This window comes from Cyprinus carpio, chromosome A20 (genome assembly GCF_018340385.1).
Source record: "Cyprinus carpio isolate SPL01 chromosome A20, ASM1834038v1, whole genome shotgun sequence".
Classification (NCBI taxonomy): domain Eukaryota; kingdom Metazoa; phylum Chordata; class Actinopteri; order Cypriniformes; family Cyprinidae; genus Cyprinus; species Cyprinus carpio.
In genome coordinates, this window is record NC_056591.1 from 9326906 (window position 1) to 9471084 (window position 144179).

A 144179-nucleotide genomic window follows, 5' to 3' on the forward strand; every position below is an offset into this window, starting at 1 on the left:
GTTTAGTTAGACAGCTGACCGGGTTTTTAAACCTATCACTAGTACTTGTTTGAGAGGTGATGGTCGGTATCTGGAGTCAGTGATGAATGAAACACGATTAACGCGCGTTTAATCGCATCACTCCCACGCGCGACACACGCGTTATCAGAGGCGCTTAACGTTACCTATTCCGGGAGCCACATAGATGAAGTAGAGGCAGGTCGTGGACATGGAGAAGAAGAAGATGAAGGCCATTAAGGAGCGGTTGGACAACCGCATCAGCCGCCTCCACTTCCACATTTTATCTCGGGTACTAGCTATCCGTCACTCCCATAAAAACACGCAGATCGGAGAAAAGAGAAGCTGTGTGGCTCGGTGAAACGGACATCCGTGGGAACTGCGGCGCTAAATCAGGGTGCTGGTAAAGTCCGCATCGTTCATTCAGCTGGATGCAAGGCCGCAGTGCTCGCTCTCGCTCTCAACAAAGTCAAGAAATTTCCAGATCAAAAAAATAAATAAATAATACACCGTGCTACATCAAACGGCGTCCGGGCTCGGGTTGCGGTCTACGCGATGCATTTTGTTCGGTGCTGCTGCTGGTTTAGTGTTCCGGTATGTTTCTAGGGAGCGCAGACACGCCTGATGATGTTGATGTTTGGAAATGATGAAGGGAGTGAAAGTGGTGGTGGTGCGGGACCTGCCCTTCCTCCCTCTTCCCCCTCTCTGTGGAAAATCCCCCCGCGCTCCAGCGATCGGTCCTCCGACACGGCTGCGTGAAAAGGCGCACGACCCGCAGAGGAAGCCGTTGTGTCCGGGATCGGGGTAGGAGAGACGAGCGAAACGTGACGGGACTCGACCGGGACTCCTTCGATTTCGGTTCTGCTGTCGGTGCAGGTGCAGACACCGTTTCCGGTAGGCGTAACCTACAAAATGGCTTCCGGTGAGCGGCGTCGTCATGGTGCACGCTTGAGGGGTGTTTTCAAAATACAAGTCTCGACGACTGAGCGAAGTTGTGCTGTAAGTAGCCAACATTAGATAAAAAGTCTAAAACTAATTTACAGCATAAGCAAGACACCTAAGTATTTTCGTACCACTGACAGATGTGCTTAAATATTTAACGTTTTTAACATGAATTCTTGGCTCGTTCAACGCTACATCTATTAATAATGTGCAACAAATGCAAGGATATACAGAGAACCGGACAAATTCTGTGCATGTGAATCAAAAATGCAAGTTGTTGTTGTTTTTCAGTTTGTGAGCATTTATATATACAATATACAGTGGCGTACCAAATGGAGGAAAAGGGTCAGATCACATAGCACACAGACCAGAGGCTTAGAGAGGGCCGACTGTACTGTATATGCAAAGACTTAGTAGGGGCTGTCAGTGGCATAATATATTTGTCTTCAGCTGTCCCTAACAATACTTAAAACTACCTGCCCATACACAATTCCATGAAGAATAGTATTCATTTTAATCCGCCTTATTTTGCAGTGTGGAAGTAGGTTCTTTGAATGTGCATGACTTCTGATTCATTAGCCACAATATGGGAAATAACTACAAAAATAAGTGAAGTAAACAGCACAACTGTGAGTGTTTTCTTTTCAGCTTCTTGCGTGACTGCAGACGCATTGGTAGAAATTTTCATTGGACCAGCAAATTCGGTCAGACACAGAATGGGTTACGCTGGACACTGAGTATTCATTAACACACCCTTGTTAAGAGCGTTACTGTTTTCTGTCACAGAACTGACTGTATGCAATGTATATTGTTGCATTATTAAAGCAGTATTAATTTTCTGCGTGGTATCTTAAATGAAAAATAATCTATAATCTATTGTATGATATTTGTGATGTAATATGATACTAAATTTGTATTAATTAAATACCCCACCACCACCACCAAAAAAAAAAAAAAAAAAAGTTTTGTCTCATAAGAGTCTTGTATGAAGTGGTAACCTCATGATTTGTTTTTTTCGATGTTACCTATTCTTCCTGGTTTAGCATATGTTCCTGGTTGTGCTTCCTCAACATGGCGTTCAAACTTACAGAGACATCCTACAACTCACTATATACTGTCTGTACATACCAGCATCTCTGTCATTTGAATATAAACCAGGACTTTAATGCCTTAAATTAAGATCAGATAAAATTAGCAAGAAATTCTGACTTTCTTACTATCAGTAGCACAGAAAATAACAGGTTGGCTAATCATTCGACGCAAGACCCCTGCTCAAGGAAGGAAAATGTCATCCCATTTTCATCCAAGGTCCTACAAACAAAATGCTCTAGATTTCATATTTTCAGAGTTGAGGTTTTTTAGGGCTGCTGGAAGAATGCCAGCTGGCAAAGTGCCTTTAACAGCTGATACACCACTTGAGATCAAGGTGAAAATGGAAACCAAAGGACATGGGAAATGCCATGAGCTTTTTTTTTACTTTTCTTTTGGGATATGACTTTTAATGTATGCATTGCAAAGGATAGATAGGAATGGAAACATCTAAACTGTGGTTATAACTTACTATGTGGTGGAAGTTTTTTATCTAAAGAAATTTGCAGACCAGCTAAACCGTCCCCCCAGAATAAATTGAGAACTGGGGAGGACATGATAAGACAGGACTGCTATCAGCCTTTGAAATTGTGCAATAGCTAGTTCACTACAGCATTTGTCAGGTCACAACACAGTCATGATATCACTAGTGATTTACTATTCTCTGCAGTCTCAGAAAAGATTGTTTCTCAAATGCACAGAACTGGACTGCATATTAATTTCATATTGGTCTGTATGTTGTCAACAGTAACCAAAAGTGATAATACAATACAGTCTGCAAACTAGCTTCATAACTTACTAATTAATAATTAAAGTGTCAGAGTTAGGTCTTTTTAGAAATTACTTAAGCTCTCACTGATTTATAAATGTTGTAAGTTTATCTCAACCATTAAACATAGGTTTGCTTTAAAAAAGAAAAAAAAAAGAAAGATTATCCAGGCTTTTTTTCCCCTTAATTATAAATTTAGACTATTTTTGTATATAATTTGGTCTATGCAATTTTAGTCTATGCAGTTTTCTTTTTTGAAAACAAAGTTTAATTAGTCCTTGGTCTCTAAAAACACAGTAAACAAAAAAGTTTTTTTTTTTTTTTTTTAATGAAAAGTCTTAGTTTTCAAACTTTACACATAGTGATAAGCTTAAAGGGTTACTCCATGGCAAAATGAAAATTTTGTCATTAATCACTTACCCCCATGTTGTTCCAAACCCGTAAAAGCTTTGTTCGCCTTCGGAACACAATTTAAGATATTTTGGATGAAAACCAGGAGGCTTGTGATTGTCCCATAGACTGCCAAATAAATAACAGTGTCAAGGTCCAGAAAAGTATGAAAAGCTTCGTCAGAATACTTCATCTGCCATTAGTGATTCAACCGTAACGTTATGAAGCAACGACAATACTTTTTGTTTTCTTCGTGTACAAAAAGTATTGTCGTCACTTCATAACGTTACGGTTGAATCACTGATGGCAGATGGAGTATTCTGATGATGCTTTTCATACTTTCCTGGACCTTGACACTGTTATTTATTTGGCAGTCTATGGAAAAAGTCTCATGCCTCCCAGTTTAGATCCAAAATATCTCTAATTATGTTCCGAAGACGAACAAAGCTTTTATGGGGTTGGAACAACATGGGGGTAACTGATTAATGACAAAATTTTCATTTTGCGGTGGAGTATCCCTAAAAAAAAAAACAGTCTGCAAAAAAAAAAAACAAAAAAAAAAAACAGTGTAATGCCCATTTCTTTCCTTTAGATGGAGACACTGCACACTAATGCTGTAAAACCTTCATGACGTCCTCCATACATTTTGATGTGCATTCACAACTTTAATCAAATAATCCATGGCTTCATTTCCTTTATAATTCTCACAGGAATAAAGTAAGTAAACATATATAAATTTAACTTGCTAATCTTCAAAGGATAATTCAATATTGATACATATGCAATAAACAATAATGATTGTCTCTATTAATAATAATAATAATAATTCCTTACATTTATATAGCGCTTTTCTGGGCACTCAAAGCACTTTACATAGAAGGGGGTAATCTCTTCAACCACCACCAGTGTGCAGCATCCACCTAAATGATGTGACGGCAGCCATATTGCGCCAGAACGCCCACCGCACACCAGCTTACTGGTAGAGAGGAGAAAGAGTGATGAAGCCAATCAGTAGATAAGGTGATGGTTAGGAGGCCATGATGGTCAGAGGGCAATGGGCGAATTTTGGCCACATTTTTAATGGCCACAGAGAGTCAGGACCTCGTTTTAACTGCTCATCCGAAAGACGGTGCTTTTTGTCAGTATAATGTCCCCATCACTACACTGGGGCACTAGGACCCACGCAGACCACCCCCTGCTGGCCTCACTAACACCTCTTCCAGCAGCAACCTAGTTTTCCCAGGAGGTCTCCCATCCAGGTACTGACCAGTCAGCCCTGCTTAGCTTCAGTGGGCAACCAGTCTTGGGCTGCAGGGTGATATGACTGCTGTCTTTTGATATGGTTCCTGAAGCTTTTTGCAAGGCTCTTGAAAGTGAAAAGATAAAATAAATAAAATTAAAATGAGGCGGTTTGTCCACAGCTTTATTTGAATTTTACATGACATAACTTCATATAATAGGCTACAGCACACAATGAAGTTCATAGTCTGATAGCTCCTCAATAACTGTGATTCCACAGGTGAATAATTAAATTCACACTCTGAAAGATGAGCTCTGAAAAGACGCAGCATCAAGATGATTTATAATAATAATAATACATATTTAAGTGTCATGTCACAGGTTTGCCAGCAGATATCACTCATTTTTGCTAGTATGATCTCTAAATTAGCCTAATCATTCTGACTTTTTGCCTTTTCTTTCTTTCTTTCTTTCTTTCTTTCTTTCTTTCTTTCTTTCTTTCTTTCATTTTTTTTTGTTTTTTGTTTTTGTTAATAAATCACAGCATGCATAGGAATGATGCTCCTTCAGAGAATTTTGCAGTCTGACCTGTTTTCACCACACACACACACACACACACACACACACACACACACACACACACAAACAAACAAACAAACAAACAAACATATCCACATTAAACAGAAGTATGGTACTTTGTTCTTTATTACTGAATTCACTCAAAATTGAAGACTCTGGATCATCCAAGAAGTATTTGTTAATTTAAAAAGAATGAAAAAAAGTGATACATTTGAATCAGTCATCATAGTTCTGAACTCTTTGTCATTGTCAGGCAAGGATTTCTCTGTAAAATCAGTAGGTCTACATAACTGGGGCTCTGGTTAAAGCATCTACCAGCATGATAACTTTCTGAAATTAACCAGCCAAACCATGACCTTGAAAGTCTGTAGTGAAATAACCAGCCTAGATAAATGTATTAATGGGCTACTGGCTATAAAATTGCATCTACAAAATGTCTTGTAAATATTTTTCACAAGGACATGTTAAATAATTATAATAAAGGGTCATTATGATTTGAAAACAGTGTTTTGGAGTGATTGCCTCTAACTCTGCAGTTTCACAGTTTCACTTGTGATACAAAAAACTCTTCAATTCCCTAAAACCAGTTCCCTTCAAACCAGTTTTTTTTCTTCCTGAACATTTTACAGTAAACAGAACACGGAAACAATTTATACTATTTAGCACAAAGAAGCTGAAGTGTTAGTTATTGTTGAGCTGTTGTTTGAGTTGTTTGGTCAGTGTTCATACGCAGTGAAATGGGCCAGTGTTTCAGTGGGACAGGACCAGTTCACCTGTCCAGTGTGTCTGGATCTACTGAAGAATCCAGTGACCATTCCCTGTGGACACAGTTACTGTATGAACTGTATTACAAGCTGCTGGAATCAGGAGAATCAGAATGGACTTTACAGATGTCCTCAGTGCAGAAAGATCTTCAGTCCAAGACCTGCCTTATGTAAGAATGTGTTGTTTGATCAAATGGTGGAGGACCTGAAGAAGACTAAACTACAAACTGCTGTTCCTGCTGGTGCCTCCTGTCAGACTCATTTTGACCGTCATGAAGAATCTCGCCCAAGTAAACCACACAAAGTGATCGATGTCGCTGGGCGAAGGCAGAAGATGATCTGTCCTCAACATCATAAACAACTGGAAATCTACTGCCGGACTGACCAGCTCTATATTTGTTATTTGTGTGCAGTAAATACACACAAAAACCACAACACCGTAACAGCTATAGATGAGAGGACAGAGAAACAGGTAATACAAAAATTCATACTAACTTGTTGTTATTTTAAGATTTTATATATTTTTCATTATAAATGTTATATGTAATAACTGCTTCACACACTTTTTTCTAGTTTGAGAATAGTTAATATTTGGACACCAATAAGAGACACTTTTTAGCTAGCAATAATGAAATATAGGAGGAGGGTGCACTAGAGCTATGGGGCAGGGTGCTAGTGATGACATCACAAAACGGCCAAATCTTGGTTCATGAATACTAATAAAGTTATGCACAACAAACATGGTATTTTAATATTTTGAAAATTAAATCTTGCATTGGGTGGATTAAAGAAAGAACTCCTCTTTTTATTATTATTATTATTATTAATAAAAAAATTACTGATTTCATTCAGAAAACAACACTATTTAGCTTAAAGGTGCTGTATGTAAGATGTTGACTCTACTAAAGCATAAAAATACCATAATATGTTTGCAGATATTTAAGAAACATACTAAGTTTCATACTTGTTTATCTGAAAAACAATGCTACAGTCAGTTATTCTCCTTTGAAAATGTGTATTCTGGGCCAGAATGTGGGTCTTTGTTTTGGTTTGTGAAACCCGCCCACTGCCAGTTTACCCAATTGTATTTCGGCACTCCGGGTTGCCAGCTGGCGAGATACACAGCGTATTTCATTTCATTCGTCTTCAAGTGCGCTCGTTCCTGTTTGTCTCGTCAATCTGGCAACCTGCCTGTGCATCAACTCTGAGGAGGAGGGGCCGGGTGAAAGAAACCCTCTCCAATATTTTGAACTTGGACTGCAATACCTAGTTCAACCACTCAGTGTCAATCCTACATACAGCACCTTTAACGTTATTTCTTTGTGCAACAGAAACATCTGGAACAAACTCAAAGGGACTTCCAGGAGAGGATCCAGCAGAGAGAGAAAGATCTTCAGGAGCTGAGAGAGGTTGTGAAGACTCATAAGGTGAGTTGCCAACTGGTAGAAAAGTTTCATGGTCATTTAATACTCTCTTCCAATCAGTGATAATCCCAGTGCACTTCCAGTCCCACCGAAGATCACTTTGAATGTGTCCTTACAGCACTCTGCAGAGAAAGCAGTGCAAGACACTGAGAGGAACTTTACTGAACTGATCCGCTCCATTGAGAAAAGCCACTCGGAGATCACACAGCTGATCAGAGATCAGGAAAAAGCTGCAGTGAGTCAAACCGAAATACTCATGAAGCAACTGGAGCAGGAGATTGATGACCTGAGGAAGAGAGACACTGAACTGGAGCAGCTTCTACAAACAGATGATCACATCAATTTTCTTCTGGTAAGAGAGCTTGAGAAAAACAGGACAGTGATGTAGAGGTGTCTTTATTTTAATGTTTGTTTGGTTTTTTATTTTTGTCTTTGTCTGCATTTCTGTAGAGCATTGAGTCTTGCTCTGTTCCTCCACAAACTACTGAAGTGCCCAGAATCACAGCCAATTCTCACCTCTTATATGATGATGTGGGAAAATCTGTCCTTCTGCTAAAAAATAAACTTGAGGAAGTCTGCAAAGAATTGACAGAAATGATATCTAAAAGAGGTAAATTTCTGGAGATGTTCAAAATTTGAAGTGAATCATGTAATTTTTGCAAAAGGAATGTTTGGAAATCTAAAACTGATGTTTCCAACTGATACTAAAAAAAGACAACCATCTTCAAACAAATCTGAAGCATCTAATAAGGCTTTTAAACATTACTTTATATGTGAGTTTTCTCTTTAATTAAAAATAATACTTTAAATCTCTGTTGGTTTCCATAGTGCAAAACATTAAGATCATTTCCACTTCTGAGGAGAGCATAAAACGTAAGTATCATCTAATAAAATGCACACACAGTGATGTTTGATTCCTCCATTATATTCAGGTAGCTCATGCAACATTTCTTTCATAATGTGATTAATCAAATACTTCACATGCATTAAGCTGTACACTATTCTAAATCAGCTGGTACACGCTTGCTGGCCCAGTTGGGAGTAAATCTAAAACTTTGATTTCTTCCGTGTCACAATTTAACTGAAGAACTATCAGGAGTCTGTTTTAAAAGCTTTTATTATTTCTTGACTGTTTGACAGTGTGACATTAATATCTTTGCTTTCCTCTACAGCACCACAGCCACGGTCCAGGGCCACAACAATGCCAGGACCACCATCCAGTTTCCACCCAATGCCATTACCAACTAGACCTCCCCCAAATGAATGGTCACGATACAGATCCTTGTCGGATTCAAAATACTGGCATTCCATAGAATAAGAGTCACAGCCCAGACCCTCCGCATTGCCAGGATCATGTGTCAGACCCTCCACAACACCACTTTGTGTTTGAATCAACACAAAGTAGAAAAAATAAATAAAATTATATTCCTATTTTTCTTTGTAAATCTGCAGTCTCTACAATAGACAGATTTTGATTTAAATTTAGCCTATCTTATGGTGTTTATATATCTAAGTATCCAATTATGTATCTACAGACTTGATATAGTATTGGTATACATTTTTAAAACATTATTTTATGTATATATTTATATATTCCTTCTGTTTAACCTCTATCCCTGATCAAACACAAGTAAACCCACTAATTAAGATCTTCAGGAGCACTTATAGTTACAGACAGGTGTGCTGCATGGTGCAGGGTTAGAACTGAACTCTTCAGGTGTAGATCTCCAGGAACAGGATTGGCATGCCTGATTTAGATAAATGTTTTGTCCGCTTATTAATGTATCTAAAGTGCATATTGCCTGCTTGCTTGGTATGTGGTTAATAAAGACTTATTTCACTTTTTCCAGTTCTTTGTGTTATAAAAATATCCAGTCATGAAGTATCTCGCCTGAGACTATGCAGTTTTACTAATGATGAGAAACCAGTGCAAACAATTGAGCCCGTGAGTGAACTGTCCGAATGAATCCCGTTGTATCGTAAATCGATTCACAACTTTTGCTAAGCAATCATACCTATTTATTAAAAAAGAACTGACTCAAAAGTGTGCTTCTTTGGTGAATCAGTGTTCTTAATCAGAAAATGCAGGTGCTGAAATTGTTGGGCATGTTTCAGTAAGGCTGCGTTTACACTTGGCATTAACATGCGACTCCGATCCCGATGTTGTCCACATATACATTGAAACAACAAGTGTAAACATACTTCTGATCGGAATGTTATCCGATCAGCGGGTCCTGGTCCAGAGGTAGTCAAGGACACATTGTGATCGGATCTCAGTGTAATGTAAACAAAATCCAGCTATCGTGTCTGCATTCGCAGGTCGACATCACGCAAAAACTGTCAGAAAAAAGACTGAGAACACCCGTGTGGAGCGCTAATGAGACTCCTACACTTTTCTTTTATTTCTTTTCAAAAGAAACCCACCACTTCAGGTTGACTTTGCACCGGGCCGTTCTCTGCAGACTTATTTAAATATTACGCGGGAAAGACAGATCCGATCGCTTATCCGGATAGAAAAGTCAGTTGATGTTGCCAAGTGTAGCAGCTTAAAAAAGCTCTTTCACATACCATCCAATCAACTAGATCGGATCATTTTAATCCTCGTTATTATGACGTTATTACGACATTACAACCATTGACTTTACTTTACTGGAACACCTATTTTAAGGGAACTTTTTTGAAGGGGTCGTTTTTCCATTACCCTGTGCTATTTTTCCATTGTTTCACACATTATACAGCATCTAGTGCGCCACTGTTGTGTCATTCAGTCATCATCATGGATCACAATTATTCATTGGCGATTACAGAAGATCCAAAAAAAAAAACTTAAACGTAGATCAGCTGAGGCAAGCAGGCTTTGGGACAAACAGAGATATAAAACAAGGATCAACACTGAGAATGTACAAGTAATCATCATGTGGGCTACAGATGATTTGAACAGAATTACAGCATAATGTGTTTTAATAGACAGGTAAGCAAATATATATTATTTATTGTACAAGTAATAATCATGTAGGCTACAGATGATTTAAACAGAATTACAGCATATTTTTGTATTATAATTATCACTATTGTTATAGATGTTGTTAGATGACGCAGTCATGCAATGGTGTAAAGTTAAGCAGTTCTTTGTCACCTACTGTAGTTAGTAAATCTGTATTGGGATTGACTGCATTAAGCCTCTGTTATACTTTCCGCATGTGCGAGTGCGCAAGAGTCCGCTAGGGTCCACGTGTAAATCTATATCGGAGGGTGTACGCAGAGGCTCAGAGCAAACATCCGCATGGCTCCCATTTTTTGACCGCACAAACAATTATGTGCTGACAGTAAGCCAGTGTTGCCAACTAAGGCTGCATCCAAAAACACTAAAATGCTGCCTTCGGAGGCAGCATTCCAAGGCAGGAAGTTATCAAGGCCTCTTGCCTTGCCTTGCCTTGTAAATGTATATTTCTGACTAACGCCTTCTTCTTCTGATAGAATTTTGAAGGCAGCATAGATGTATCCTTCGCCTTTGATATCCCACAATCCTGTGCATTCCTTTCCGTGATGGTTGAGCAAAAAAAAAGATGGCGTCTAAAAGTTGTGTAATATTTTTTTAGTTAGTAAATGTATATTTCTGACTAACGTTTTGCCTTTTTGATGTTAGTTCTAGCGAAAAATCAGTATTTTAGTAATTAAATATTTTTTTAGTTATCACAAAAACTCGTTCTATTTTGTTGTAGTTCATTAAACCATTACGCTGCCTCAGGTCTGTCCGAAATCAATTTCATGAGGTGCCTTAAATAAAATTAAAATGAGGCGGTTTGTCCACAGCTTGATTTGAATTTTAAATGACATAACTTCATATGATAGGCTACAGCACACAATGAAGTTCATAGTCTGATAGCTCCTCAATAACTGTGATTCCACAGGTGAATAATTAAAATCACACTCTGAAAGATGAGCTCTGAAAAGATGCAGCATCAAGATCATTTATAATAATAATACATATTTAAGTGTCATGTCACAGGTTTGCCAGCAGATATCACTCATTAGACTCTTTGCTAGTATGATCTCTAATTAGCCTAATCATTCTGACTTTTTGCCTTTTCTTTCTTTCTTTCTTTCTTTCTTTCTTTCTTTCTTTCATTTTTTTTTGTTTTTTGTTTTTGTTAATAAATCACAGCATGCAGTCTGACCTGTTTTCACCACACACACACACACACACACACACACACACACACACACACACACACACACACACACACACACACACACACACACACACAAACAAACATATCCACATGAAACAGAAGTATGGTACTTTGTTCTTTATTACTGAATTCACTCAAAATTGAAGACTTGTTCTCTGGATCATCCAGGAAGTATTTGCTCATTAAAAAGAACCGACTTAAAAAAAAAAGTGATAAATTTGAATCAGTCATCATAGTTCTGAAATCTTTGTCATTGTCAGGCAAGGATTTCTCTGTAAAATCAGTAGGTCTGCATAACTGGGGCTCTGGTTAAAGCATCTACCAGCGTGAAAACTTTCTGAAATTAACCAGCCAAACCATGACCTTGAAAGTCTGTAGTGAAATAACCAGCCTAGATAAATGTATTAATGGGCTACTGGCTATAAAATTGCATCTACAAAATGTCTTGTAAATATTTTTCACAAGAACATGTTAAATAATAATAAAAAAAGGTTCATTATGATTTGAAAACAGTGTTTTGGAGTGATTGCCTCTAATTCTGCAGTTTCACAGTTTCACTTGTGATACAAAAAAACTCTTCAATTCCCTAAAACCAGTTCCCTTCAAACCAGTTTTTTTTCTTCCTGAACATTTTACAGTAAACAGAACACGGAAACAATTTCTACTATTTAACACAAAGAAGCTGCAGCATTAGTTATTGTCGAGCTGTTGTTTGAGTTGTTTGGTCAGTGTTCATACGCAGTGAAATGGCCAGTGTTTCAGTGGGACAGGACCAGTTCACCTGTCCAGTGTGTCTGGATCTACTGAAGAATCCAGTGACCATTCCCTGTGGACACAGTTACTGTATGAACTGTATTACAGGCTGCTGGAATCAGGAGAATCAGAATGGACTTTACAGATGTCCTCAGTGCAGAAAGATCTTCAGTCCAAGACCTGCCTTATGTAAGAATGTGTTGTTTGATCAAATGGTGGAGGACCTGAAGAAGACTAAACTACAAACTGCTGTTCCTGCTGGTGCCTCCTGTCAGACTTATTTTGACCGTCATGAAGAATTTCGCCCAAGTAAACCACACAAAGTGATCGATGTCGCTGGGCGAAGGCAGAAGATGATCTGTCCTCAACATCATAAACAACTGGAAATCTACTGCCGGACTGACCAGCTCTATATTTGTTATTTGTGTGCAGTAAATACACACAAAAACCACAACACCGTAACAGCTATAGATGAGAGGACAGAGAAACAGGTAAATACAAAAATTACTACTGGTTATTGTTGTTGATATTTTAAGATTTTATATATTTTTCATTATAAATGTTATATGTAATAACTGCTTTATATGTAATAAGCCACTTTTTAGCTAGCAATAATGAAATATAGGAGGAGGGTGCACTAAAGCTATGGGGCAGGGTGCTGGTGACGACATCACAAAACTGTCAAATCTTGGTGCATGAATACTAATAAAGTTATGCACAACAAACATGGTCTTTTAATATTTTGATCATTAAATCATACATTGCAACTCCTCTTTATTTTTTTATTATTAAAAAAAAATGACTGATTTCATTCAGAAAACAAAACTTTTTAGCTTAAAGGTGCTCTGTGTAAGATTTTGACTCTACTAAAGCATAAAAATACCATAATATGTTTGCAGATATTTAAGAAACATGCTAAGTTAACATACTCGTTAATCTGAAAAACAATGCTACAGTCTGTTATTGTCCTTTGAAAATGTGTGTTCTGGGCCAGAATGTCGGTGTTTGCTTTGGTTTGTGAAACCCGCCCACTGCCAGTTTACCTAATTGTATTTTGGCACTCCGGGTTGCCAGTTGGTGAAAAACAAAGCGTATTTCATTTAATTCATCTTCAAGTGCGCTCGTTCCTGTTTGTCTCGTCAATCTGGCAACCTGCGTGTGTGAGAAGGAGGGGCCGGGTGTAAAAAAAACCCCTCTCCAATATTTTGAACTTGGACTGCAATACCTAGTTCAACCACTCAGTGTCAATCCTACATACAGCACCTTTAACGTTATTTCTTTGTGCAACAGAAACATCTGGAACAAACTCAAAGGGACTTCCAGGAGAGGATCCAGCAGAGAGAGAAAGATCTTCAGGAGCTGAGAGACGTTGTGAAGACTCATAAGGTGAGTTGCCAACTGGTAGAAAAGTTGCATGGTCATTTAATACTCTCTTCCAATCAGTGATGATTCCAGTGCACTTCCAGTCCCACCGAAGATCACTTTGAATGTGTCCTTACAGCACTCTGCAGAGAAAGCAGTGCAAGACACTGAGAGGAACTTTACTGAACTGATCCGCTCCATTGAGAGAAGCCACTCGGAGATCACACAGCTGATCAGAGATCAGGAAAAAGCTGCAGTGAGTCAAACTGAAATACTCATGAAGCAACTGGAGCAGGAGATTGATGACCTGAGGAAGAGAGACACTGAACTGGAGCAGCTTCTACAAACAGATGATCACATCCATTTCCTTCTGGTAAGAGAGCTTAGAAAAACAGGACAGTGATGTAGAGGTGTCTTTATTTTAATGTTTGTTTTGTTTTTTTATTTTTGTCTTTGTGTGCGTTTCTGTAGAGCATTGAGTCTTGCTCTGTTCCTCCACAAACTACTGAAGTGCCCAGAATCACAGCCAATTCTCACCTCTTATATGATGATGTGGGAAAATCTGTCCTTCTGCTAAAAAATAATCTTGAGGAAATCTGCAAAGAATTTACAGAAATGATATCTAAAACAGGTAAATTTCTGGAGATGTTCAAAATTTGAAGTGAATCATGTAATGTTTGCAAAAGGAATGTTTGGAAATCTAAAACTGATGTTTCCAACTGATACTAAAAAAAGACAACCATCTTCAAACAAATCTGAAGCATCTAATAAGGGTTTTACACATTGCTTTATATGTGAGTTTTTTCTTTATGTAAAAATAATACTTTAAATGTCTGTTGGTTTCCATAGTGCAAAAAATTAATATCATTTCCACTTCTGAGGAGAGCATAAAACGTAAGTATCATCTAATAAAATGCACACACAGTGATGTTTGATTCCTCCATTATATTCAGGTTGCTCGTGCAACATTTCTTTCATCATGTGATTAATTATTTATACTTCACATGCATTAAGCTGTACACTATTCTAAATCAGCTGGTACACGCTTGCTGGCCCAGTTGGGAGTAAATCTAAAACTTTGATTTCTTCCGTGTCACAATTTAACTGAAGAACTATCAGGGGTCTGTTTTAAAAGCTTTTATTATTTCTTGATTGTTTGACAGTGTGACATTAATATCTTTGCTTTCCTCTACAGCACCACGGCCATGGTCCAGGGCCACAACAGGGCCACCACCCAGTTTCCACCCAATGCCATTACCAACTAGACCTCCCCCAAATGAATGGTCACGATACAGATCCTTGTCGAATTCAAAATACTGGTAGTTCATAAAATAAGGGTCACAGCCCAGACCCTCTGCATTGCCAGGATCATGTGTCAGACCCTCCACAACACCACTTTGTGTTTGAATCAACACAAAGTAAAAATATATATATATATTATATTCCTATTTTTCTTTGTAAATCTGCAATCTCTACAATAGACAGATTTTGAATTAAATTTAGCCTATCTTATGGTGTTAATATATCTAAGTATCCAATTATGTATCTACAGACTTGATATAGTATTGGTATAAGTTTTTAAAACATTATTTTACGTATATATTTATATATATTCCTTCTGTTCAACCTCTATCCCTGATCAAACACAAGTAAACCAGCTAATTAAGATCTTCAGGAGCACTTATAGTTACAGACACGTGTGCTGCATGGACCAGGGTTAGAATTGAACTCTTCAGGTGTAGATCTCCAGGAACAGGATTGGCATGCCTGATTTAGATAAATGTTTTGTCCACTTATTAATGTATCTAAAGTGCATATTGCCTGCTTGCTTGCTATGTGGTTAATAAATACTTATTTCACTTTCTCCAGTTCTTTGTGTTATAAAATATCCAGTCATGAAGTATCTCGCCTGAGACTATGCAGTTTTACTAATGATGAGAAACCAGTGCAAACAATTGAGCCCGTGAGTGAACTGTCTGAAGGAATCCGGTTGTATCATAAATCGATTCACACCTTTTGCTAAGCAATCGGACCTATTTATTAAAAAAGAACTGACTCAAAATTGTGCTTCTTTGGTGAATCAGTGTTCTTAATCAGAAAATGCAGGTGCTGAAATTACTGGGCATGTTTTAGTAAGGCTGCGTTTACACTTGGCATTAACATGCGACCTGTGTCCGGATGTTGTCCACATCTAAACATTATCCGATCAGCGGGTCCTGGTCCAGAGGTGTAATGTAAACACAATCCAGCCATCGTGTCTGCACTAGAAGTAGTCGAGGATGCATTGTCCCCGCGAACTGTCAGAAAAAAAGACTGAGAACACCCGCGTGGAACGCTAAAGAGACTCCTACAAACTGTCAGAAAAAAAGACTGAGAACACCCGCGTGGAACGCTAAAGAGACTCCTACACTTTTCTTTTATTTCTTTAAAAAAAAAAAACCCACCACTTCAGGTTGACTTTGCACTGGGCCATTCTCTGCAGACTTATTTAAATATTGCGCGGGAAAGACAGATCCGATCGGTTATCCAGATAGAAAAGTCAGCTGATGTTGCCAAGTGTAAACGCAGCGTGTTCTGATTGACTGACGATCCGATCTGCTTGATCGGATCATGGTGATCGCATGTTAATCCCAAGTGTAAACGCACCCATTGACTTTACTTTACTGGCTGCCTATTTTAAGGGAACTTTTTTGAAGGGGTCATTTTTCCATTACCCTGTGCTACTTTTCCATTGTTTCACACATTATACAGCATCTAGTGTGCCACTGTTGTGTCATTCAGTCATCATAATGGATCACAATTATTCATTGGCGAGTACAGAAGATCCAAAAAAAAAACCTTAAACGTAAATCAGCTGAGGCAAGCAGGCTTTGGGACACTGAGAAATAAAACAAGGACACTGAGAAATAAAACAAGGATCAATATCGGTGTGGCGTTTTCGAGAACTTTTGTGTTTTAATATGTGTTTTAATAGACAGGTAAGCAAATATATATTATTTATTGTACAAGTAATCATCATGTGGGCTACAGATGATTTGAACAGAATTACAGCATATTTTTGTATTATAATTATCACTATTGTTATAGATGTTGTTAGATGACGCAGTATGTAATGGTGTAAAAAGTTAAGCAGTTCTTTGTCACCTACTGTAGTTAGTAAATCTGTATTGGGATTGACTGCATTAAGCCTCTGTTATACTTTGTGCATGTGCGAGTGCGCAAGAGTCCGCTAGGGTCCACGTGTAAATCTATATCGGAGGGTGTACGCAGAGGCTCAGAGCAAACATCCGCATGGCTCCCATTTTTTGACCGCACAAACAATTATGTGCTGACAGTAGGCCAGTGTTGCCAACTAAGGCTGCATCCAAAAACACTAAAATGCTGCCGGTAGCCTCATCACTCCAATTCACTAATAAATCAATACATCTGACTAACGTTTATCCTCTTTAATTCCAGTCCCATCACGTACTGTACCTTCTTCTTCTGATAGAATTTTGAAGGCAGCATAGATGTATCCTTCGCTGCCTTTGATATCCCACAATCCTGTGCATTCCTTTCCGTGATGGTTGAACTAAAAAAAAAAAGATGGCGTCTAAAAGTTGTGTTTGGTGGTCAGTTTGTGTGTAAATGTATATTTCATACTAACTTATTTACCACAAAATGTTAGTTCTAGCGAGAAATCTGTATTATAGCAATTCAATATTTGTTTAGTTATCACAAAAACTCGTTCTATTTTTGTTGTAGATCATTAAACCGTTACGCTGCCTCAGGTCTGTCCGAAATCAATTTCATGAGGTCCCTTCGTGCAAAAACGCTGCCTGCAAAGTCATTGCCTCATACAGCAGTGAGGCAGCAAGTCAGCTGCCTAAGTTTTCAGATGCCTAATTCTCATGGAAAGTTGCTAAAGGAAGGTCGACTTGTTTTGCTAAATGACGTTGTGATATCATTGCGCGATGAAGTCATCACGTAATCACGATGCAAAATTGTCACTGCATCAAATCTCACTAAAAATATATATTTTATATATGTAAATTTTAATTTGTTAAAAAATTGTAAAATAATATAAATGCATTATATAATAATATTAAAATCTAAATAACTGTATTTTTAAATTCAAGATTTAATTATTGACATAGTAGAACTACACATTCTGAACAATTATAGTTTTAAAGCAGTGTATTAGTAGTTGTTTTAGTATGCTACATTCTACTATGAAGGAATTTTTTCGTATTGATTTTTCACATGTTTTTGCATTTTAAATTACGCAATGTATTTTGTGTTTTCGGGGTTACAGAGGTACAAAGTTACAATGGATAATGGCTTGGAAAATTACCACGTTTTCAATTTTTCTAGATATTTTTCTTATAGTGTACTAACTGATCACCAATCACAGGTACAGCTACAGTGTTCATATTGAAGCAGCGTTGTGCAGATCGATCGGTATTTGACATCAAAGCACCGCTGTCATGTCCCTGGACTGTGTGTGTGTATGTTTTGCTCCCCATGTGATCTCAGTGACCCAGTTTCTGTCTCTCATTGATTGTGTTCATGTGTCGTGTTAATTGTCCTCATTACCCCATATATTTAAGTCCCAGTCTGTGCATTCTATCTTTGTCGGGTCTAAAGCCTGGAACTCACGTCAGCAGCGTCTGGGTCCAGATTTGCCCTGACACACCAAGCCGATTTCTCGACACACCCGACGGCCAACTAGCATGTCCGTTCTGCGCCTGCTTAGGGAATACCTTTCTGTACCAGCAGGTGGCAAAATAGTCTTGGCAGTAGTTACTCAAAGCGGGAAAAACCGGAAGAAGCTACAGGGATCCAAAACATATACAAAGAAAAAGCATATCAGAGTCTCGCTATCCACAAGAAGTTTTGTCAAATGTCAACGTTGCAAATGGTACTAGGCGTTGTCAGCACGAGAAATAATCACGAGAAATGCAAACAAATGAGAAAAGCAAGTATGTCCCCGTTGACTCTCGTTGTTTACTTGCTTCGTCACCTCCGTTTTTTTCTTCTAGAGCACTGGTTCGCTGGCTGAACAGCCAATCAGAATGATCAGTTAGCCCGACTGACTGACAAGCCGTGACGCCGATTCAACATGTCGAGTCGGCCATTACAAAGCCGACGAGGGGCAATTTCAGCCGATGGTGCGGAACACACTGCGAAGATTTAGTCGGCTGACGCGCGAAAACTGCCCGGCCTTGGTGTGTTCCAGGCAAAAGTCTTCATGTTCGTGTGTCACCTGCCGTTCCTTGTTGTGGATGTCACCTGTGTTAGGATTTATTAAAGACTGTTGCTTTAATCCATGTCTCCGCGTTCGTTCCCTCCAACATAATTCCTGACAGACGACCCGACCTACAAACAGAAGTATATTGCATGCAACCCCCCCCCCCCCCCCCCCCCCCCCCCCCCGTTTATTTTTCCGTGATTTGTACAGTGTTTTTTTTTTCCCCTATGGTTCCCCTTGCTGCTAAATTCAATGCCCTAGCCCATAAGGACCTTCCCATCTTGGAGTATGCGGTTGAGTTCAGCCAGCTCGCCATTTTAACTGCGTTCGACGATGCTGCGCTGAACTCACTTGATCGGGGAATATTAGCATCGCCCCATTGACCTCCCAGATACCACTGGACTGAACTGGAGAGAGGCGATCATCCGGTGTCTGGAGAGCATCAGGCCCCGATCCAGAGCATAGCCAGACCCAGAGTCCAGCCCACCATCTCCCCGCTGTGTGGAGCCCAAGCCCGAGCCCACCGATGATGGAGAGCCAGAGCCCACTGTGACCCGACGAGCCCATCGCCGCACGGAGCAACAGAGCTGGGGGATTCCTGCAGAGCCGGAGCTGCTAGTGACATCAGACCAGGTGCAAGAGACGGCTACAGCGCCCGCCATGAGGGAAAAAAAAAATGTGGACAGCGAGAGAGTGTAGAGGAGCTCCGCCCACTGCACCATGGCTGAGGGTGAGCTTATTGTGTATCTGGGACTGCTTGACTTTGAAGGGGACTTAATAGACTGGGAGGCAGATATATATACGGACCCATGCCCATTCTCCTCCCAGCTTTCTCGGACTTACCGATCTGCCCTTAACTGTCTGCCAGCCCTGTTGTTCCCCTGTCTGAAGCGCTCCCAGTGCTGGGAGTCGTGATTTGGTGTGTGTGTGGGCAGCACACACAAGCCCGGAGGCTCAGAAATGCCCACCTACCCTCCCGCTCCTGCTTCCTCCACCACTGTCATCTGGCAGCCCCCTCTGCTCACACTCAGCCCACCATCTGTTCGGTGCGAGCACCACGGGTCTGCCAGTTTTCCATTGTCGGCATGGCTGGAGAATCCCTTGCCTCCCGAGGTCTGAGTCCCAGACTCCGCCTCGGCCTTTCCACCCAACACAGTGGCTCCACCATGGCTCCTAGCTCTTTTCTCTCCGCCGTGGACCGGCAGTCCACTAGTTCCACCAGCTTCCCCGTCCCTCTGGCTCCGCCTTGGTCTGTCATCGACCATCCGTCACCTCAGACTCCACTCCTCCAGCTGTGCCTCATCCCTCTGACTCTGTCAGGTTCCTCCTTCCCTTCAGCTCCTCCTCGATCCTCTGTTGCTCCTCCGGCTCCACCGTGGCCTTCCGAATCTCTGCCTCAGTCACCTGAGCCATCTGCCTTGGCCCTCCGGATCCTCCCTGTCGCCATGGTTCATCAGCTCTCCGTCTCTGCCTCGGGCTCCTCAACCTGCCCCGCCGACATTGTCAGCCCTTCCTCCAGCATGGCTCCTCCCTCCATCAGTTCCACCGAGTTCCTCCATGAGTTCCCCTCCGTCCCTCCCTTTGTTGTTCCTGCACCGCGAGGGATTCGCCGTCCAGGAGGGGGGGGCCGAACTGTCATGCCCTTGGATTGTTATGTGTGTATGTTTTCCTCTCCATGTGCTCTCAGTGACTCAATTTCTGTCTCTCTCGCTGATTGTGTTTCAGGTGATTCAGATCAGGTGTGTTGTGTTAATTGTCCTCATTAACCCATGTTTTTAAGTCCCAGTCTGTGCGTTCTGTCTTTGTCGGGTGTAAATCGTCATCATGTTCATGTGTCACCCAGTCATTCCTTGTTGTGGATATCCCCCTGTGTTAGGATTTATTAAAGACTGTTGCTTTGATCCATGTCTCCGCGTTCGTTCCCTCCGACACCGTTCCTGACAGTGAGATTGCTATTTAATAATAAAGACTTTTATTTGATTATTTAGAAAAAAAAAAGTATTGTAATGGGTCCATTCCTATGGGTATTTGTAGGCTTTTTAGAAGTACTTAAAACTCCTCTAAACAGTTTGGTTTGCCTGATGTGGTGAAAGGAAGTTATTATAAAATTAAATTTATTTTTCTTGAAAATATTATTTTACACACTCCCCCATTTTGTATCAGAGTATTTTAGCATCATAAAATTAGAATAAAGTTGGGTCCCAACCACAAGTATTTAAATACATTTACATATTTTAATACAAACAATAATGCATTTATCAAACAGAAAATTTGGGAATGATTTTCATCTCTACCCTAAAACAAAGCCTTACTTATTTTGGTCGTGGCAGTTTATTCAAAGTCTTATATGAAAGATTTTAATGATGTTTGTAATATTTTAAAGAATTTGTTTTTGAGTCAAATTGTGTTTGCCTGCTATATCAATAAGCTCCATCGATAACTGTATAATTTTTGTAAAATGTCACACCACTATTGAAATTATTTTTTAATACAAAAAGTTGATTAAAACTGTTTACAACATAAAATGCACAAACAACATTCTTAAACATTTTCCCATGTACAAATAAATATGATTCTGAATTCTTGAGGTTATATATCTTCTCATATACATTATACCAGTGGTTTTCAGTAAGTCATAATGGATTCTGTATTTTCTATATTCAAACTACAGTACAGTATATACTATAGTACTATAGCTGTAATAATGTAACATTTTTGGATGGCATAATAAACTTTCAAAAGCAAGCAGTCTTCCCATTTTTATTGTTTTTTTTTTTTTAAATTGTTCCTCACCATGCCCATTTCCAATGCAGAATTGACATAGTTTGTGATCACAATAATGTATTTAATATGTGAGGAACTATTGGCTCCATAAATAAATATCTATCATAATTCAATTACTTTTTAAATTTTTGTTTACTTTACATGTACAGTGTTATATGTACAGTAATCACAACTTGCAAAATGAGCCTGATGCAAAATCAGCTGAGAAGCACTGCATTAACTGATACATGTTTGTCATTGATCTACATTGCTTGTAAGGAACAAAGGGTAAAATGATGATTCTCTCACAGGGGATCACGCTCAATCAGCAAATGCTGCACTTCCATACACAAACTCAGTCAGAATATATCCCCTGCCTAAGGTCTGTTTGTGCCAAGGGTTAGAAGCAACCAAGGGCCTAGCCATGCTCTACAGGAACAATGAACTTGTGGGAAAAACAGCAGCAGCAGGCATAAGATCAGCATAGTTTTGTTGAGTTGACTGTTGACTGGTTAGTCCAGTTGTCACCTTTTTGAGTGTACGTTAAGGGTCTGTGGTGTTTCCCCATAGAAAATGTGACATGAAGCACATCATGTTAAACACTTATCTGTCCTCCTTTTTTGTCTTTGTCTATTACATCAAATGTACATAAAAATCACATAAATATCACATTTCATAAACATTCCATAAACATGACATTGCAGTAAAATCGCAAAATAACTACTTATTATCACAATTTAAATAAAAAGGAAAAATTGAATAAGAAAAAAAACAAGAATAACAATAAAAAGAAGAAGAAGAAGAATCTGAACTAAAGCGAACAAAAAGAATAAAAATCTGAACTCAAGCATCCATACGGAATTTACATCTATTTTTTAAAAATTGTTTTAAAATTATAAAGGTGCATTCAGTTAGTGATTTTATTTACAGTAAATCTATTTATTCTATTTAATATACTGTGTTGTTATAGTCTATTGTTTGGTTTGTCTACATAACTGAACTTATGATTTAAACATACTGCTGTACATACTAAACACCAATTATCATTATTATTATTATTTTATATTATTGTTAGTAGTAACCAGTCACTGTTTGACAAATGTAGGCCTATTTAAACTTTTTTAATTACCAAAAAAAAAATTATTGAGTGCAATCAATACTCAAAATTCGACAAGCAAGCACAGATTCAGTCTGATGCAGTGAAACAATGAGCGATGTGAGAGAAGGGAGAGAGGCAGAGAGCATGATCTTACAGAAGGATATACAGTAAATCAAGATGTTACTTACCGTGACAGTTAGGAGCACGCACAGTCAGTCACCCTGTTAAATGACTATTACACTGCACAAAATATGAAAACGCCCACACCTAGCATCTGTGACATCTTGTTTTGATGGGTTCACTTCCATATTTGCTCAGTCCGACGCTGATGAGCTCGTTTTAAATGAATGAGTGTGTGCTGGAGTTGGAGGCACTACTCTTGCTTGCAAGATAAATAAAAGCAAACCGCAGCTTCAAAAACAAGCCCAATATTTTTTTTGATGATTTATATCGTCAAATTATTTATTGTCAATTATTTATTACCAATAACATGAGCCTCCAACATTTTAAAACTCACTGGAAACCACTCTTTTATCTGAAAAGCAAAAACAATGTTACATTTTACAGCAAAAATCAGCAAACTACAACAACAAGTGAGAACAAAAAAATCATCTCCAATCACCTGTGAGCAGAATAGGATTGGAGAGATGGAAAAGGAGAAAAACACAAGAGCTTCACAAGGGAGCTGGTAACCCCATAGCACACATATTTATAGCCTACTTAAAAATATTCAAACCAAATGTATATACTTTTAGTATTAGTATACTTTTTTTTTTTATTACAGGCTCGTGATAATACATTACAAAAAAATTGTAAAATGAAAAATTTGGCTAAATGAAAGTCATCCCACTCCTCTACGTCTACTTCTATCATCGCTTGGATTACAGCGTCACACGACTTCTTTTGAATGTGATTTTTTCTCCAAAGAGGGGGGAGGAGGAGGGCGGATTATTTTAACAAATTAAGATGCAAACACTTATTTGCACTGGTTGGCTATTAAAGGAAACACTCCACTATTTTTAAAAAAATAAGCTAATTTTTCCCAACTCCCCCTAGAGTTAAACAGTTGAGGTTTTAACATTTTCGAATCCATTCAGCAGATCTCCGGGTCTGGTGGTACAGTAGCACTTTTAGCTGCAGCTTAGCGCATAGATCATTGAATCTGATTAGACCGTAGCATCTCGCGTCAAAAATGACCAAAGAGTTTCTATATTTTTTTCTATTTAAAACTTGACTCTTCTGTAGTTACATCATGTACTAAGACCGACGGAAAATGAAAAGTTGCGATTTTTCTAGGCCGATATGGCAAGGTACTATACTCTCATTCCGGGCGTAATAATCAAAGGAACTTTGTTGCCTTACCATGGGTGCAGCAGGCGCCATGATATTACGCAGTGCCTGAAATAGTAGTGAGTTGATGGGAAGTTCAGATCATTTTACCAACTCGGACCTTTGAGTTTCGTTCAGCAAAATTAACCGAATCTTTTTTCGAGTCATTTCGTCAGTTCATTTTTACTTGTGGTTGACTCGCAAAAAGTCTTGAGCCAAAAAGAGAATTGATCAGTTCATCTCTTGGGTCTTTGGGTTTATCGAGTCATTCGTTCATCACGTGACAGACCCATAAGCTTATAAAAGGCTTTAACCTATCGTTCATTCTTTTGTCACGCGACGTGACAGCATTGGATAGAGAAATTAACTTACAAGCTTCCTTACAAACAGGTGCATAGTTGTTATTATTTATTATCATCATCATCATTATCATCATTATCATCATTATTATATTATTTACTCTTACAGGTTTACTGCGTTTCTGGTCTCAGATTGTAGCTTTTTTTACTTTTTACAGTTTTATAAAATGTGTGAATTTCTGTCATGATGGTTATTTTCCCATACACTGAATGTTGTAACAAACATGGTTGCACTGGTTACGCTTATGGGTCGTCACAAGTTGATGAACGAATGACTCAAAAAACCAACAAGAATGACCGAGAGATGAACTAATCAATTATCTTTCCGGCTCAGACTGCATTCACTAAACAGGTGAACTAACTACTACCAGTACAGAACCTATGAATATTGTGCATGGCGCGACTGGAACGATTCACTCTCCGAGATGACTCGTTCTTCCCGAGTCACTTTAAAGATTTGTTCAAAAGGAACACGAATCGTTCAAGAACCGACACATCACTAGAAATATAGTCCCCAGCTAGGCTAACTTCCAATGGAAGGCATGCTCCCTGTGCAAGCAGGTGTCACGTTGGTTATGGTGGCAGAAGTTTAGTCTATTTTCAGGCACGCTGCGTAATATAATTGCGCTTGCTGCACCCATGGTATGGCAGCAAAGGTTTCCTTGGATTATTACGCCGGGAATGAGAGTATAGTTCCTAGCCATTTCGGGATTCAATGATCTGATGCTAAGCTACTGTAGCTAAAAGTGCCTACTGCCAGACCCGAGATCGGCTGAATGGATTCGAAAAAAGGTAAAACTCAACCTGTTTAAACTCTAGTGGGAGTTGGAAATGATCCTATTTTCAAAAATGTGTGGAGTGTTCCTATTACTGTGAGCAGACAGAGTGTCAATTAGTGCATTGGAGAATACAACGAACATAAAGAAACTAAGTTGTCAGATTTCCCTAACAAGCAACCGTATTTTTAAAAATAAGCCCAAAAAACGTGACCCAGGATTTTTTAATGCAACTTTACAAAAACAGAAGCCAAAAGTCACGTATGATACGAGGACTTGGCAACACTGGTTGGAGGAGGTCCTCTCTCTCTCTCTCTCTCTCTCTCTGTGTGTGTGTGTGTGTGTGTGTGGGTGAGTGGGTCTGACTGTTTTGTATTCCGTGCTGGTCTCTGTCGGCAACAGCTGATCTAAACTTAGCCTCACGGGAGGCAGCAAGAAACAGGGGGTTAACACGCTCTAAAAATATCCCTGTTCCGTATCGCTTCATCCTCCTCTCCATCTCCATTCTTTCTTCGACTTTTTCTCCATCGTCACCCTTTGACTCGTAGGCTACTTGCGTTCTTAATTAATCATTTCCCACTCCCCATGTTGACATGAAACACAAAATGCATTCATTTTCTAGCTCTCTTGAGCATTCGTCTTTGCCCGTTTTTAATCACTGTAACTCATCTGTTTCATTTCTAGCTCTGCTCCAAGACCTAATAATCTGCCTGCTTGCTTTTTTATTTGTTTTCTAATCATAAAATGTTCATCATTTTCAAAACTTGCAAAGGCACGTGAAGTCACATTGCCATTACATTCATTTTGGCAGGAGAAAAGATGATCTTAACACCGATGTGTAGCTAAGTTGTGCTACTCTGGGATTAAAAACATTTGTTTTTTCTTATAATTATTCTTAAGTCAGTCTTATCTCCATCATTTACCGCTGTCATGTTTCCCTCTTTCCCTCTCCTCCCTTGCTTTTCTTTAGCGCTTTCTGGCTGCCTGTATGGCTAGTCCTCATCTTCAATTTTAAATAAGCAAATGCATGAGTTGAAAAAGTCAGCCAAAACTCATCACAAGGAAGAATATCAAGCCACATCCCGTGTACTGCGAGAGCATGCCCCCTAGGGTGGATATACAGATATATTACTCAAATTATATATTAAATAATAACATCTTCCCATTGTTCCTATGAGTTCAGCTGTTGTGGGCCCCCTAAAAATGCGGGGGCCCCATGCAAATTGCCTCTCTATTTTCTTGTCCTATTGCTTCCGCCTCTGATTACATTGCTTGCCCCCTCCACATCCCGGCTCTGAACACCGAATATAATAATAAATTATATTACCAGTTTATTTTATTTATTTATTTATATTTTTATTTTGTTTTTAGAAAATGAAACATTGTTTTTACAAACTTATGTGATTATCGTTTTAATAATACATCATTAATATAAAATGCGTATATGGGTAACCAGAGAAATTATAGCTAACAAATTACTTCAAACTACACTTGAACACTTTTACTTAAAAAGTCACTATAAAGCACTATCGAGTTTTTGTAATAACTTCTGACTGCGATACAATGTGGAATTTGGCCAAATGATGAACTATATTAGACAACATTAAGAGATGAATTTTATTGGTGAAATACACAATACAACTTCTGTGGGGGCGGTAAGGAAAAGGTAAGATGTAAACTAGGTACTGTTGCCAGTAAGTAATTAGTAATGTAATAATATTACTTTTGTAAGGAGTAACTAGTAGCAAGTAATATATATCTAGCATGCATATATATATATATATATAGACATATATTATAGATAGATATATATGATTATTAGTTATTAGCTATATATATAGATGTATATACAGTCAACAGACCAAAAGTGTGGGAAACATACTATTTTTAATGTTTTTGAAAGAGTTTCTTCTGCTCATCAAGCCCTGCCATTATTTTGATCAAAAATCCAGAAATTTTTTTTAATTATGTGAATATATTATTACAATTTAAAATAATTGTTTTTAAATTTTATATACTGTTAAATTATCATTTATTTCTGTGATGCAAAGCTGAATTTTTTAGGATCATCTCACATGATCCTTTTAGAACTCATTCTAATAATATGATGATTCATAATCACAGTTGGAAACAGTTCTGCTGCTTAATCCTTTTTTTCAGAACATGTGATACTTTTTTGGTAGGATTACCTTGATGAATAAAAGTGAAAACCAAAAAAAACAAATGAAGCTATGTTTTTACAAAATATAATCTAGTTGTTGTAATAACAAGATACACTAACTGGTCAGTCAATTTGGGGTCATTAATTGTTGTTTTCTTTCGTTTTTTTTTTAAATTAAAATAATACTTTTTATTCAGCAAGGATTGTGTCAAAGTTATAAAAAGTGAGTAGTACGAGAAAATATATTATTCGAATTATCGTATTCTTATGAACTTCTTTTTTTTAGTTTTGAATAAATGGTCAGTTCTTTTTTAACCTTTTATTCCTCAAAGATATTAGACAGCAGACTGTTTCCAACACTCATAATCAATCATAATATTAGAATGATTTTCTTCTAGTGATCTTGTGATAGACTGGATGTTACATTACATGTGACACTGAGGCCTGGAGATAAGGATTCCCTGAAAATTCAGCTTTGCATCACAGGAATAATTATTTTATAAAGTATAGTCCAAATAGAAAAACTATTATTTTTAATTTGTAATAATATTTTACTATATTAACTGTTTTTTCTGTGTATTTTTGATGCAAAATAAATGCAGGCTTGATGAGCAGAAGAAACTTCTTATCAAAACATACAAAAATAGTAATTTTTCCAAACTTTGTCTGTACTGTATATATATAATATATATAGAATAGGTGTATATATATATATATCTATATAAGAGATATATATTATATTATATATATATATTAACCATAATACTTTGAAAAAGCTAATTTGGACCCCCAAAAATCCCTTTGGGTTTTTTCCCCCCATGTGTTGCAGCACATACTAAGGATAGATAATAGGCAAATACTTCCATCAGCTTATTAGCTTTAGTTGCTTGCCTTGATTTCGAACAAATATCTAGCGCTCTGCGACATGGTTTAGTGTGGAGGAAAGAGTACTACCAGCTAGGGCCATTCACACAAAACAAGGCAGAATAGTGGAATGAAAAAAGTGTTGTGTGTTTAAAAGTTTTAAAAAGTACGGAGCACCTCTGGTCCCACTTTGCCAAAAAAAAAAAAAACTTATCTTGTGGCCTTAAGATACTAACTCGTGGGCTAAGATATCGAACTCGTGGCCTCAAAGATACTAACCGTGGCCCTCAATATCAGTAACACTCCGTGGCCTCAACATAAGTAACTCCGTGTGCCTCAGATACTAACTCGTGTCCTCAAGATACTAACATCGTGGCCTGGGGAGATACTAACTCGTGGCCTTCAAGATAACTAAATCGTGGCCTCAAAGATACTAACACACTCGTTGCTCCTAAGATACTAAATCGTGGGCGCGTCAGATACTACCCATCGTGCCTCAAGATACTAACTCTGTGGCCTCAAGATAAGTAACTCGTGGCCTCAAGATTACTAACTCGTGTCCCCCCCCCCCCTCAAGATACGTAACTCTGTTGCCATCAAGACAAGTAACCTCGTGGCCTCAAGAATACTAACGCGTGGCCTCACCGATAAGTACCTCGTGGCTCAGATACTAACCTCGTGGCCTTCAAGATACTAACTCTTGGCCTCAAGAGAATAAGTAACTCGTGGCCTCAGATACTCTAACCTCGTGGCCTCAAGATAAGAACGTCGTTGGCCTCAAGATACTAAATCGTGGCCTCAAGATACTAACTCGTGGCCTCAAGATACTAACCGTCGCCTCAAGATGTAACTTTCGTGGCCTCAAGATACTACCTCGTGGCCTCAAGATATTAACTCGTGCCTCAAGATACTACTCTGGCTCAATATACTAACTCGTGGCCCTCAATATAAGTGAACTAATCTGGCCTCAAGATACGTAACTCTGTGGCCTCAAGATACTAAATCGGTAGGGCCTCAAGATAAGGAACTCGTGGCCCAAGATACTAACTCGTGGCCTCAAGGATACTAACTCGTGGCAATCAATGATACTAACTCTGTAGGCCCAGATAAGCTGGAACGTAGTCTGACACATGGACCCTTTGTTATTAAACTAAATATTCTCTGTTTTAATACAATGTAATACTTCACATTCTGTGCAATATTCTCTGTTTTAATATTCAGGTGTAATATAGTTTGCTGCAGTTCTGCTTCTATTTTATTTACTAGTACTGTTCATCACAATCAATTCAATTCTGTTAATACAGTATATGTAAATCTTGTAGGCTGCATATCCATAGTCCTTTTTATAATTCTTCTTCAGTATTTTATAGCATATATTTATACTTTTACATGTATATGGCTACTTGTTTATTTACCAACTTCTATATTATTTATATTCCTTTAAATGTCTTGATAGTGCACCATCAACTGTGACACAAGAATTGTCCCCAAATTATCAATATCCAATAAAAAGATCAACAAAGTTATTTCTCGATTCTGGTTTTAAGTTTAGAAGCTATCGTAGTGTTGGGCAGACTTGTTCATTAATAATATTGCAGTGTTTCACATTTGTGGAGAACAAGCACATGTCTCGATTAGTTAGCCTACGATCAAAACAGTATCAGTCATACTTTGAGGCCGTTCTAGGTCTTTATAGGTCACTGTACTCCGTCTGGCTGTATGTATTTATGTGTATTTCCGGACGAGCGGGGTCAACCTCGCGGCTCTCTTCTTGTGAAAGCCAATAAGGAAGTGGACCTCCTAAAACTGGCAATTCATCGGACTGGCCGCTTGAGGCGGGCTGGCCAACAAGGGAGTCAGTCCCATAGGACTCTCCCCATGTTTTCAAATCCCAACTTTTACAAGCAGAAAAAAAACATGTTTACAGCCTGGTTCAAAAAATGATTTTGGTCTATATTGCGATTTGCCCTCATGACAACTGTTGGAGGGGGGGTGACGCATTTTTTAACTCATCCGTTTTTAAATTATATTAAGCCTTAAAGTGATGCAATACTTAAGGGCGTGCGCCACTTGAGGGACCAGGTGGATTGGACGCGTGAGCAATGCCGTCGCGCTAGGTGGGCCGCGGTTCAGCAAACAACGCTCCAGCTTTTTGCCCATTTTCGAATTTTCCGGATGAGAGTCGCCGCGGTTGACGCTATTCCAATGATGGCGACGGCTCGACCCCGCCTGCAACTTTGAGCATTCAAAAATTTTTTTATTGAATTGCTAAGAGCATCACAAAGTCAAGCCAGGGATAAATACAATTGCGAGCACAGCTACAGGATTATAACAGTCAGAGGAGGACTATATGCAAAATATGACATAGTGAGACAGTTTAAGGGCTTTTTGGAATTGCTAGATGTTGAACTGATAGTGTCCAGGTAGGATTTACGTTCCTTATAGAAAAATAAAAAAGTAGGGCTTAAGCATCCTGAAATTTACATTTATGGCCTCAAAAATTTCGCTAGAAAAATAAATAGGTTTATCAAAAATATTGGTCGCTTTACATTTTTATCAAAGTTGTGCTGACCAAATAAAACATCTTTATATAACAAAGAAAACTCTGTGATGAAAATGTGTGAACAAAGATACAAAAAATTCTTCCAGAACAGACTTGTATATGTGCTGCATTCCCAGAAGAGATGAGAAATGGATTCGTGTTCAGCACCACAAAAGAACATAGAATTGTCAATATCAGGAAAGATCTTTTTTAAGTAAAGCTTCACAGGATAGAAAAGATGAAGTAATTTGTAAGACACATCCTTAACCTTATTGGTTATTAAATATTTAGATGACAAAGTCCACACTTTCTTACATTGAAATTTCAACAAACTGGCCATTCCAGTACGACACAATGTATGGGAGAGAAACAATCTCATTTTTGAAATAGTTGTCTAATTTTCCTGTTCCGACTACAAGAGTTAGATAAAAAAATAATATTTCCAAGCGTTTGTATACAACAAAGGATCGAGCAATGATAAGGAAATCGGGCTATCAGCTGAATCTCTGAGAAGACGTTATTGATCCCCTCACCAAACTAACCGGGATACTTTTGCCGAGCTTCAAAACCGATTGAATGACGGTTATATATATGGGTGACGTCACGGGACCTACGTCCATATTTTTACAGTCTATGGTATTTCAAAGGTATTTTCCAGGCTCCTATGATAGTTACTTGTGACGTTTTACAGTCGTGCAATAAGATGGAACAGAACTTAATTAGGATCTTGCGCAGTAACGTTGCCAAAAGTTTAATCAGACAAAAGTTGTTGTGTGTGAGGTGTAAACAATCGTCGCCTGCATGGCCAGATAGTCTGTTGTGCGATTGGATGCACACTTAGAACACTCTCATGCAGTTTGTCAGCGTTTAATATGGTATCATGGCAATTACTTGGTTTTGTTTAACTCAGAAACATATGCTATAAAATATGAAGAATGAATTATAAAGGACTATGGATATGCAGCCTACAAGATTTACATTACTGTATTAACAGAATTGAATTGATTGTGATGAACAGTACTAGTAAATAAATAGAAGCAGAACTGCAGCAAACTATATTACACTGAATATTAAAACAGAGAATATTGCACAGAATGTGAAGTATTACATTGCACTACAGTACAGGGTCCAGTTTAATAACAAAGGGTCCATGTGTCAGACACTTCACTATCTTGAGGCCACGAGTTAGTATCTTGAGGCCACGAGTTACTTATCTTGAGGCCACGAGTTAGTATCTTGAGGCCACGAGGTTACTTATCTTGAGGCCACAAGTTACTTATCTTGAGGCCACGAACTTAGTATCTTGAGGCCACGAGTTACTTAGTGGGCCACGAGTTGTAGTATCTTGAGGCCTACGAGTTAGTATCTTGAGGCCACGAAGTTACTTATCTTGAGGCCAGCGAATCTGTGACACAGGAGGCAACTTATCTTGAGGCCACGAGTTAGTATCTTGAGGCCACGGGGTTAGAATTTGAGCAATCTTGAAGTTAGTATCTTGAGGCCACGAAGTTAGTATCTTGAGGCTATCTTGAATGCCACGAGTTAGTATCTTGAGGCACAAGATAATTTTTTTTTTTTTTGACAAGATGGACCAGAGGGTCTCCGTCAATTAAAAAGATTTAACACTTGTTTTAAACAATTTTTTTTTTTTTTTTTAGAAAGGTGTTTGGTGATATGCAGCACAAACACAGCAGTCTAGGCAAATGTCACCAATGTTAAAAACAAAGCAGTGCAGTTGAGATGGGGACGGCCCCTTATTATTTCTATGGAGAAAGTGAAGAGGAATATTGTCTATTTAAAAAAAATAAAAAAATAAAAAAACAATTGCTCTCTTGTAAAAAAAAAAAATCTTTTTCTTCCCCTGATATACAAGTTAGCATGCAATAGATTTCAACAGAGTTTGCCTTTAGCATGTTGCTAAGATACTAAGCTTAAAATACTAAAATAGCCTGATGATATTAATTTATTCTTTTATACCTTTTTTTATTTTAACATTTCACTAGTGAATAAAATATACATTTAAATATAATTACCATTTTTCTCAACAACTTAATTTTTTTTTTCTTCACACAGAGCATGTGGTGGTGCATTCTGGGATTACCTTGTCAGTAAATGGCATTGCAGTGCTGCCTTAGATCTTGACTAAAACAAGCTGTCCTAGGCAGCATAATAACTAGATCTAGCAATAGCAATACCCTCAATAAAAAGCCAGCTCACTATACATTTTATAACAAAGCTTCTGACATTCACTCTGCATGAGACAAATAGTTTATTGTTCATTTAAGCCATTGAGGCATTGTTTTATTGAATTTCCTGGACCACTCATTTGATTATTAACTCTGTGTGCTGATTTCCTAGTGTTTTCCTCACAGAAAGGTTCATTTGTATATGAGTGGGGTGCATGTGCGTGGTCTGCTAGTGCACAAATGCAAATTGAGAGCATTTGAAATTGAACTAAAGAAGCCCATATGTTGTCTCCCTTGCCATCAAACAAATACAGACACATTGCTAATGGTACAACTTATAGTTTAGTATTATGCTAGGGACACACATCTGCTTCCTCTGTCAAATCACTGTAATGATTTTACAGGCATCTGGACACTCTTTAGTGTTCATGTTTACATTAAACGAGTTTAGAAAAAACAGATTAATAATTCTATTGTAATCGTACCCTGCATTGATGGCATTAGAAGTGTCACTGTATGCATTTTATAAAGGACATGGCCTGAAGTTCACCATGGCAGATGATGAGTCCAAATAGATTTAACTAGTGATCAGAAAATCCACATGTTTAGGTTTTAAGTAAGGAACTGAATCAGGATGCCAAATGGATGTTTGCTGTTGCTTCTCGTCTACTTTGCAAGAAAGGTCACATGCAGATAAACACCTGGTCACCACACCTGAAATCCACATGCATCAGTGTCTTCGATGTTTGCTGTTCAGATGTCTGCTTTGCACCAATCACACACACACACAATGGAAAACTGTCCTTATGGTAGAGTATACAGCTTTTGTCTAGTTATTTGATGTCAAAATCAAATCCAATATAGAAGTGCAATTAAAAGTCTTTATAGTTTATGAATTGCTGACTCATTCCAGCAGTTAAATGTTGACACAGCTCTCACTCCACATTAAATTATAAGTCAAATGAAGTGGGTCAGGAATGTAATCCAATGTCAGGAACTGACAGCATAAGCCTACTGTATATGTGGCAGGATTAAGATTAGGAAAAATTACAGCTTTAGAACTTCACCGAGATATTCTGCAGATTTAGAGTATTACTAATATATAAAACCTTATCATTACTTAGCAGCTTTATACAAAAATGGCCTTGTCACACTGGACTTGATTTAGTAGCAAACTGAAAATGGGTCCCTCTCTCTAGCTTTCATAAACCTTAAAAGGTTAGTTCACCCAAATGAAATGTTCTGGTCTTCTTACCACCCTCATGTCCTCCCAATAAAAGACTACGTAATACTGTTCATCATATAAATTGATTGTATCTCTAGATTGGATAGTTGATTGAAGAATTATGTTTTCTTTTGTATTCCTTATGGGAGTGGTATGTATGTACCTGTGATTTGTAATGTAGGTGTTTTTGTGTTGGCTGTCCCAATTGAAAAAAACAAAAAAAAAAAAAGCAGAGACATGAAAAGCTTATAGTATAATTGTCCCCCATTTGTTATTTTACTCTCCTTTTGCACTTGAAGAATAGAAAAAAAAACTTCAGTTTTTAGTTTTTTATCTCTTCATTAACAGCACCAAGCACATGGAGTTTGAAAAGAAATTTACTCCAATCATTGCAATAAACATCACTCAGAACCATTAGCTACTTTAACGGGTTTTAACTTAATTAATTAAACTACTTAAGTAATTAAGGATGAGCATTAATGAATCCTTTTAACACTACGGCTGCTTTCCCCCGCTATATTTTGACATTGAAAAATAAATGAATTACATATAAGCTAATGCATATAAATTTAAATAAATAGCTACTGATATCCATTATAAATAATAAAAAAAACCAAAATTAAAACCCACATTAAAATAAATTAACAATTAAATGAACAATTCAAATTAACACTAAAATTAAGCTGACAGTACAATACAAATTGTAAAAGACTCTGTAATAGAGAATTATAATATGTACGAGGGTGATAATGCGAGAGGTCCACCACACATACAACTGTAACACCACAAAATTCACCATTTTCAAATTATTTTTTTGATATACAGCGCAGTGTTTTCCCTAAGGCAAGCAACCCCAGATTCTTGTAGCAATCAGCATATGATACCCACAAAAGAATTTTACTAGTCTAACCATAATATAATTTCATACGAATCCATTAAACTCTATTGTGATTTTATGTATTTAATTTTTGAGACTTTCGTTTAGTATGTCTTGATGTAGCAGTTTCTATAATTTTATTTAAAAAAGTGTTATCTGAAAGTCCTTTCTCAAATTTTCTTATGGGGCCATGAAACAAAAAGTAGTTCAAAACTAAACACTACGTAAATGTGAATGCATTCACCATGAACATCAGTCCTGAATTGAGTCTCATTCAACTGTTTACAGCTGTGAAACAGATTCTTGAGTGGACCCCTCAAAACATCCATCCAAGTGGCAGTTGACACAAACTTTTGTTAATAAAGTTAATAATAGTCCAAATTTGAAGTTTATTCAGTTAGTCACTTAAATAGGGCTTTTCACCGCTGCATCTAACCCCCAGGTTATCGTCATTTAAAAACCCAGCTTTTAACCCTGAGTAGATGAATGTTTGGACACTTGTACTTGTCGTAGCAGGTTAGCACTGCTTTTTTAACCTGGTGTTATAAAACCCTGCTCGGAGTAGGATTAGCCATGCTTTTTTGGTGATGCTAACCCCACACTGGTTGACGACGCAAAACGAGTAAATGATGAAATGATGTACGTGTTGAGAATGTTACGGGCTAGAATGCTTAGCATCTAATCATGTGCATCACATTCCAAGGTAGGAAGGTCAATCAGGTAATGTCCGAATCCAATGTTAGCTCCACTTCCTGTTCGTCCTGAGATGCCTTTTTCTGAACTTTACAAGATTCAAAAGATGCATTCTCCTTATATTTATGACGCCAAAATGATGGAGTATTTTTGTATTCACTGTGAGCGCATCAGCGCCTCCATCTGTCCAGTGCTGCAAGTGCACTACTGTTGCAGCTTTTCACACTCCCCCACAAGACACTTGAATAGCGGGACATTTTTCTAGGTTAAACATTAGTTTGAGCACCATGTAAAATTGCTGACTACGATACATTTTGCAGATGAATAAGCCATTGAGGTTGATGAATGATAGCGTGAGCGTTGGTAGTACTATATTTAGCACAAAATCCAGCCGTTAATGATTCTGTCTGTCACGGACTTGCTTGACCCTCACCACTTCCTGTGGGATTTTTCTTATGAAAACTTTGGTCGACCAAGATGCTTCTCGTCAACAAAGGTGACTCAACTATTAAGGGGGCAGCCCTAACAAATACCATCTGAAAGTTGTGGTTGGTGGTCAGTCTGAATGAGGTACCCTTCATTGCACAAACTTTGCCCGCAAAGTCACTGCCTGATAAGGCAGCATGGCATCAAGTCAGTCGCCTAAGCTTTCGGACGCAGCCAGTTTGCTGTATAAACGGAAGGAATATGTGTGAAGAAGAGAGCGTTTCATTCAGACCTTTACAGTCTGAAAAGTCCATTCAGGAAAAAAAAGATTACAGTTCTTGCACCTATATAATATGCAATATATAATATTAATTACGATATGCTTAAGCTGTTATGTAAACAGGTTGAGTGCTGCATTCATGAAGTCAGTGACACTGACATCGCAAATATGCATATAAGAACATTAACCGGGGGTTTTAGGATTGTACGGTGTGAACCAGCGGACGAATACCCAGGATTACTTTGTAACCCCCTGGTAATTATAAGCAATATTACAACTGAAGCAAATTAACACGCAGGATTCAATTTACCCAGAGTTTAGAATAACCAAGGGTTAACTATTTTCAAGTGTGAAGAGCCCAAAGTGATTTAAAAGGATGGTTCCTCCAACCAGCTATACACTGATTAAAGCGGGGACGTGTCCATCAAGAATGCATGTGTAGACATGAATAACACTTCATTTAAAAATTCAATGATTAAAAAAACAACCCAATATTGTGTCAGTTTGTTCTTAAGAAAACTTTTCTTACAAAAAATGAATTTAAAAAACAATCATTGCACACTCCATTAAACAGACAAATTAAACACACAATACTACAGAAAGTCATTTGTTGTCAGGAGTCCTCCATTGAGGCCATATGTCAAAAAAAAAAAAAAAAAAAAAAATCAATTTACTCCCTCTGGAGACAAGGAATCACACAAGCAACAACATGCGTATACAACACACACCCATGCATAGACTCAGGTGTTTACAGTTTTGGGCGTTGTTTGGCATAGCATTGCCGATAGCAGCACTGTTTTCCAAGGTGATCTCCAACTGTCAATCTCAGAACATTGCCGCCCCCGATCACGGCTCATCAACCACGCACAGACGTCTTACACGTCCAATTGATTGGGCGCTTTAGTTGGCGTTCGTGGTGATCACTCTCAGGTTTGTGTTTCCAGCTCCGGCTCCAATTCGAGTTCAGGTGCTGTCCCTGCAGAGACAACTTCACAGTGTTTCACGGGGACGGGACAGCGCGCGTGTCTAGTGCTTAAACCTGCTCAAATGGGGGGTTTCATTGCACCTCTCACAATGGCAATGAAATAGACCTAGCAGGCCCCCCCATTGATTTCTGAGAATGGATTGGCCTTGACGCCGCAGGGGCCGCAGACTGAGGGCTAGTGATGGGCGGATACCTCCAGCGTGTGAAAACAATTTGCACAGGCAATGTGTGCATGCAAACCCCTCGCCAGGGAGCGCATGTCCGGCAGATAGGTGGCGGAAGTTTGGGTTGTGAGCAATGATTTAGATGAGAGGGTTTAAAGGGTGGAGGACTTGGCTAAAAAACTTGCAGGTATGGCGAATTGCCAGGGGCGGGATGTCCTCAAAATGGCCAATACGCCGCCCACATAACACTAGTGCATATGTACTCCATGCAGTGCGTGATCCTATACACACGCACACACTCAGCTGGAGAAAGACAGAGAAAAGTGCACAAAGAGATTTTATGCAGTGAACTTCATCATAGCTATCATTGTCATATCATTTCTACATACAGAAGGAGTTTTTAGGCGACTGGAATCTGTTCTTACACTATCAAAAACCCTAAATCCTTAAACCTAAATTCATATTTTAGTTATATCATAGGATAATATTACTGTCCAAAAGTTGGTAACATTTTTTGTTTTTTTATTGAGAGAAACCATAACCTTTTCATTCGCAAGACCACTGAATGTTGACCATCAACAAGACAGCACAGACCTTTAATCAAGCTATTGCATTAATACAACATTGTCTTCTACAATAGTGTAACTCCATATATGCAGGGGCGGACTTAAACCGATAAGTGGAATTAAGCCACAGCTTACTGCCCCGAGGAATCAGGCCCATCTTATATGTGCAAATGTAGTTGTCAAAACGCTTCCAGTGTGGTATTTGTGTTTTCTGGAGGAGGCGTCAAAGTTTGTGTGGGCAAAGGGTGGGTCCAGTAGGGGAAGTTTACCAATAACAACTAACAACAAGCCATATAGTCGACTACGCCACCCGGCTGAGATATACTGGGAGTACACAACAGCCCTATGCAAGGCACCAAGGTTCGTTGCCAAAGGCAATGGTGAGCATGTGAGATATTAACAAGGTATACAAATTAAGCGAGTTTATTTCATAGGACACGCTAAAAGACTGCAATCCTGCTTTAAAAGTTTCTACTCCTAAATGACAAAATGTCAACTGGTACAAACTTCAAAACAATTAACACATTCAAAAATAGAAAATTCTCACTTTCATACCACAACAGAACAATCTACTCCAAAAGGAGCCCAACCACCCACCCACACACACACACAGATTTAACTACTTGTAAAAAATAAAAATCAGCAGTCATATGCAACAACAAGAGGAACAAGTGGCCGACCAAGGCCAAATCTTACTTGCCTCCCAGATAATTCAAACACACGTTAATGAATGGCTGCTCATGAATAAAAACCTAAATAAAATAAAAAAAAACTAAAAATGGAACCCATACAAACAAAATTAACCAAAATAAGACCAAGAAAGACAAAGTTAAAACAATCACCCAACAAACACTAAAAACAAAGCAACAGTGCAGTCACATCACTGATGTACGTTAGTCTCCAATCAAGTTACTGGAAACCTCTGGATGTGCAATTACACCTGTTGGACATGTTTATAATACACTCATGAAGACACATAATAAACTTCCATCATACATACAGAGATAGAGAGATTTACCATGTAGCAATATGCATAGTCGCTCACCACGCAAGACCACGGCCACTAGAATGCTGATAACCAAAAAAAAAAAAAAGACAAACAAATAAAGTCTCTCCTTATAAAAAACAAACTATTTTTGACACTGGGAGACTAACCTGAAAAAGGCCTATCTGATAAAACAGAACAACAGGAGGATGCACCAACCCCTATCCCTTGTTCATAATGATGTACTTCCAGAAAGGTCCAGTACCAAGGATGATGCATCCTGAGCAATCAAGCCCTTCTGTTTTTATATTCTCAATGCCAACACTGATAGGTTAATAGGACTTAAACCATATTAACCAATCACAAAGGAGTAGGACACTGATAGGTTCACAGGCTGGCATGATATCAGCCAATCACACCTGGGCTATTCCTTACCAGACTATATTTTATTTACAGTGTGTTTTTGCAGCGTTGAACAATGTAACCAATCACAGACATATCTGTTGATTTTTTCTGAACGCAAGGTGTTTAAGTTAGAATCCACTCACCGCTCAAAAGTTTTTGTCCAGTGCTGAGCTCTGCAAGTTCACGAATCCTCTCATTAAAGTATAGATATGATGTAAATGAGAGATTTGTTGTGCAGTGCAGAGGGGTGCATTGATTAATGGGATGTTGTGAGATTGCGATAAACTGAAGTGTGACAAAATTTAGTGACAGTTTTCCTATCCGCGCTGGTGCGAACTGCTGCTCAAATAAATGCATGAATGTGATGACTAGTGATTTTCAGCATCAGGTTAAATAATTATTTGATGAATTTATCCAATCGACAATTTCTGAAGGTATAAATAAACTATAAACTATAAAGAGAGAGCAGGCAAAATAAGGGTTAGGCATAAAAGAGCACAGAGTTATTGTGTTGGGGCCCCATACCTGGAATTTGCTTAGGGCCCCCAAATCACTAAATCCGCCCCTGAATATATGAAATTTTAACCTGTGAAATGTTAGCATCCCGCTATCAGGAGGATAAATTAGATTATCATTTGAAAGCTTAAAATTAGATATAATTTGAAACCATTTTGAGATCGGACACTGTGTTACCATGGAAATGGTATTTTAAATAATTTTTGTGGGCTCCTCCCCCTAGTGGATGGTGTCAAGAATCATATTACAAAATTTATTACAATAAAACGTTTTTATAATCTTGACAAAACACATATTGTTGGAAAGGTCTGAGTCTCAAGATTTTATATTTAGTGGTTATTTTGTGATAGAAGTAAAACTGTGGCAGAAATGTATAAATTTCTTGACAGGAAAATGCATTAAAAAAATTCAGTTGAATTTGAATGTCACTCGGTGGCTATTTTTGGTATAGCACCTAAACAAATCTCACAAGAACCTCAATTTTTGTAATATCAACTTCAAATTCAGAACATAACTTAGTTAGACATATGGCTTTTATTTTATAGCAATTTTGGTTTCCAGAATATCTTGTAAAATATTTATTTTCTATAAAATATAAAAAATACTACAGTACATTTTCTTTCGGATAAACTTCTTTGTTTTTTTTAAATGCTTTCACTTCAGCGATAATCTCCTGATTGTTTTCTTTAAAAACAGACCAACCTTAGGTCTGTATTCCAAGGCTTTCATGAATTACAACCATTTAAGTTCAGAAAATGCATTTTCATGATCAAAAAGGGGGGTTAAAATAATATATATTATACATGTATTTTAATTTTTCTTGTCAACAAAAATTTTATTTTCATTGCCGTTTTTAATATTGACTACATTTGTGTTGGATGTGTTCGTCAAAAGACAGAAAAAAAAAAGTATTAATAATAACACCGCACCTTCACAATGATGGCCTGGATGTTTCCCATGCGCGTCTGTGCTGAGATGTGTTGCTCCACCGCTCTGCGGGACTCTCGGACCGTGAGCAGTATGCGTGTGTAGGAGATGATGATGATACCACATGGCAGCAGGTAACAGGCAACAAAGAGCACAGAGGGTGTAGGAGCGAGCAACTGAGTCGTGATTGGACCAGGCCCAGTCTATACAGCAAGCTGTGCCATAGGGTTCAGGACCGTACTGCCCCCAGTGGGTGAGGGGGGAGCATGCGAACACGAGTGCGTAGGCCCATGCGCATGCTATTAACACACGACCGTGCTCATAAGTGAACCTATTACCTACAGGTACACACATATACAATTTAAAGATCTTTTAAACACTAATTTATGCAGCAACATGACAAGTGACCATCTTTATGAGTGAGTCATTGAATTATTCTCTCAACCCAACTGAGCAGTGTTATAATACAATAATATGTTATAAATGAAATAAAAATCTAATTTAATTAAAGAAAAGTGACTTATGAGTGAGTCATTGAATTATTCTCTCAACTTAACCAATAAAGATTAATTCAGGAATGAAGCATCACTATTATATATAAAAAATATTATACAAGTATATAATATAAATAAGTAAATTCTAAATGAAACCATTTTCACTTGTGAACTTTCAGACTTTATTTAACATAACAGAAAATATCATGTAGGGTACCGTGAAGTGGATAGCAGACTTTGAGGCAGCAAACAGTGCTCAGAATAGTGAGAGTGGTCAGAGAGCAGATCCCGAACAAAACACCACAGAAGGCATAGATCACACACACTGTCCTTCCATAAAGCCATCTGCAAACAGAAAAAGCACTAAGTAAGAAAAAAGCAAGATCAAAGGATCTTCTTTGCAAAGTAGCCCTCCTCATTGGCATTCTTGTCAGCCAAATCACCTTTTTTAACATGCAGATATGTTTAATAACAGCCTTCTTCACTTGTGCCACTATACTATATTAAGAAAAAGCAAAGCAAAATTATTTATCTAGCACATTTCATACAAAGTTGTAATTCAAGTTGCTTTACAAAGTCATGATAAGGAGAAAGAAAAGTAAAAACTTAAAATCATGAGAATAAAAATAATACTTAGAATAAGAAATAGAAAGTATATAAATCAAAGCTCGATAAAATAGAACAAAAAAGTACCACATTAAAAATGTTTATCATACAACATCTCAACAAAAATTCAAGGATTGAAGTTTATTAAAACTACCATTAACTGCATAAGCCCTACAATACATGAAATTTCTGAAATAGCATTCCTTTTTCTCAACTGGTAGATCACAATGTTAGAAACTACAAGGTCAAGGGTTTAATTCCTTGGAAACATTTAACAAAAAAATAAAAAAAATTTGGGATAAAAAAATGTATCTGCCAAATACATACATTCAAATGAAAGACTGAAAACTGAATGTTATAAATGCATAAACAACAGTACATTGTAATTTACCAGCCTAACAAACACGGGCTAAACATTGTGTCAGTACTATCCACAAGACCAAGTGAGAGATGAAATTAGTGCCAAAATGTCATAGAGTTTGATTGGATACACATCCCCCAGATGTCCACAACAAAAGATATGTGTATCAAGTTTAAAAGCCTATTTTTTTTAAATGCACAATTACATGATTAGTTTGCATTTTTGTCCGCTGTCTTCAAATCCTATACCCCTACAAATGTGTGCTAAATCATTTCAAGGGCATCTCTATAAAGTACATTCTCCTTTTATAAAGGATGCAGGGTGTGTCTTCATGCCTACATTTCAAATACAGCATTATGTCACACCAGCTAGTGATTGCAATTTTCATTCTTAACCACAGTCTGGAATAAATAAAAGTTCAACCTCGATGGCTGTGGTCTGGATTTATGTGCGAGATGTGCTCTACATGTGGCACAGAGTCGCTCAGTGCAAAAGGAGCCATTGGATTCAGACTGTCTCCTGTATTCTTTCCATGTCTACACACAAAAAAATCAACCTTTACAGACTCAGACAATTCAAGGACCCCCAATATAAAAATGGAGAGGTCTTGAATCTCTTTGAATCAAGGTCCTGCTGTTGCAGTTACACTACAGGACTGCTTGCATGCTGGTTTAATAACTGCCCTCCCTCTCTCCTGTCTTTTATTTTTCTTTTTTCTTCTTGTTTTTGGAGTTTTTATTTCTTTGTGGTACCTGTGTGCGAGGCTTGAGGTGACCGCGAGGGGGTAGAGGCTGAGGGTCATGCCCAGGTCACTGATGGCCAGGATAACAATGAAAGAATTCGGCTGGTTTTAAGAGGTGCTTCTTTTTGTAGGACACATACAGCAGCATACTGTTTCCACAGAGCGAACAAACACCTGCAAGTCCAAAAATGTAAGATGAATTTGTGGTATATGATGTGGTGATAAGTTCCACAAGATCGTTTCTGAAAGTTCATTTTTCATCCACCAACACATTGGAACTGAACCACACTCTGGTTATAAATTCTTGCTAAAAGTAGAAGACTTGTATGAAATATATTTGGCAGTGCAGTCTGTAGTCCCAAAAGCCAGAAGAGAATTAGCATTTTGTAGTGATAGGATCCCTCAGGAGTTTTTAGAAAGGCAGTTTTTGATTTATTAGTAAAATAACATTAGATTTTCAAGCTTGTTCTACTACATAAATTACACATACTTCAAGTTTTGAAGTTTTGAGTTTTGAAACAGCTGAAACGAAACTTTGACTTTATGCTTGTGGAGTCTCTGGACTCAAAGCAAGTAATTTTCTGACAGAACTGACTTTAGCTCAGATGTTCTTTTTGCCAGATATTGCATGCAAGCCGGTGTGGAGAATCAAAGCAATGGGGTATATGTTTGAACGTCAACTGACCATCGGCTTGTCAGAGAAAGCGTTAACAGCAGTATGGGTAACGTTTTATAATAATTTTCATTAATGATGCATTAACAAATATTACATAATGCTTAACGGATCATTAGTTAATATGTATTCAATTAGCTAAAAAACGTGAGCTAATGTCAATTTGCTCATTATAAAGGAAAATAAAGGTTATAATAAAGGTTAAATCTGTTTATATGACATTGTTTTGATGAACAAATATATTCTCAAAAAAAAAAAAAAACAGATTTGTTTTCTCCTGTTGATGTATGATTCAAGAAATATATTGTTTAATGATATATAGTAGTATACTAATATAAGTGTTGAGGCAATAAAAACATGTTTAGACTGGGTACTGCAAAAACATGAAAAAATAATTAATAAGTTATTTGCTAAGATGTGTAAATAAGTCTTCACAACAAAGACCAAATACGTGACATTTACAGACTGATTATGAGTTAGTGAACATGAATTGGTTTGTGAAGAGCTTAAAATAACTAGTTAAGCTATTCTTCCACAACATTTGTAAATGTAAAAAAGAGCATTAGTTAATATATGAACTGAAGTTTAATGACATTTGTTAGCAAAAGTGACATTTAGAACAAATTGTATAATTTCTGTTAAAATCATGTGTAGATTTTTGAAAAAGTGCATGAGTGTATGAATTCAAAGTTTTAAGACATTTGTAAGCATTTCAATTTACATTAAATAATAATATGTTAATCAGTCATGTTTAATAAGTTTAATAGTAAACACCAACAAGCACATTGCCTCATATTTCTAGCTATGTGAATATAGATTAACTAATGATCTGTTAAGCATTATACAGTGTGTTTGTTAATGATTTACCAGTATTAATGAAAGTTAAAGTGTTACCATCTTTGGTATCTCCTTTAAAAACATCTTGAGTAAAACAGCTCTATTTTTAACAAAGCACATACAAAAGACCTGAACCAGAAGCAACACAACCTGTTTTACAGAATAAAGAATTTTGTTGCACATTTCCCCCATTTTTTCAGTGAATAATGTAATGGAAAACAAGGCACGTCTAAATCTTTTGATCGTGTCACATCCTGTCTAGAGGCCTTCATTTGATAACTAGTTAAGCTAAAATGGCATCTGAAAGTTGTGACTGATGTAGGTTTGTGTGTAAATGCATGTTTCTGAACAACTTTTTAAACTTCTAATTTCATGTCTAGGAAGGAATTTATATTGTAATAAGAGAGTAGTGGTATTGTATTGTGATCAGGTACTGATGCTTGCCTACAAGACGACCACTGGCGCAGCACCAATATACCTAAACTCACTAGTTCAAACTTATGCCCCCTCCAGAAGCTTGCGTTCTGCAAGTGAACTGCGCCTTGTGGTGCCATCCCAAAGAGGTTCAAAATCACTCACACGGACCTTTTACTGGACTGTGCCCAGCTGGTGGAAAGACCTCCCAATCTCAATTTGAACAGCTGAGTCTTTACTCATTTTCAAAATCATCTAAAGACACATCTTTTTTCGCCAGCACTTGACCAACTAATACTAGCACTCACCGTTATTTCTTTTTTTACTGTAGATCACTAAACTGTTATGCTGCCTCAGAAATCTGTCTGAAATCAGTTTTGTGAAGCAAACACTGTCTACAGTGTCTGATAGGGCAGTGAAGCAACCAGTCAAAAGCTTCCAAAAGCAGCCAGTAATAATTGTCCTTCATACAGTCATTTTATGAAAGTCCTTGTATGAAAGTGTTTGGATGGAATTTTACAGAAATGCATTTTGTGTATTAAACTATGCACCTGCCTTTGTTCTCAAATTAATATAAGAACACCTCTATTTATTCCAATTAATGAATCTGCACATTGATTCAGGTTGAGCTGAAAGAGTTAACTACAGTCTTTTCTTTCACAGAAAATGGCAAATTAAAATGCAATACCACTCTTCATTGCAGCATGTAAAAATAATAAGTATTCAGTTGTTGGTCTTTTTAAAATCATTTTATGAACTTTTTTTTTTAATTGAAAATCATGCTGTTCACAGATATCTCTAAATCATTCTGTTTTATAAAGCTGAGCGAGCAAGAGTAAACAAGAGGACAATATGCTTTGTAAAAAGCCAATTATTAAATTCTCAGAAATGGTGTTGTGTATGACAACTTTGTGGCCAGAAACAGGCCATTAGAAATAGCTTTATGTTAATGTAAGATTAGACTTTTTTTTTGATGTAACAATATTTGGATTGATATTATACACTGTAAAAAAAAAAAAAACTGTATTACCTATTCACCCTTTTCTATATCATATATAGTATAGACTCATATTGCATATATAGTATATTCCTTGCCTATCAGATTTGATTTTTATTAAATCGGATTCAGATTGGATAACAACAAACTGCCTCAGCTAGTTAGACTGATGAAAATCATGGTGGAAATTAAATCATAAATGTATATTTAGTCTATTAAGCAATCAGACAGAAGTTTTCACAGCAATCCCCCTTTAGATCATGATCATATACTGTCAGGAAATCTCATCAGATTTACACCGATAGTGTCTAAGCTTCAGATGTGCTCTGAGGGCCTCTGTTAAGAAACAGCACACACAAATGAAGGCTGAGATCTTGGTTTAATACCTTATAGTGATAAACATAAGTAATGCATGTTACACTGAGTTCTGTCATTAATAAAAATATACCATGATAAAATTCCCATGAAAGGGATCATAAACCTGGCAGGGTGGTCCTCTCAAGGTGCATTTCAGACTGACTGACATTAATCTCTCTTGGTAGTGTATTTACATTTTTTGCTTAATTATTTTTTTTATTGATCAGATCTAATACAACATTTACTTTTGGCCCTCGGCTCTCAATCAAGTTGAATTTTTGGCCCTTCATATTAAAAACTTAATTAAAAATAAGAAATTGTGTTAAAAATTAAAAACTGGGCACCTCTGATCTAAAGCTTCCACCAATGAATGTGTCTCACATTACTCTACTACTGTATTCCCACAAACTTTTCAAAAGTGCAAGAAAATGCTGAGATATGGATTATTGCAGTTTTAGTAAAGAAAAATGTCAAATTATCAGTCACACCCTCAGAAACTTTATTTTAACCCCATCACAGCAGTGTTAACTAGTTTAGTTACTATAACGCAAATTTAAAAAAAACAACAACAACAACAATATTTTGTTAAAACATTTTTATTCCCGAAATGCATTGGACAAGAGGAAAGGTACAGAGGCAATGTGAGTGAATAAAAGAGAGCGAGACAGAAGAGAGACAGATTAAAGAAGAAGGTCAGTGCTCTGTATGTCCAACTGAAAAAGTTAATTAGCATTTGGCACGCAAGTGTTCTGACACTCAATCCACTTCCATTGTATCTGCACCCAACACATCATGTCTAATTATTTTAATCACGCTGCAACGAGCTATGCACGGAACCATAATCATAAATAACAAAAGAAAAAAAAAAAATAGACCAAGGAAGATGGCAAGATGTTCTGTAGTGCTCCACAGAAGTGCTTTCACATAAATAATCAATGAACACTGCAGAGATCCACAGTGCATTTCAAATGAAACATTATAACACTTCAGCGTTTTCTATCAAAGCAAACTGAGGACAGCACATGAAAACCACTCTGAACGTGGAAACTGCCTACTTGTGTTCAAGCTTTGTGTGCAGGCCTAGGCATTACCTTCAGTTTGAGCATTCATCAAAGAGAAAGAATGTTTGCAGAGATCTTTGTTAGAAGGAGAATGAATGTCAGAGCACTTAAGATACACGAACACACACACACACACACACACACACACACACACACACACATAGCCAACACAAAGTATGTAGCATACATATGCACACGCAAAAAATGCACATATCAAATCTGCAATACATTTGATCCAGGATAGCAACTTTAAGTTTGTTTTTCAGACTGCCATAACATAAAGCATTACAGTCAGTTCACTTTCTATTTATGCAAAAGATTCTTTAGAAGGGACTTTGTATGCATTGCTTAGTGATCATGGCAGCAGAAACTAATCTTTTGTGCATGTATGCAGCCTTGATGAGAATAAGTTCAAAAACAAAAAAATAATAATTATTCTAAACTTTTGGCTGGACGTGTAAAACATTATAAATTAAACACATTTTTGCTTAGTGGGAAAATAATCTATTTATTTACATATTTTTATTTCATTCAGTTCATTATCTCCTAATATCCATTGGCGTCGTTTTTTTAGTAACATTATTAGAATATTTGTTTAGTACATTATTAGAATATTTTGGTTTCTGTACATATAAACACGTGCAGGTGCATAATGGTTGTAACCTTAGTACATTTTTTAATATTTAAAAAGTAGAATTTGAAGCACATATGCGATAAAAAAAGGAAAAATCAGCAGTAGAACACTTCTGCTTGAGTGACTGATTGTATAATTCAGTTCAGACAGTTGGCTAGATTAAATGTTCATTTTGCATGAGAGTTTTTAGTGAGGGTCATGTGTGCAGCCCCACACAACTGCATCACCGGCACTTAAACTAATCAAAAAGATTCATGTAAACAGCAAGTGAATTATTGCTGGCAGCCTACTGTAGACAAAACATTCAGTTTTACAGATATCAGACATTCAGTATCAACAAACAGTATGATTGATGAAGGCTAGGCTGATTAATAGATTTTATGAATGACTTAATTAAGAATTCAATTGCTAAATGAATGGTTAAATGAATCTATAAATTGTAGAAAGACATACAGTGCCCTCCATAAGTATTGGAACAGTAAAGACAAAATTGTTCTGTTTGCTGTGGAGTCAAGAAATCTACAAAACTACAGAATGCCACATTTTATTATTGGGTGATTCAACACAAAGAAGTTTTGCCAGCTAAGAAGATCAGCACTTTTAGGGTTTCATCTCCCTGTCTGATGTGAGCATAAGTATTGGAACAGTTGCCTCACAGGTCTTTCTAAGTGTTCAGCTGTGTCCTGTTACATTAATTCTTCAGATATTAAAAGCAGGGAATGTGCCATATCAGTTATATCCATTGCTTCTGCATTCTAAGTCTTGCATTCGATGATGACACACACAAACCAGGATGAAGACGAGGAAGCCGACTCTGAAAGAAAATCAAGCAATTTGGATTCTAAAAGAAAAAAGGGAGTCAATTTGAACTATAGGAAAAAACAAAGGGCATGGAGAAATCAAGAGTTTGGAAACTACCAGTGACATCAGCAAACAACAACGACCTGATCGGCTGAGAAAAAACAACAATAGTTGATGACAGACAAAATCATAAAAGCTGTGAAAATGAACCCTAAAATACATGTCTGTAAAATAACGAACAACCTCCAGAAAGCTGGAGTGATGCTCTGTCAGTCTACTGTCCGCAGGAGAATTTGACACAGAATTACAGAAGCTACACAGCAAGATGCAAACCTCTGATCAGCACCAAAAATAGAAAGGCAAGATTCTTCACAAATGTGAGCCAGTAGAGTTTTGGAACTGAGTTGATGGACCGATGAGACAAATTTTAACCTTTATCTAAGTGATTGGAAAGCAAACGTGTGGAGAAAAAAGGGAACTGTGAATGATCCTAAGCATACAACCTCATCTGAAAGGCTTGGTGGAGGTGGTGTCATGGCATGGGCATGCATGGCTGTCTCTAGAACAGGACCTCTTCATTTTACTGATGACTTAATGTATGATGGCAGAATGGCAGTAGCAGAATGAATTTGGAAGGGTACAAAATCATCTTGGCTACCAATATTCAAGAAAATGCCACCAAACTCATTAGAAAGCACTTCATATTGGATCAGAACAATGACCCAAATCACCCTGCCAATACACTCAAGGACTTTATCAGGGCAAAGAAATGTAAAATCTTAGATTGCCAATATCAATCTCCAGATTTAAATCCGATTGAACATTAATTTCACCAGCTGAAGAGGAGACTAAAGACAGAAACTCCCCAAAACAAGCAACAGTTGGAATTGGCTGCATTAAAGGCTGGGGAAAAGCATTTCAAAGCATAAGAGCAAGAGCCCGGTGATGTCTATGGGTTGCAGACTCACTGCTCTGATTGCATGCAAGGGATCTGCAACTAAATATTAGCTTTTAATCTTTTACATCTGCCTTAAATTCAACTGTTCCAATACTTATGCTCACATCAAATAGTGGGATGATCTCTAAAAGTGCTGTCCTTTTTATTTGGTAAAACATGTATGTGTCAAAATACCTGATAATAAAATGTGACATTCTGTAGTTTTGTCGCATATTCATCTTTTAATCATATTTGCAAATATCTTTACTCCACAGCAGAGAAAGCAATTTTGTCTTTACTGTTCCAATACTTATGGAGGGCACTGTATATGTATTGCATTTCTGTGTATATGTGCCTATTTATATTTTGTCTTGTCGCAAATTTCCCTGCATTCAAAGTGCAATCAGATTGCACAAAGAGCCCCAATTCCACAGGCTTGTTTGTGCCATTACCTGATTTGCAAAATTCCTTGAACATTAAAACAACACAGCCAAATGTGCAAACAGCACATTGCCTTCTTATTGAATTCCCCCAACAAACTCACAGTCACAAACCTAATCTGTATCACCTGCATGTGTTTAACAAATACATACCCCATCAAAAAGCACCCAGCTTCGGATATATAAACACTGAGAGTGCAGAACTGTACACCTGTGCACATATGTTAAGATCAGATCGGAGCAGAGTGCAGTCAACCCTTGCTTTCAGTGCTAGATGTATATGTGGATTAAACAGAAGCAAATGGAAAACCTGTAACTCTGTTATGGATCATAGAACAAAGTTGATGAGAATGCAGATGAAAAATTAAATGAATTCTCACTCTTACCAAAAAGGGAGTAAAATATGCCCACTGTGATGTCAGCAGCCATTGGAATGTTAGACTGGAAGGTGCTGTTGTCCAGTCCTTGCATCTGTAACACACACACACACACACAAAATCTAAAATAAATAAAATAATAATAATAATAAATACTTAAAGTCCATGTAAAGCTATATTAAATGTGTTCTGTTTTGTAAATTATTGCAACCAAATATGCATATACATGATGAAGGCATAGCTAGCTAGCAAACTGTAGGTGGTATATTACTAGGATTTTCTTAAGTAAAACACTGTAGTTAAGTACACTGTAAGTGCACATACTGTAAAATAAAGTGTAATAGATATGTCTGTTTCAGAAGACATATTATGGGTTTATAATGAATTGCCTCAATATTCTTTGAGTACATTTTGATGTATCTGGGAATGAGTCATGAAACGGTGCCATTTGTGTCACCATAACTTACTACTGATATAATTCACAGGATATTGAATTTAACTGTTTAATGGATTTGACTGGGTGCAAAAAAATTAAAAATGTGTAGATAAAGCATCTGCCAAATGCATAATCGTAAACACAACAGACCTTAGTCAAGGTATGGATGAAAACGAGGTTGTGCAGGATAGACTGCAGTCTTTACTGTGGTACGTACTGTAAAAAGTAACAGATCACATAATTTTCAAAACATGTAAAATGTTATGTATTTTTTGTATTTGTATTTTCTGAAAGTTTCTTTGGAAAGATGTTTTGTCAGCTGAAAAATGTGCATATTGTTAAACTATAGAGTACAAATCATAAAAGTACAAAAATTAAAAAATAAAAATGGTAATTGCGACATTATATATCATGTTGCAATTACCTGCACAATTGTGAGAAGCATTTTTTTTTTTTTTTTTAGCCTATGGCGGAAACAAGCTTCTATACGCTATAAAGGTTTATTAAAGTTGTTATTCACAGAGATGTTATTAATCCTGACATCTATACTTGTCATGTTCATTTGACCTGGCTTTTAAAACCAGTCTGAATAAAATCAAATCCTTTAACCGGTTTGGGAACAGAGCTACAGACAGAGGGAGAGGGAGATGCAGTAAATGTCTATGTGAAAATCTGCTGACAGTGCTACAGTATCCCTCAATCGCATGGCCTTATCTTGTACAGTTATTTCAAAAATCCATTTTCAGTAAATCTGGAGCACATAATAAATCTTTTCTCAGAATTTGTATTAGAAACGTGCAAGTATTTCCTTTAATCTCTTTGAACAGCCTGCCAGCTTTGCTGAGAGTAACAGCTGTGCATAATTCTTAAAAACTGTGTATATAGCCTTTAACTTTCATTAGGCTGATTGCCAGCCTCTTTGAATTACATCTGTATAAATATTAAATCTGTCTCCCTCTTTTTTTCTCCCTACCTACTTCCCTCAAACACACACATGCAGCATACTGATCAGCAGTGGAGCTAAAGGCTGAGTCTGCACACTCAAACGTCTCCAGAGATTGATAATCCCAGACCTACACTACGTTCTTCTATTCAAATCCATTCTATGAGTAAAAGATCTTTAATGTTTTATATATAAGCAAACAGACAGCTCTCCCTTAAGACAAGTCATCAAAGAACTCCATCAAACCTGCAGGAAAGGGGAAAAAGGCACTGTTTTACTGACGACCTAATATTTCCCAGCCACTGTCTTCCTCATTTGCACTGAGATACAAATACAATCTGAATCTCAAACCATGAACCTGCATCACATATCATATTCACCTGCTGCTCCATCAATACTGTAAAAACCTCGGCTTAGAAATGAAGATCAGTCAGCCAAACAGTCTTCCATTGATTACACACAGAAGGACACAAGAATATACATATGAATGCAGTGCCATTCACAAAGGAAAGATCTGAAGTCTCAGTCTAGCTATCTGTGATTTAATAAACGAGGGACCACAGTGCTGTCTTGTTCTGGGGGGAGTCTCCAGATATGCATTCATAACTCAATCTATATGTATTCTAACCTACTCTCTACAGGACATGCATCTATATCAGTCAGCTGCACTGAATCAAAATCCTTCTGTGTTCGAGGTTGGTTTTAACAAGAAAGTGTGTTTGTCACTTATGTGTGTACTGTTGTCACGTGCAGTATTCGGTCTGCTAATAAAATGAGAAACCTTCACCTCACGTCTCTCTGAATTTACCATGAGATCATAAACAACAGTTCTGAGGATATTCTTGGAATTTATGAATGAGGAAAAACAAGCGGTAAGTCTTGTGGAAGTCATATGATATCAGTATGACTTACCATGATAGACTTTAGATAGACATAAATATTTAGATATCAGCCAGTGTTTCCCCCAGGATGAGGCTATGAGACTATGGCATGTGGACCTCGGACCCTCTCAGGGTTCAGTATGTAATTTTTTTTAAATGCATCAATTTGGGGACAAAATTAAGAAACCTCTTCCACTGATCAAACTGAACAGAGTCAAATAAAAAGGGTATTTTTACTTCACTATTACCTGGGAATTAAAATGGACTCAAACCCCTTTATAGATGTGATTGTGTCTTAGTCCACAACATTCACATTGGTCTTTTTAGGAAGCCAACATATCTGAATTTAATAATAATTATCAATATGTGATTTGTTAAAAATCCAGAGATGTTTGGGAGGTAGTCATTTGAGCAAAATGTCATAATTCAAAACATTTTTTAATGTAGAAAGAAATGTAGAAGTAACCAAAGATGGAGTATAAACTGATATCAAATATACAGTAAAGCTTTGAATTATGTATATCACTAGATCCAAAAAGGTGTTTCTAAAAGATTGACCAGAAACCGCATAGACCAGATGTCATAAACATTCCTGATTAAAATCACACGAACTGACTGAAAAAAAAAAAAAAAACTGTACAGACAGTTTTAAAACGATATTATTTTCTTTCCTGACTGTTTTTTTATGCCCAAGTTTATGGCATTTTCATTAATGCATCAGCGTCATATACTTCTTAAGTAATAGGGTGAACTGTTGAAGCACCAATGTAATGTCAGTTTTAATCCATTAATGGCAGCAGGGGCTGCAGTCAGGGACAGGTGAAGGAGGAAAACGGAAGCATTACATGCATCCTTGCCAGACCTCTCCATCTATGGGTGCTGAAATGGGCATTAAATGAAGATTAAGGTATTTCTTTAATTACCGGAATATTTTAAACCTTAATAAAAGTGATGTAATAACAAAAATGACCATATATGGTTTGTTGTCTCTGTTTCAGTAAGTGATTAAAATCTGTGACTGTTCGCCCATTGCAGCAGGGAGTGTTGTAACAGAGTGGGTTGTACCATAAGAAATGAGCTACAGCTGGGGAGAAATTATGACAACTGATTTCATCTGAACCAGCAGGTTAGATTAGAATTAAGCTTTTCATCCACGTTACACAAAAATTTTTAAATATCCTGATAAAATTCATGGGGGGCTGTAACACTTTAACTATGTACTTATACTGCACACACAAAGACACAATACACACACACACACACAAAAAAGATATATAACACACACACACACAACACTACTAAATGGGGACCTTCCATACGTTCTATTGTTTTTTTTTTTATAAATAGGGCTATACTTCAACCAAACCATAACTGAATTCTTCATGCATAAAAAAAAAAATAAAACACAAATCAAATTTCCTCCACAAAAAATTATTAACAAAATAAACCCACACACATTCACAAAACATAGACTTCTACCACAAAATATGATTCGACTCACACAGACATTTAGATGACATAGACTTCTATTGTTTTCATACCAGCTAGTTATACACCCTAACAGAAAAGTTTCTGCATTTTTACAACATTACTTTTACAGTTTTTACAAATAACAACATCCCCAAAAGAAGGTTTTTGTGAGATTTATGTAAGATTAATTCATTTCTGGTTAAAAATTTGTCCCAAATATAGATTAGCGTGTACTATTGTTGTTAGAGTTGATGGATATAATTTCCTATTTGTTTACTATTTTGAAATTAAAATGAAATGAGCTGAGGAAACTCTTAATTACTCTGAAATAAGTATATCTGATTACCACAATAAAGTCGTGTAAATTGTCTGTGTTTTAATTGGTGTTGCAAACCACCCAAGTAGTGGAGTAGACTGTACCAACACTCTTTGTCTGATATTATAATTTAGACAGTTTAGGAATAAGTTGCAGATTTATAAACTGCATTCGTTTGTAGCAGACAAACATGAAAATTTAAATTTTAAAGACTGAAAACATGCAGTCCAAAATAGCACTGACATACATATGTTTAAAAACGTGTTATAACACTCCTCGACTTTGTGCGAAGAGAAGCGCAACACTCAGCCAATAAGCGCACAAGCCTCAGCTTCTTTCATTCACTAATAAGACCAAAACCAAAGCCAGGGGAAATAAACTGGCTGGATTAGAACAATCACCAAGTGAATGCCTATGCATGAAGAATGCCATCGCAAGACGCCAAAACTGAAGAGAAAAGCCCAATAATCGCAACACACTCTGGTTTCAGGCGCGCGTCTCATCGGCACCAAACTCTGGTGTCCACACCTCCCCATTTGTGCGCTATTTATCCACATGCATCTGCTCGCTAGGACACATTCGATGTCATCGCTCAGAACATCTTGATGCAAAGTGGGTTCAAACAACCCTGGTTAATCTCTTCCACACAACATATCCAAAATCACCCTCCTACCGTGACAGCCGTCAGCCTCGCCTCTCCTCTCCTCGGGAAGCCGAAGGGGTTCCTCCGCTTTATCCGTGATCATTCGTCAGTTCGCAATTCGGACCCACATCGCGGGGGCACGCACAGTTAAGTGGCTTCGCGTGGGACACTAAAAACACAGATATCAGACCTTCCGGTGCTGATCAGAGTTTTTGCGCAAGACTGTGCTCAAATGCACGTGCATGTGATACCGAGTGGTTGACAGCGAGGTGTAATTGTGAATGCTCCCCACCTCCCGTCTTCCATAAAAGAGCAGTTGTACTGAACGCCTGACGCGCACAACGGTGAGTTTGGAAACATATCTATCTCTGCAAACAGCGCGCGTTACTGCAGCCTCTCGTGCCTTTTCACACATTATATTAGATCTGGATTAATCTCGTACTGGGACAGTCAGGTGCGGAAACGATTAGTGCTTTAAGACTCATTAGAATTAGCCAATATAATAAGAATGAGTATTTATTAAAAGAAGCAGAGCAAAGAAAGGGAAATAAGAAGGCTTGGAAAGAAACGAACGCAAAAGAAAGGCAGGAAGGGGACAGAGGAGGGAAAAAAAAAGGAACGAAAAAGAAGGGAAGAGGTAGGGGAAGGGAACGAAAAAAAAAGCGAAATGAATGAAATAAATGAATTATTATTAATGAATACAAATCAGAGATCTTAACCTATCTAATCCCACACAGCATTAGTTAACAAAATGTAAGACTACTTTCGAGTTTAAAAGGTCTGAAACTCTAAATTATAAGACAGGCTGACTTTCAATTGTTGGTGATGAGATAAAAAAAGTAAGCCACTGTAACCTTACTGCGTTTCCAAACAGAGCTCGCGCACATCGAACTGCACGTAAGCGCTCATTCCGTCTGAAGCGCGTGAAATGACGTGCGTTTGAGAGAAGAAAAAAATCAATTTGCTGCATTTGGAGCAAAATAAGGGACAGAAAAACACGTATTTATATATATTTTAAAACAAAAAAACAAGAGAAAAAAACCACTATTTTTTTTCATTTTTGCTGCTGAGAAGGAACTACAAATCTAGAGAGAAAACATGCTATAGTTAGGCTAACGTTACCTGTATTTGCTACAGTGAGATATATAGGATACACTTAAGTCAACGATGCTAGTTAAGCAAATCGTTCCAAAAATGTTTAAGTAGCTTAACTTTTCACAGCTGTCTGTATCTAATTACCCAGATTGACCTCAATGTTGTCATAAGCAGGTACAAATGAACGGTAAATTATGGTGAATTGTATATAAAATAAAATGTTTAAGCCAACAAAATTAATACAAATACCAGCTGTCATATTCAGATTTCTACAAACAGTTAAGTTAATGTGATATAATGTCTGCATGTTAATGATGCATACATACACAGAATATCACCAAATTGTGATTATTATCAGAATATTCATATGTATGAAAATACAGGAAAGAGGGAAAGCTACAGGAACTACTATAGTTCAAAGTTTTTCAAAGTGGGTCATTTTAATGGGAAAAAAATAACAATAATAATAAAACAAAATCACAATAATAATAATAATAATAATAATAATAAACTAAATCTCAAACCTCAGTTGATAATTTCAGATGATTATTACAATAGCATGATAAAAACCTTCTGAGATTTTGGGGGGAAAAAATATTAATTTCTGATAGAACAAATTATGAAGTATAAAAAATTTTTTTTATGTCTATATTACTGTGACATTCATCACATTCTTTTCACTGACGTTTCAGCTGCCAACATCAACAGAATGATGTTGAGCATGTCAAGTTTTCCAGCTAGCTTTAGTTTGTTTCAGGGACAAAACGCATAACATTTTATACAAACCCAGTGGTTAACTCCAGCAATCCAACCTTACATAAAGCACAATGCCACTGACCCAACCAGCTGTGTTGAATGAATGACTTCCAAGACAAGAAAACAAATTTCTGGCAAGATTTTGAAGTGCCTATTTGTGTTGCACTTGTTAAAAAATGTAAGAACCAAATAGCCAGGCACACAAAGAAAAATACCATTATTAAAAAACAAATTAAAAACCTCACATTCATCATTTGCCACAGCATGTTCAATCATGTTTCTGCATATTAGAGAAGTTGTATGTTGGCAACTGGTAGATGGTACTTGCTAAATAAATATAGCAAATTCCATTTCTAAAATAAAAACAAATGACTAAGAAGGCAACAGGCAGCCGGGTTCTTGGTTACTGGTTACATTTTTATTCTATGTACAGTAATTTGTTATAAATATAATACATTTTTTATTTTTTATTTTTTTCAGAAAAACGCAGTCATGTAGATACATTTAAATAACAGTTTGATCATAGTAGTGGAGCTGACAGAATGAGAGCTGAGGTGGTGGGGAGAGGATGATTGGTTTGTAGAAAAATTAAACATCTCTGGAGAAAAACAGCACAGCCCACCCACACAAAGATGCACACACAACAAAAACACACGCCCTCAGACTGACTTTTACCCCTTTTGGTGGTCCTGACAGGTCCTTAAAAGTCTATGCTGTTTGACTGGGCAACATGGATTCAGCCATATCCTCACTGGGGCATGAACATTAAGATGGCTCCTTGTTGGACTTCACCGGTTCCGCTGGCTTCTCTCAAGGTGATATAAAGTTCCATTTAACGCCACATTTTGCAGCCTGCCTGAACAAGGCAGAAATATGTTGTCCTTTGAACAGCCAGCAATGATTTCAACCGCAGCTCATCAGGTTACAGTGTTATGTTTCATCTTCTGGTTTTAAATGGTGGTGTTTTTTTGTTACTGTGGCAACAGAGCACAGTGGACAACCGTGAGATAGCCGGCAGGGCAGTATGAGGCAGAGATGCATAGCCGTTTACATTACCACATGTTTGGGATCTAGAAAAAATTAGTTCTAAAAACAAAAAGATTTCATAAAACAAAAGCAAAATTCTTCAAAAGATACTTGGTTGACATGAGAGATAAATTAACATGGGAAAACAAAACACAGATCCAGTCACGCCTTAGTTGCATTTAAGACAAAACATCTAAAGTCTGTTTGTGTTTAGCGCACCATTGCAGACCATACAAGCACATCAGATGCAGTGTTAATTTGAAACATGTGTTCAAGTCTTTTTAATTACTTATCTCTCTCAATTAGATTTTGTTTTAGCAAGAAGTAGAAAAATCTTGGATTCCAGTCCATTTCAGTTATTTAGGTGGGCCAAGAACTTTGAAGAAAGGTTGGATCGACGTTGCGGAGTTACTCAAATGCTGTTGACGATAATGAGGGCAGGCATGGCGCTCTGCTGGCTTGTCTCACACATAGCGCTGGTCTGTGCCAAACTTGGCGAACGACACGGGGTGTGCCCAAATTATAAACTCCAGCCTGGAAGAAACAAAGCTTTCAAGAAAAGCCTGTACACCTCTTGAGCCTGGAGCTGCAACTTATATTGGGTCTGGCCCAGCCAGCTAAAAAGACCCATGCACTTCCAGTGACCTCCGGGGGCTGCAAAGAAAGACAACAAGAGTATGAGATTGCTTTGAAGTTCAAATTTTTGACATTAGGTATCAGGAAAAAACTGAGATGTACCTGGTCGTTTTATGTCGCAGGTCAACAATGACGTCTACCTGAGCCAAGGCAACAGTTGGAAACGTCAGGGTGACTGGAACCATACATAAACTAAAGAAGGAAAAAAACGTCAAGAACATCAAATCTTTGGAGATGGGGTTCAGACTAGAGGTCTTCACAGGTCCACTTGGATTGTGTTTGGGTCTCGGACACGTGTCGGGTTCAGTATTAGCAGGATCGGGTCTCAGATAATTTAAAATAAATCTGCTTTTTCCAAATGGACCTGATAAGACCCGAATTCTTTTAAACTATCTGTGTACTTGCATGTTGTGTTAAGTGAGGAACACACGTTTGTAACCACGCACACAGAAATCATCTTATGTATATTAGATCCATCAGGAAAACCCACTCGCTTCATTATGCTGTGTGTTTTATGCAGGGCTTTTCTTTTTGTGAGTAGAAGCCTTTCCCCCGAGATTAGGTTGCAGACAACACTAGAAAATCATTAGGCTATAAAATTAAATTTTTATCAAACTATCATGATTATTTTTCAAATCCACTGGTCACTATTAAAGCTGAAATCAGAAATAAAATATTGTAGCCTATCCATAAGGCAGGCAATAATATTTATTAAATAAATGTTAAATAAACATTGTTAAAATACGCAATATAAAACATCAGTACTTGCGTCTCTTCATGACCTTGTATTGAATGGATGGACTAACCCTGACTCTGGAACATTTATCTTCATCATGCTACAAGATGTTTGGTTCAGTTTTCCTGGTAAATTTAAGTTCTGTATGGCTATGCTGTTGCACAGTAAGACGTGTTTGATCTGGTTTAAGGTTTTTGATACCATTCCCAAACTCTGATATCCTAAAATTTAAAATCACAATAAATAAAATAATTTACAGTAATTTTCTGGTAAAAATTACAGACTTTGTTTGATGAATGTTAGACTTCGATAATCATTTAGTCATCATTTAGTCCCTTGTCCCTCCACAATCGACTGCAAGCTCGGGGTAATTTTCGATTGCAACCATCACTTCTCAACAACCGATCGATATAACCAATTTCCCCCTTTTCTTATTTTCCAATCATCTGTTACACTCTGATGTACGTCACAATATGGAAGAAAGGATCTGTCGCTGCTAGGGCTATGCAAAAAATCAAATGCGATTTTCATGCGCATCTCCTCAGTAAAGGCGCTCCTGTGTTTAGTAGTATATCTCCAGCACGTGCGTTCAGATCAGGATTGCCAGGTTTTCAAAACAAAACCTGCCCAATTGCTTCTCAAAACTAGTCCAATCACGTTTCGTTCCGGGTGATAAAAAATACACATTTTTGGCAGGGTTCCCTTGGTAATATTCACATTTTAGGGGCTAAATATCACTTAACTAAAACAACAACATCTACAACCCACCAAAATCAAAAAAAACCAAAGACTTGGCAACACTGGTTGGCATTTACTACACAGAGCCGTAATTCACTGACAATCTACACAAAATCGATTTTAAAAATCGCAGGCGATTCTTTGTCGATTTTGAAAGCGATTTTGTGTGGCTTGTCGTGGACTACGGCTCTGTGTAGTAAATGCTGCTCCACCTGAACCAGTGTTGCCAAGCCTGCGGTTGTTTTTTTCATGTCCGCGGGTTGAAGCGACCCCAATACCAATAACGTGATATTTAGCCCCTAAAATGCAAATTTTACCAAGGCAACCATGACAAAAAAAACTTATATGTTAACCCCTGGATGCAATTTTTATCGGGGAACCTCCTGGAAACGCGATTGGGCTAGTTTTGGACTAGTTTTGAGAAGCAACTGGGCAGGATTTGTTGTGAAAACCTGGCAACCCCTGATCTGAACGCACGTGCTGGAGATATACTACTAATCACAGGAGCGTTTTTACTGATGAGATGCGCATGAAAATCGCATTCGATTTTTTGCACAGCCCTAGTCGCTGCTTTGTTTTCATCACAACTTTAAGATGTATAAAGTATATAAGTAAGTTATTATTAAAATGTAATTTTATATCAACTTTTTATTTATTTTTTTATATCTACTGTGTTGTCCTGACCGGATACAACACATCCAGCTACAAGCCAAATGCAACAAATCAACAAAATGTCCTAAAGCTTATGTTCAGTAAGGACAAAAACTAGACAGACAAGAGCTTTCAGCACTTGAAGTTTGTTAGGGTCGTTATGCTTGCATTCCTCAAACGGCCTGTTAACTAGACCTTTGTTTTGCAGTTTGCATATTACCACCTCATTTTCTTCTCATAGTAAATGCTGGTTTCTCGCATCAGTGTTTAAAGTTGCAATGTAATTAAATGGCAACAGATCTTTTCTACTGTATTGATGTAAATCCTAGTAATATGGACTATCAAAAAAGAAATGGAAAAAAAAAATGTAGGGCGGGATGTGGTTCTATCCACTGGTTTTTGATTGGATGGAGGCAGATCTGAATGCAAACTTGAGGCTGACTGTAAGAAAGGAGCGGAGTTTAAGCAAACTTAATGGTTGGAGAAGTCTATTGATTTCACAGGAAGATCCAGTTATGACATTTGGATTAAATATTACTAGGTCATAATATGAAACGCATGGATAAATAGTTTGCAATAAGATCAATAAGATGGATTTCGAAAATAGGCAGAATTTCCATTTCATGTGAACTTTAAGGGGTTTGTTCATGTTGATTGTGTACTCTTTGAATGATGACAACGTGTTTCTCATTTCAGTGAGTTTTCTAGCTGTCCACTTGAGGATTGGCCTTTGTTCCTCACAGAACAAATTTATGAGAGCACATTCACACAAACCCAAGGATATGAGTGATGACCGAGCGCTTTGAGAACACATTAGCTCAACGTGGTCCAGTTTATCTCCATCTTTCACACGGACACACCTACTTTCCACGCACCACTGCAGAACTAGGCCAGACAAGCGCTCCTGTGGGCGTCACTGGGCATGAGAACATTAGCGTACGTCTGTGTGAGTCTTAACACCTCAGAAACACAGTCAGCGGATTTTGGCTAACTGATTCAGGTCTCTTTGAGCTTTTCAGAAGTGTTTGTTTGTGTGCGCTTTACCTCTTTTGTGGGAAGGGATGATCATAAGACTCTGGGTAGTGGAGACAGGTCTTTATGAGGTGGGAAAGCTGTTCCATCGAGGGCTTGCTTAAAGGTGGAGGAACGTCAGGCTTGAACTTCAGAAGCACCATTTCCTGAGTTTCCTAATTGACAAAAAGCATAAGTTTCATTCATTCTGAAAGCTTAAGGGAATTGCTCCAGCAGAGGAAATTGCTTTGTAAACGAAAGCTTTCAGTCGGTTTAAAGTGTGTGCGTGGCTGAGAGAGGGGAACGGGGTGGATGAGACACAAGATGCAAAAGGGAGAAAAGCACGAGCTCACGTGAGGGTTTCTATAAAAAGACTTTGAGATCAACATGTGTGACGCCTTTCCCTCACGTGAGGGACTTCCTCTGCACGCCGTTGCATAGCAACACTCATTCATGGCAGAGAGAGATTTCAGACTGAATTGAATCAGGCCCGACAGCAGGAGGGGAAAAAATGAATGGATCACAGAGCAAATGAACAACTGAAAAAACAAGCGAATGAATGAGGAGTTGAAATGGAGAAGTGAGATTTGGAAACCAAGAGAGACAGTTTGAACACTGACAGAATTTCAAGTTTTCTTTAAAAATTCAGCATTTACCAACTCTCATGTTGTTTCAAACCTACAGTATATGACCACTTTTAAGTATGTCCAAGCTTATACTTCATAAAAAAAAAATTTTTAAAAAAAATTATATATATATATGTGTATATATATATATATATATTATATATATATGTGTATATATACTCATATATTAACATAAGTAAAAATAAAAACAACTGTAACTGGGGGAAAAAAGCTACACTAAAAATGAGTTTGAAAACTAACTACAATAAAAATAACATTTTAAAATTAATATTAGTTTTTAATATTAAACATTTTTGTTCAAAAGTTTGGGGTTAGTAAGATGAATGTTTTTGGAAGAATTCTCATCAAAGCTGCATTTATTTGATGAAAAATACAGTAAGAATGTTAAACATTACAATTTAAAATAACTGTTTAACAGTTTTCATTTTAATATACTTTAAACTTATTTATTCATATGATTCATATGATAAAGCTTTCAACTTTGCCATGACAGGAATAAATAACATTTTAAAAAATAAAACAGTTATTTAGCTTTGGCAAACCTAACATACTATAATCTTATGTAATCTGGCGCTGTACCATAATTCTCAAATTTCAATGTTATTTTTGGTTTTTAAAGGCATGTGTGAACCAATGCTTAGTGTGACTGATTTGAAAAACGATTTTCAGTTTGTTCCTCACTGAAAGCTGCCATGCGACTGGACTACTTTTATATAGCTGTTTGTAGCTTGACAGCTCCTTGGTCACTGTCTGCTTTGATTCTGTGGACAAGAGCTGCTAGGATATTCTGCTAGAGGTCGTTTTTGCATTCCACTAAAGAAAAGTCACATCCGTTCAAAAGTTTGAAGGTTAAGTGAGATTTTTAGATATTTTGAAGGATGTCTCTTATGCTCACCAAGGCTACATTAACCCTTAAATGCATACCTCGGGTCTTTAGTGACCCGGGACGTCATTCACTACCCTCTTCCTCCATTTTTTAAAGTTAGACATCAACTTTCTTAGTATTCCTCAAGCTATTCATTTTAAACAATATAAAAAGAAAACAAACAATTATAAAATATAAAAAGAATGTCTGTTTTACATTTATTTATTTATTTTTATGTAACAGTGTAAGTATATTTTTCCTGCGCAACAATAATTAAATAGCTTGGATGGTGGATGTGGTGAATAAGCCGCCAGCGATCAAAATATGGATTTTGAAGTCACTGAAAACAATAGTTTTGAGATTATGGTTGAGAGATCGCGAATATGAGGCAGATGCTGAATGAACTGGGGAAGTGCATTCTGATGATGATAGTGATGGTAAATCATCTGCTCAAATTTAACCAGACTAAGTTTCAAAAGGTAACAGAATATGCTTTATTTTATTCATTTGTAATTGTTATTAAAATATCAGGAGAAGTTTTATGCTATTGCAGCAGTTAGAAATCCATCCGTGTTGGATAACTAGGTCCGGGTCGCTAAAGACCCGAATATGTAATAATGATTGGCGAAACATCAATGCATTTAAGGGTTAAATTAATCGAAAATACAGCAAAAACAGCAATATTGTGAAATATTACGTTTTTAAATATTTTCTATTTAACATTTTAAAATGTAACTTATTTTTGTGACGGCAAGGCTGATTTTTCAGTAGCCATGTCTTCAGTGTCACATGATTCTTCGGAAATCAATCTAATATGCTGATTTGCTTTTTGATTTGATTTTTTTATTTTTTGATTATAAATGACTTTACATTACAAACTTACATTTACAAAAACTTTTACACTAAATCTTTTAAAAACAAAAATTAACCATTTATTAAAAAGTGTAGTAACCATGTTTTTTTGTAGTATTGATTACTATTTGTATAAACCCAGTTTTACTACAAATACCATGGTTACACTTTAGTTAGTGTAGCAAAACCATGGTTAATTTGTGGTTACCATGGTTTAAACACATTAACCATGTTTATTTTTTATTTTTTTGGCTTTATCTGTGGTATCTTTAATGCTGACAGAAAAGTAATTTCTAAATGAATCCCTATTTTAACACACAATGTCATATTATATCCATGTGCACACACTTTTCAATGTTTAGTCGTCAAATCAGCAGAGAGCTGTCACTTTGTACAAAACAGCCACACAGAATGCTCGGATTCCTTCACCTTGCTAACACCATATATTAAATCCTTGTGAGAAACACGCTCACATACACACTCCCACACAGTCCCGCTTTTTCTGCTACTTTTTTTTTTTTAATTACCATTACAGACCTACAACAGGCAATATTATTCTGTACAGTAAAAACATTAAACATCTGAATAATAATTTACACATTCAAAAAGAGGAACCACTAGTTTGGAAAGGCGTCACACAGATCCAAACACAGATACATACGCACAAAGGTCTGAGTCTCTGTTGTCTGGCTCTCTGACCGTTTCAAGCACCTCAATGTGCATCCATCTTCATAAAGAGCAGGACTCACTTATAATGCCCTCAAAGTCATATTGCTCCTGCACTCTGTCTCAGATGGAGAAAATAGAAAGTTGAATTATGACAGGAAGACTTGAGCAAGAGCCAGCGCAGGGGACTGTGAGTTTTTAGCTTGTATTCCAGGCAAGACACCTCACAATGCAAACAAGACTATCCAAATGTAAGAAACAGAAAGGGATAAACATGCAGTGAAAGGTGCTAGACACTAAGAAAAGAGTGATGTGATGCAATGGCCAAAACTCTAAAGTTTCAGTTTGCCTTAGAGGGGTCTGGGTTTGTCTGTAGCACTCACATATTCCAGTGAACCACAAAGACCCCTAAAGAAAGTGTTAAAACCCACACAATGTTCAGTTTATTGAATGAAAATGTTTTTGTAAGGAACAGAAGCACATTAAAGGGATAGTTCATCAAAAAAAAGACCTTGGCTCATCTTCAGAACACAATTGAAGATACTTTCGATGAAAACACCTGAGAGATTTTTGACCTTCCATTTAAGGTTCTTTCCACCAAAAACTTTGACGCTTGATAAAGTTCAAAAGGTCATTAAAGTAATCCATATTAATCCAAGTCTTCTGAAGAGACATGATCAGTTTATAGATTTAGACTTTTACTTACATATAAGCACTGATAAACATGCATACATACTTCATGCATATCAAATATGGTAAGCAGAAGCTAAACCAAGCTTGCCAAGAAATCCTTGGACAGGATGACAAGTATGTACCTAAATGACAAATGAACCTTTTGATTGTTTACGTCAATGTAGTAGCATACTACTATTTTGGCCTCCACAAGACTTATCCAGGTCTCCAATAAAATCACACACACACTGACAAGTTTCACTGATCTCCATTTTATCCATCTCTGAGCAGTGAGAACCAAAGAATCCTTCCTTCCAACCTTCACCATTCTTCATAAAAAAAGTCAGAGGACACGTACAACTTTCTCCATATAGCAAGGTCAGGAGACTGAAATTAATTAGTTTCTCACATTCTTCAAAGTGCCTTTATAACCTCCCATGCCCTGCAAAAGCATCAAGGCTCTGACACACATAAAAGCGACTTACAGCAAGAGTGTCAACGGATGTCCATTACCTGAGCTACATTGAGAGATAAACACAGCCCTGAATTAAAATCATTTGACCTCTTGTACACCACATGCTGGCCTGATCTCTGATTTATATAATCAGAAAAGAATGCTTGAAAAAGCATGCTTTTAGTTGGCACTTGAGTGTTTTACTCAATGCTCAAGTGCATTATCAATGCTTGAGTAAAACGTCTACCACCACCAGTCGGTGATGAATTAATTCACTAAAATTCATTTCCATGGTATCGAGCGTGATTGACTGAATAAGACACTTGCAGTGTCAGATGACAAGACACATATTAAAATTACAGGCCAAAAATTAAACGGCCAGGTCATTTTTGACTAACATTTGCATTTTAAGGTCTGTTCAAACATCTGTTCAAAAGATTTTGTTAAAGAGAATTTTACTAACACACTGAAAGCTACAAGCAAAAGAAGCATAATTAAAAAAAAAAAAAAAAGCTACCACTTATTTTGTGTTGAGCCAATTGACTGGTGAACCTGAGTGTATTAAGATGAAGTCATTTTGGTCTATCAATAACGGACACTTCAAAACACATCCACAAAATATTATTTTCTCAAGAATACACTTACCAAGTCTCACTGAAAAGATACAGTGCCCTCTTCCACTAGAGGAAGTGACTCTATATTCTTTATAGAGTGACTCTGCATTTATGTATTTATAAAGCACCCACATGAAAAGAGCTGAACAGCAAGAGAGAGTCACTGGGAGATAATGAGTATGTATGTGAAGTACCTCTTTCTGCGAGAGTGAACAGGACTCTTTGCCAATGGTTTGCAGTGCAACATGAAGCTGTCCCTCTAAAATCAGCTGTTTGTTGTCCTCCACAACATATGCCTGAAACGGCACATTATATGATTAATACAATGATATGTGTCCTCAAACCTTAAATAAATATCAGTAATGTCAGCATGCATTAATTACAACTAAATTTCTATGAGGTGCTGATCTTCTTTCGACAGTAAACGTGATCAACAACAGTGCTGTTAAACACTGGTGCACTCATCCAAAATCAACCCTTGCAAAGTGCCAAATGCTTAAGTCGATTAGTTTGGCAAACAAACACAAGTTACTTTAAAAACCACAAGTAATGCTTTTAGAAATCACCTTCAATTATAAGGTTTAAATCAGGGCTCTCAAACAGATATTACCTGGGGGCCAGTTAAACAGTTAAAGTGTTTTACAACCAGAGGATAAAATGAGCCAGGGTTGAGCATTCATGGTTTTTAAACTATTCAAGCGCAATAAGCAGCAAAAGAGTACTCAGTTCAATACTTGTGCCTTTTCTGAGACGCTTTACTGTATGCACACCCCCAAAAGGCGCACACATAAAGCAGCTTCTCAGACAGCGCGTGAGTACAGAATTGAGTTCTTTTTCGCAAAATAATTATCATCATGATTTATGAAACTGAAACACTAATTTTATCAAATTTAGCAAATGTATTATTGTATTGTATTTGGTAAATGGTAAATTGCTGCCTCCAAACATTCAAGTATGACTGACATAATAAAATTACTTCTCAAACCCCACCCATGATGAAACAATTTATCTGAGTACCTTCCAACATCATGAAACAATAGAGTACCTTCCAAAGGACGATGATGTCAAGCTCTACTTCGCTGCATTTTTTGACAATACTTGTCCAATCATCATCAGTCCCGCTCTGTGGCGTGTGGCTCTTTCTCTGCATTTGACTAGCACCGCCTGCCGACACACCTCCTCTCCTGGCTTCAGAATGCAGACCCCTCCGGAAGAAAAAATCAGCACACGGAGTGGTACAGCTGACAATCTAAGGAAGGGAAAAAATAGACAAAGAGAGAGAAACACAATAAGGATTGTTGAGAAACTGAATGTAGACGATAATCGGTGACGCTTAATTCTCAGTATCGATCTGAACTAGTAGGGAGAACAAAAGAGCACTCTTACTTGTTCGTTGCCGAGGTTGAGGTCGGCAAAGGTGTATTTTTCTGCTGCATCTAAGGAAGCTGAGGCATTGAAAAAAAAATGTCAATATGTTCAAACTTCAGTATGTTAACCACAGTTTGCAGCGTTTTCATTTGCCATGAAAAGCTGTGATTGTGAAGGCAAAGTCACATCTAGGAATTTATTCGATTTGATAAGAAAATCGTCCAACTCAGCAGTTATTAAGTGCATTTTGGAAATCTTAAACAAAACCTTGTCTTTCCAGACAGAATTTATTAAAGATTCTCAAAACACAATGGACACCCCACCTTCCTCCGTTCTGCATCTGGTGGCTTTGAAGCACAGCTTCCCTCTCTCCCTGCTGGTTAGCTTAGAGTCTGCAAACACAACATGAAATGAAGGCAAAAACAAGAAAGATCATGAGTGTTCTTCCATTTCTTCACAGAAAATCTTTCTTTTTGCTTCTCCCACATCAGAGACTTAAATACACAAAAACAGTTCAGATGTCAAGGCCAGTTAATTAACTCTTCAAAGCAAAGTCAGAATTTAAAAGTGTCCTTGATCCATATTTTACAAGCTGTTTTCTGTGTTTCTTTATTATTGCTTCAAAGTTTTAGTTTTAATTATCCACAGCGTTTATGAACGTATCTTCATGTGAACTCGGGTCATAATTACACTTATTTTAATACGCCATTTGATCGTTTTGTGTGCGTAACAGTCCAAAAAGTAATTCACAGAAATTGTTTGTCTCTGCTGTCAAATCTCATTTGTGCTTATGAATATTCAAAATTTCAAGATATGTCATGCCAAGTTTAATGTCACTGACTTTGCTGGGTTTCTGTATGAAACATAAGATTGATTTTACAAGTTCCCACATTTAACAAGTAGACACCGATTTAGCTTTTGAAGGGAAGTGTTGCGCTCGGTTAAAGATGCATTGAAGCCATAAGTTCGTGTCCACATATTTTCACATTATGAAATGTATTCGCCTCATCCAAGCGGACGGTACAGGATGAACACGTGCATGGGATTCAATTTTCAATTTAGTTATCCACTAAAATGCGTATGCCTGCATGTTTCACACACTCAGCACATTTTCAAAGTGGCCTAATTTCATCTGAGCATTTCAGAGCAGCTGCATCACTTTCTGCAGGGTGTGTATGAGAGCGCGTTTCTCTCTCTTAAGGTACCAGCCGTACAGATGACTCAACACAAATGCAATGTGACCCACTTTCAATAGGCCATTTAAAGGCTGCAGGTCATGGAGTGTATCATCATGTGTCTGTACCTGCTCCCAGCTTCTTTTAATACTCTGCTTGCCCTGCTGGCAATGCAATCAAGTTCCTCTGCATCAATATTCACAGTGCTGGAGGTGCATATGGATTCATGTAGGCAGATCGCTCTTTTCAAAGCACCTTAAAAATGATCCGTCTGATGTTTCAAAGGAACTACAGATGGACCCCCAAACATGAAAATTCCCTTGCGAAAGAACCCCTTCCTAAAATATAAAGGTGGTTTCTATAGAAAGCAATTTATACTGTATGAAAAAAAAAATACTATGCATTATATGAACTATAATTAAATGATTGCTATAGATTGTCATTTTCTACAAAAATTAATAGAAAAATTAGGGCTGTAATAGGTAAACATGTTTATCTACAATATTAAAGAAATATTGTGTAACACTTCACTTAAAACATTTATATATAATGCATTATAAAAGTAGTTTTAATGCATTAATTATGCCTTTGTGTTGATAAAAAAAAAAGAATGCTTTAAGCTAGAATAAAACAGATTTTTTTTTTTGTTTAAAAGGAGAGGCTTTGATCTTTATTTTGGTGTATTGCATATTTAAATATTCATACAGCAGAATATACTGTAGGCCATCAAATTTTAGTGAAAATCATCAAAATAGCTGGCAGTGGCTGGCAATGTGGAGCAATGCTCTTAACCCCAGGTGGCTGCAGGAGGAGTGAAAGTGTCTGCTAAGCGACTAAGTGCATGTAACCAGAGCATACTGGAGGATTCATACCTTTATCTCCCACAGGGTTGATGCACTTATGCAGCCTCCACTGCCGACTGCTGCTGGACACCTGAACTATGTGGAACTCACGAACACCTGCTTCACTCTGACAGAGAGAGAGAGGAATCAAATCAACACACACCATTCACAAGAGATAAGATTAAACGGATCTCCACAGAGAAATCAACTCAGATCACAGATGGTGGCTGTGTGAACACTAATGATCTGGACTGTCAATTCAGCATGATACACTAATATAATACACTAGTATAATAATCCTCTGAAACGTCAATCTTTGATTACAAGTTGAGATAAAGCACATCATAATATCTCATCTGTGCATCCCTAATGCCACAGTGTTCACACGTTTCATGAACTTTAAGAACAGTATTCAAATGAAAAAAGAGCTCACTGTGTTAATGTTCTCTACATCCACAAAGACCAACATGCTGGCGTTTTTCTCCTCTGCCTCTTGCTGTTCTTCTGTGTCTCTCTCTCTGCTGTGCAGCGTGTTGCTGCGGCTGGCCGTGGCTCTGACGCTGAGAGAGCGGCTTGCGCAGATGAAAGCTGTGTGTCGAAGGACCCTGTGACTAAAAGTTTCAGAGAAACGAAGATGAGTCACTGGAATTCGTGTGGTAGTTTTCAAACTCTAAATGATGTTAAAGGCCAATTAGTCCTCTTTAAACGGCAGACAGGAAATTTCCAAATGAAAATGCATACGCTTATGTTTGATTATCAGCCACTTAACAGCGCAAAAACCTCAGTAGACACATGAAAACAAATTAAAATATATTTAACACTCTATATGTAGAATAAGTTATATTTTGGAGATTTTGCCTTTATTAGTACAGCTGAGACGACACAGGAACCAATATTTCTTACCAATATTTTAAAATTCTACTTTATATGTTAAATGATGCCATTTTTTGGTACACCACTTTGCTTTTAACAGGACACAATGGCATTCACAGGTAAAGTAGCTTACATTGTTTGTATAAATAATTAGATAACTAATGTACTTTTTGCATTACAAAAACTGCTTCAGATACATATATTTGTAACTATTATATAAATGTAATTGCATAATATTTTTTTATAAAAAATCATTTATATTATTATTACTATGATTACCATATCATTACTCATAAAAGTATTATCAGTTATTAATTGTTAGTTATATTATTATTATTATATTATTGTAACTTATAACCACAACAGCGTTTGTATTGACAATTACATTAATTTATTAACTATTATTACCATATTATTTATAATAGTATTATTACTATATTATACATAAACTATATATAAAAGTAAAATTGTTACTAATATTAATATATAATAATAGCATTATTATTATAGTTACTGTTAATAATAAATAATTACTTTAATAATAAATTGTTAACAATTAATTATTATTTAATAATAACTTTTGTATTATATGACATAAAAAATAAAATAAATATATAAAATATATCTATATATAAAAAAAAATATAGATATATATATATATATATATATATATATATATATATATATATATATATTATATATATATATATATATATATATATTTCTTGGCAATACAAAAAAAAAGCTTAAATGGCCACGTACCTAAGTTTGGCAGTCTTCTCTGTACTCTCATAGTAAAAGAGGAAGTTGATTTCATGGACACCCTCTCGGTCAGGCCCCCTGAGCCAAAGTGGGATCTGTAACGCCTCCCCAGGTCCCAACACACCTCGTGATAAGGGAATCTCCGCCACCACCGGCTGGTCACCACTAGTGACCCCGAATACTGCTGGTGACACGAGCGACATGGTCGCCACTGAGGGGGGCATGGCCACAGTCTTGTATGCAGAACAGTGCTCTGCTGCTGTGGGGGTCACTGGGGTGAGGTCAGAGGTGGCACTCCCGAAAGTGAAGAACTCTGGGTGTGTGGATGCCACCCGAAGCCCAGTGAGAGGTACTGCACTCACATTCACAAACTCCACCCACGCTTTTCGGATCTCACCACACAACAAACCAGTGGGGAAGTTAATGAAAAACACCTAGGTGGAAAAGGAAAGAGAAACAGATGGTTTATCTAACAGAGGTTTGACTATTGGCATAAAGCCTGGTGCACATGTAGCTTACTCTCGCAAAGAGTAACTGCATCTCCCTGCCAGGAGCAGGAAGAAAAAAAACATTTAGGGCTAAAATAAGATAAAATAAAATAAACGGCTTACGATATGAATTTATTTTAATGATGTGTTACTAATTTCAGTGTTACTGAAGGCAAAATGCTGCAGAATATTTAATGCAAAATAAATAAAATGACAATTATATTTTGTAAGATAAAATTACTTTTTAACTTCACAACGGATTCTATTGCTTTTTCATGGTGATATAATAACAAATGTTTTAGAGTTTTAAAATTAAAAATGGATCTTAAAATAAATCTGGACCGACTTAATTTTTTAGAAGAAAAAAAAAATGTCTCTCATGACTGGAATATCAGTCTAACTGAATCTTTCACAAGATGCATGAGATGATGCATATAAAACCATTCTGATTTTGAATTATTCAAGCCAAGAAAATCCAATGATTGAAAGGAATTGTGTCTGGGCCTGAAAGGGTTAAACAGAGAGCAAAGCCACAGTTAATCACAGTAAAAACCATAATTAATATTTTTTTGTTACATGTAGAGAAAGGTCAATATGAAATCGATATCACAACAAACGAGTGCAAAGTTATTTTTCATAAGATCTGTCAAAGTCTTTCAGTCAAATCAGATTACTGATTATTTCTCAGACATAACTAAAGCACAAAGCTTGAGGACTTTGTACACCATCTTTTTCAAAATAGATTTGATGCTTTGAAATAAAAACTTAAGTCCACCAACTAGTACTTCCTCAGAAGACCTCACGTGGGCACCCCGAATCCCAGAAGCATTGGAACATATGATTTTTGCCAGCTTGAAAGTCTCTCTATTTTTTTTTTTTGGTGATCTTTGTGTAAATAGATGTAATGCTAAATTTATCCAAATGTGTTGTGATGAAGAAAATCTCATTTACATCTTGTATGGCCTGAGGGTGATACATTTTCAGTAAATCCTCAATTTTGGATAAACTGTTCCTACAAGTGATACAGATATTTTAAACAGATTAAAAAATAAATAAACTGATATTGCTCTTACTTGATTTTTGCAGACATTTAAAACAGGATGCTAATAAATTATTTAAATCACTGCAATATTCACAACAAAGCATCATTTTATATATCCCCACCAAATTCATATCTGAAAACACAGGGTTAAAGCTTAAAATCACACAATATGATATGCAATGTGTCTCGATTTAACTGTAACAAGTGCTTTTATACTAGATCTGCTCTAGTTCTCAGGACCATTTTCGCTCCTGTAGTGAATTAAAGCTTAAAATCACAGTTCGCCCCCGTCAAACACACCTCCAGTAAGGGCATAGGTGGAGTGATAATGGGGTTGGTCTGGTCCATATCTGACGGAAGTCTTTTCTTCTTTGGTCATGGGTCATATTGAGTCTGGGTCCCTGGATCTCCAGATTCTGCTGTCCACGAACACACATCAGATCCTCGGCCAGCGAGCCTGCAACACAAACCAGCCACATCTACAGTTAGTGTTACATCAGATAAATGACTTTAACTGTTGCATTCAGTGTTTACAAAACATCAAAGAATGAATGTTTGTGATACACCTTCACTGTCGCCCACTTCTCCAGTGCCCAGGTTGTACACCACACCAAGAACATGCAACTCTCCGGTCTTATGAGGAAGCAACCTCAAACGGGCCTGAGAAAGCGAGAGAGAGACAGAGCAGAATAAACACAAGAACAAAAAGCCCATTCAGGTAAAGCAATGGGGGGAAAAAATAAATTAGAAGAAGAGCGATAAGAGAAAAAAGGTGCACAAACCACTTTGGTCTCCTCTGGACTTATGGTGAACTCTGGAATGACTTGTGTATCAATGATGTCATTGAGGGCTGTGGTCTGGAATGGATTCAAATCAAACTGATGAGAAACTCAAAGCTGGGCACTCAGGCACGAAGACCCGAGAGACAATTAACAGCCTTACTTCTTTCTCATTGCTGACGGTTTCTCTGGTTGTGCCGTCCTCAGGGCCTGAGAAGTCTTTCAGAGTAAACTTCCACAGCAGAGACAGAGCCGACAAAGCCAAGGGAACCTTCAGGGGGTTACGGAAAACCACCTCCACAATGAAGGGCTCTGTGATGCAAAACCAAGAAAGAAGCCGATGTATTAATAGCAAACGACATGACAGAAAATAATGGGAAACAGGAACAATACATGACTCAGATCTGAGGATGCACCGGTTGAGCTGGTACAGTAAAACTACAAAAGACTTCATAAACCCTGAAGTATCAATACAGTCACTGCGTCACATAAAAATATACATTTAAATACAAATATATATGCATGGGATTGTGTGGCTATTGTTATTTATTTCAATCTATTTATAAGATCATGGTCTGTAATTGTGAACAACTGATGAACAAAAACAGCAATCTGATCATATGTAGTTTAGGCCTAAATTATGACATTCAATTATACATTACCATATACATTACAGTGAAAACATTAATATTAGGGCTGCATGATTTGGGGAAATAAGTCTAATTGCAATTTTAACCAGGAAAAAAAAAATTGCAATTTGTGATTTAAAATGCAATTTATAAAAAATTTACAATAACTATATATATATTATTAATCATGTGGGGGTGGGTATATATATATATATATATATTATATATATATATATATATATATAGATATATATATACACACACCACATGATTAATGATGATTATTAATTATATGCTAAATAAAAATATTAAACAAACTAAGAAATATTACTCTTGTAAAAAACACTTTCGTTATTAAGAAATAGAGTATTTAAGCCCTAAATCGTACAATATAATAATTAGAAAATAATAACAATAATAATTTTATTTTACACAAAAACTGAAAGGATACCTGTTAACATGGAGGCAGCCTATAACTATACATCATTAGAAAGGTACTTGATTCCACACAAAAAACTCTTAAAATCAATTTGTTTAGAAATAGTATGTTTTATTTGATGTGCTATGCTGCTGAAATATTTGCTAATGAGGAATACAAAGAAGTAGGGAAGATGGCAGCATCACTAAAGGGTGTTTTGCAGGTTCTTCCTCTTCCTCTTTACTCTTCCCCTCTCGCCGTGGGGTGTTAAAAGGGTGAATACCCGGCCATTATGATAACTAATTCATTTCTATGATCAATACTAGTCTTGCACCACTAGATATAGCACTGATGAGGCTGCAGGATAATTCAACCGGATCCATAAGCAGCCCCATAAGACATCAAACGCATTAACGAAGACCCTAAACGTGCACATCAAAACCTCCACAGAATCCAAGAGTTTGTTTCAATGGAGCAGTCAAGGCAATATAGATGTCTTCAAATCAAAAAACTGGAAGACCAGATATAAAGCACAAATAAAAATGCTTAAAAGGTAGTTGATGTACGAGGGAAAACATACCCTCCACTATGGCGAGGGGGTGTCTGAGGTTGTCTGTCTGACTGTTCAGGCAGCATTGGGAGGGCTGGAAGGTGATGGGCACCGTCCCTCTATTCGCTACTGAGACGACCTGCTCCTCCAAACTCCCTCCACAGCTGGGAAAGATCCGGTCAAACTCCTGCTCCAAAGAGACATGGGTTGCGGCTTGTTTCTCACCTGTGGAAAATCAAGTAAGAGATTACCTAATGCCACTGGTACTGTACATGCCAGTCAGTCTGATCAGTAATCACATACAGATGAGACAATAACATGGGCTCCCTTTTGGAGCCAGTCAGTCAGTGAATTGCAGTTTAAAGTCACTTCCCTTCACACATTTCTTCTCTCCTTACAAATATGATTGACAAATCATGGCAGCGGAAAGGGAATATTATCAGGGTTCCCACTCTTTCATGAACACCAGAATGAAGGACTTTCAAGAACTTTTTAAAGCACCATTTATTTTATATAAAGCACCCATCAAATCCACACCCCAGCATTTGTAGCGTCATGAAAGACCTCTTACAGTACTCAACATTTCACTTACACTTAACATTTAAATTAAAAAATTCAGAGTAATGAGGTTTTGAATTTGTAGATTTCATAAATTTAATCCATTTTGAGCAGTTGTGTTCAAAGGAATTTTGAATTTCCCAAATATTGATAAAAATATATATATTCTTACATCAAACTGGTTTTGCTGTAATTCCTTTAAAAGATTTACATTTGAAAGAATTTCTCAATTTTTAAATGATTAAAAAGAGGTTAAACAGGGCTCTACGCTTTCTTTTGTTTTTATGAGCAAAGTCAAAAATTCCAGGAGCACCTTCTAATCAATAATCAAAAATAATGATCAAAAATTATCATCAAAAATTACATTACCCATTTCGAGATGATATTTGGCTCCTTAAAGAGATTTACAGGGGATTTTGTTTTTACCTTTGTGATGGCATTTTTCTAACTTTATTAAAAGTATGTCATCTTTTGTCAAATTCAATTTTTTTTTAATTTCTAATTAAAACAACAAAATAAAAACAAGTAGAATAAGAATAAGTTATCAATCAAATTAAATCAGTATTAAAAAAAAAAAATTGTACTACAGAAGAGGAACAGAAGGTGGCTTGTAGGTGTATTTTCAGACAGTTTAATGAGGCTCAGTGGTTGGACGAGTTTATCCTACTCAAATGTGTGCATACGTTTTTTTATGCAAATTTTTTAAAAATTCTGCGCATCTTGGCGTTTCCCATCCAGCGTTTTTATGCAATATTCCAAAATGCGCATAATAATAGGGTTGATGGAAACGCAGCTACAGTTGCACGCAGTAGTTTTCAGTTGCAAATGCACTGCTTCTCCATAGATTCATGCAGGGCTGCGCAATGTGCGCATCAGCTCGCATGCTTAGCTTTTTTCAGCGCCACCCCATCTCCACTCCAATCATTAGCGCGCTTTCGTCTTGCCTTTGACAGCACATATAAGAACATTTTTGAAATAGCACCATTCTACAAAACAATATTTATTTCAAGCACTTTCAAGGACCTATATTTGTTTTCCAGTACTTTCCAGGCCTTGAATCCATGTGTCTGATACTCAAGTACTTTCAAGAAGCGTGGGAATCAAGAATAAATAAACTTGAGAGTTGGCTTATGTCCAATCAGCAGGTGTCTCAGATGATTTTTGGGATTCAGAGCCTAAGGCATGGAAGCATGCAATGGAAGAGACAACAGGTACATACATTCAGCATTCAACACCACACCACTAAAGCCTCCCTCTCTTTCAGTGTGAGATCCTGGCAAAGACTTTAATTTAAAAAGGTTTTCACACCTCCTCAGGCCTGTTCTCTTCACTCCATCATCTACTCACCATTTTTTTAAACACACATCTGAGTTCCGTGATATTCCTGAAATTAGAGTCTTTTTGTTTGCTTCTCTTTAATTGGAGTGAAGCTCGCTGCAGATATTGAATGTGGTAGTCCATGTCATTTCTCTCATTTTAAATGTAATTTATTCTGTCATGTAAGACTCCTCTTTTTTGAGTCTCATTTGAAGTTCTCACAGGAAATTACTTTTTTATCTCAGAACATAAATGGTGCTGTGTTCATCTTCATTTCACTGTGGGCATGATGGGAGAAAGGTCTTCGCAACTGTGCGGATGTTAAAAATGTCATTCGTACACTTTCTTGTGTACATGAATGTGTGAGGCAGACGGAGGCTGCTTACCTTCTGCGAGTCTGGCGTTCATGGCCGAAGAAACACGCGTGTCTGTGAGCTGTGCAGGCAGGGCAGAGGCAGCTGCGGGAGGGAGCCGTCACCAGCCAACTGACTCATGCTCTGAGGGCAAAAAAAGTCAAAGTGTCATTAATATCAGCACCACTTGAAGAAATGGTTCTTCTTTTTCACCTACAAGTTGTACTCAGGCATCCACTGAGTACCATCCCTTCTATAGGTATATATAGATAAAGCTCACGTGATCACGCAGTGCTTCTGCACATTAAATATATGCCCCTAAATGATTAAAACGATTAGTAAAAAAATAACTAGTGACTTTTTCGAACTAAGTTTAAATCAAATAAACTATAAATATTAGATGAACCAATTCAAAAAAAAATCATAATAATCTTATTATGTATTCAGGCCAGTGTTGATGAAACAGACTCAACCAAACGATGATGAAAGAGCAGTCTCATGCAAAGACACAGACGGTTAAACTCAGGGTTAAAGTCTGATTGTAGTGGGAAAAAAACTGGGTCATCATTATCCTTCAGAAATCATACTAATATGCTGATTTGATTCTCAGGAAACATTTCTTAATATTACCAATGTTGAAATCAGTTGTGCTGCTTAATATTTCTGTGGAAATGTGATTTTTTTTTCAGGAATATTTAATGAATGGAAAGTTCAGAAGAACAGCATTTACTTGAAAAAGAGAAAAAAAAAATTATAAAAACATAAATAAATAAAACAAATACTGACGCCAAACTTTTGAACAGTAGTGGTATATTCCAAGATAAAATGTATTTAGTACAAATATCATGAATGAATCATTCAGAAATAGCAATGGTTTGCACAACATGACTTTGATTTGCTAGACAAAAACTTTTCAAATATTTATAATATTTTAACAAAAACCGCCATCATTAATCAAGAGACTTTTCTTCATTACAATATCAGAACACTTTTACAATTCTAACATTTTAACAATGAATTGTGAAGTGTTTATTATAAAAAGCAAATATGATTTTCAATTTTAAAGTCAATTTTGATTTCATCTTGACTAAAGGCCCATTCACACAAGGTAGAAAACTATAATTTTTTAATAATTGCTCTAATTCTATGAAAATATGGAAGTTCAACCACAGCACTAATGATAATGACACAAAAGAACTATAACACTGTCCAGTTGATTTCCAGCTGATGAAAGATAAAAACAATGGCCGGAGCTCAAGCATTTAAAGTGGCAGACGACATAACTGCAGCGCTCTCTAATAAACAGAATGCAATAAGTCAGTCATAAGTAATGGAAGTGTGTGTGTGTTGCTGCTAACCTTGTACACATAGAGGTATTCCCTGAGGAAAGCAGCCTGCTGTATAGCTGACTGTTTGCTGTCGTTGATGAGAATGTGCCGGAAGGCGGCCACTGCGTTCTCTGGCTGCCGCAGCGTGAAGGACTGCCGACCGATGGTGAAGTTGATGTGATCTTCAGCCAGTTTCCAACCTTTACCTTTATACACCTGCAACGCCTGGGCAGTAGCACCTCAATGCATGTGCTCTTCTGTAACAGAGAGAGAGAGAGAGGGACATTGTGAACTGACTGACATGTTTTAAAGAATGTGCCTGCATCTGATCTGAGCTGTTAAAGGCAGCTTTTGTTTTATTCATGGCAATAAGCAGCAAACTTAGACATGTCAATCAATCTACAGCATTTTCCAGCAGGATTTCAGTATTTGATGCTCACTGATTCACTGTGATGCTGACAAGATGTGTACATTTTAGGAAAGTGTGTTTCTTGCATCTGCCATCATACCTGTCCAGCTTTGCTGAAACGATGACCAGCCAGTATCATATGGAAGGCAAACTTCCTGACCATGGGGGTGCGCATATTAATGAAGCAGTGAGCCGCCTGCTCCAACAGGAGTGCACTCCGCAGATCAGAGTCCTGTCAGAGAGGGAAAGAGGCAGTGAAGTGAATTGGGTTTGTCTGAACTGTGTGACAAGATAACACTGGCCTAGCCAACAGCGAGTTCGAAGCAGGAACACCTGTTTGAAATGCCACGCTCGAAGTTTTGAGATTTAGAGTCACCCAGCATCAGCTGGGACTTGAGCTCACCTCACTGGTCATCTTGATCAGAAGTGTGGCAGCATCTGAGTATTTGGCCTGACTCTTCAAAATCTCAGCACTTAAAATACAACACCGCTCAGCCAATAGCATGTTTCTGTGACACAGACACCAAGAACAATGTCTTATACACATTATACGCATGCAGCACATTTCTGATAAAATCTGAATGATCTTTCCATAATGTACTTAAGCATTTAAGCAACATAAACTGATGTCTGACCTAAAAAACAGACGCGCCAGCTAAAATTTAATTTTATTTATCTAAAGTACTACTAAAAGCAATAAAAAAGAAAAGAAATTTAAAAGCCACAAAAAGTAATATATGGGCCTAAAAAATGGTAACCAAGAATTATTTTTTATTCATTAGGTTAAAAAAAAAGGAAGCTAAAATAAAAACTGATTGATTGATTTAATAATAAAAACATTAAAACACTGAAGAAATTTCTAAAAGCCACATAAAGTGATGTACAATCTAAAAAAAGGTAGCAAATGAAATCTAAATTTGAAATGAAAATGCTTCATAAATAAATAAACAAAAATAAAACACTAAACTAATTTCTAAAACCACATGAAGCAATGTCTGGCCTAAAAAAGTAAGACACAACTAAAATTAATTAATTTTATTTAGTTATTTAATAAAAATAAACTAAGCTAATTTAAAAACTAAATAAATAAATGAAAAGAAACATAAAACAGGAAGATTTTTATTTAATTTCAAATTGTAATAAAACACAGTAAAGTACTAAACTTATTTTTTAAATTCAGTATGAAATACTGAAGCAGTAATTCAAATGGTTAGTCACTCAATGAATTACAATTCTTGAAATAAAACTAAATGTTACCAAATAAAAAAACATAATATTTACTTAATTTTGTTTTTAAATTTTTAATTAAAATACTAAAAACATTAAACTATGTTACCAAATAGTATATAAATGGGGGTGGGTAAGAAAACAATCAATGCAAAACCAAATGCAAGCGAATGCTTGTTCTTACTTGCACACTTCTCTGTAGGTCTGAATAGCCGTGTCCATATAGTGTGCCGGGTACGGCCTGGGTGCCCCGCTCTGCAGAAAGGCAGCGACAGCAGCCATCTCCTTTAGAGACAGAGACAGCAGACAGTCAGTCTGAGACGAGTTTAGACAGTCCACAACTGATGGATGTGGAGCTCATTTCCAGCAGTAGCTGCTCTATGACTGTGGTGTGCGTCTCACCAGCGCTCCTGCAGCATACAGCATGGCCTGGTCAGAGAGGAAGTCCTTCTTGGCAGTGTGGTAGCAGTTGTAGGCCAGCTCATAGTGCTGAACGAGGAAGCAGAGGTCGGCCATCTTCCTGATCTGAAGCTCTGGAGCCTCTGAGGGATATCTGATATCACAGAAGTCAAGAGTCAGATAAGATGTAGAAAAGAACGGTTTTATTTGTACTTCAAGTCACTTACAGCAGCCCTGCAGTGTTCTTTAGTTCAGCAATGCTCTTCTCTGGGACCTTCCCTCCACCAAACAACTTCTTAGTGGCGGAGAAAAGAGATCGGCTCAGACCTTTTCTTGAGACAAGCTAGAATGAGAGCGAAAGAAAGATGAAGAAAATTATAGAAAAGAGAAGCCCAAAAGCGGTGTTAGAAAATATGTTTGCATTACTGTCAAAAGTTAAGGAAATTAATATTAATAGACCCTCGACTCTTGAGTAATTTAAGCATATTAGATAAGGATTATTTTGAAAATATAATTGATTATTAATTATCTGCATATTAATGATAGGAAAACAGCAAATAAATCTACAACAAAACAATGGTGGAATGAATTAATACTATACAGCCAATAAGAATTAATCATAAAGTTATGCATGTAAGGAGGAAAACATAAAAATAATAAGATATTGGAGCCAATATTAAATAAAACATGACTGTCTGAGTGAGTCTAATGTATAAGAGGTTATGGAATAAATATCATGTACTGTACAATTTAAATAACACAGATCTTTCTTTTTATTTTACATTTTTAACTTCTTTGCTCTTTATTTTGCTAGTTTATATATATATATATATATATATATATATATATATATATAGATATATATATATATTATATATATATATATAGTAATATATATATATATATATATATATATATATATATAGATTTTGGTTTTTTTTTTCTTTTTTTTTTTTTTACATTAATTTTTACTTTGCATTAATTTACTCTATCTATATACATTTTCTTTTTTCCAAAAGCAATACATAAAAAAATGTTTCTTGAGCAGCAAATCAGCATATTGGAATGATTTCTAAAGGATCATGTGACACTGAAGACTAGAGTAATGATGCTGAAAATTCAGCTTTACATCACAGGAATAAATTACATTTTAAAATATATTAAAATAGAAAACAGTTATTTTAAATTGTAATCATATTTCAAACTATTATTTTAAAATATTACAATTTTACAAAATTTTTGATTAAATAAATGCAGCCTGACTGAGAATAAGAAATCTCACATCCCCTTGTCAACTTGTCACTTCCTCCAAATAAAATACACAACTACCAGGAAAAGAGAAGAAAAGCGAGTCAATCAAAGCAGAGACTTGAGATGAATTAGATGGTTGGTGTGTGTTTATGTACCTGGTCGTTTAGCTGCCGTATGTTCTTCTCGATGTGTGGCAGTAATCCTCTAAAGGTAAACTCCTGGATAAACTGCCGGATGTGGTCGTGGTCATTCAGGGTCAGGCAGGTTCCTCGAGGGGTCGGGCTGGTGTGAGAGGTCCCGCTGGCCTGTTTTTGAGGTCTCATCTCATCCACATTGTTTACAGACTGACTAGCATCGTTGCCAGGGTAACCAGCATCAGTGAGGTGGTCCAGCTGCAGAGGATGAGTCTCTGAGATGCAGTCTGTAAACACGAGAGGAACATCTAATTAACACTAGACAATCATTTCTCATCAATATGAGGCTTATAACCAAAATCCCTGATAATGGGGTTCAACTGAGCCAGACTAACCTCTAATGGATGGATCAAGACCATCTTCCTCTGCACCAATGTTGTTTTCAACCGCATTACTCACTGCAGATTCTTCATATAGCTCCTATAAAACACCACCAGGGATAAGGAACATCTCATTCGGCGATCAAGTCAAAGAAATCTAACATAGACATACAACAGAGTAATTCCATAAGGCTAATACATGTTGGAGGAAACAAATAATTTCAGTAATTACCATTCTTTCATGTCATCAGATAAGTCTCTAACTTCAATAATGTAAAAACAATTAACACAGCAATCAAAACCTATTTTAGTTTTACAAAAAAATTCATCACATTCACTGTAAAATAAATATGACCTGCAACGGTTACCTTAAACACATTAATACATTTATATTGATTCAGCGATATTAAATGTTTTTTTTGTTTTTTTTTTTTACTTGAGTAATACCAGCTGACAGTTTTTCAGTTTTGCGATAACTGTTAAATATAGACTGAAAAAAAATGCTATATATATATATTATATATATATATATATATAGATAAATAATATATATATATATATATATATATATATATATATATATGTATATATATATTATAGCAGCTTACATTATAACCTTTGTGAGTTGACAAAAAGACGATTATCATGAAAAAAAACAAAAACAAAAACAAAACTATATTTACCTGCATTTCATTTGACCATTAAACAATGTCAGAGAGCCGTGAACATGGAAACAATTAAATCATTATATTATTGAATTATTAACATATTCACAACATTTAAATATTACAACCTCAGGGGGTACTTCAAGTAAATATTTGAGCTTAAATGGGTTCAGCTGACAAAAGTTTGAGAATGCCTGTATTATAGTAATATTTCATAATATTTGGTAAATTAATTTTAATTTTACTGACCACAGTGGAAGAACAATATAAAACATCTATATTATTGTGTAATATGTGTAATATTATTTGTATATTATAATAAAATATTTTTTTCCACCACGTTCCATAAATTCAATTTATGAAATACAACAAAATATTGCATTACACTTGTACCCCGGATTTGCAAGGTTTACTATCAAAACCTTATTCTTGGCCAGAATAAGCTGCTATGTGGACCAGACCTTTAGATGGTAATCAGAAGTTTATGAGTTGTATGTTCAGAGCCTGAAGTGAGGTTGTGGCACTCACAGGGTTGTGTATGCTGGTCTTGTGTAAGTACTGACTCCAGGGGTCCGGCATCTGTTCGTCCGCACCAGTGCTACCACTCCGGGAGTTTATCTTGAGCAGATAGCAGCCCTGGGTACCATACCGCTGTTTCATATCCTCGTACACAGAGTCCGCCCTGAGAAACACAGAGATAGACATTAATAGCTCTATACCATCATAAATATATAAGACAGCCAAATCTTTCTCCCCACAGTCAGGTTATCTTCTGTTCATCAGACCTTGAGGCTGCAGGCAGCACACGATTACTGTGATTGGCAACTTATCTACATGCAGAATTCTCTGAGGAGGAAGTGAAAGAAAAGCAAGCATTCCTGTCAGTCAGCTGATGCCAGAAATTTAATATTCATAGAAAAACGCTTTATAAATGCAGTTCATGTTGCCTTTAAGATTCATTTTTATTCTACTCCTAATATGTTCTCTAATTAAATGTATGCAGTCACAAAGGGGAAGCAGAAACGTTTTCTCCTGACATCACTTTAGTTTTAATCCCTGAGGCAGGGTTGGATACATGTTCCCAGTGTTCATCAACCCTGTCCGTTTAATTGCAGAATCAGAACATCAAAAGCTTTGAACTGCATATTGAATAAAGAGCATTTATGATTCACTAGGTGCTGGACATTTATTCAGTAAAAATACAACCATCAGCTAGAATCTTAAAGATATTTTTTGTAGTAGTAACAATGGATCATGAGTGAACACATACTCTTGCACACATAGATCTATGCAAATGCACACAATAACACTAACAAAAGTACTTATAGGACAAGAAGTTATTACAAATATTTTGACTTTTTTTTTTATTCACCCTGATGTCGCTTCTGGCCAAAATAGTCTATAATACAGCATAAAGCTTCCTCCAGTGGAAAAGTCTATCCTCTGTTTTGTCCTCTCACATCAAAATCCACTGGCATATTTGTTTAGAAATGTTTTTGCTTGTAAACCATGCTTGATCGGTGCATATTTCTCTCCTGATTCAGACAAGATGACTTTTTCACTGATGAAAGCAATATTATAGATAGAGGAAGCAATGGTATTAATGATGAATTGGTTTCTTACAAACACAGTTTTTCACTTCACACAATGGTAATTGATAGACAGGAGTTGTTTGGATTACTGTGCATCTTTTTATCGGCTGTTTGGACTCTCATTCTGACGGCACCCATTTACTGCTGAGGATGATGAAGTGATGTAATGCTAAATTTCCATAATTTTCTTCTTAAGAAATTAAAAATGTAAAAACATAAGAACTTCTTAATTTTTCAAGCATGGCATTGAAGTGGTCAAATATCCAAAAATGAACACAGAAGCTTCTACAAGAGTCAATCAATGATTATTCATCAGACTGTTTGGCTGTGTAAAAGGTTGAAAAAACCTAAAAACAAGCAACATGGGTACAGGAGAACACTTAATACAGATGCGCACACACACCTCTGCTCGTCTCCCTCACTGATATCGTGGAGCAGGACATAATATTTGAGTGTGTTGGGGATGAACCATTTGGGATGAGTGTATTCCCCACTGTGCTGGATTCGGTGCTGTTCCTGTGACAGCTTGAGAAACTGCTCTGTCGGCACCGCCTCACAGGACGACACCACCAACATACCTGCAGCCGAGTTCAGGAGATCTCACAGAATACAGATGGACAAAACTGCTAAACTGTGCTGTACAAAAATACATCATCTTGTTTAAAACCAATTAAATCAAACCTCTGGCTGGACAGGGTGAAAAAGTCTGGATTTTTCTTATGGTCAAAATTTCAGTGCGTCGAGTTATTAGGAGAGAAGAGTGAAGAACGTGGAAGGATACAGGCCAGGTAGTGGTTGAGGAACTCGTGCTCCGATGCTGGCATGGACTGCAGGAAGTTCTCCCGGTAAGTCTCAAACCATGGTGTTGTTGCTGTAAGTTAAACACAAAGAAATATTGTCTTGTTCAGAAACAAGATTATTACAGGCCGCATGACCAGCCCTGCAGGCGGGAGAGGAGAGAAGCACACTATGAAAGCAAAGACGAATAGAAAACCCACAAAGAAATGTGATATTCGCTGGAAGAAATTATAACAGATGACATTAATATAGCAAGTCTCTTTTAAAAATGAAAGAATGCTTTAAAAAATAATGAAAATCCAACAATCTATTAGTTCCCCAACAATTAATTTAAATATAAATACAGGTCTTCAAAAAAGCGGCACTTAAAATGCTCTCCATTATCCTGCAATTATAAAGCATACACATAAGGTCACATGAGTGAAATATTGTGGGCAAAAAAGTCTATTGCCTCTTGTTAACAGAGTAGTGAACATTACACACTGAAGTCAAACCAAGCAGCTTCCTGTTGGTTTACGAAGCAACTTCAACCAGTTGCATAATAATAATGTGGAAAATTCTTTTGGCCTCGCAAGAAATTCCTGTGTGGATTCTTATTGAAATTACTAATTTGTCCCACAAAACAATAGAACGTAATCACACCTTAAAGGGTTAGTTCACCCAAAAATGAAAATGAACCCATAAATTGCTCACCCTCAATTCATCCTAGGTGTACATGACTTTCTTCTTTCAGACGAATCCAGTCGGAGTTATATTAAAAATAGTCTTTGATCTTTCAAGCTGTTTAATGGCACTCAGCGTGTGTCGCAGTGCATCAGTCCAAAAGAAGTAAAATAAAAAGCGCCCATCCTTAATAAAAAGTGTCTCACACAGCTCCGGGGGTGAACAAAGTCTCCGGGCAGATGACGTATGAGGTCAGCTTTTTTTATGGGCTAATTTTCATTTTTGGGTGAACTAACACTTTAAATCACTTTTAATTCAGATTCAACCCTTTTTTTTTTCGAGACAGAATGTACAAAACAGGTTGACATTAGCATTCATGATCAATTTCCCCCCTTTAAATCTATCCAGGGAGGAGGGTAAGATGAGGATGTATTGATTTTTATGCTCCAGCTTCATTAGTTGAATGCCTTGACATTTCGTCTCAATCAAAGGCCCTCTCAGAATCATTCATGAAAATAAGCACACAGCATGAATGACGCACTACAATCCAGCAGCCTCACGTTCAATTCTTTATCTGGGTAGAGCTTGTACACCATGTCTGCACTACAGCACAAAACAACATATAATTTTCATTAAAATCAAATAAGCGCATCACTTGCTTGCAGTAGCTCAGATGATTACAATGGCAACATTATAGTTAGACGAAATAGGCTAATTTACATACTTTTTCTTTAACTTTTACTTGTGCTTTAACGCAGAAGTCTTTAACTTTTTTTTAGGTCCAAGGTCCTCTTGACAGGTAAATATGAACCCCCATTACATACTGAGTGTTCCATTAGAAGTCTGGCCTACGGCGATGTGTATCATGCACCATACTAATGTTTTATACAGACTTAGTTCTAATACAAAGATTGTTTTATTATTTAAAACAACCATCATTGTTCATAAACTTGTACTTAATTTTTTTTTATGTAGGAGGGACAACTAAACATTTAGATTTATCTTATTTTTGTATAATGAACATTAATAAGCATACCCACTGCAGTAACACTGTTAAAGGTTTGATAAAGGCAGTTTCTTTTTGTTAATCATAATTACAATTATTAATTTGAAGTTACTTCCATAATTCATAATATGAAGTGATTAAGTATATTTCTAAGAAATGTGTCTGATTTCTCATGAACATGACCTTAAACCAAATATACATAGTTCCTACTCAGACAACCTACCAGGCATTTTTGAAAATGTGTTTTGAACATCCTAAATAAATATGAAGTAAACAAATATAGTAAAAAAAAAATCCAAATGTTTAATTCAGCGAACTTTAAACTCGACAGAGCATTAGTGTATCAATACAAAAAAAAAAAAAAACCTTGTAATGTTTACTGGAAATATTGTATACATACACAAAAAAAAAAATCTAATATTAAAAACAAAACAATAAAATAAGGGGTGTGCTCAAAATATCGATTCTTAGATACATACCGATATAATAAAAAAAGATACAGTATCGACATTCTAGCCCTTAGTATCGATACTCCGCCCAGCCATTAGGGGGCGCAGCGGCCCGCGAGAGTCTTAAGTCATAGGATAAAGCTAGCATTACCAAGAGTATCCTCAGGTTATTGTTTTGTTGCTGCAGTGATTTTTGTTCAACTGCCTTTTTGAGGACAAACCTGTTTAGCCTTAAGATTTAAAAATCCATCCTGTTATGAGGTAGATTAGATTTGTTGTTGTGCCAAATGTTAAAAGCAAGATGTAGCATTTAAGTGATTTCATAGTGAAATATGTTATGGCAGTACATGGTGTCACAAAAAAAGAATTATAAGAAGATTTAATAAGAAGAATAATAATAAGAAGATTTTGTGCTTGTGTGAGCTCAGACTGTACCCTTGGAAAGTTAAATGTTGACTTGTGGTAATTTCCAGATTAATACAATTTGTGTACAATTAATCAGAGCACTTAAAGTTGCAAATATTTAAGCAAAAATGCACTTTGTTATAATGCACTTTTGTCTTCAATAAATGGAAATTGAAGAAAAATGCAGAGTTCTGTTTGTTGAGTAAATGTGTTGTCAGCATTAACTAATTGGCTCTGGCCCATGTATTTTTATTGAATCGTATCGAATCGTGTCACATTGTATCAAATCGTATCGAGACAGCTCTGTATCGAGGTACGTATCGAATCGTGACCTGTGTATCGAGGTATGTATCGTATCGCCAGGTTCTCCAAGGTATACAGCCCTAATGCATATACATATATATACATATATACATATATATACATATACAAATATATTACATATATATATATATATATATATATATATATATTATATTTAAAAATAAAAAAATAACAAATCATCTATAATCAAAAGTATAAACACATCACATAAAAAAAAAAAAAAAATATAAAATTATAAAAAAATAACATAATATATATAAATATATATAAAAATACTAATATATATATAATATATATAGATATATATACACATATATATATATATATATATATATACAATATATATATATATATATATATATATATTATATATATATATATATATGCTACAGAAAAAACTATTAATTAGTTAACTGCTATGACCCTGTGCCCACTTATATATGATATTGGCCTTGTTTTATGGACAGCCCACTTACAATGAACCCAGACACTGAGAACTCAGATCATGGTTTTCAATACATTAAGGTAAAAAAGCAGATATTAGGTACATTATATTGGTACTTAATGAAATATATGGTTATAACTAAGAAATATACAGGCACCAATACGCCAGCTGTAATACTGGAAACATTGTCACAGTTTTTTACTGTAAATTTAATAAAAAGGAACCAATATTTCACATTAAATCAAACTGAGGAACTACGTTAAGATTTATTCTGTTTGGATTTCAGAAAAAGTGCATGTAAATCTCTTCTTCACAGCAAAGAGGAAAAGAAACTAGACTATAAAGTGAGGCACATTCTAACTGAATGGGTAAAATGACTCATTGAACTAAAATCTCACAAACAGACCCCAAACATTTCTGAAATGTTTCTGAATTTAACTTAAATTTCAGTCAAAACAGTTAACTATTTTCTGACTGTAAATTGGAACACTAACTGAAGAGACCTCTAATCCATTATTTGACAAAGCAATGGACACATCTACCACTGAGAGTTTCAGCACAATGAGTCTCAAATACACAAACACACATAAAGCTAAAGAACCACCACCAACATCCAGAGAAAGCGGAGGAAGCTGGATTGGAAAGAGGAAAGGAGATTTAGTGACAGTTCTGCTACGGAGCGAGCTGGGACGGAAAAATGATGTGGAGAAGGCGACTGAGGAAAGCCCTCTCACACACTCCCAGCAGGGGAAGGAAGGTAATACCTGTGTAGTACTTGGACGAGCTCAGCTGTGTGAGTGTTTCTTTCCAGTCAGAGTACCAGGGAACGCTCGCTTTGACCGTGCGGTCTGAGAGGAGAAGAAACAGGCAGTCTGGTTAAAGCTCACGGACAGGAACCACAGAAGTGTAACGCATCCAAAACCAAAACACAGCTGATTATTTGAACTATTTCACATGATGAAATAGCTGGACTATCAGGTTCTAGGATGAAGTATTTCATTAATATTCATTTTCTGTGAACTATTCCTTTTGCAGAAGAGAACTTCTATAAAGTGTTAAACTGAGCTCGCACTGCAGATCCAGAAAGAAAATGAGCATTGTCCTAAAATCCCATTTTCCTGATCAGCTTAAACATGAGCATGTTCATTTGGCGCCTCACGCTGTGAGAAAAAGCAATCTACTAAATGTAGGATAATGAAGTAAACTCAAAAGTTACATACATTGACCAAATTGTAACATACTTTGCCCTTGAGACACACATAAAACACAAACTACTGGTACCTGTTCTAGCAGAAGCAGAAGCAAAAAATAATGGAGTTGGATGTTTCTGGAGAAGTCTATGGGTCAGGGTGAGTAGAGCACACACACAGCAAACCAATGCTTTAAAATCATCATGAAAAACCATTCACAACCCCTTCTCATTCCATAATGTGACACATTTCTGAGGGAAACTGCTGCATGAAAAATCTAGAGCACAATGTCTTTTTTTTTTTTTTTTGAGAATGTATTGGATTGTGAAAAGCAATCAGAACCCCGAAAGTGAGTTTGCAGATTGTGGATGGGATGATAATTTTGTTTGAGGAATCAGGCTTTTTTTAAGTCTCTACCTGCAAGGAACTGGAATAATGGCTTAGATTGGGAGCCTAAAGGTCAAGTTCATGGTCAAAAGCAGTTTGACGTATTGAAAAGGTAAAAAAAAACATCTCTCATTAAAATCTATCCCCAAATCTATCATTATTTTTGTTACATTACTTTATTCTGCATGTAAATCTGCAAAATTTTAGAGAGGATGCTTTACAGAGCCTAAAGCATTGCCTAATAGCTACTTGGCTATTGTTTAACCTTAAGTTATCTGCCCCACAGTTCTAGATGACATCACTAGAAAAAAAAAAAGTTTTTTCAGAAGTGGAAGACATTATTTTCATCACATTTGGAATGATGTGCACTAATAAATTTTGCGCAATACAGTGTTAATATTGTTAACTAAAACTAATTAAAAGTTCATTAAAATAGCATTTTGTTATTTGAAACAAAGCTAATGTAAAATAAAATCTAAATATTACATGAAAAATATAAACTTATATTTGAAAAACGAAAAATGTGCAATTTTGCCTTGGCTACGAACTGAAATAAGTTTAAAATAAAAGCTTACTCTAAATATAACATTAAATATATAATAGGTAAATAATTATAATTATTTAACATTATTGTAATTAATTTACTCACTTATAATATAAATAATATAATAGTATATTATACAAAAATAACTGATACAATAAGACCAGGAATACGTATTATGCATTTAAGCACATAGGATCAGTTTGGATTTCATGTTGAATTTAGAGCAGATTATTTATGAGACCCCAGCTTTGTAATCAAACGTTAAATTAATATATACAAGTATGCTTCTCTGCTGTATGTTGCACCTTGACTCTGTTCTCATATTCAGGTGCAATACGTCCATTCAGTTAATAAGGGGATGCTGCTGATGTAAACTGGTGTGTTAGTGTCTAAGTCTCAGGGGTTTGTTGTCAGGCTCACCCAAGTGAAGGGTGTAGCAAAGGGACCACATGGGGGACGGGCTCTACTGGGAGCCTATGATCTGAGAGGGGAACACTTCATGCCATTACTCAAAGGGTTAACAGCACAGCACAGCACACGTGTGTGTGACCTGGCACACACACACAAGAGGAAAGCTCTTATGAGCTCTTAAAGCCCGTGTATGAAGCTCTTACCAAGAATTCATCCACAGGAGTAGTTTGAGAATGGGGGAAGAAAATTTGAAAATTGAAAAAAGAAAAAAAAAAAGATCAGAAACGACAAATCATAGATGTGTAATGCAAACCAAACCCTTTAATTTCATGGACAATTACAACATTTGATTCTCACTTTTCCCCTCAAGGGCTCTGCTGCCCTCGTCAGGTGCTGATATGAGAGACTACTATGAAACGAGTCATTTTTCGAGTGTAGTCATAATTTTCATATTAAAATGTTCACACACACCCTGCAGAATCTATGATTATTATTTTTATCTATATTAGCACTAACCGCTTATGTTGAGGTCGTAGTCTCCTGCTGTGAAGACGTTGGCGGGCGACCCTTCAGGTGGCTGGCAGACAGAAACCGTCCGGCTGAGGAGTCTGTGCAGCTCTGGGCTCTGTGGAGGCCGTGTGTTGATCCCAGTCACGCTGATCCGGAGGCCCTTCACCACTACCACCTGGTTATTGGGATCACGCAGGTGACCTACAGTACGGTCCAAAAAAGGAAGAGGAAAACTTGCAAGTTGAACTGGATGGTGTCAAATTCATAATAGTGCTGCTAATTCTTCTTGTAGCTGAAGCTTTATTTTTTCCTAAGTGACCTACAGGATCCAGAACCCAAGGCTGGTTCCATCTGGACCACAAGTCCTCTTTTAAAAAATGTATATTAATATAATTTCTTTACACAAAAAAACTGAGAAAAGGTTAGAGGCCTGCGAGATTTTTTAAAAAATGTCTTTGAAAGAAGTCTCTTAAGCTCATCAAGACTGGCTGCATTTATATGATCAAAATGCATATTGATAAAATATTTTGAAATATTATTCCAATTTTAAGTAAAAGTTTTCTATTAATATATTGCAAAATGTAATTTATTATTGAAATGACAAAGCTGAATTTTCAGCATCATTACTCCAGTCCTCAGTGTCACATGATCCTTCAGAAATCATTCTAATATGCTAATCTGCTGCTCATGAATAACAGTTTTTAATAACCGTTTTTTAAATGATTATCAATGTTGAAAAAAGTTGTGCTGCAAAAACCATTCTATATTTTATTTGATGAATATAAAGTTAAAAAGAAAAGCATTATGTGAAATTATAAATATATTTAGTCACTTTTATTAATTTAATATAATTTAATATAATATTTCCAAAAGAATCTTACTGACCCCAAACTTTTAAAAATAATCGTTTTTCCCCATTTCTGCCACTTGTTAATTCTTATGGACATTGACATAAATTGTGTTATTTTTAATTTTTAATAAATTATTATTAAAATGTTTCATATTTGGGATTTTATAATTGAGACATAATACAATGTTTTGATTATTAATATTGCTAATTATTTTTATTTTTTTATGATTTTTAATGAGATCAGTACAATACAAATTCTTTTAATTAAAGGGATAGTTCACCCAAAAATGAAAATTATGTCATTAATGACTCACCCTCATGTCGTTCCAAACCCGTGAGACCTCCGTTCATCTTCGGAACACAGTATAGATATTTTAGATTTTGTCCGAGAGCTTTCAGTCCCTCCATTGAAAATGTATGTACGGTATACTGTCCACGTCCAGAAAGGTAAGAAAAACATCTTCAAAGTAGTCCATGTGACATCAGAGGGTCCGTTAGAATTTTTTGAAGCCATCGAAAATACATTTTGGTCCAAAAATATCAAAAACTAACGACTTTATTCAGCACTGACTTCTCTCCCGGGTCTGTTATGAGCGTGTTCACAACACTGCAGTTTAGTGATATCCGGTTCGCGAACGAATCACTCGATGTAACCGGATCTTCTTGAAACAGTTCACCAAAATCGAACTGAATCGTTTGAAAGGGTTCGCGTCAACAATAAGCATTAATCCACAAATGACTTAAGCTGGTAATTTTTTTAACATGACTGACACTCCCTCTGAGTTCAAATAAACCAATATCCCGGAGTAATTCATTTACTCAAACACTGACTGAACTGCTGTGAAGAGAGAAGTGAAGATGAACGCCGAGCCAGATAACGAACGAAACATTGACTCGTTCTCGAGTCAAGAACCGTTTCTGTCGGACGTGTCGTCCGTTTCGAGAAGCGAGGAGCTGATGATACTGCAACATGCGTGATTCAGCGTGATTCAGACTGACACACAGCGTGTCTGAACTGAACTGGTTCGTTTTTGGTGATTGATTCAGAACTGATTCTGTGCTAATGTTATGAGCGCGGGTTAAACCGAAGGCTTGAAATCAAGGGCAATCATCGCCAATGAAGTCATTACGTTGAGCGCCAATTAACTGGTGAAGCAACCGGTCTTACGGCAACCGGTTTTATTGAATCAAACTGTCTCGAAAGAACTGGTTCGTGGAAAAGAACAGAACTTCCCATCACTACTGGGGATCTGAAAACCGATGCAACCGGTTCTTGACTCGAGAACGAGTCAATGTTTCGTTCATTATCTGGCTCGGCGTTCATCTTCAATTCTCTCTTCACATCAGTTCAGTCAGTTTACTTCTTTGAGTAATGAATTACTCCGGGATATTGGTTTATTTGAACTCAGAGGGAGTGTCAGCCATGTTAAAAAAGCTAACAGCTTAAATCCCTTTGTGGATTAATGCTTATTGTAGACGCGAATAACCGTTTCAAACGATTCAAGTTCGATTTGGTTTGAAACTGGTTCAAGAAGATCCGGTTACATCGAGTGATTCGTTCATGAACCGGATATCCACTAAACTGCAGTGCTGTGAACGCGCTTACAACAGACCGGGAGAGGAAGACACTGCTGAAGTAAAGTCGTAGTTTTTGATATTTTTGGACCAAAATGTATTTTCGATGCTAAAAAAAATTCTAACGGACCCTCTGATGTCACATGAACTACTTTGAAGATGTTTTTATTACCTTCTGGACGTGGACAGTATAACCGTACAACATTTTCAATGGAGGAACAGAAAGCTCTCGGACTAAAATCTAAAATATCTTAAACTGTGGGTCCGAAGATGAATGGAGGTCTCACGGGTTTGGAAGACATGAGGGTGAGTCATTAATGACATAATTTGCATTTTTGGGTGAACTATCCCTTTAATTATTGGAATTCATTCTCTTGTGGACAGAACCTCCAACAGAGTATTTGGGATTTATTATTCTATCTTTTACAATCTTATTATGACTTCCAACTTGAAATCTGTCAAGGCTGAGGAAAAGCTGGGTTTCTTGACCACCTCCTCACACAACCTTCCCTTGCAATATGCATGGCCACCACCCAGCTCAAATATGTGGGCACTGGCAACCCCCACCAGACACTTTCCCATAATGCACCCTGTCTGTTTTTCACTCCACATATTCACCTGATAAGCACAACATGAAGAATAAAGATGAGTTCGACTTTGCTCCTCTGCTGCAAAGGCATTCCTGAATAAATCCCAAACAAAATAAACAATCACAATTGTGAAGAATCCATAACACACATAAAGAGTTTCCATACTTTCTTCATTTGGGTCAACCTAACTGTGTTTCCAGGATTTCTAAAGAATCCATAACAGACTGCAACAAATAATATGAGAAGGCTGCCCCCGAAAAACTATTGTGCTACAACAAAACTTGTGCCATTTTTTCCCACAACTGCATGATTCCTGAATGGACCACTATTGTTTGATAAAATGGGGGGATAGAGGGATTTCCGTCTGTAAATGTGATGTTGTAGCTCAAAAAAAAAAAAAAAAAAAAAAAAAAAAAAAGGCAATTTACAGCAATTGAAGGAACTAAAACTGAAAACAATGAAATAGGAAACAGTGGAAAAAAAAAAATCAATTTCAGTTGTTTCCATAGTAAAAATGGAACATGATGAGCATTTTAAATTGTAGCATTTTAGTTGTAAAACCAACTAATTTTTTTCCACAGTAAACTTTCATATCACATGCATTTCAAGGCACACATTTTAACACTTCTTTCTTTTCCCAGGAAATCAAACCCTTGACCTTGGAGTTGCAAGGGTCATGTTCTAACTGGTTGAGCTACATGTGTCCAGTGTTGACTGGGAAAGATTCTGTAGCAGAATGATTTGGTCTACTTTTTACTAAATTGTTAACATTTGGAAAGAAGGCCAAAGAACACACACACAACCTTTTCTACCTAAACCCTGGGCAAATAGGAATATTTCGTGTTGAAAGAGAGACTGACATTTTTAATGAACCAATTAAAATGGCATCTGTTGTCTAATGTACACTACTGTTCAATTTTATTTTTAAAGTTTATAAATTATACTTTTATTCAGTAAAGACACAATAAATTGATCAAAAGTGACAGCAAAAAAACAAAACCAGTCAACACAAATGTGACCCTGAACCACAAAACCAGTCATAAGGTCACTGGAGTATATTTATAGCAATAGCCAAAAAATACATGTAGGGGTCAAATTATTGATTTTTTAAATTCCCAAATTCATTAGGATATTAAGTAAAGATCATGTTCCATGAAGATATTTTGTAAATGTCCTACTGTAAATATCTTAAAAACTTAATTTTTGATTAGTAATATGCATTTACTAGAATATGCAAAAAAGTAAATAAATCTTATAAAAGACAACAAAAAAAAACCTAACTTTTGATCGAAACGTGTCCTCTGACTACTGTCTGTCACTGTAAACAACGGCAGTTCTTCATAAGTTGAGTCAGTTGATCTGATTGTCTGCCTCTTTAGGATTATCTCATATCCTTTACTAGATATAGGCCTGGTGATTAAACAGCACAGGGCCAACACAGACCTCTAGCGCCGCCAGTCTCAGAGGTAATCTAACCCTCTCCAATAGAGACAATCTGATCTGTGCTGTGTCTGTCCTGAGGCTCTGGACAATAAATGGTCAGTGTGAGCGGAAATCAGATCAGATTTCACAAAACAGAGAGATCACATTCAGATGAATCCAGGTTGAAACCCTTCCTAATCATTTCACTGAGGATCAGAGCTGGGTTAGGAACAGGGCCAGAGGGCCTTACACTATCAAGGGTCTCCAAAGCTTTGTGACTCCAAAACTTCTTGAGGAAGTAGCCCTAGTGCATAAATCACAAAGAGACAGCTAAAGCCCCGGGCCCCTCTGCACACAAGGCCCCATGTTTCTTGACGCATTCAGTATTTGCTGACCACTAGAACCCCAAGCCACTTGGTTCACATGGCATGAGATGACCACTAGGGCCCCCAGGTTTCTTTTGCATAGAGCATGTGCTGATCACTACTATGGCCCCCAGGCCCCTCAGAATGCAGTGCAAAAAGGCCCAGGAAAACTATATTTAAAACTAATGTTCGCAACCACAACATGACTTTGTTGCTTGAAAAAAAAGAGGTCTGCCACAACCCAGGCAGCAGTATCTGGGGGGCCTACAAAGACGTCTGCCCAGGGGCCTCACTGGACAAAGAATAGGCCCTAAAAATCTAATGAACTGCCAAATTAGACTAGCAGTTTTGGGCATGTCTCTCAAAACTTAGTGAGCTGCCTATTTAGACAGCATTTTAGGGTGCTGACTAAAAATCCAGTTGCTGTTTAGTGTTTATCGAAAGAGCATTTTATTGGTGTGTTGTTTTCTCAAGACCTAGTTAGCTGTCCAACCTAGACAAATTATTTTTTGGGGCCTGTCTCTCAAAAACTGGCTATTTAATGGGCACTTTTGGGCGTGGAACCCTCAACAATCTATTGAGCTGGCTGCCTGTCTAAACAGTATTTTTGGGCGTGTGTCTGAAAACCTAATGAGCTGCCTACCTAGACAGCATTTAAGTGTGCTTCAAATCTGAGTAAGCTGGCTTAGCCTAAAGAGCATTTTTGGGCATGTCTCTCAAAAATTAGTGAGCTGCCTATATAGACAGCATTTTTAGGGTGCATGACTAAAAAATCCAATTAGCTGTTTTAGTGTTTATCGAAACAGCTTTTGTGGGTATGTTTCTCAAAAGCTAGTGAGATACCTCTCAAGTGCATCCTTTTGGGGATGTGTTTCTCAAGCACCTAGTTAGCTGTCAACCTAGACAAATTAATTTTTTTTGGGGCATGTCTCTCTCAAACTGGCTATTTTAGATGGCCACTTTTGGCCGTGTAAACTCAAAATCTATTGAGCTGCCTGTTCTAAACTAGCATTTTAGGGCGTGTGTCTGAAAACCTAATGAGCTGCCTACCTAGACAGCATTTTAAGCTGGCTTCAAATCTTAGTAAGGTGGCTTGCTAAAGGTCATTTTGGGGCATGTCTCTGAAAAACTACTATATTTTTCGGCGTCTGAAAACGTTTTAATGGCACCTAGACAGTTTTGGTCAATGTCTCTAGGCAGACAGCTCACTAAGTTTTTGATTTGAACACAGCCCGTGTTTATGTGTAAGTGAGCTGTCAACAACACCCGTCTTATTCTAGTGATCATCCTTTGGGATGAGATGATTCGCGGGCTGTCCTGATCAGCTGAGACCTCTTACCCTCGGACGGGGGGGGGTCCAGCGGCAGAAGGTCCGCAGCAGCTGCGGGGAAACTCAGGGTTGTTTTTTGCGGGTCACCTCTCTCTGCCGCATCCTCGCTGCACAGGACGGCCACCATCGGCACGGAACGAGTCCTGGAGGAACTCCACTGCACTGACTGCACGCACTGAGCCATGACGCCCGCCTCGACAGTTTCTTCACCGAGCTCAAAGGATCTGCTGTTGAGTTTGAAAACAAACACCTCATTTTACGTGACAGCCGACGGCCAGACATGTTGAAACTCTAGTGCGTGCCTGCTGATATCGATTTTGGCCCGAGAAGCTTAGCGGCGGTCAGGTGACTTTTTTACTTCCGCACTGACACAAAAGCTCTGCGTCTACCATAATAAAAGCCCTGGTGCCTGTAAATAACTTTTTACTTTCGATACTAAAGATGGACAACGACAGACTGACACACAAGCATGCCATAAACGATGATATCACATTTAATGGATTAGATATTTAATCTATTATATAGATAGATGAATTATAGAACCAAACCAAAAGTTGCAGTTCTGTCAATATTAAAAATGACTATTACTCTAAGACGAGGAATTCATTGATTTCACGTTGGATAAAACTGTCTATCAAATGGCAGCCAACACGAAAGAATGGCATGAGAATACTATTTAATCTAAGCCGATTATATTTGATATGCCAACAAAGCTAACTTCTCCTAACCTTCTCCTCAATCAGGTTCAGTCTGTTGCCTTCACCACAAAAAAATGTTCATGATTTGCATAAAATCTTTAAGTATAGAGGTCATTTCTGTCACTGTCCCGCGAGTCACATCACTCAAGATTTGTTTTTACAAAATTAGGACCTTTCAGGTTAAACCGGTCCTATATTTGACCATCATGTAAAGAAAGCAGCTGAGCACACATGAATACACTCCCTCTTTATGGTCATAAGGAAGTTGGACTGTGTTTAAAGCTGTGGCAACCTTAAAGTGAAGATATCAGAAGAGACTAGACTGGCCAGTAGACGATATGTCCGCTTCAGAGGAAGAGTGTCCTGTATGCAGGGAAAACATACAGAATCCTCTCAACCATCTCCATGCTGTGAAAAGTGTAAGTGTGGCTTAGATTTGACATAGATGGGTGATTTTGGTGACTTTTTCATGTGGAGACTTTACAAACAAACGTGTGGATCAAAACCTGTAGGTCTGTGATGCATTTACATAATTTAAACATGCTAATGTATAGTCTACAGCTTTATACAGTAATGCCTTGTATAAAAATGTATATTTGTAAAATATTTGTAAATGTAAGTGATTGTAAATCAAACTCATTCAATAAATCTATTCTCTAAAAGGTGCTTTTGTAGTTGGAAACAGCTGTTTTGGTGGACATTTATGTTAATTGTTTTAATTTATTTATTTGCATCTACAATAAATACATGTGCAGTCTCTCCTTGGCCACAAGTTCACATATCATTTCTGATAAATAAGCTGAGCATTTACCCGGCATCAAAACCCGAAAGTAGTTCTAAAGGGAAATTCCCATCACACGATGGGTTTTACCCAACATTACCAGCCTTCCCAGCCAATCTCTTATCTTCTTGTTGATGGTAGTTTGATTCTTTTACTGTCACACCCAGACACACTTTGTCTCTCTGGTGTACTTGCAGAATTTGCCAGCAATGCCTCAGTCAATCTCTTCAATATATGCTTCACTTGTCCATACTGCAGAAGCTCAGTAAACAACAACCGTGGTTCTGTGAATAATCCATTGGTAGTAAGAGTAAATACCGTGCTAAAGTGTGTAATAAATATCAGTTTCTCTATGAGTGGAGTCATCAAGGACTGCATGCTTATGAATAATTTTTATTTCAGCCTCCTGGTAGGAGAAAAGTCATCGCCGTTCAAATCCACCTGGGGGATATTCAAACATTTAATTCAATAAGACCTGTTGGCGCAAACATACACAAGTAAAGTCCTCAGAACAAATGACATTTTTTTAGTGCCTTTTTTGCCTTTTTTATGTCAAATAAAGAATTTATAATTTCTTTTAAACCAACAGGTCTCCTCGGCCAGCTTCAGTGTTCACTGGCACAACAGGCAGACATTGCCGCTCAAGCCAGTCTGCCCAATCAGGCTGCCCTGCCACCCGTCCCACGAAATCAAGCACCTTTCCCCTTTAATTTCCTCTGCAAACGGCCCGTTCCTACACCACGGACAAGCTCAACCTGCAAAAATAAAATCTCCCCACAAACCCTCAACCAATAAATCCTCCCCCGAATGGTTTTATTCAAGTCCCCTTGCCACCTGTCCCAGCTCCACTGCTGCTAAACCCCGCCCCGTCCCAGGAAAATTTGCAGGCTGAGCTGGATGACTGGTAAGTCCCATCAAGAGGATAATTATTTGATTGACACTATGGTTTGGATAACTCATATTTAGTTTCATTCACAGGCCATGGCAAACGGAGATCAATCTAATGGAGATGAATCAACCTCAAGGGTGAGGACATCAATATTTATATGTTTGGCTATTCCAATAATTCAAACAAAACACTGATCTTAAAAAGCCACACCCAGTGACAGAGGTTTTCGATCTTTTAGATGCTTTGGATGCTCAAATAGGATCATCCTTTTGTAAGGGACTCCCCATCGTAAATTTAAAAGGCAGCTATATATCAGATACATATTTTCATAAAGATCCAATCCAAATACTTATATACTTGTTAATTTTAATCATGTTTATTATTTATTTATTTTATAATCAAATTTTATTATTTATTTAAAATTAAAAAACTGAGTAATTTTAAAAATCACGTGTATTTATTTTGGCTTATCATTTTAGAAAGATCATATTTTATTGGCATCTATGGTTCCATGAAGAAGCTTTAACATGCAATTGCACTAAAGGTTCTTTATAGTGAAAATTAGTGTACTTATTTTCCCCCGTTTTTTTTTTTTTTTTTTTTCTTTTTAGTTTAACTGTGAGGACTTTTGTCTGTCCCCGTACTGCCAGGATGATGGACTGGATGAACTCGATCTACTTGATCATTGCAATGAACATCATGCCAATGACAGCAAAGTGAGCGTGTGGTCAGTCACCATTCATGTGTACAGATCAATGTGTTGAATTAAACCTAACAGCACATTCATCTGAAACATTAATTTTGTTCCTTTAAATTATATTTAAAGCTGAAGTGAGTAATTCTTATACCTTTACGTCACCAGACTGAATTTAAATAAACTTTTTGAAACTTATTGGTCTGAATATACAGATTGCCCCACCACAAACTCACACTATTGGTTGAACCAATGTTGCAAAGTCGGGCTGGTTGTGATGCTCATACATACACCACAATGTTTTGATAGCTCTTAAAGGTCATAGTGGCTAAACTTTTTCAGAGGGAATCAACCTTTAAATGGCTTACATATATTTTTAACACTCCCAAATTACACACTTCAGTTTTAAATGACTCAGTATTGCTGACTGATATAATAGAAGCAGAAAAATGCTCAAGTTTTTTTCTGTGCCCTCTGGCGCCCTCTAGGTGTGTCCAGTGTGTGTGCAGAGACGCCCCCACGTGATCCCGCAGTACTACAGCCGCAATTTCATTGGCCACCTCAACCTGCGCCACTGCTACTACATGGATGATATGACTGTAAGTCATGTACATGAACACTAAGCAAAGAACTTTTCCCTAATAAATGTATATTTACACACACACACACACACACACACAGGGGCCCACATCAATATTGTAACTTGAATCCTTTATTTCTCTTATCCACAGAACATCAACCAGACTGATGAGATGAACATTCAGTGTGCAAGTTCTAGCATCATATAGGGAAAATATTTAGGTCTTGTTTACATTGTAACCACAACAGAGTTTTAATGTTTTTGTTGTTGTTGTTGTTGTTTTTCTGAACGACATAAAAAAAAACTGCTTGGGAAGAAGATTCTGAACAACAAGGACATAAACAACTGCGAAATCGATAAAAGATATGGTATATCAAAGATGTGATACATGAAGAAAATTGACGAATTTACCAATGTTATGTGAAATATAATGCTGTATGTGGTTGGAAATGTTTTGATTGAAATGCTTTTAAAGTAACAGAAAGTAATGCATTGTCATATTCTATCTGATGCATCTCAGGTAATGATTGTGGCTTTAAAATTACTGTGTAAAGATTTATCTGCCAAAAACATTTTGCACAATTTAGCTTTTCTTGCACTTTCTTCTCAGATACAAGATTTATGCAACATAAATTTACTTATATTATATTTTTTATTTACTTTGTGGGAAAATGTTTTAATGAATTATTCAAGTGACACCAGGCCATGCTAATTTAATTAATCTACACCCCAACCCAATAAAAAAAAAAAAAAAAAAAAATGTATTAAATGTTTTAATACAATATTCTACTGTGAAAAAAACAAACATAATTTTCCATCACAGACTGTAGAAAATATGTTTAAATTATACACATTTTCAATAAAAGAATAGTTCACCCAAAAAATGAAAAATTTACTGACCCTCAGGCCAAGGAGGAGGGAGTATTTTCTTCATCAGAACAGGTCCTCTGCAGTGAATGGGTGCCGTCAGAATTAGAGTCCAAACAGCTGATAAAAACTTCACAATAATCCACACGACTTCTGTCCGTCGAACAACCTTTTGTACGAAAAGTTGTGTGTTTGTAAGAAACAAACTTTTAACTTTAAACCATTACTTCTGGTTAAAATACATGTACTCTATCCATATCATTGCTTTCTCCAGTGAAAAAGTAATCTCATCTGAATCAGGAGAGAAATATGCACAGATCAAGCACCGTTTTACAGTTTACAAGCGAAAGCAGTCCAAAAAAGTTCTAACAAACGGATATCGTTTAAATTTTATCAGCTGTTTGGCTCTCAATTATGATTCACTGCAGAGGATCCATTGGTGAGCAAGTGATGTAATGCAAAATTTCTCCAAATCTATTTTGATAAAGAAACAAACTCATCTGTCCCTTGGATGGCTTGAGGGTGATTAAATCTTTAGCAGATTTTTATTTTCAGTGAACCGTCCTTTTAAACTCCTCCTACCTCTTAGCCAAATCATCATAAATAAATACTTTTATAATGTCTAATAATACCACATTGACCATTAGTGTAGTAAATCATATACTATCAGGTACAGGCTCTTATCATTGCAGACTAAGCTCTTTTGTTTTATAAACTGGTGAATACCCAATGCACTGATGGTTCAGAAGAGAGCAGCTCAGAGTGAAGTCATCTCGTGGCAATTCTCTTCATACATTGCTGATTTTGTGCGTATGTGCCACAGCCCTGTGTTTGGTAAATGTAGAATTCAGATGTCATAGAAACAACAATTTTTGTGCTCGTAATATTGTGCTAAACAAAAGCAAATGACCATATTTTAGAGTAAAAACACAGATGTTGTTATATTAAAAAGCAATGACCTTGTTCACGACTGAATGAGTTTTATGATGTAGTTGTTTGTGGTTATTTCAGGAAATATCAAAGCTTGCACTGTAACAGTTTATGTAAATGGGAACCTTCCTTTAACACTTATCACTCAAATGTTTTCTTTCAAAGCCAACATCTTCACTCACAGGTAAGTCATAACAAATCACATAATTTAATTAATATAACAATGCATTCAAAAAATACAACTGTTTTTAATGATTTTATATACTATGCTCTGAATTTTACTTTTTTTTCTCTTTATAGGCAATACAGAGATTGATGTGGATAATGGAAATTCACAAAGTTGACTATTATTACATTATTATTTTTTTTGCAAAGATAATTTAACAAATATAGTGTTATGAATGCAAATTATTATACGATTTTTTTTATTATTATTTATGATGTTAAATATTGTGAAAATGCGTCATCGCAGTCTGCATCATACCAAGTTAGGCCAAAGACTCTCTTAAATGGGACGGTGTCACATGGAAGACTATTTGTTTAATTTTGTCTGTTCATTGTTATATCACGTGTAAGAAGTTGAATAATCTATCGTCCATAATCCTGCATTGATAACTCGTTTATGATATTATGGTGGCACTTTGGTCTTCATGATAAACACATTTTACTGATACTATAAGGAAATATACTCAGAACTTCTCTAGACATTTCTTGTCAAGGATTGCTATATGACACGCGAAATGATATTTAAACTCCATTATAAGGTCCAAAGAGAATGCGAGAAGACTGGCTTAATGGCCTATTATCTAATAAAGTTTATACTTCTACAGGGGTTGGGTTCTTCATGCATTTAAGCACAGCCACAGGTACCCGAGGTGACACGGCTTACCTGGAAAGTCTACCTCCACTCGACCTCTGGACTCAATGATGACAATCTCCAGCGGCCTTGTCCATGGCGACAGGCAACCATGAAGCTGATGGACCAGAATCCAGACATCAACACCACATGAACAACATTAGGATGATCACTACAGAGCCAGCCAAAACCTCCACTGACTCATCTTCCTCAAAAGGTTTGGGAGCAGCAAGTTTTTATTCCATACCAGTTAAATTCTTACGAAATATGACAAGAGTTTTAAATTGTGACTGGACTTGTGGAGACTCAGACCAGAGTGTGCTTAGAGATTAATGACGCCAATGAAGCTCTACAGCAACAGTGGCAATAAGTGTCTTTGTGACGGCTGCCATGTCCCTGGATCTTGCTGTGGGTGCAATGTTCTACATGCAGAGGAGGAGACTGATGGAAAGAGATGAGAGAGATTGATCCAGAGAAGACATATAAACATACATATACCAGTTTTCTACTCCCACACTTGACAATTGTACCATTATTAAATATAAACATACAGTAACTTCCATTAAACTGAATTTTCTCTTACAGAACCCCAAATGTCCATTTAAAAGGACAGTGGACTTAAACATCCCCATGGCATCATGCAGGATACATCATGAAGCCTCAATGGAGAACAAAAAAAAATCTTTATGGAATTTGCCAGATAGTGTCTTCATTACTGAGCTGGATCTACTGAATCATAACTTGCTTTTAAAAATAATAAATAAAATAAATAAATAAATACTCAAGAATCTTTACTAACACTTCTCTTATTCTTTGCCTCCTTAAGATAAATTGCCTCTTGTATTCCTTATTTGAAAGGAATGATTACATGTAAATGTAAAAAATTAAAAGCACTTGATCAAAATAAATACTCAACCATTAATGCTCACACAGTTTATTAGTGGTTTGTTATAGTCTCTAACAAAGTGCTGACATAAATAATTGTAATGCAATTTACATTTCTGAATTTGCAAAAGATGCAGGTGTCCATTGGCAATGCTTTAGATGAGAAACACCACATTCTCTGAAACCATGACCTGGTTGTCATCCTGCATGCGCTCCAGCAGAAGGTTAATCTCGTTCTGGTCAAACTCCTCGTCCTGGCCTTTGTTAATGTGAGTCAGAAGATCAGGCACTGCCACAGACTGAGACCGAGTCACCTTAAAGGCCTTCAGTAGAGCCGCCTTGAAGACCTTTAATCTAAAAACGTCAAGACAAAAGGGTCACACTTAAAAAAATCAGTCTCCACATCTATTGTGCAGTTAGCCTGTTGAAGTGACTCAAAAGAAAACAAAAAAGAAACATGACAAATAATTTCCAGACCAGTCCGTCAATGAGCCACAACATCTAAACAAGTAATGGAGGAATAATGCAGAAAAATTCATAGTTTTGGCACAGGCCAGAATCTATTTTCTGAAAATGAAGAAGAAAATGACAGGTTGTACCTGTCCTGACTGATGTCAGACTTCTTCCTTTGACTGCTTCTCTGAGACGCTGGCCTACTCTTCTGACTTGGCTGAGCTAACAACAACACATTTAAGACAACATTATATTTATGACACTGAATATATTACATTTTAAAGTAGAGCAAAAAAAAAATAAAAAATACTAAATTGGTTAAATTTACATGAATACAGCAATGCAAAATAACCTGCATTTATTAAGCACAGCTCACTGAGAAATCAAAGTAAATGAGTTGACCTACTGTTTTTTATCTTCTGGGAAATCGTAAGGGTCAGAGTCCTCTCCATCTTGAGTCATTTCCACATCATCCTCAAAATCTTTAGTGATGCGAGAACGCTTCCTGTAGACAGAGTCCGCTCACACCAGCCACTTCAAAAAACACTTGATTTAACTGTAGCGTTCACCTCCCTTTCACACTCACCTTAGGTTCCTTTGACTCTCTGTTTCTTGGCTCTGAGAGATGTCCATCTCAGAGTCCTCAGGCACCTTCCTCTTCTTGTGCTTCTCCAGAATCTACAGAGTCATGCCACATTACATTAGACACAAATGACAACGAATAGCAGTCTCAGTTCTGGATGTGAATGACTGCATGCCTTTTTGAAATAAGCAAACTGCATGAGTTCAAGTGCAACTTCTGCATCTCTCAGATCGATGGTTTTACTCATGCGGGCCTTGGCATGAGCTGTAGACAATCGAATCATGGTCTCCAGAGCTCGAGCGGTCACAGGCATCGTCTGTGGGAATGGATACAGTCAGAGAGTAACAATAACATGAAAAGGACCCAAGTATGTACAAAGATTTTAAACTTTAAATGGGCTCTACACACCCTGGCGGAGTCACTGTTGACTTGATCATGGCTCTGGAGTCTGGAATACTCCTCTGCTATGTAGTCTGATGCCTCCTGTGTCAGGACCGGCTTCACCAGCTTAGCGACATGGATGTACTTCCTGATGAACTCCATGGTAACAACCTTCTCCCTTTAAAGAGTTTCACATAAGGATAATCACAGAAACCAAATTAATTATGGTAGGCTGACTTCTAAACAACTTCTATAAAAGGAAAACCAAAGTAGATTTTAAATCAAAGTGAAGAAATGCATACTTTTTCTTCCTGTGGCCATGCAGGACATTGTCTTTTTTCTCATATATCTGTAGCTCCTGCTCGGCTGCTTCTGTGATGTTCGGGTCCTCAGTGGCAAACACATCCACTGTACTCCCCAGTGGCATTGCTGTTGATACAGACGTGACAGAATGAGAGCAACAGCTGACTAAAGCTTCTGAAGCTGAAAACTGAATAACAGAAATGGTCTACATCAGCTGGTCTCAAACTGTGGAATGCTTCAGACCAAGTGGTCCACAGGTTGGCAGATTTAATTATTAAAACATGAGAATTATTTTTTTTTTTTTTTTTTTTTGCGCTTCTTAAATATTAAATGTGGAAACAGTGATTTTTTTCAGGAAACTTTAATGATCAGAAAGTTCAAAAGAACAGCATTTATTTTATATCTTTTGTAACAACAATATAAATGTTTTAGTAACTTGATCAATTCAGTGTGTTCTTGTTGAATAAAAGTACTAATTTCTTTTGAACGGTAGAGTCAAAAAAAAATAAAGCAGTAAAAACTGTTTCAGTTTTGCTAATCACAGGAACAAATTATATTTTAATATATATTACAATTACTGTATTTTTGATCAAAAAAATGCAGCATTGGTGAGCATAAGAGCCTTTTATAATCAATATCTATCAATCTACACACACACACACACACATTAAAAAAAAAAAAAAAAAAAGTTAATAATTGCTGTATGTAATACATAATTGATAGTACTTGTCTCACTTCAGTAACATAACTGACAGTTATCGATCAGTGTATGAAGCATAAGTAGTCAGTCCAACTTCTAAGCCAGTTAAGTTTTATTTCACTGTTAAAATAATCGACCACCTAAAACAAAGTTCATCAACCACTGATCTAATGTACAAACCTCTCCAGTGCAGTTCGTGCTTTTACCAGCAGATATCAGTCTCACCTGTTCCCTCCGGCTCTCCCGGTGCTCTGTAGCGATGCATCCGCAGCACATGCTCCGAGATCTCCCGATCGCTGTCTGGATCTTGATCCAGGACTATGAAGAGCAGATCAAATCTGGAAAGCAAAGAATCCTGGAGCCCAATGTTCTCCATTGGGGTCTTATACTGGTCATACTGGGTGTAGAAAACAGTAGGATTAATAAAAACCAAAAGCAAGCCAATTATCCCTCAATTTTGCTAATCAAGTCAATAGTGAACATTTACCCTTCCATACACTGGGTTGGCAGCAGCTAACACACTGCAGCGAGCATTAAGCCGTGCCTGAATCCCAGCTTTGGAAATGGTGACCCTCCCCTGCTCCATCACCTCATGGATGGCTGTTCGGTCCATGTCAGACATCTTATCAAATTCATCAATGCACACCACACCTCTGTCAGCGAGCACCATGGCTCCTGCCTCCAAGCGACGCTCACCTGGATTGTTGTCAGATTTTATTTTTTTGACATATAAACTATTCTGTAAAATATTTTGAGATTTGGGTTGATTAAGTTTTGTAGCATGATTAGAAAATAACTGCCCAGGGGCATTTCCGGCACAGACACTTGAGTGAAATGAAATGACTAGTCATAAATTTTGGGGTGTATACTTGTCATCAGATGTTGTGTGTTACCTGTCTCCTGATCAGTCGTGACCGCAGCTGTCAGACCAACCCCAGATGAGCCTCGTCCAGTGGTGGGAATTGCTCTTGGTGCCGTGAACAAAACATACCGAAGCAACTGAGACTTCGCTACTGAAGGATCACCTGAAATCAAATTAAACAAACACAGCAACAATGGGTCCAGAAATTACTTAAATTAAAATTAGATCTGTATGAATAAATGCATATAAGTGAAATAATTTATATTAAACTATTAATTTATATATAAACTTTTACAGGAATTACGATGATGAGATATCAGATTCGGTGGATAAAATTTCTATGAATTAATGCATACTTGTCACCTAAAAATTGCACCACAAAAAAAAAACACTGAAATTAATAAATAAGACCATTAACAAATTACACTGTTTTGTAAAAATCTTAAATTATAAACATGACATGTTTACACCTTACCTATGAGCAGAATATTTATGTCTCCTCTAATGCGTGTTCCATTCTCCAGGTTGGTCTCATTGCCTCCCAACAGCAGACACAGAATGGCCTTCTTTATGTACTCATGGCCATGGATACTTGGAGCCAAAGATTGGCTCAGTTGCTCAAAGACATCCTGAAACATACCAATACACTTACCTTGCATAACAAACATGAAACAGATCAGAGCTGCATTTCCCAAAAGCATCATAGTAAAACCATTGGCACCAGCTTATCATGAAAAGAATTGCAGCCAAGTTTAGAATATTTCAGTTAACGGTGTTTGTGCCTCTTCTTACTTTAGAATGAGCTTTGCAAAACTTCTTTATCTTGGCAACATCATCTGCGGAAAACGTCGGCACAATTTCCTTACTCCTAAGCTTCACATTGTTAGCCAACAGGATTGTTCTGCAGAATCACAAAGTTCACCTGAGGACATGAAATCCTGGTCCCGATCTTGGGAAAGAGTTCAAATATACACACCTGAAGGTCCCAGAGGTGAACCCACCCCTGTTTCGCAGGCAAGCAACGGTAGACCCCTACAATCTGCACACGGTAACCTGGTTTCACCCGGTCGACAAGGTCATCGTTCGCAATGATGTCAACAGAACGTGGCAGCTGTCCAGCAGGGGCTTTCTCTGGCATCTCCTGAATGGTCAGTGTCTGGTGGTCCCTTATAGCAGCAAAACCCAAACCCAGACTACAGATTACTTCATCCTACATCATAAAAAATCAAATGACGTTTCTTAACATTTTTAATATTAGCTACTAAATCAGTGTTTATCATGTCATTGTTATTTTTCCAAAGAGAACATGCTCCTGGAACAACATCCATGTTTCTGTGATAGGAATGTTACAGTAAATAAATAGTTGCATAAATAGTTATGCAACTAAAATACAAATTTAATTAAATTGGTAAAATACATACATGTTACATTTTATAAATACAGACTTAATATTAAATATATGACCCATACAAAATAGAACTCACTTTTGTTGGATAGATGGCACTGGAAGGAAAAGCATCCAGTGAGGTAAGATCTGTGTATTTTCGTTCCAGGGTTTTTTTGGTGGCTGGACAATAGTGGACACTACGCATAATTTTGGGCCTGACCAAGGAACCTACAGACCACATCAAAATTACAAGTTAGAAATGACAACTTCTGCCCATATAATGCATAATGATAATTAAGGTGGAATAAACATTACATTATAGATGTACGTATCAATAGCACTGACCTAAACACATTAATCTAAAAAAAAAAATCAGGGCCTGAAGTTCTGAACAAAATTGTATTAGTTGTAACTATGTGAAATTACAAGCATTAAACAGTTATAATGAGCATTGATAATTTGTAAAATTAAGTAAATCCTACTCACATTTGGTCACAATGCCTTCCACACACACAAGGCTTCCCAGAAAGCGTGCACTCAGAGTACGTGGAGAGACATGCTTGTTCCCAAAGCTGCCCTCAAAACCAACATGGAACTCTTCAAACTGCTTAGCGTAAGTGGTGTCTATCGAAGCCACAAGATCTTTTAGGGCTTTTTGGAACGCCACCAGCTCAGCAAAGGCATTATTCAGTAATCTATTGACAAGAGACCATTAATCAGATGAGCTCCAAGGACAAACTCATGGACAAATAAATAAAATACTTACTCTTTAGCTCTCTTTTCACTTTTTCTTCTCAGGTCATTAATGTTTATAATAAGACGACACTGGCCTTCAGACACCATACTCCTAACCTTTTCATGATAAATGCCCTGGTCTTGCTGTAAATGACAAAAAAGATAAACGACACTGAATGTGATGGAGATTGCAAAGATGTTTACACAAATCAAAAGACCCACATCAAGTCAAAAACAGAAAGACAAAGAATAAAAGAAATCACATCATCATCTAGAAAGTCCAGGTACTCCCTCTGAGACTCTCTAAGCTCAAGATCCTCTAACCCAGAATCCATTTTCCACTACACCCGTGTCAGCATGTGCACTGCTATAAAACACAATATGAAATCATCAGCAGTTCAACAATCAAAGACACAAACATGAATGACAACCAAATGTCTGTCTTTGGAAGCCAGGTGGACACACGCCTACAAATCAATTATGTTAATTAGGTTAATTGGAGCCTGCGATTATCTGTTATACAACCACAGAGATCCAGTGTAACCGTTGAACATAAGATGAATTTGCTAAAAGTGTCTCCTCTTCCTGAGCTCAATAACTACAAGCTATTTATCTCCTTAAAGTGCACAGCTTGCTTGAACCAGAAGGACAATGGAAGAGAGGAATGTGGCCCTTGTAAAATGTCACTTGCAGTAGTGTATCTTCTTCTAATGCAAAACCCCCACAGTATTAATTCATTCTTTTATATTGTATCTGACAAAGCCAGTGAAAAGAGGCATCTGAGATATTTACAAGCTATTATAATAGGAATAAAGACGTTACAGTGTCTTCGTCTGACAATAATTTATTCAGTGAACTAGAGTTTATTTCGTGCTGCGGGATATTTAGCAGTTGACAATGACACGTAGGCTATAGTTGCATAATCCGCATATAAATGACCTAATTTTCTCTTATTACCACATTCCAGGGTAGGAGCCTCGGGCAACAGCCCATTTCAAGCGATTCAGCGTTTTGAACGAATCTTTTAAGTAAATTAATCTTCTTTTGTTCAGTTCACTCAGTTCGAAGGTTCCTCATAAGCAAATAGCAAATAACATTGAGTGGGGCCAACTTGAAGGAGCTGGATTAATTCCTCAGTACTTGCTTTTTCACTTTACTTTTCGTTGTTTTTTTTTTTTTTTTTTTTTTTTTTTTTTTTTTTTAATTATTAATCAATGTCAATGTTACAATGAGAAAAAGACACTTTTCGCCATCTACTGGGGTAATGATGTACTCTTGCAGAGATTCACTGAACAGATCAGCGAATGAATCTTTCTAGTGAACTGAATCAAAAGAAGCGAGTCGCTGGAATGAATCGAACACCGTACTCTCGCCAATGACGGAGGTTTAGAGCCAAAACAGAGCCACTTTTGTTGCGGACACAAATCAGTGATCTCAGACAGCAACCTGCATTGACCCTTGCTGCCGTTGTCACGGATTGTATCATTTAGTACAGCGAATAGCGACCGTACAAATAACGAATAACGCATTTGTCACCTACTTAACACCTGTCTCCAACCCCACCCATTCTATAGGTAACGTTAATCATCGCGAGATCTCACTGACGGGGTTCGGTCCAAATCTCGTGTCAGCGGAGAAAGTGAAAGTTTAGAGTTGGAAACCCAAAACAAATGTGATCGACGCTCTTTAAGCAGGTAAGTTGTGTGTGTTCAGTGTGTTTATAAACATTATTTGATATATGTGTTAAGAAAAAACAAAACAAAGACGCTGAAGTCATCTGGAACAAGAGACAAGTGAAACTCATACCGATACTGAGGAGCAGGTTGTTTTTTGCGACAAAGGGCAGGAAGAGAAAAAACCTTGTGATTGTGATTTTATTGACATTGTTTGCATTTACAGTCTACCTTACTGGAAGATGTTTAGTCCCTACTGTATTGTTAATGATAAAAAATAATATAGAGATACTTTTAAAAACAAGAGTCCACCGACCCCTGGATGTCACGAGTCACAGATGTTACAGAGATATCAAACTTATAGGCTATAAAAAAACCTAAATAGTTAATATATACATAAAAACTCATGTATGTTAATGTAAAGTATTACATAATTTTTACATTGTGGTCTCTGGGTTACCTCTAGGGTCCCTGGCTCTGTAAAATTTGAAAACCTCTGGTATATAAGCACATAACACCAAAGCTTCTGTCCCTCATGAAGCTATGAGCCAGCCTTCCAGAAAACCATCGTCCGCAGAGAAGAGAGAAACGGGGGACACTACAGTGAGAGGCGAGACAGAGAGCACCGCAGCCGACAGGACGGTCCCAGTGACCGACGCTCAGCCAGCGACAGGGTGAGACCACATACTACTTGTTCATACAAAGAGGAAATGTTTGCATTGAAGGCTATGTTTTGCATATTGTGTGTTCTTACAAATTATTGTAATATTGTTATTTTAAATCTTTTATAAATGTATGTGAGCTAGGTCATCTGGCCAGCCCCCGTACTACCCCAGAGGTTCTCAGAGACATGCGAGGAGTGCTCCTCGAGAGGAGCACCGGGAGTCAAAGTGCTCTTACATCTGCTCCAGGAGAGGTAGGCATAACTGAGGATGGGAGGTGAATGCTGGACTGAAAGAGAAACCTTGTAATAAGTTTTTTGGAATTCTGTATCCAAAACAACTTGGTCAAAATGTCTGAAAACAGTTTTGGGTGGTTCTCTGAATTTGGGAGTCAGTACTGGGAACATGTTTTAATTTGTTTTTTTCAAACATGCCTCACAGAGCTCTGGTTTCAGTCTAGCTCAAGTCACACCTTCTGACATGACACAATGTATTTTTCCCCCTCTTCCTCCTTTCTCCTGGTCTAACCGGTTTAGCTTATTTAAGCTTGTTGATGCCAATCTTTCATTTACAAACCATGAGAGATATGTAACATTTTTTTTTTCATTCTAGCAACACATGGACCAGGCATAGCGTATACAGTTTATGCGTATTTTTGTATATGTTATCAAATTATATTTTTATTTCTCAATTAAAAAATATAAATAAATATAATAATATTATTATTATGATTATTATTTTATTATTTTATTTATTTTTTGCTGTTATGTTAGCAGGTGACCTGTATTTGCACGCTTTGCTGGAGTGTTTGTATATTAAATTGATGATTAAATAAGATTCATTTTGAGATGCTATAAGGTTTAAGATTCTGTATGTACTACAGTAAAAAAAAAAACGTTTAACAACAAAAAAATTATATTTGTGAATTTTGTTTGTTTGAGTAAAATATAAATATAATTTTGCAACAACAAGAAAAAAAAAATTAATTCCTTGTAACTTTTACATGATAGAGTAGTTTTACTTATGTTGCATCTTTTTCATAAAAGGTCCCTCACAGGATGATCATCATATTTGGAAGATTTAGGCAAATATGTGCTTTAAACATGATTGCAGTTTCTTATGTAGTTGCATGTGTTTCTGTGTTTGTTTCAGGTATTGTGTTAATATGTGCCGTCCTGACCAATGCGTTGGTTCTCGTATGCGTGGTGGCTGCTCACATGTCGCAGATGGGCATGTCTGCGATGGGTATGGGCGGAACGAGCTTCATTGACGCCATCATTCCTTTTGAGGGGGTGGAGCTGCAGCAGCAGGTGCGTGAGCTTGACATGCAGTTCGGACAGATGAGAGCACCAGGAGTCTATGGAGGTGTGGCCTTCTGCCTCACTTTTGGTGCACTTTCACTCCTATTTTTAGTGTCCAGCAGCAAACCCCCCCACATGCTTCCAAGGAAGCTCCTGATTGGACAGTTTGCATTCCAGATCATTGGTGCAGTGGGTTACGTGGTTGCGGTGGGTTTGTACCTGCACTTCGTGATCTCAGTGAACTCAACTGATGTGTGCGTCCGGCGTGAGCGGCTGTATGCTCGTAACGGATATACCTGGATGAACTGTAGCGTAGGTGGGGGGGATGCAGCCGTCGCACTGTTTGGAATCATAACTGCAATTCTGTATGCTGCTGGGACCGTTTTAACGGGACAAACAATCAAGGATGTCAGCCATTACTTTAAGGAGCGTGACCGCTATGAAGCCGAACGCAGAGAACAACCTAGAAGTCCTCTGAAAACACCTCCTGATCCTGACACTTATGTCTGAGTTGTGCAGCAAAAATATGGACTGTAACCCTCTGGAATGAATGTATATAAACTGGTTTTAATTTTTGCTTTTTCTTTATTTTTTAAAAATTTTTTGAATGTAAGAGATCTGTTTTTATAATTTTTATGCATATTATAGTTTAAGGCTTCAGTTCAATATATTTTTAATGATGAAGGTTTTTCAATTAATAAACACTGAATAATTCCTGTATATAATAAATTGAAACTGTGGCATTATATATATATATATATATATATATATATATATATATATTCAATGTTTTAATGAAAAAAATTTAAATTGAGTGCTGCAGCTTTTGACGGCATTAAAATGTTGCATGCACTGCAAAAATTAACATCTTTGTCAGTATTTTGTCTTATGTTTCAATTCAAACATCTAAACATCCTTAAATAGAAGATACATTTACTTGAGATGCAAATTAAGATATGAAGGGTTTTGTTTTAAGTAAGTGAGATTATTAAAACAAGAACAAACATCTGTAAATGGGCTATGAAAACTCAGTTTTCCTTTAATTAAGTTGATTTCTCTGAGCCCATTGGCAGATATTTGTCTTTTTTTAGTGATCATAAATTAATAATCTTAATAAATTTCCCAGTAAACAAGACATCTTATCAAAACAAGATAAAAAAACTGATGAGATAAAATCACTTTTTGTGCAGTTGTGATCAGAAGGTACAGTTAAAAGTTTATCTCCATATCTAAGTTAAGCTGTTTATTTTGTAAAATTAAATAAAAGTGATGGAGATTACTGCTAATGGAACCTCATTGTGTTCTCCTTAGACATTTTTACATTTAGAGAAACATGTTAATGTGCTGTGTTCTCCTTTAATGTATTCCTTAAATTTTCTTTGATATTTGAAAGTCTTAAATTTACCTTCATAAACTTGTAGAAACCATAATATTACAAACATACTGTACATTTTTTGAAAACTAAATAGTAATAGTAATGACTTTTTCTATTACTGATTGTCCAGTAGGGGGCAGCAGATACGCATGCACTTTTGGCCCCTCAGTCTGACCTCACATTTACTATGATGTATGACCTTAAATAAACTTACTGCTGAATGTAACTTTTGCATTCATTATACAAACCTTTTATGTAATCTTTTTCTATATATTATTAAAAGGATTCTGAAGATGCCTCAGGGATGCAACGTTTGGAATTTAAAAGCAGGCATGTTAAATAGCACTAACTGGAAAAGTACCCCACATTTTTCTGACAATTAAAAAATAAATTTATGTTTCAAATTCCATGTTTGGTGAAGCTTCAGCTGTCACACTCCTTCAGAGCTGTTTTTCAGTTTGTTATTGACAGGCATCTCGCAAGTCTGGATACAGCAGGAGTCTAGAATGCACATGCTGGTAATATTTAACCATTATGAACCCAGTTAGGTACAGTTTTATGGATGGAAAAAAAAAACATACATGAGCTCACATAGTTTCATTAATTATTTAGAAATCAATGGATTGCTATAAAACTATGTGTATTTTAATGATATAAACAATCTGTTCTCTATCAGGTCTGGCCTTTCCAATATGCAAAAGAAATAAATCCAGAACATTACTACATCATATGTCCATTGTGTGACTCAGGGCTTTTTCTTTGATAGTACTGTAGGGAGTGTGTTCCTCTACTGTTTTCTTTACTCATGCTTACCACACAACAAATGCTGACAACGGGTGAACACACGCACATACACCGCAACCGGCCAAAAGTACATGTGAGCTCAGACAAACCCTTCTGCTGCATTTCTTTTCCCTTTTCGTGTTTGCAGGCATTTAGAAGAGTATCGAGAGGAGATTTCAACCGGACAGAAGGGTGAGTTCTTTCACGTTTCTATATGTGTTTGGTGAAGACAGCACTCAGGTGAGCTCTCTGTACGTTATTTGAGTTTTTGTGTCTGTTTTTTTTTATGGCTCTAATTGGAGGTTGAAGGTTAAACACAGGTTAAGGATTAAACATACTGTAGATAAGTAAGCATACGCACATACACTGACACATGGAGCATGTGGTGTAGGTGTGCAATGCTGAAAGTGAAGGTGGGTGAACTTTTAGGAAATCTGATCTGGTGTGAACGGGGAACAAGGTGAGCAGGTCAGCTGTGTTTAAGCACAGCTCTATATGAAGTATAAGGTTATCTTATAATTATTTAGCAATACATGGACAGTAAAGCTTTACCTGAAGTGGAGAATTGGTGTGTTCGGAAGCAGGTATTTATATGAGATGAGAAGCAAAGTCCTCTCTGTCTCTTTCTGTGTTGTCATTAGGTGTGTCCATTTCATGTCAGGTCAGCTCACAAAAGAAGCAATCTGAGTGGCTAATTTTGAGTCTCACTTCAGTCAATGGCTCTGTTTTGCTTCGGTTTTCACATGGCGAGGGTCAGAGGGACCCATAGGCTGTCATGTGTTTATGTATTAGAAGCTGTGGTCTGTGTGTTTGTGGGTCAGAAATAAATAGGGGACTGAGGCAAAAAAATTAACTTAAACTTAAAGCATTATTTGTGACTTATTATATATATTGTAATTTTGCAATGTGGTGGTATTGTGAAACTATTTTTATCGTCTCAGAGGAAAAGAGATACTGAATGAAAAGAATAGAGGAAGCGTCTTTGGTCTTAAAGCAGATTTATATCTTGTGACTCCTTGATGAAGGAACTGTGGCTGCTTAAAAAGGCTGTGGTTTAAGTTTCCTTTGTGCACAGATTTTTAAATGCTGCTATTAATGTTTGGTGAAAAAAATGCTTATGTTCTCTCTCAATAAGTCACTTTGTAAAGTATCTTCTTATTTATTTTTATTTTTTTAACTTTTCAAATGTGCTTTATGTACTCTACCATTTAAAAGTCAGATTTTTTTTAAGAAAAAAAAGGAATTAATACTTTTTTTTCCAGCAAGGATGCATAAAATGTATTAAAAAGTGACAGACATTCAGATAAAAAAAGGGACATTTATGTTTTTAGAAATATTTGATTTCTTTAATAAAAGAATAATGAAAGGGAAATATTAAGTAGCACAACTGTTTTCTACATTGATAATAATAAGAAACAGTTCTTGAGCATCAAATAAGCATATTTGTGAAGGATCAATGTGACGCTGAAGACTGGAGTAATGATGCTGCAAATTCATTTTGCATTCACAAGAATAAAATTAAATTTTAGATAATAGATTTAAAATAGAATGGCATGCTTGAGATCTAATGTCACATGATGTGTGAACAAAAAGTCAAGTAAACTATTACTTACTAAGTTTTTTTTTAAGCTGTCATTTCCAGTCAAGCTGTAATTTTTTTTCCCAAATTATGCAAAAAAAAACAAAATGGGTGCATGAAAATCTAGCTATGCAGTTAGGCTTAGCAAGAGAGGAGTTGACCATTATTACAGAAGTTATGAAAATACAATTTCCCACCATCAGCATTTTTCACTACAGAAACACTACTAGTGCCACCCCCTGCCCAACAAGCACACCACACAGCTCACACATAAATAAATATTCAACATTTACAACTATAAATATAATAAAGACCAATAATATTAAACAGATACATTGCACAATTTTTTAATAGTTTTAAAAGTAATTAAAATACTGACCATCTGCGTAACAAAGTCCTCATGCTGAATCATCACCGAGTCTCCGCTGAAATAGCTTTTGATGTCTCTTATGTTCAGTTGATTCCTCAAAAAGTATAAGGTTATTTCTACCAGTCAACAATGACCCTCAAGTGAGTCTGGGATGAGACCACTAACTGAACCATCTCTCTTGATCATCTTTTTTTTTATTGAATTTTAATCAGCACGAGCAGCACATAACAGCATTAGCCAGTCCCCTGATAGAAACAAGACTGGGTTGACCATTTATCCCAAAGTTATGCAAAAAAAATTTCCCCCAATCAGCATTTTCATGACAGAACACTAGCCATGCAGTGAGGCTTAGCAAGGCTACACAGTTGGACATTATTACAGAAGTTATGAAATACAATTTCACCATCAGCATTTCACTACAGAAACACTACTACACACATGGCTTTCAGTAAGTAAACAGAAATTTCAGATTTTATCTTGTAAATATATCTACAGTATGTCACTGCATTCATGTGCTTTAATAATTTACATGCATTAAATTAATAAATGTGAAACGCTGTGTATTCTAAGGAGTGTGAGGACTAAGGAAGGATGTGTTGGAGAACCCACCGATTATATTTTTATATAGTAAAGTTAAATTTCATACTTGAAGATTTCTATGCAAATTTAAATGAGCAAATTTAAAGTTCTGCATGTTCGGATTGTAAGTCTTGACAAAGTCCTTATGTTACTGTCTGTTTGCTGCAATTTCAAAACCAGTGCAGATCTTTCATGGGTTTCTTGCAGATTGATCATCCATACATGCCAAAAACGAATCGCTGTGGAAAAGGTCCTGCATATTATTGACTGAAGGCTAGTCTCGTTCCTCTCTGCAGAATTCTCCTCCCGAGAGGGAAACAACTATTGTGATGCGGACGGAGGACTCGGAATTTGAACTGGACTACATTACGGAGAGTCATCATTGGCATCAGCTTCCACAACAGAGACCACTGCACACCGAGCCGGACCCCGTACCAGCCACAACCTGCCAAAGCATCACGCGAGTATTGGCTTGCCAGGTCCAAACATGTTGATCGAAACATGGTGAGAAGACCAGGAAAAACAAACGAATCAGATTGTCATTGTGTTCTGTGGACTTGACTGACTCTTGCTATTGGGGTTCAGATGGAATAAAACCTTTATTTTCCCTGCATTGGAAGGTCATTAACTTAAACCGAACACAGTTGATGATCGCAGCAGGATGAATCACGGGGTAAAGTTAAAAACTGTGACTGTTTACAGATGTGGATTAGTATTCATACTTCCTTTCTAAAGTTTGCGGTCGGTAGAATTTTTTTTTAATGTTCACAACGGCTACATTCCATTGATCCAAATAAACGTAAAAATAGGAATTGTGTGAAATATTATTATTATTACTATAGAAAGACTTTTATGAAGATATATTAGAAAAAATGTGACCTTGGACCAACAAACCAGCCTTAAGTGTCAATTTTTCAAAAATTGGGACTAATCATCCTCTGAAAGCTGAAATAAGATAAGCTTTCCATTGATGTATGGATTATTCGGATCGGACACATATTTCGGCCGAGATTTACAAACGGTTTGAAATATCTGGAATCTGACGGGGGCCAAACACCAAATCAAAATACTAAGAACAATCGCCTTTTACAGTTTCCAAATGACTTATTAGCAATGCATATTACTACTAATCGAAAAATTAGGTTTACTTAATATCCTAATGATTTTTTTGGCATACCAAGAAAAATCTATAAGGTTTTGACCCATTACTAATTTTTTTTGGATATTGTGTGCTAATCATACTAACCCAGGCGACTTAAGGCGACGGATGTATTTACGTGTTCCAGCGTCACGTAAATATATTATTTTTTTAAAATGTAATTTAGGATGGGCCAAAGCTGGGGGGGGGTTCCCACATCTGCAGTCATAACTCCAGTCTTCTGGGCAACACGGACCTTCAGAAATCATTTCTCATATACTGATTTGCCTGCTTAGGAAAAATTTATTATTATGGTGAATGTTGAAAAACTGACGCTCGGATTATTTTGTGGCAGGCCATGGTACATTTCAGGGTTCTTTGCTCAATAGAAAAGTTAAAAGACCAGGATTTATTTGCACTATACCCATTGTTTTTTTGTTTTGTGGGGTTTGATATGTTATTAAAAGCCCTTACTGTCACTTTTTGATCCATTTAATGCAACCTTTCTGGATAAAAGTATCAATTATTTGAAAAAAAAAAAAAAAATTAAGAAAAAATCGTACTAACCCCAACTTGAATGGAAATATATGTTTAACTGTTTCACATTTCTGACTGTTAGGTGGTGGATTTGGGATGGCCAGAGCGACATGCTCGATCACTCCATCTGCTGTGTTCGGTTGTGTAAAAACATGGACAGATGGCTTAGGGCATACTCTGAAAATGTGCTGCTGCTACACTGCAAAGTGAGATTTAAAGATATTTGCAGTATATTCTCAGGCTCAAAGTCCATTATTTGTCTCTGGGGCTCTGAGTGTAGGAATGCAACGGTTGGTTTACTTCTCCCTGTGTCTCTCACTATGGGGCTGCAAAGACAGAGTGGGTGTGGTAATATCCTCTTACATCCAGCTAGCTAACGTTTCCACCAGGTACAACTCAACAATTTACATCCATTGTTAACAAGTCAAAACCATCTTTATATGACAACTACCTTCTCAGACAAGCTGCTTAAAGACAAAGTTACTATTCACTCATGCCATTCTAATCCTGTATGTCTTTCTGTGTGATTACAATAAATGACCACGGGCACCATAAAAGTAGTCCTTTTGATTGTGCACTATATTCCAAGTCTTCAGAATTCATATTCCAGTCAGTGATCCGTCAGCAGAGATTTTTAAGTTAAAACATACTGTAGAGGAATATTCAGAAAGATTTTAAAGCTTTATACATTTGTTTGTGTCTTCTTTCTGTCTTTCAGTGAGGAACATGCATTAGATCTCTACTCCATGAAGAAGTTCTGCCGTGATAAAATGGTTAATCTTATGACTCCATCTCAGAAAAGGCGAGGCTCAATCGTTTATGCATTAACTTTCTTTTTCCCCTTCTTCCTGATGCTTTTCACCTTGAAGCATACTGAGGTTACGCTCTGGACAGCAGTTCAGGGTCACACATGAGAGGAAATCCCCCTATGCAATCTGGATGTCCTGACATTATTCCACTTCCTTTTTCTTTTTTTACATCATACTGAAAGACATGGCCTGTCAGCCCTCATGCATGTGCAAACTGAGCAAGAGTTTTGACTTTTTCCCCTGCTGTTTAGTGCATTATCATTTTCCTCCCCTTATGTTCTCCCATCTCTATTGACTCTAGAAACACTTTTCAGAAGATGAGTTATTGTAAAGTTTCAAAAATGGCAACATAAATATTCTGCACTGATCTGTTGTTGGAACAACACAAAGAAGCTGTCTTTGGCAACACTATAAAGAAGCTATTTATTCTCTTTGATAGAGAGGCACACCCAGAATAGCACTAAATCAATGGAAGAATGTCAAGATTTTTTTTTTCTCTCCATCTTTCAGAATCAGTAACACTTTTCTATGGAAGTTTGTTTCCACAACAGGCCTTTTCAGTTTATATCTTATAATTCTGAATTTATTTCTTTTTCTTAGAATTGTGAGATTTAAACTCAATGTTACCTTGCAATTTCTTGAGTTGTTTATTCACAATTCTGAGAAGAAAAGTCGAATTGTGAGAAACTTGCAATTGCAAGAAAAAAAAGATAGAATTAGAAGATAAAAAGTCACAATTATCTTTTTTTTTTCTTCCGTGGCAGAAAAAAAGTCTGAATTGTGTGATGTTAACTCACAATTGTGAGTTTATAACTTAAAGTGCAAGAAAAAACTAAGAATTTATATCACGATTCTGACTTTTTTCTCATAATTCTGAGTTTATATCTCACAGTTCTGAATTTTGAGAAAACAAGTCGTTGCAAAAAAAAGTTGCAATTACATTTTTTATTTATTTATTTTAATCTTGTGGTGGAAATGGGCTTCCATACTTTTCACACATTTGGCTTTTTTGTTTGGAAATACTCATGCAATCCTGATGCATTTTTCTTCCTCCAAAATCCCTTTGTTTTAAAATGCTGATAATTGCCAAATAAGACCAGGCTAATGCATTTTACGCTGTTTTATTATTGATTTCATCTGCTGGTGTCATCAGGCTTGATTTAGTGTGGTCATGTGTCAGTAAGAGTGACTGTGGTGTTTTGGATGATTCAGGTATGTTGCAGGTGTTTGGCAGGCTTCTTTACCCATCAGATCCACATAAACTCTTCCCCCGCTCTTCCTCCATGGCATTAATATCCATCCCATTCCTGACTTCCACCCTACAGGTGAGGAAATTCTTCTCTCTAATCTTTTTGTATTCTATCTATTTGTTTTCTTTTTTTAATTATTATTTTATATATTTATTTTATTTATTATTTTCTTTTTATTTATTATATAATAAAAAAACAACAACTTTGCTACATGTACTGTTTTAAGCTAACTGTGAATTGTTGTAGCACTTGCATATCTTTGCTCTCTTGTTGATTTTGCTTCCGTTGTCCAAGTTAATAGTTGATGAACCATTACTGCGAGCTCTTTTAAGCAAACTATCAAAAATTTAATACTATTTTCCTCTGGGTTTTGTTTGTTTGTTTTCAGTGTGTCAGCTGTTTATCAGAGTGTATCAAGACACACAGACAGTATACACATCAGGAGTGCAGTAAGACACCAGATAATATATAAATACAACATGAAAGCAGTTTTGTAACGTGCTGGACGTATTATATATGTATTATATGTATCATCTTGTTTATCCATGTGATTATACAGTATTTGTAATATGTGTATATTTAGTAGTGCTTGTGTATAACTCTCAGGCAGGTTGCTGTAAATCAGACAGACAGAGTGTGTTTTGTTCTGGAACCCCCACAGATGCTCAAAGGCGATTTCATGGTGAGATGTCTCTCCGTCCCTTACACACACACACACACACACACACATACACATGCAGACAGCACTAATCTTCATTTCTTTATTCTCTCCAGATTGCGTGTTATCATAAAAATGATTCCATGAGGACTCATGAGACAGTGTTTCGTGTGCAGTTCCACACTGGTGCTCTATGTGGAGAGCAACTTTCCTTGCAGAAAAGCAGACCTTGATCATGCAAACATAGGTACACAAAGTGTTTTTGGTCAAATCTTTGCACTTGAAGTGTCCCAAAAAAGGTTTTGGAGGTTTTCCCATTTGCAAAATATCAAACCAAATAATGTTTATTTTGTATGTAGCACAAAAACTTTTATCTTTTCATATAAATAAATTGACTTAAAGTATTTGAACTGTAAATCTGGTAGACAAATGTTATTGGAAAATGTTCATGGTTAATAATAATAACAAAATGTCATAAACAGCAATTACTGAAACTTTAATTTTATATTAAAAAATTAAAAAGTATAAAAATTAACACAAAATAGAAATAAAAAAGTATAATAGTTTTCAGTGATATTACAATAAAACTGAAAGTGGACTGAATACATTAAAGCAATATGATCAGACTTTTTTTTTTTAAACATGAATGTTCTACAAGGTAATTCTTCTAAGGGTTATAAGGCATAAGCTCCCTTGTTATGTAATGTTATGTTTTATATAGTTAAATAATGGGGAAAATACAAAGCATCTGTGAAATAAGTGAATTGTTTTCCAGGATTGATGCCAGAAATATGTGCATAATTTTGCATCCACATTATTGTTTTTGTTTTATTGTAGAAATAAAAACTGTCTTTGACATGTGTTTTCCTTCTACAATGGAAAGAAACTGATTTCATACATCCTCTAAAAAACAGTTGTTTTCAGATGACATTTGATATTTTGTATGTAATGTTGTTATATATACTTTTTGGGCCAACATACATTTGTACTTGTTTATTTTTAGTACAGGTTTGTGTTTACTAGTATGTGAGTGTGTGTGCGTGACTGAGCATGTGAGCAAGTGCTGAATGTTTTTTGGTAAATAATAACAGACAAGACACACAGTGACACAAGCAGATCGGAGAACACTTAACCCTTTACACAAACACTTAATTTTCGTCCTTACGCAACTGGAAACCTTACACAGTCAACCAAACTTTTGGATGGAAAGAAGCAAAAACAGTCACATGGCTGTGGCGAATGTGCTTACAAGTCACAGATACATCAGCTGTCATTGAACTTTTGTGTTTTGATGTTCCCACATTGCTTTGCAGCATAGTTTTTTCCATACCTTTCATCCTTTTCAGTCATCATTTACTCTTGTCTCTATTCAAGACCCAAGATTCCCAGAGGACGGTGTGTGGTGGAGGTGCTCTTTTCAGAAATTGCCAACAGAGGCCCATCCCTTGCTTCAGGTATCCTCTCATTTCTCTGGAATGAAAGGTGTTTTATGGATCTTTGTGAATTTGCATTATTCAATGTGGCTAATTTGGGTAGAAATGAATTTAGGAATAAATGAACACACTGTTTCTCCATTTCAAGATTGTGGCCACTGGAACCGTTCAGCAGTTGACATTGAAAATGACCCTCTGAATTCACTACTCACTCAATGGGACTTCACTGAAAATCTTACAGCAGCTGGTAAGAATGGACTCAAGTTCTTCATAATGTCTAGAATAGTGGTCTTGAATAGAACTAGAATATAAATGTTCTTTTTTTGTTTGTTTTTTATGTGTCCTCGCTTTTATTATAGAAAATTTCTATTTCAACTTTTGAACTTTTTGAACAGTTTCTTTTAACACTGACAATAAACAATAATAGCACCAAATCAGCATGTTAGATTTAAAATTACATTTTTAAAAATATTAAAATAGAAGGCAGTTCTTTTTTATTGCAATAATATTTTACAGTATTGCTGTATTTTTTTTAATCAAATAAATGAAGGCTTAAAAATGGTTTATAAAGTTGTGTCATTGACATTTTAATAGCTTTTTAGAAATTGAAACAGTAGAACAATTCAGAAGTGACACAAAAGTGTGCTAAACTGCTGAAATAAAATTTGCTTAGACTAAGATCCTCCCATGCTGTTGGGCACTTTGCGGTCTCCCCTAATCGTTGTCGGGTCCTCTACCAGCACTTCAGCTTCATCCTGCTGAGCTTGAGATCGTTGCTAAAGGTTCAGAGCTAGGTGGTGCAGGGTCGATCTCAGCCACATTTGGCCCCAGTGCACCAGTGCATTTCCACCCGCAGCAATGTGATGTCATTGCACTTGTAGAATATGCCTGGCTAGTCTAAGGCGTTGTTATGTGATTGTGACTTGAAGGCTGTTGGAATTTCTCAGCTGCAAGACTTTCTTCATTTTTGATGAGGTCAATGTACTGGATGTTGAGGATGCGCTTGGAGACATCGCTGGTGGAATCCATTTATCCTCTGTGACAATGTTTGCTGTTATCTTCCACGTCTTTGCATGCACAGATTGTGGTTGGGATGACAATGGAGGAGTATAGTCATAAATAGATTTAAGTTGACAACCAGATGTGCTGGAGGTGACAAAAAAGACAAGCAAGATTTCCCTGATCTGGATTTTGGTCTCAGCATCACTCATCACTATCAACATCACAAACGATGCTCCCCAAGTAGGTCAAAATTTTCCACTGCCTCCAGATGTTTCAAGGCCTACAGTGATATTGACTGGCATGGCTGTATGTCCGGTCTTCATGATCTTCGATTTTTCCGGGCTGATATGCGAGGGCTAACTTACTGGCTTTCTGTGGCTGTCTCTCAGTGTGTGTCTTAAAGCTGAGTTTCACCTTCGCCCGAATCGGGCCACGTCATCGGGCAAAATCTAGATCTGTTAAACGATCTTGAACCATTCAAGGGATGCCTGCTCCAGTGTATGCAGTTGCCATCTTCATGACAAAGTCAAAGGGTGATAAGAAAAGAGGATCGGTGAAAGGATGAAGCCCTAGCAGATGCCGTAGTGATCTCAAAAAAGCTGTGTCCTGTGTCAGTTCTTACACGGCAAGAAGTGTTTAGATATAGATTTATAAAGATGATCATTAAAGGCTTCTGGGACATCAAAGATATTGTGTCAATGTCAGTGAGGATCTAGAACCGATTTTGAAGGTCAAGGTCAATATCTTGATTGTTAAGTTTCTCTGTGGCATCGGGATGCTTGACCACTACTTGTCTTTGGCATTTGAGTTTGAGCTTAAGATTTGACTAGACTAGATAATGGTGCCAGAGCCAAAGTCTGCCGCCCTGTAGACCCGTGCATCATGGAGAGAGATGTCTGCCATAATCAACTGATGCAGATGTGATTGATCTCATTAAAGGTGGCACCATCTGACTACACGCCATGTCTTCTTGTGAATACGACAATGTTGAAAGAAGGTGTTACTGATACAAAAGTTCAAAATGAGGATCAGCCACTCAATCACTCGCTATCACTCTGATGTTCAGAGGTAATGCAAAAAGGACCAACAGTTCAAGTCCGTTCGATCACTGCCCAGCTGTGCATTGAAATCACCAAGGACAATCTTGAGATCATGATGAGGTATTTCATCAAGGGTATCTTTTAGTTGGCTATAAACTCATCCTTCTGCATTGTCAGTTGGTGCTTAGACTTGAACAATCAGATTTAGGATGTTGTTGGTCCAGAGGTGCAAAGAGAGATTACCCTATCACTCACAGGTTTCCATCCGACAAGGGATTCAGCTGCTTGTTTGCTCAGGACAATTCCGACACCTTGTTGGTGACATGCCAGAAGAACAGGACGATCTTGCCATCACTGGCCAATTGTTCACCACCAATCCACCGTACTTCACTAATTCCCAGTGCATTGAGATGATAATTGTCGAATTCCTGGATGAGTTGGGCAAGGCAGCAGGCTTGATGAAGTGTGTAGACGTTCCAGGTGCCAAGTCTCATAATCGTTTTGGAAGAGAAAATCGCATCCTTCTTCAGGCATCGGACCCCATTGCTGGTTTGCTCCAATGTGGTCATCTGGCAGGGATCTGATTCACTCGTTCGGTTAATAGTGGCCGAGGAGATATTCCTTGTTCCTTTGGCACTATAGATTTTATGGGGATGGGTGGCTAGACCGATGCCCAACCCCTCGTCCTTTCTAATCCGGGATTGGAACCGTAATGGTGGAGAAATTAAATTTATTTACACAATATTTACCTAAAAAAAATCACAAGCGTTGGTCCATTTTAGAAAATAACAAGAGAAAAGTTTTGCTAATTGGCAAATTATAAATATTAATCAGTACAGATCTAAAAATACCAAATATTGTCCTATTATTTTCATCACTAGTCGAGAATAAATGATGATTGGGTATGGAGGCAAGAACCATGGACATGGGATTAGGCCATGATCCTGGATTATTGCTGAACCAAAATCAGAGCGTAACAGTTGCTGCATCTCGCTGTGTCCTGCTCACAGCGAAGGAGAAAGTGTTCTATGGTGCGGCTAAATGGTGCTGAATATTGGGATTATAGCACCTAGTCCAATTATGCAAACTTTAAATCCACCATATCATTTATACATTAACATGTCTATTTGTCTTTCTTTATTCTCATCATTTCCTCAATAAATTACAGTTAGTTTTACTTTGCGTACACTTTGTTAACATACTACAAACACACTAAATCTGGCTTTGCATTCACTGACTGTTTTGGGACATGTTTTTTATAGTATTTCACAGGGTTCTTGTGGGCCTTGAGTGGTGAAACCGTGGGTTTGTGGGTATTTATTTTTAGAGAGAAAACAAAGCATGCACATGTAAGCAGTGTGTTAGTTTGGTTTTCCGATACATGTAAGCTTGTAATGGTTCGACTAATTTTAAGTTACGGTCGCGGACGGAAACACGCTTTAACCATCTAACACCGTTATTAAGCTGGCACTGTTTGCTGAGGTTTAATGTGAACATAGGATACTGTATGGACTGTTCAAATCCGTGAAAGCTTAACCTCCTACAATATAGTAAGTTTCTTGTATTTGCGCTAATCTAATCTTGTTTTGGCCTTAGCTCCGACCATAATGAGCTCCCAACAAAAAACCTGCCAGTTACCATAGTATGGCCACAGTGCTCCTCAGTGCTCATTGCTGTGACTGTTTTCCTTTGAGAGTTTGTAATTACTGAAAATGTTAAGGTAAGCGGCACTAAATGAAGCTGTAGGTTAAAAACAGAGCTGTCTCAATATTCTACGAAGATGTTTTTGTCTAGAAAGAGAGGTGTGCAGAATATCAAAGCAGAGGGATGAGGAGCTCAGACATAAACAGACCCAAATGACCGTGTGTTATTCAAAGGCCAACATCTTAGGGAGAGCGGACTTACATTAACTGGTTTGAGTCTTCTAGGCAGAGGTGAAACATATATGCTGAATGATGGCAACCATAATAGTATTTGGATCATTCTTTGCAATGTATCCCTTTTCTAGTCTAATAAGATGATATTTAAAGCCATTTTAAAAAATATACAACAATTGAATACATCTTCATTGAGATTTAACAGTAACAGGTTGACCGTTGTACAGTTCAGTTTTGATTTTACAAGCCTTGTGCCCAAGATTGTGAAACTACAGTGTGCTTTCAATTATGAAGTCTTTACAGATATCCACATTTCAGTCATTCAGATGTTTACTATATAAAATCAAGCTAACAGGGTTGACATTTAAAACTGTATTGCAAAACATAATTGTCTTAAAGGGAACATCAGATGCCCATTTTCCTCAAGATGGTAAGATTTTTTTAGGGTCTTCATGAAATGTCTGTTACATACTTTGGTTAAAATTCTTCATTGGATGTGTAAAACAATGCCTTTTACTTGTCGACAAAAACAGCTCTCTTCACAGCTGACCCGTTTTGGTGCATGTCTCTTTAAATGCCACCCCCTCTCTTCTATGGGGTGATGACAGAAGACACATGAATATATCGATATATGACTTGGAGGTGCATGCACTTCAAATTCAACCAGCTGCAAACTGAAACAGCTCTTTGGATGACAGTTTCAGACTCAGCCCATAATGAACATGGCTGCATGTTTTCTTTTCAGCTTTTCTGAGCTGGCAGAAACCTAACTAAATGCAAAAAAAAAAAAATTAATTTTATGCAATTATAACAAAGTTTTAGTTACTTTGGCAGTAATTTGTTACTTGAAAAGAGGAAAATTTGATGATAACATGGTTTACACTATTTTATGTAATCTTATATTTCGGTATAAATAATTTAGGTCACACCAGTGCCTATGATATTTATTTCTGAACTAGGTGGATTTGCTAAAGATGCAAACATAATTTTATCAGTCATGCAGAAAATTAATTTTGGCTTAAAAAATGTTTGTCATGAAAAAATAGAGATTTTGGTAAACTACTTTTTAAAAGTTTGGGATAATGTTTTTGAAAAAAGTATCTAATTCTCACCAAGGCTGCATTTATTTGATCAAAAATACAGTTAAAACAGTATGTGAAATGTTATTCTAAATTCAATTTGAATATATTTTAAAATGTCATTTATTCCTGTCATACAAAGCTGATTTTCAGCAGCCATTATTCCAGTCTTCAATGTCACATGATGCTTCAAAAATCATTCTAATATGCTGATTTGGTGCTTAAGACACATTATTTAAATGGTTGTGCTGCTTAATATTTTTGTGGAAACTGTGATACATTTCTTTTCCAGTATTATTTGAAGAATAAAAAGTTAAAACATAATTTATTTGAAATCTTCTGTAACATTGTAAATGCCTTTTCTTTTGATCAATTTAATGTATCCTTGATTTTCATAAAAAAATCTTACTGACCCCAAACATTTGAATTGTATTGATGCAGTAACAACAAAATTCAGGATGGCTCAACTTACCCACTGGCACATCTTAACCCACCTTCCCCTTACAGTATATGCACAAAACTGAATTATGCAGAAATAAATTGTTTCAAGGAGTGGAACATAGTGAGTGTTTAACTCCACGGAAATGAACTTTGTTCTCCTTGTCTAGTTAAAGTTCAGTGATCAGGGAACAAATAAGTTGCAATTGCTATGTTTACCCTTCGCTTCTGCACATAGTTTAGTTTTTTAGATGCTAAATGGGCTATGCACAAGAATCTAAAATTCCAGGGCCAGATATCTAAAGGTTGGGAGTTTCTGTGCACAACTGTAAAAAAAATAAAAAAAAAATCAATCCCAACAACTTAATCATGTGTGTCATATGGCACTGAGGCTTGATGCACATCTGGTGTGTGTGATTCTGTCTCGAGCAGCTGTTGTAATTTAGAGATACCTCATGGTGGAGACAACAGCCTTTACAATTACACTACAATAAACTCAAAATTAAATTGCACACGCTCAAACACACCCCTTGGACAAAAAAAAAAAAACCAGTAGTTTTTTTTTTTTGAACCTGGGGGTCTGTTTTAGTTGTGCTGCCAACCCGATCAGAAAAGTTGCAGAATGCTTTTCTCTACTCGCTATCTATTCTCTCTCTCTCTTTCTTAGCTCCTCTCTCGTTATCTTGTGTCCCTGTCGTGCAATCTCTCTGTCCTAAGGGGGGGTTTCTTTTTACCTGGTATTTGTTGGTACTTACCACTACCTTCATTACTATCGTATCTCTTTTCTTTTTGCCGCTCCCGCCTCCTCTCCACCCCCCACATAACTCCGCTTTGTGTTTACATTCCCCTACTCCAGATTGGGTGGGCGCCAGGTCCCCAAGCTGTGTGTGTGTGTGTGTGTGTGTGTGTGTGTGTGTGTATTTTGTTGAGTGTGTGTGTGTGTGTGTGTGTGTGTGTGTGTGATTGTGTGTGTGTGTGTGTGTACAGCTGTATTCCAAGGATCATTGGCTGGCTTGAGCAGAATAGTGCTTCGCAAGCCAGGATTTTCCCAATACACCCAGGAGGGGCACCTGAAAGGGGTTACCTGTGTAGAGGTGGAGAAAGAGATAGGGAGAGCGAGCAGTACTGTAAGAGGAAAAGAAGGAGGAAAAAAACAGGGGAAAAGGGAGGAAAGAGATTGACTGAGAGAAAGAAAAAGAAGAAGAGGAAAGAAAAAGAGACCCAGGGAGCTTGTTATCACCTTATATAGGAAAGAATGCAAGCTGCCTGTCTGTTTAAAACTGCATGAGGAGAGAAGGACAGAAAGAGAGAGCAGGACAAAATGGGCACAGAGGTCTGCAGGATAAACACGGTCAGGACCGCTTGCCTCTTTCCTTCCTTATTTTTTACCTCTTTCTTTATTCATTCAAGAAATGTTGTTTGTTTTTTCTTTTTTTCTGTACAGTAGAGACTCTCTTTCTCACTCTCATTTTTTTTTTTCTCTTGCTCTGTCATAGTTTCCATGGTCAGAATCATCTGTTGTCCTCAGATACCTTTGGGGTCTGGTTTGAGAGGGTGTTTTGGAAAGCATTAGGTTTGTGATGCTACATGCATTTTTTGAAGCGGTGCAGGGTCGTGGGATATGCTTTCAGCAGCAACACGCTTGATTTATTTTGTGAGTTGTTGAAAGCTCTTGTGATAAACAGATGTAGTTGTGCTTAATTTATCAGGAAAAGTTGCCGCATGAATCACTTTTGAAGTATTTTGAGAGTAACAAGAATTTTCAGGTTGTGCATTTGATGTTCTATGCAGTCTTAAAATATTTCGAAAAACATATACTTGGGCAGAATATGACGAAATATTGGAGTGTTGCTCTTTTTACTAATTTATATTGTTTGTTGCAAAGTCAAATTGAAAGTCAAAGTCAAGTTTGTTTGTCATTTTTCTCAATGTCCAGTGATGCATTGAAGTAGTTGGTTGTGATTAAGTGGTCTATTAAATATTTATTTTAGATTATGGTAAAGTTTGTATAATAGAATGACTGTTGAATCTCAGTTGTTGGGTGTGTGTTTGTATGACTATGTGAGTTTGTGTGTGTGAGAAAGAGCTGCCAGCTGTGGTGCCTTTATCATGCATGCCTGGTATTTGGATTTCAGCCTCTTGAGACCTTAGTGAAGCATTACAGGTTTAGTTAAAAAGGTCTGTGTTTTTCACCTTTTATTATACTAACCAGTTATGCCATTGTGATTTGGTCCCACTTCTTTTCATCACAACAATTAATTGTTAGATACAATGTACTTACTCTTGTTAATTTTGTATTGCACACACTTTTGTGGTGTGGTTTGGTTAGTTTTAAGGGTGTAGAGGTAGGATAAACAGTGCAATCCGCAGAAATAAATTCATTCTTCCAATAACTCTTTCAGTTTTGTTTTTTGTCCTGAAAGTTTGAGTTAGAATAATTTGTAAGAGTGTAGAATTAACTTCAATGTGGCTGTGAAAGCAGTCTAGTGAGTAGATGCATTTACCTGTTTGGTGTGATGATGTTTAATGTCCATGACAACCTCTGTAGTCCCTTTTGGCTGCCATTAGTTAGCAAACCGGCTTTTCTTAAGATAAATAAAAGATTCATAAGGTATTACGTATGTATGTTTTTTTTGTAAAATAAAACATGAAAATATCTTGAGCTTATGTTAACCCAAAACACCTATTTAGAAAAAATCTAAACCCATTGATGGAACTAGAAGTGCTAAATTCAAAAATTTTGGCCTGCAAAAACACATCATTCCAGCTGCACTCTATTGTCAAAATTGATCATAGAGTGTGGCGTGATCATTAAATATCAGTGTTTGTGTGTGTTTGTACAGCCTGCATGTGTGGATGCTGCCTTCTGGCTTCATGTTGAACAGTAGATACGTGTTATCAGTCATGATCATTGCTGCGGAGACTCTGAGTGTGTCATGACACATGATATTATCTGCTGCGATCAGTGTTCAGCTGCCGGAGGCTGACTGATATGTCTTTGCTAGAACACACACACCACGGCCACACAAAGACATATTTAGGTCTGTGTACCTGTGTATTTGTGTGATGACTAAGGTGTCTGCAACTCGTTAGAGACGTGTTAACATTTACACTGGACCCCAGACTATGACACAGAGGACTGAATTTAGGAGGAGTGGGTGAAGATAAGGGGCCACAGGTGTGACTTTGTTTTCAACAAAGTATGTGTCACCATGTAACTTTTTAAACTTTCAAATTGTTATACCTAAAGAAATGAGTAGTAATTTTTACAAACATGTTTAAAATGAAGAAGTTTCACATATCGGAGATCATGGATGCCAAATATGACTGGAAAAATCTTTACAATCTGCCTTTTTGCTTTTGCATGATGCTTCATCCACACCCAGTAGGTGTCAGTATAAGTCAAATAGGCTAGAGAGAAAATGCACAGTCATTTTCAAAAGTTTGTATCTAGAGTTGAACTCTGATGAATGTCACTGCAATGCCAATTCTCACGGGGGGAAATGGGATTTTCTTTGAGTTAGGAGTATGTCAGTGAGAAAATATGGCAGACACAGTAAATGTCAGCATCTGTATTGATGGTAAATTTGCTGAAGTGTATAAAAAACAAGACCGTTTATTTACATTAATAATTGTAAAAAAAATGCATTATACAATAGTAGATTGATGTGATAGTTTTCGGTACATTTACAGCCTGTAAAGCACACACCTGATACATTTTTCTTTATTCATCATTTTGTTAGTACAACCAAAAAAAAACTTGCTTCATTTAGGTTCCTTTCAAAGTGAATTGAACACACCTGATATCATAATTCCAACTTTCCAGCTCAGAAATATGATTTTTTTTTAAATAGGACTTAACCGCTCCATAAGCCATCTTAAATGAGTTCCAAATCATAGAGGTCAACTTTATTGCACCTGTAATTTATTGTACTAATTCTAATTATTGTACTTACTTTTTGTTCTCTCTTTCACAGCCAAGCAAAAAGAAGGCACACACTCTCTGAGCAGTGACTCTGGACTCTCCAGCTCCTCCCAGTGGACTGGAGGACAAGCCTCTGGGCTCCCAATCAGCTACAGCTCTGAGGAGCATCCCCCAGCTCCCAGAGTAAACCCTGGAGGCTAAGTATGGAGGAGGAACAACCTTCTCCAGGCATCCTGAGATATGACCCTACAAAGCCAATCAAGATGCATTTGATCATTCCAGTCATTTTAAATGGTAAAGCTATGTTCATAGGCCGGAGACAGACATTATAGATGATGACGAGGACATCATTGTTCCTAATGATGCCCATGCTGCTGTTTCTGACCTGACTCTAAATACGCACTGTCTTCAAAGGAAATGTCTGAAGGTTTGTCTTCAGGTGAATGTCAGAACTCTGTCCAATCAGATGATTGCCAAAGTAAAGCTCCTCCTGCCATGTTTAGAGAGGATGTAGATTCCTCAAACACACTCATACACACTTCAGTACCTGCTGGATATCAGACACATATATGGGTGAAACAGCAACAGTCCACATCTTACATGCACACTTCCTCAGACAGACTGGAACACAGGGAGGAGATGGAGCTCCAGAAAGGTGCAAACAAACCTTCATTACCAGACAATGGCTTTCCGAGGCGCGGTCAGAACCAGACAAGAGACGATGAGTTTGAGGACCCTGGCTTTGGATGTAGATCAATCAATCGAGCAGCTCAATCAGCTGATCCTGGACCTTGACCCTGACTTTGGAGCCAGTCCCCACCCGGGCAAGGGGTCACATGACCCGCTCAGCCTCCCTTGACACCAATGGAAAGGCGACTTGGGTAGAAGGGCCAAATAACACCAGTCAGGTAAGAGCAAATCCTGTTACATTTATCAGTCCTGAATCAATTTATTGATTCCAGCTGACCTGCAATCATCCACCAAAAAGTTCTAGTTATGTTTTTAGGACAAAGTACTATGGTATTCCTTAAAATGTGAACATATTGCAAGCATTGTGTAACATAGTAAATATCAAAAGTACCATGGTATTTGATCACACTTTATTTTAGGGTCCAGTTCTCACTATTAACTAACTATTAACTGTGGCTTTTGCCTCAATAAACTCATAATTACTGTTTATTAAAAGTTAGTTAGTTAGCAAGGTAGTTGTTACGTTTAGGTATTGGGTAGGATTGGTGAAGAATAAGGCCATGCACAATAATCAAAATAAAAAAAACATAAAAAATTACAAACAAACAAAAAAAAAAACCTAAACAACCAAATCTTAGAATGGTAGTGTGTGTATGTATAGATACATATGTATTACCCTCACATTTCAAATACATGTGCCATTCTTGGTGTGTTCAGTGGCATTTTTGCCTTATTCACTGGTTAATGTCTAGTGACTTTTTTATTTTAAAATAATGTTTGAGGTTTCTATTGGCAGGGGCCTAATTTATGTTAAGAAATGCACAAAAGTAACATACAATGGTCCTCTATGTGTAGCTCCTGACAGGTTTGCTAAAGAAAATAAAGTCCTTCCTTTCATTTCTGTGTGTGCGTGTGTGTAAGTGTGACTGTGCTTGAATGTAAACATGCATGTCTAGTATGGAGTGCTTGCATAGTGTAAATGTGACCTCTAAGCTGCCTTTTAGTTTAAAAATTGACATAATCATATTTCTAGCAGTGTATTAACTTTGCCTTTGACAACCATTTAGTGACTCCCTGATAATGTTATGTTGGCTTCTGCTTTTTCCAAACACATCTGTGATGCAGTAATGAATGCAATACTCTGTCTCCTTTGACCTCGGCATACTTAACGGGTCTTTTTGCTTTTGAAGTGTTTCCCCTGCCTTGCATATATCCCCTGTCTTTTCTGTTATAAGATCCCAAGGTCCTTTCTTGCTGGATCAGCTCGTGTCAGAACAGCTCTGACACCTGGAATGGAGATTCTTTGAGTAGAGCATTGAATTCATCCTGCTGAACAGAAATCTTTGCAGTGTTATTATTTCTGTAGTATGTCACCGGATATATGCCTGGTGGTGTGTGTTTGAATACACATGGTGTAAGGGCTGAGGAATGCCTTTGAAGTGAGCATCTCCTGAAACACAAAACATGTTGTCTTTCCCCATCGTTACGTTCAAGGGATTTGTTTGCTTTAAAGTGATAGTTTCATAGGCTTACTGTTGCCCATTTGTATATGAATATTGCCATGTTTTGTAATTATTAGGAAAAAACTGGGATCTAAAAGTTCTGAGACTGCATTGATAATCTGGGATTATTGTTATTTAAAATCCTGAAAAATAATCAATATGGGTATGGGGTGGGTATAGACTAATGCAAGCAATTCTAAAATTGTGTCATTGATCATGCTGTATTTGTTTTGTATACAGTTGTTGCTTCGCATTGATAATTTAAAGATAATCTCTGTTATCTCCAATTCCAATATGCATGCGGGCATAATCGTTTTCATGTACGTTTAGAGGTGGTTGCTGTCATTTAAAGCAACAGACAAGAACGCAAAAAAAAAAAACACTAGTACAAAATAAGATATTTTTGAAATTAAGCTTCAGTCAAAACTAGTTAATAAGTTGTAATGGAATAAAACTGTTTAAGATTAGAAGTATGCCAAAGCAGAAGCATTTTGGCGACTTTGACAAGTTTATCAAGTGCATCTTGTAGTATTATTGTATTGTTAGTTACTAAAAATGTATTTATAAATGTGTTAATTTATTTTATAAAATATCATAAAATTATATACTAAAATTTATAAAATAATTAGGGTTTATTTTAATTTTATTTCGGAATAATTATTTTATTTCTATTTATTTACTTATTTAATGTTTTTGTGGCATGTATATTTATTCACAGCCCCTGAAAGTTAAATTGCCACCGTTTATGTGCGGTCATAAACGTGTTCTCCTACATGGATCATTATGAAAACAAGTCTTTGTTTGCCAAAGACAGGCCGTGCTATGTTCTCACAGTTTTATAGCTGTGTTTGAAGCTCTTCTTTAACGTGTTTTGATGTTGGTTAGTGAAAATCAATAAGATACAAATCAGTGATGATCCTCTTACATTTCTGACAAGATAAGTCGAGCCATTAACCTGTGACACTGTCCATGCCATCGAATATCAAAGATGTGATATGCCAAATGAATAACTTTCTGTTTCTGTCTCTTCTGTACAGGTTGGAGGCACAAAGCAGTCTGCAGTATGTTTCTGAATACTCTCTGGCTGCGTAGTGGCAGCTGGCTATCCAACAAGAACAAACAGATATTCGTACCTTTTGACAAGCCATCTCGTGGGTATTACTTACAATTGCCCACTTTATATTACTGTACAAATACTATCATAATTAGTAGGCCTCAAAATTCTAAATGTTTTAATGGTTAAACCCAAAACATAAACTGTTTTAACTGAGCAGCAAGTATTGATAACAATCGCATCACAACCCATCGGAAAGTTTCTGCCCATGCACTAAAGTACAAGTTTTACTGTACTGAACCTGGCAACCTCTTTCTACAACAATGGCCTCATACTGTTGAGTGTATTTCTGTTTCAGCGAGGTCTATATCGGCACATGACGCGCTGTGAAACATTGTTTGTTGGACGCTTCCTCCAGAAAGGGGGGCATGCATGACGAGAATCCAGCCGTGGTGGGTAGTCGGTGAGTCAAGTGGTCCCCACAAGCCCGGGGACATTTCCGGACACCCTCCCACTCCCTATGTGTAAAGCACTGAAAACTGTTTTGATATTTGTTATATGAGTATAACTCCCTCTTCCTCCCAGGATCTTATTAACCTCTGTTACTATTATAGTGTTTAATATTATAGTATATTATTACATGTATGTTAATTTTGAAACATATTTCTATAGCACATTTACAAAATACATGCATTGACCAAAAAGCCTTTCCAGCAGATAACTTAAAAAATAGAAACATTCTTTCACATAGATACATTAAAGGGGTCATATGATGTTGCTAAAAATAACATTATTTTATGTATTTGGTGACATGGTGTAATGCAATGTGTTTATGTGGTTTAAGGTTCAAAAACACATTATTTTCCACATACTGTACATTATTGTTTCTCTCCTCTATGCCCGCTTCGAAACGCATCGATTTTTACAAAGCTCATCGGTCTGAAAAGTGAAGTGTGTTGTGATTGGCCAGCTATCCAGTGCCTTGTGATTGGCCGAATACCTCAAGTGTGTGACGGAAATGTTAAGCCCCTCACCATACTGTGATGCCATCTCCCAGCCGACCAAACAAAAACATTAAAACCCATTATATAGGAGGCATTTGTTGCATCCAGTGGGGACATAATTACTGATTATAATGACCTATACTGTCTTTTTTTCACATTGCGTTGTGTAACGTGCTGTGTAAACATAAAACCATGTCTGCATTTGTGATCAGAGAAACAACAAAACAACAAGCCTACTCTACACTGCTTAAAACTTGCATTTGAATCATCAGTGGCAATTTATTTAAATATTTAAACGTACTTACAGTCTGTGAGTCAGAACAGCCAGCACTGTAGTCTTCTCTCCCAGGATCAGGAAACAGTCGTCCATAAAATGCGTTGCACATATCTGAATATTTGGGTTGAACTGTTCTGGAACAGTGATGTAATTACAACTTAACCACTGATTTCTAGTTGTGTCCTCTTTTGGGCCAAACAAAGTAGTTTCACTTATACAAAGATACACAACCTTCTCCACAACATGGTGGTGGTGGTAACAGCGAGAATAAAGTTACACCTTCTTTTTTGCATGAACATTTGGCGGTGTTATGCAAATCTTCACACATCGTGATGTAGACATGTAGGGACGTGTTAGAATGAGCCGTTTTAGGGGGCGTGATTGACTCTTCTTTATGCACCAAGAGCTTGTAACACTCCAAAGAGAAAGGAAAACTTGAAATCGCATCATATGACCCCTTTAAAACCTGGTAATGTCTCATTCTAAAACGTCTTTATACTCAATTTAAACACATCCACTGTCAAAAAAAATATATGCAATGAAAGAGAATTACATAATTGGGGAGCAGAAAACAGAAAATGCCCTTTCACCGTTTGATCTTAAAGAATCTTAAACTGAATCCTAAAAAAACAGGCAACCAATGTAACACGCTATAAACTGGAATAATAAGTTGGGGGGGGGGGGGGGGGTGGGGGGTACTACGCTCTTCTGTACAGGGTTCGAGTCATTCTGCCCCACTCAAACTAAAACCTGGCACTGAAAAATACCTATAAAACATGCAATATACGACAATTGTCAATAATCAAGACGTGACATGACGAGAGAATCCAATTTCAATTTGGAAATAACCACTTGAGTTTGGTAGAGAAACGCATCCTGATACATTATTAGCACAAGGACATGATCAAGTGCCGAAAAGAGTCCAGAGTAACAACACAAAGTTACGTTAACCTGATCAGAAACAGCCTTCCCCTAAGAAATTGTACTAGTGAACAATAACAAGTTCTATACAATTTATGCATGTAGCAGATGCTTGTTGATCCACAGCGACTGCAGTGGCACAAGGTCAGCTAACATTGGGTTGTGTACCTAACATGTTTTCCGGGAATCAAACCCTACAACTCTTTGCACTGCTAACGCAATGCTCTAGCCCACATGAGCACAAGATATCAAATACCGCACTCTCCGAATCAAGGGCGATTTATATAGCAAAAATTTGGTATCAACCGCATATAAATGATAACAGATTGGATTTCGAATGAATAAAATAAACTGGTCACAAGAATAGGAAACCTGTGGCACAATCTCATTCACTGTTTAGATCGTGCTTGAATTAGTCTCTTTCTTTCCCCTCATCAGTGAAGAGCGACATGACTTCATCACTTCAAGACGCCTGGGCTATTTCAAACCACGTATCAGACAACGACAAGTGAACTCGCCAATATAGGGCAAGGTAATCAAATGACGAGCAGAGGCTACATTCTTTATGCTAACTTCTTTTGATATCATACAGTAGCAAAATGCATGGTTATTCTACTGTGAGAGGGGCAAGACATTGTTGGCGGATATTATTTGTGTCTTTAGTTGTTTCCAGATTAGGAAGCATTCCAGCGGAGTATGCTCATACGGCAAATTCTGCCCTTTCAAAAACCCTAGTAAAAGGGGCAAATTCTGTCTGTGCTGGCTGATCGCAAATTCTGGTTTTGGGCTGCAATCATAACGAGTAAGCGTCTGCTACAGGATGCTGACCGCCTCTTGGTCAGATGGAATATTAAGATCCATAAGATAAACCGTGGGCCGGTAAGTCAGGGGCGCGGGGATACTAAGTGCGGTAAAGTGAGATCACTGATGGAATAATTAAGACCCCGAATTAGAACCTGATCAGTTTTGATGTGCAAGCAACCCTCCACTTACTGTGATGGTTGTACAGTCTAAACACAATAGCCTCGCCAAAGTGGGTGTGACAAAAAGTGCAGCACAGAGTCATTGAAGTGAGGTTTGTGGGGGGGGGGTGCTGGGGTGGTGAAAAAAAATAACATAGAACACTAACAACAAGTAAGAACAGGTGGGGGGACACAAGTTGCGCCTTGCTCATGATTATTAGAGGAAACACACTAATACGGATTAGCACACACACTACTAGTGGTGTGAAGAAAAAGGCATCCGGATAGATTGGACTTTAGGTCCAAGGTAACGAAGGGGGGGGGGAAAGGTCGAACGCCCGCAGACAAGGGCGGTAATGAGGCATCGGGAGGATGTGCAGGACGCCGAGTGCCAGGGGGGCCACCGGGGGCCCAACGAGGAACAAAAGGCAAGGGGTGGGCATAGCTGCTGGACAGGAGGCAGGGGTAAAACGCAACGGCACCCGTACGGGGATGGGAACTACTATTGCCGGGGCGCGGTAATGCAGACACAGAACATGGGAAGAATGAGAGATTGGAAGCAAAGAAACGAGGAGCACAGGATTTACCCATTTGTACTAGGTTTGGTCGATCAGGATAACAATAAATGGAGAGATGACCCAACATTCACAAGCAACTACAACCATCCAACCAAGCAATGTTTTAGACATGCATAATACTATTCAAGTAAGATTACCTGTTGGATAATCCAGTTTTCCAGCCTTCCAGCGTGTCTCGTGAAAGAAGGTTGCTACTGAACGCCTCTTGTTTTCTTGTGACCTATGTTTACCACGCCCGCGCACCAGCATGTTTTTGGCCCGGCGCGGGCGCTGTCTTGTATCTTCTTCCCTTTCCTGACTGTGGACGCTCATTGCGGTGATTGTACCCTAGTCCCTCTCTGTTTTCGGTGGGTCTAGCCTCCCCAGAAAACACTAAACCCGGTCTTACGGACGAACAAGGGGCCATATTTACACAGCACCCGGTTTGCAGGACGAAGTAAGGGAAAAGCACGGCCCCTTTCAATGAATGTATGTGCTACAGTGGCTGAGGGAGGTCACGTCAGGGAAGTTACAGCTCTGCCCTAAATATTTGAATATGTTTTAATTGTATAGTTTTATATTTATATTTTAAAATGATCCTCTGGCAGTAAATAAAATCTTACTGCACCCATTGCCCAGCCCACCCCCCCCCCCCACACGACATAATCAGTATTTAGTCGCGTGGGCTAGATTAATTTTTGTTTGTAATCTAGATTAATCTCACTTGTAATCTTGAATAGTAATCTAGATTAAAACAGATAATCTAGAGTAAAACTAGATTTAATCTGGAATTTAAACTCAAATGACTTCAAAAAAAAAAAAAAAAGAGGCTACAATATCGTAGTGTTTTTAGAGAAATGGCTGTTTTTTGCCATAACAAGCAGATGCTTGTGAGCAGTAGCTGCATGGTCGGGTCCATAAAGGGCCAGTAGTCCTACTCACCTGGCCCCAGTGATTGCCCGTTGAGTGGGATGAAACAGACTGTAGCAGAGTCTCGCGCGAGGAGCAACAATAGGCTGAATAGGCCCTATCAAAGGAAGAGATGAGCACTCACTGAACTACAAATGTTAGTAAGAGCCATGAGGGTTTTTCACTGCGCTTTCATGCCTCATGCCAGTTGCGCGGGCCAGTCGTCCTCCCTCCTACTTCCTTTTCTTTCAGCCCTCTCCCATTCCCTCCTCCTCAAAGAAAAATAAACCATAGGAACTCCAGTCAGCCAGTAAGCCGCCACACACTTGCCCCCCCTAAGCTGGAAGAAAAAGAATAGAGCAGTGTTCCTATCCTGACGAGGTCCGCAGAGCGTTTAACAGCATTCCAAAAACTCAATGACTTCATTCAGGCTAGACTCAGATGAGTAGAGAGAGAGAGGAACGGGACTGGGATGGACAGAACAGCAACTGTGTGACGTGATGAGTCATGGTCAGTGTTTGTGCCGGGAAGCAGACAGCACAAAATAGAAGAGAGAGAGAAAATGTGAGATAGAAATAAGTGATAATGTAGGCGTACAGACTGTGGGCCGTGAAAGAAGACTGGAAACTAGGGGAGACTAAGTAAGCGTGCAGGAGCATCAGAACGCCACAGCAGTGGCCAGCAAGTTCAAGCTTATCTTCTGTGGATAGGAGTCTCTTTTGAGGAATACTTCAGCATGACTGCTTCTCTAGATCGTGTGGAAAGATTGTGGCATTTTTGAGTTGTGCTTGGGTTTATTTTTGCATGTGTTGGTTTGAGCATTTGCTTGTGTGTTTGTATTGCTAGTTGAATCAGCCATTTGCTGTTAGCCATGCACTGAAGACTTGAATTGTCGTCTGGTCTCAGCTGAAAAGGTCTATGTGTGAAAATCCCCCACCATGGAAAAAAAAAAAAAAAAAAAAAAAAAAAAAAAAAAAAAAAAAAAAAAAAAAAAAACAGCTCCTTCTCTTCCTTCTCTTCTCTTCTCTTTCTCTTCTCTGCTTATCCTTATCTCTCTTCTCCTTCGCTTTTCTCCCTTTTCTCTCTCTTCCTATTCTCTTCTCTTCTTCTTTCTCTTCTTTTCTATTTCTCTTAACATGGGGTACAACATCCTCGTACCTAAAATGGAGACAATTTCTCATTAACATGACAAACTTGTTGTTTTTTCTGTCAAACAAAGTATAATATTATGCATTGAATATTTCTCTTGTTTTAGAATATATTAAATTCAATAACATTATGCTTAACATACATAAAATTAATCTGCCTATAACCAGCATCTGGGTTTTTAAACTAATTCTTTATTTTTTTTTTTTTAAATTAAATATAAAAAATAAATAAAATCGTCCCAGCAATTTTTTTTTTTAGTTTTGTTTTTTTAGAGTGTAGAGCAGGTCTTGAGGTCATATATGGAAAAACAAAGATTATTTTTGCCTCCTAATAAAAAATATATTAAAATAATTAATAATAATAATAAATGAAAATAAAATAAAAATATATTATTGCAATTTTATCTTACAAATTAGGTTTATTGGTTATTTATTTTTGGTTTTTTTTTTTTTTTTTTTAATTTTTTTTTTGATTTTTTTTTTTTTGTGTGTTTTTTGTATTTTGTTTTTTTTTGTTTTTTTTTTTTTTTGTTTTTTGTTTGCTTTTTTTTTTATTTGTGTG

At 37.1% G+C, this 144179-nt stretch overlaps 5 protein-coding genes, 5 long non-coding RNA genes and 4 pseudogenes across 10 annotated transcripts; 9 read left to right on the plus strand and 5 right to left on the minus strand.

Moving 5' to 3' along the window:
- The window catches only part of LOC122148903, a 9456-nt pseudogene extending 8488 nt beyond the window's left edge, over window positions 1–968 (minus strand).
- A 4255-nt stretch (window positions 969–5223) lies between these two features.
- LOC109052533 (tripartite motif-containing protein 29-like) lies at window positions 5224–9031 on the plus strand. The gene is made up of 6 exons (XM_019069961.2): window positions 5224–6241; window positions 7101–7196; window positions 7312–7545; window positions 7644–7803; window positions 8022–8066; window positions 8366–9031. The coding sequence occupies exons 1-6, from the start codon at window positions 5843–5845 to the stop codon at window positions 8509–8511; spliced, it is 1080 nt and encodes a 359-aa protein (XP_018925506.2). The 5' UTR covers window positions 5224–5842; the 3' UTR covers window positions 8512–9031.
- Window positions 9032–12005: 2974 nt separating this feature from the next.
- Window positions 12006–14364, plus strand: LOC122148950 (E3 ubiquitin/ISG15 ligase TRIM25-like). The gene is made up of 4 exons (XM_042777556.1): window positions 12006–12630; window positions 13430–13525; window positions 13641–13874; window positions 13973–14364. Exons 1-4 carry the CDS (start codon window positions 12133–12135, stop codon window positions 14159–14161), a joined length of 1017 nt encoding a protein of 338 aa, XP_042633490.1. The 5' UTR covers window positions 12006–12132; the 3' UTR covers window positions 14162–14364.
- A 23234-nt stretch (window positions 14365–37598) lies between these two features.
- On the minus strand, window positions 37599–50684 carry LOC122148904 (annotated as a pseudogene).
- On the minus strand, window positions 38532–39400 carry LOC122148954. Its single transcript, XR_006162745.1, has 3 exons — window positions 39182–39400; window positions 39045–39097; window positions 38532–38966 (listed from the first exon to the last, which is right to left on the minus strand). It is a non-coding gene; the product is annotated as an uncharacterized LOC122148954 (long non-coding RNA).
- A 7936-nt stretch (window positions 50685–58620) lies between the features above and the next one.
- Window positions 58621–92720, minus strand: LOC122148905 (annotated as a pseudogene).
- An 8063-nt stretch (window positions 92721–100783) lies between these two features.
- LOC122134185 lies at window positions 100784–101507 on the plus strand. Its single transcript, XR_006162744.1, has 3 exons — window positions 100784–100884; window positions 100959–101006; window positions 101481–101507. It is a non-coding gene; the product is annotated as an uncharacterized LOC122134185 (long non-coding RNA).
- A 567-nt stretch (window positions 101508–102074) lies between these two features.
- Window positions 102075–102631, plus strand: LOC122148955. Its single transcript, XR_006162747.1, has 2 exons — window positions 102075–102162; window positions 102295–102631. It is a non-coding gene; the product is annotated as an uncharacterized LOC122148955 (long non-coding RNA).
- A 1183-nt stretch (window positions 102632–103814) lies between these two features.
- LOC122148956 lies at window positions 103815–104271 on the plus strand. Its single transcript, XR_006162748.1, has 3 exons — window positions 103815–103844; window positions 104106–104124; window positions 104241–104271. It is a non-coding gene; the product is annotated as an uncharacterized LOC122148956 (long non-coding RNA).
- Window positions 104272–105714: 1443 nt separating this feature from the next.
- LOC122148952 (maternal DNA replication licensing factor mcm3-like) lies at window positions 105715–111501 on the minus strand. The gene is given in 19 exon segments (XM_042777563.1): window positions 105715–106035; window positions 106281–106351; window positions 106537–106639; window positions 106721–106812; window positions 106893–107033; window positions 107126–107276; window positions 107401–107527; window positions 108327–108498; window positions 108589–108797; window positions 108995–109126; window positions 109439–109592; window positions 109756–109864; window positions 109940–109965; window positions 109967–110128; window positions 110130–110166; window positions 110434–110578; window positions 110837–111045; window positions 111117–111229; window positions 111349–111501. Coding segments are annotated over 19 exon segments (2424 nt in total). The 5' UTR covers window positions 111421–111501; the 3' UTR covers window positions 105715–105836.
- A 1168-nt stretch (window positions 111502–112669) lies between these two features.
- LOC109094652 (MARVEL domain-containing protein 3-like) lies at window positions 112670–115411 on the plus strand (the record flags this gene model as incomplete). Its single annotated transcript, XM_042777229.1, has 4 exons — window positions 112670–112779; window positions 113300–113432; window positions 113566–113674; window positions 114573–115411. Coding segments are annotated over 4 exons (1011 nt in total), but the record flags the coding sequence as incomplete, so codon positions are not given.
- Window positions 115412–121229: 5818 nt separating this feature from the next.
- On the plus strand, window positions 121230–122393 carry LOC122148951 (tensin-3-like). Its single transcript, XM_042777561.1, has 3 exons — window positions 121230–121288; window positions 121407–121471; window positions 121801–122393. The coding sequence occupies exons 1-3, from the start codon at window positions 121235–121237 to the stop codon at window positions 121994–121996; spliced, it is 315 nt and encodes a 104-aa protein (XP_042633495.1). The 5' UTR covers window positions 121230–121234; the 3' UTR covers window positions 121997–122393.
- Window positions 122394–123159: 766 nt separating this feature from the next.
- LOC122148953 lies at window positions 123160–134765 on the plus strand. The gene is made up of 7 exons (XR_006162743.1): window positions 123160–123216; window positions 123530–123590; window positions 123748–123823; window positions 123916–124046; window positions 125174–125253; window positions 125381–125479; window positions 134646–134765. It is a non-coding gene; the product is annotated as an uncharacterized LOC122148953 (long non-coding RNA).
- Window positions 134766–141359: 6594 nt separating this feature from the next.
- Window positions 141360–144179, plus strand: part of LOC109099534 — a 15040-nt pseudogene continuing 12220 nt past the window's right edge.

What these genes read in the sequence shown, in the direction of transcription:
- LOC122148951 (XM_042777561.1), top strand. Translation starts at nt 121,235, where the DNA reads ATGGACAGATGGCTTAGGGCATACTCTGAAAATGTGCTGCTGCTACAC. An exon ending in TGCTGCTGCTACACTGCAAA is followed by an intron (nt 121,289 to 121,406) that starts GTGAGATTTAAA and finishes CTCTCACTATGG; the next exon opens with GGCTGCAAAGACAGAGTGGG. An exon ending in CTAGCTAACGTTTCCACCAG is followed by an intron (nt 121,472 to 121,800) that starts GTACAACTCAAC and finishes TCTGTCTTTCAG; the next exon opens with TGAGGAACATGCATTAGATC.
- LOC122148950 (XM_042777556.1), top strand. Translation starts at nt 12,133, where the DNA reads ATGGCCAGTGTTTCAGTGGGACAGGACCAGTTCACCTGTCCAGTGTGT. An exon ending in ATGAGAGGACAGAGAAACAG is followed by an intron (nt 12,631 to 13,429) that starts GTAAATACAAAA and finishes TTTGTGCAACAG; the next exon opens with AAACATCTGGAACAAACTCA. An exon ending in ACGTTGTGAAGACTCATAAG is followed by an intron (nt 13,526 to 13,640) that starts GTGAGTTGCCAA and finishes GTGTCCTTACAG; the next exon opens with CACTCTGCAGAGAAAGCAGT.
- LOC109052533 (XM_019069961.2), top strand. Translation starts at nt 5,843, where the DNA reads ATGAACTGTATTACAAGCTGCTGGAATCAGGAGAATCAGAATGGACTT. An exon ending in ATGAGAGGACAGAGAAACAG is followed by an intron (nt 6,242 to 7,100) that starts GTAATACAAAAA and finishes TTTGTGCAACAG; the next exon opens with AAACATCTGGAACAAACTCA. An exon ending in ATCACATCAATTTTCTTCTG is followed by an intron (nt 7,546 to 7,643) that starts GTAAGAGAGCTT and finishes GCATTTCTGTAG; the next exon opens with AGCATTGAGTCTTGCTCTGT.